This window comes from Magnolia sinica, chromosome 8 (genome assembly GCF_029962835.1).
Source record: "Magnolia sinica isolate HGM2019 chromosome 8, MsV1, whole genome shotgun sequence".
NCBI lineage: Eukaryota > Viridiplantae > Streptophyta > Magnoliopsida > Magnoliales > Magnoliaceae > Magnolia > Magnolia sinica.
In genome coordinates this window covers 31,570,933-31,715,111 of record NC_080580.1, presented here as the reverse complement: position 1 = coordinate 31,715,111, position 144,179 = coordinate 31,570,933, and the positions used below count along the sequence as shown (strand labels likewise).

The 144,179-nt window shown below is 39.2% G+C and overlaps 2 protein-coding genes and 1 pseudogene across 2 annotated transcripts; all 3 read right to left on the bottom strand.

The window, feature by feature from the left end:
- Positions 1-51,879: 51,879 nt before the first annotated feature.
- On the bottom strand, positions 51,880-54,414 carry LOC131253943 (protein ROOT HAIR DEFECTIVE 3-like). The gene is made up of 3 exons (XM_058255037.1): positions 54,178-54,414; positions 52,238-52,332; positions 51,880-52,147 (listed from the first exon to the last, which is right to left on the bottom strand). The coding sequence occupies exons 1-3, from the start codon at positions 54,319-54,321 to the stop codon at positions 52,060-52,062; spliced, it is 327 nt and encodes a 108-aa protein (XP_058111020.1). The 5' UTR covers positions 54,322-54,414; the 3' UTR covers positions 51,880-52,059.
- A 597-nt stretch (positions 54,415-55,011) lies between these two features.
- Positions 55,012-55,492, bottom strand: LOC131253942 (high mobility group B protein 1-like). Its single transcript, XM_058255035.1, has one exon. The coding sequence runs from the start codon at positions 55,453-55,455 to the stop codon at positions 55,162-55,164; it is 294 nt and encodes a 97-aa protein (XP_058111018.1). The 5' UTR covers positions 55,456-55,492; the 3' UTR covers positions 55,012-55,161.
- A 17,003-nt stretch (positions 55,493-72,495) lies between these two features.
- LOC131254208 (blue copper protein-like) lies at positions 72,496-118,300 on the bottom strand (annotated as a pseudogene).
- Between the last annotated feature and the right edge of the window lie 25,879 nt (positions 118,301-144,179).

Here is a 144,179-nt window from a genome sequence, read left to right as displayed (position 1 = left end):
TCTCCCTAGCGACGGATCGGCTGGAGGCAGCTCTAGCAGGTGTCATGAGCTTGGCACCATGGCCAAGCCCACATACATATCCAGAATGGGTGTCAAGCACCTCGTATCTAGCTTACTCCGCTGACTACCATCGGGAGTGGCTGACTGCGTATGATGTCCATCGCTGTCTGTAATGAAAATATATGAATTTTCACAACGAATGACATTATTATAAATCAATGCAATTAAATTTTACATTGTAAGGAATTTTACCCAATTCTCGCAGGCTCTAGGATGAACCCAAGATCCCATCACATGCCGACAATAATTCCCTCTGTAGAGGTCTACTGGTCTAGGCTCCTGGCCAGTGACGGAATCTCGCTTCGTAATCGAAAGGACAATAAAATTAATATAAATGCATAGAAAGAATATATCAACTTAATAATCACCAGTAATTTCTTACCATGTCGTAACGATGTTGTACAAATGACTTTAAACCAGCTACATGGTTCACTTCTAACTTTTTCCTGTACGCACAATTTATTCTGCTCCTCTTCTGAATACATTATTCATAATACGTTGTTATTAATTACAAATTTAATTGTTACCTTAAAATATCGCAAATATGTAAATATTACCTGAAAAAACTCAAATGAAAATCTTTCACAGAGTATCCGCAAGTCGTCGATAGTCACATGTGGGGATGCAGACCGTAAGGGCTCCTCGCCGGTCCTACACCGCTTGTACTGCTAGTGTAACTCTCCGCGATACTCCTTGAATCGCTCCTTAACCATGTCATCGACGACATAAGAAATGTACGGAACACTCAAATCTAAGACAAATTTATTTTGCAGTTTCATAAATAATAGATTAAAGCAATAAACTTATTAAGAAAATAATTTAACCGTAAATGAACTTTCACAAAAGAAAATTTAATTTACTAAAATTTACCATAAGGCGCTGACTGATGAGCTTTCGCATATCATCTGTCACGTCTGCCCAATGAGGGTTGGAGGAGGGGATCAGAGATCGGCATAGGACACCGACCTCCGACGTAAATAACCTGGCATTGTCCTCAATAGGTGTAAGGCAGTCCTGTAGGAACTCTACCATCACCCTACCCTCACACGTAAGTCGCTCTAAAACTAACCCACGCGTGGGTCCATGTCCTCGTCGGTAAATAGAAGTCACTAAAAGAAAATATGTTTAGACTTACATGCAGTGCTCAGTGAATGCACAATCGAGGGATCAGATGCCTGTGATGCAACATGTAACGTCGATGCTGTCTCCATCGCATCACGGGTGGAAGGGGTAGATCTAGTGCGTTAACAACGTAATCTCTCACCTGGTGCCATGACTGAATATGTGCGAACTACGAACTTATAAATTTAAACAATGTTAGTACAAGTGTATGAACATCAATATAATAAACACATTAAACTTTACAGTACAAGTGGAATATACTAAAACATTATACAAGTAGTGTTGATGGTAGAATGAATTTATGCTTATGCTTAGATTAAAATATGATTAGACCATTACACTATAATGCAAGTAGAATATAATAAAACCGTAAACATTCTAGTAAAATTTAGAAATTCCATTACACATTGTCATTCTATATTGAATACATGTATTTTATTATAATACAAAATAACTTTGGATTTATGGCCAACATGCCAGTCATAATAGGAGAAATCTGGTCTCTCGGGAATCCATTCAGATGTGCAAGTGACAAAATCGCATCTTCTATATAAAGTTTTTCGCGATTATATTCCTCCATCAGGTCCGAAATTTCTTTAAGATTGTATAATCTTTCATCTGAGTCATCGTCGATATATTCCTCCCTACACTCATCGACCAGACCGAGTATCTCTTTGGCCCTATCAGAAGAAGATAGGGCCGAAAAGTCCATCCGTAACAGTTGATGAAGTATGCTGCGTGCTTGCACTATGCTCCTGTTTGAGGAGGACATGATCAGAAAATGACTCAACTGTAAATGTGGAATATAAACAAGTCAATTAAAGGAATAAATCATGACTTGTAAAATATGTATACATGTAATAATCAAATTATTCAAAATTAAAAATGACATGTAAATCATGTGTACATTTAATATTCATCATCTGTATCACTATCACTTAGGACTATTTCTCTTCACCATCACTATCACTGATCAGTATTTCCTCTTCATTGTCTGCAACGTCGTCATCATTGAAACTGCTATCATCTCTAACAATGTTATATATTATTGAGGCATCAACCTGATCAGGTGGCACATCATCTCTGTCCAATTGCACTACATCAATATCAACATTTAGATCAATCCCTCTATCCCCAGATGACATGTCTTCTTGATATGCTTGTTCAACCCTAGACGTTTTATTTCCTCCATCCTCGTTATCTTCAACATCTAGTTTGGGAACGTCAAATACGTTCTTGGGCTTTATTTTCTGCACCACGTGCCAAGAGCCGCCTAATTTGGTGTCAGCGAGGTAAAATACTTGTTTGACTTGACCGGCGATGATAAATGGGTCGTCCTTAAACCACTTCCGAGATAAATTTACGCTCGTAAAGTAGTCGTCAGTCTGTATTCCCAACTTCTTATTTTCAATGTCCCATCAATCACATTTAAATAAGTAAACACGCTTTCTCATATAATAACTCAGCTCAATAATTCCGTTAAAACACCATAAAAGTCAATTTCTACCTCCTCATGCGTTTCCTTCACAACTACCCCACTATTTGTGTGGTCCTATATTTCTCATGCTCTTTGATGTGGAACCGAATCCCGTTTACAATACAACCTATATATCGAGATACACATCTATCAGGGCCACACGCCAGTGAGTAGAGTGCATCAGACGCATTTGCAGAGTTGCTAGCGCGCAACATCTTCATTTATTATGACATGCAAAATGTAATTGTTTAGGGATTTTATTAGGTTTAAATATTGTGTAATACAACAAAATTCTAAGTGTGGTGAGATACAAGGTAAAATCTTACACATTTTGCGAACCATTCTGCAAACAGATCCTGATGCATTCGATCATATTTTGTAGGGTATTGGGATTACATCTCCTCGATGTGTTTGCTACACATAATTGGCACATCATCAGTAAGAAACATTAAGATCATCGTATGTAGAGATATAATTATTGAGGGAATTGACTTACTCTAAGTACGATTTTATTTCTTCACAATTATGTAACACATACCACCGCACCTTTGCTTAATCCTCAAGGTCTATATCCTGAAATGTTAGGGATCCTAAATGACGGACGTTATGTGCGAATACAAATATGAGTCCTTTTTCATGCTCTTGCCCTTCGTCGACATTTCGATCTTCTTGGTTAAATCTAGTCTCTATGCCACGAAGATACATGAAGTAAAATGTCAGGCACTTATTATCAATGTACGCCTCAATGATGGATCCCTCTGGACGTGCCTTATTCCTCACAAATCGTTTTAGTGTGTGAATGTATCTGTACACAAAACCACTATGTTATATGTATGGAAACATGGATATATATAATTTATATAATGAATAAAAATTTTAATAGGTTCTACCACCTTTCAATCGAATACATTTAATGATATTGTACTAGGCCTGCAAGCTTCGCCTCGTGTGGTAAGTGAATTGCTAGGTGTACCATGACATCAAAAAACGTAGGTGAAAATATTCTTTCAAGTTTACAAAAGATTACGACAATGTCCCTCTCCAGTCATTTAATAACCTATACATTCAATGATTTCGATCACAAATTCTTAAAGAATATCCCCAACTCAATCAGTGTTGCACTAATATCCTTGCTCAGGAATCTACGAATTGGAACCAGTAGTAGACATTACAGAAGGACGTGACAATCATGACTTTTCATCCTATTACCTTACAGTCCGTAATGTTTATGCACCGAGATATATATGACACATACCCATCGAAAAACTTCACCGATCTCAACCATTCACATTAACGCTTTTTCTCTAGTTTTAACAATGTGTAGCAGGCTGCTGGCATAGTATATGAATTTTCATGTGGTTGCAAGTGCAACTCTTTCCTTAAACTCATTGCTTGTAGATCCAATCTAGCCTTAAAACTCTCTTTTATTTTATTCTCTATGCTCATCAATGTTCTTAGTACATTGTCACATATATTCTTCTCAATATGCATGACATCCAAGTTGTCACAATTTCAGATCACTCCAATAGAGCAAATAAAAAAATGCTCTTCTTCCTCCAGTTATACTCCAATACTATACGTTTTCTCTTCTTCAAGTGCGGTGCCTTACGAAATCTAACTTCTCCAATGTTACTCAGTTGTTGTATCACATCTTCTTTAGATAGCTCTTTCGGTGGTAGCCTATGATCTTGTTTGCCATCAAAGATCATCATCTTCCTACGCCAACTATGATCGCTTGGAATGAAGCGACGATGACCCATATAACATGTTTTTTTACCATACTTCAATGACAATGAACAAGTCTCAATACTTCATGTAAGACAAGCCAACTTTCCTTTCATACTCCACCTAGACAAATTTTCATACGTAGGGAAGTCATTTATTGTCCACAAGACCACTGCATGTAATTGAAATGTTTGTCCTACAAATGTGTCATACGTCTGTATACCTTCACTCCACAACATGTTTAACTCATCTACTAATGGTCGTAAATACACATCAATGTCATTCCCGGGTGACCTGGGTCCAGTAATAAGCAATAACATCATGAAAAATGACTCCTTCATACACAACTAAGGAGGTAAATTGTAAGGCATAAGTACCACTGGCCACATACTGTACGAGCTACTCATATTACCAAATGGATTAAAACCATCACTTGTAAGACCTAGTCGAACATTGCTAGAATCCTCTGCAAACCAGTCATATTGTTTATCAAAATTTTGTCAGGCTTCAGAGTCTGCAACGTGCCTTAGTTTATTATCATCATGACCGTGTTTTTCTTTATGCCACCTCATATCTTTAGCCATCTTGCGAGATGTAAACAATCTTTGCAATCTGGGTTTCAATGGGAAGTACCTTAACACTATTTGTGGGATTTTCTTAAGCTAAGCTTTGTCATACTTCCACTTAGACTCTCTACATTTTGGACACTCTTCAACATTTTCATGCTCTTTCTAATACAATACACAATCATTTATACATGCATGTATGAGGATGTAACCAAGGTCCAAGTCTTGCATCAAGGATTTTACCTCGTAATGAGACTTAGGTAATGTCTCATCATCTGGTAATGCTTCTTTCAACAAGTCAAGCAACATGTCGAACAATTTGTTACTCCAACGATTTATTGTCTTCAAATGAAGTAACCTTGTAAGAAAATTCAACTTGAAGAAGTTCTCACACCCTGGATAAAGTGGACGTTGCGCATCTTTCAACAACCTACTAAACTTTTCTGATTCGACATCACTCATATGAGGAATATCTTGGCTACTACTTGTTGCGAAAAAATCAGTATCCACAATTATTCCCTTGAACACATCCCCTATGATATCTTGCATTTTGTCAACGTCTTCATCCTCGTCATTCGGCACAATTGGGTCAGCAAGGACTTCAATGGCCTCAACTCTTTGGTGGATATCTTCACCATGATGGATCTACTAAGTATAACCCTGGTCAATCCCAACTATGAACAAATTGTCTTCTACTTTGTCTAAAGTTTTTTGAACCATGTTCTTACATTTTCGACATGAACACTTAATCTTATTGCTTGAATCTGCCCAATTTCGCACAAATTCCATGAACTCTTGAACCCCTTGTTCATACTCTGATCCAAACCTGTTCTTAGCTCACATCCAACTCTTATCCATCTCTACAATGAAAAGATTAGAGTCAGTTTACGAAAATAAGTTTAAGATTAGGTTAGGGTTATAGGTTTAGGATTAGGTCTGGGTTTAGGTTTAGGTTTAGGTTTAGGTTAAGGTTATAGGTTATAGGTTTAGGTTTAGGTTTAGGTTATGGTTTAGGTTATAGGTTTAGGTTATACGTTTAAGTTATAGGTTTATGTGTAGGTTTAGGTTATGCTTATAGGTTTAGGTTTATGTAACGCCCTGAAATTTGGGGGTCAAGCATAACTCAGCTCCCGAGTTTCAAAACATCACTTATGCAACATATGTAATGATGAATGTATGTTGTCTATATTAGTGCATAAAACATGAAGTAGATTAAGCCAAACTGCAAACATAATCCAGGGACAGGTGAAATATGTAAGCGAAAGACTGAAGAAATATATATATATAAGTCCCTGAGATATGTATGCTCTGCCAGGTTATAATTACAAGTGTTTGTTTCAAAATACAAGTATCAAAATGAAATAAACCACTGCAACAATAACCTTGAATCCCCGTAGCTCAGGATACGGCTCACATGAACCCGCCTGAGAACTGCATAAAGGAGAACGCCTCCTCGTCATCCTCATACTCCTGCTTTACCTCATGGGTCGCATCATCATTTGCATTTAAGACAGAGTTTGGTTGGTGTTTAAACACCATCCCAGAACGTGGGAGTGAGTGATCAACTCAGTGGAACTATACAGTAAAAGTTAACATGTTATCAATTCAATCGAGTAGTAATGATAAAGCAATAAAATCAAACATATCCTAATTACTCTTGTTAATGCCAGAATGTATGTAGGAATGATGCACGCCCTCGCCTGCACTCCCTTAGCATCTTCATCTTACGGTACGCATGACAACCTCCCGCAGTGAATTAAAAAGAATATGATAGCCAAAATAAATCACAATGCAAGAAAGTAAAATAACCTTAAAATTCAGATCTTGAGAGGTTGATACAAATGTTGTTCTAAGGACAACCTTATACCAAAACCGAGTTTATGGTAGGACAACCTTATTTCTAGAAAGATCTTTGTATCAAATCTCAAACCAAAGAGGAATACGGGAATAAATACAAACTGAATTGAAATAAATTGTAATCACAAATGTGTTGTTCTAGGGACAGCCATACACCATAAAAATGGCAGGGCAACCTTGCTGGAACAACTTTTAAAGGAAATTAAATAACAAGCTGATAAAGGAATAGCAAAAATAAATTCTAAACTATTACAAAATTCTCACAATGCTTGAATTAAATGATTACAACATTCACCACCATACATACATCCCACAAAAGAATAATTAAAGATCAAAAGTATAAAACATTCAACCACAACACAAGGGATTATAGTGGTTCACCCGTGTGTTCACCAACTGTTAAACAACAACACACAAAATGCTACTCCACTCCTAATTCCTCACACGGGGATATTAGCGTTCACCAACAAAATAGGTTTTCCCAGGGTTCACCCAAAACCTTTATAATTGTGTCTTTATCGTGGGCTTACACAATTAAAAACCCCACTTCGAGTTTTCCTGGCTCTCCTCGGATAACCAATACAACAAGATTTTTCTTGCAAATCTTGAAAGAAACCAAAACAGAAAGGAATTTATAATTAAATGTAAAATACCTGATTATCTCCTTCGTTGTAGCAGCCTGGTAGAACCAAATCAGAGTAGATGAATGTCCAAGTTCAATGTCCAAGACTCAATTACAATGGTTCTAATTCTAATAGATTTTAAATTAAACCAAATAGGGCTTGCCTTAATTGATTTTGATTCCAATGAAAGGGAATAACAATTCCTCTTATCAAATTAGATTGGAATAGTAGAAACAAAATCAATTAAATAAAGCTAAGGAAAGAGAATATTAAATAAGCACACTTAGCTTAGATGGAGCACGGAATTATCTCTCGAAGTTCGACGAAGATTGACTTGAATGGATTAATTAATTCGATGATTTCTTCGATATTCATGCACTATTTATAGGTGAGCAGATAGCGTCTTCGACTGGTCTAGAGCTCTTCAACTAGTTGAAGCAATAACAGATATTTGAAAGATCTGGCGGGATAAGCTCTGACCGTTCTACGATTGGTCGAAGGCTCCTTCGACTCGTCGTAGGTCACCTTCGACAGGTCGAAGGTCTCCTTCATGGTCGAAGAACCTGTAAAACATCGCTGGATTTCGAGTCGAAGATTTTTGATCGTCGTAGATGCGATCGACACTATTCCTTCGATCGGTCGAAGCAGTTCTGGACTAGTCGAAGCCTAACAGATTTCATCCGAAATTTGTAACAAACTCACGACTGATCGAGGAATTTCTTAGACTGGTTGAAGCAACTCTAGGACTAGTCGAAGAAGGCCTAGGACTAGTCGAAGTACAGACCAAACTCATGTAAAATAAACATTCGACTTATGTATCCAAAATGACCTACTTCTAAGGTCAACCTATGGTCAGTCAAACCCCAATCATGAAGTAAGGACATTGAAACATTAGGAACAAGTGACCTTGAAGTATGAGCCTTGAAAACTTGATGTAGATCAATCTTGAAATCTTGATGTAGCTCAATCTTGAAAGTGTCTTGAGTTCTTTACAAACTACCTTGTACTCTTCTTGAAGTCTTGCAGCTTGAGTCTTGTCTTGTGAGCAGTTCTTGCATTTAAGATTGATCCTTGTACTTGTGAGCTTGTACTTGTGAGCTTTGCTTGTTTATGAATGTTGATCCTTGAGAGAGCTTCACTTATGCAAGTTATATATAACAGTGATTTTGGCACCACAAATTTGACAACAGACAGGGATATAAACTATAGCACTTACAATCTCCCCCTTTGTCAAATTAGTGACAAAACACATAACCAAGATAAACATAAAGTAAAACAACTGGTTAAAGAGAACCAGGTCATATAAACTAGCTTACTTGCAAATCAATATTCAATATACAACATTCAACATTCAACCAGTTTCATTCAACTAGTTCAAACATACTTCCCCTGAGTAACATAACCAATGCTACTCCTCTCACAATCACATCGTTAAGAACAAACCATTCTTCCCCTTTTTGTCACAATATGATAAAGGAGAACTAAATAAAGGAATATATGAGAGTAAACATGAGGAGTTATGAGAGTATAGCAAAACAGAGATAGAGATACTCAGCATAGCTTCACATAAAATAAATATCCAGCATAACACATAGATAGTATTAAACTCAAAATCAGTCAACCAAGTGCTAAGTTATAAAGTTATTACAGACAAGTTATTACAGACCAGAAGTCTCATATAAACTAGTCAGAACCAGAACCAGATGACGGAGCAGGAATAGAGGGATCAAGTTGGTGCATGCCTTTGTTCAAGCACCTAAGATATTTGCGCATGTACTTGAATTGCAAATCATGAGCAACAGACATGTTTTCCATCTTTACATTTATATACTCAACTTTCTCCTCTAATGCACTTAAACGAGCATCAACATCAGATGGTTCAAAATCTGGATCATTTGTTGAGTCAAAATCCAGTTCCTCAAAAATGTCATCCATATTAATGTCATCACCAGATTCTTCATGACCACCACCACCACCTTGTTCAGGAAGTAGATCCAGCTTCATCTTATTGATATTAGTATTGTTGAAGATCGGATGATGGATAGGTGCCTCATCAACCGGCATATCGACTAACATATGTGTAGCCAATACAATCATTAAATAGGCAAAAGGAATGTCACTATGACCAGGATGGAGTTTAAATCAAGAATGAAATGACAGATTAAGGATGACAAACAAATCGAGTACCATTGGAAATAGCATGGATAACACGAACCATAAACGAAGTCAAGTCAGATTTATTACCCGAACGAGGATACATATTGGACACAAAGATTTTGCGGAGAATTCTGTACTTGGGTAACAAATACCTTGCGGGAAGCGCATTCCCTTTTGAGTCCATTGAACATCCATGTTGCACAAGTCTTTAGTGAGCATGCATTTTTCAGACATTGAGGGTTTATCAGTTAAGTTATGGATAGGAATACCCTCATCATTCACAGGAATGTCCATAAGGGCTGAAATTAAATGATGATCAATGTCAAAAGGCCCTTCTCTAGTAGATATTTTAAAAGTTAAATTATCCTGTGACAAAGCACTAATACATGTAAACATGGATTGGGCAATGGACCGGTATGCAGGCCCACCCCAATGTAATAAGTTAACCCAACCTACAGCTTCAAGCATAGGAAGGATGTCAAAATGTGCAATATGATTAACATCAACAGGATGTTCAACAATAACATTACGTAATCTAATGTCCCTAACATATGATGGATCATCATTGGGAACAAGAAGATGACACTTAGAGATAATGGACGATCTGGAGGAAGAAGAAGGACCACGGGAAGTAGTTTTTCTACCTCTAGAAGCCATTTGCAACAAGGACATCAAGGAATTAAGAAGTTGCAAAGGATTGAGAAGTGGGTTTACACAAAACAGATTTTTCAAAATCCAAACCCCAATTCTTAATGAAATCCAAAATACAAAGCTTAAAGCTTGAAAAGTAAACAATCTAGACACAAATCTGCAAGAAAAATGTGATTTGGAATACTAACCTTGAAGAACATGAAAGATGGGTTCGACAAGTCAAAGCACGGCTCCTTAGAGAAGAAAAACAAAATGAGGAAGAAAGCAAAAAATCTCCAAATTTAAGAGATTCCCGAGTTCTACGACTGGTCGTGGATATCTACGACCGGTCGAAGGTCGATTGGTTGAGTATACTCACGACAGGTCGAAGAATGACCAAAAATTCATATTTCTTGCAAATTATACAAAAATTAGAATTCAATCTAGCAAATATATACACTATAATACAAGTAGGCATAAATAATCATTTTAAAATGCACATGCCAAGATCAAATTTCATCTTTTTGAACCTGCTTTTATTGAAAGGTTTTGTGAAAATGTTAGCTCGTTGATCTTCGGTAGGAATATATTCTAGAGATATAACTTTTTCTTCTACTAATTCCCTTATATAATGAAATCTAATGTCAATGTGCTTAGTATGAGAATGCTGAATAGGATTTTTTGAAATATTTATCGCACTGGAATTATCACAATGTAATAACATAGAATCCTGTTTAATTCCATAATCACTTAGCATTCGTTGCATCCAAACAAGCTGTGTACATGCATTACCAGCTGCGATATACTCAGCTTCAGCTGTTGAAAGTGATATAGAATTTTGTTTCTTACTAAACCAAGAAACTAGACAATTTCCAATGTAAAAACAACCACCACTGGTTGATTTTCTATCATCTAGATTACCAGCCGAGTCAGCAGTACCCAGCTAATTGGACATTGGTCTCATGAGGATACTAGAGACCGAGATTTACGATACTTGCGACATATCTAATAATTCGCTTGACAAAGAATCAAGTGAGATTCTTTTGGATCGATTGATATCTTGCGCAAATACCAACACTTAGAGAAATATTAGGTCTACTAGCGATTAAATATAACAAACTACCAATCATACTCCGATAAAGTTTTGAGTCAACATTTTTACCATTAGAGTCTTTTGAGAGTTTCGGGTAGTACTCATAGGAGTATTGAAATTCTTGCCATTCTCAAATCCAAATCTCTTGATTAGATTCAAAGCATACTTAGATTGAGAAATGAATATTCCTTCGAGTTGTTGCTTTACTTGCAATCCAAGGAAATAAGTCAATTCCCCAACCATGCTCATTTCGAATTGTGATTTCATCAAATCTGCAAACTCGGTAGTCAAGTCAGTACAAGTTGATCCATAAATGATATCATCTACATAAATCTGCACCATTAAGATATGATCATTATGTTTTTTAACAAACAGAGTTTTATCAACAGTTCCCATTTGAAAATTATGACTTAAAAGAAATTTCGTTAGTTTCTCATACCATGCCCTAGGTGCTTGTTTTAATCCATAAAGTGCCTTTTTAAGCCGATATACATGATCAGTATTTTTGGAATCTTCAAAACCCTTTGGCTGTTCAACATAGACTTCTTCATGAAAATCGCCATTTAGAAAAGCACTTTTCACATCCATCTGATAGATCTTTATCTTTTTAAAACATGCAATGGATATAAATAATCTGATAGATTCGAGACGTGCTACTGGTGCAAAAGTTTCATCAAAATCAATCCCTTCAATTTGAGTATAACCTTGTACCACTAGCCTAGCCTTGTTTCTAATTACATTTCACACTCGTCAGACTTATTTTTAAAAATCTATTTTGTTCCAATGATGTGTTTATCTTTAGGTCTTGGTACGAGATACCAAACATCATTTCTTACAAATTGGTTGAGTTCTTCTTGCATCGCAACAATCCAGTTCTCATCAGCAAGAGCTTCTTTTACGTTAGATGGTTCTATTTAGGATGTAAAACATACATAATTACATATATCCTCAAGTTGTCTATGGGTGCGAACACCGGTGAGAGGGTTTCCAAGAATTTGTGTGGTTGGATGATCTTTAACAGTCCTCAACTTAGAATCAGTCTGATTCGATGAAGTATCAGGTTTATCAATGATTAGTACTTCATCATTATCTGAATTAGAAATTGGCGTGTTTAAGTGATCATCAATGACAACATTAATGGATTCTTGAATCACACCAGTCATTTCGTTCAGAACCCTATAAGCTCGACTGTTTAAGGAATATCCTAGAAAAATACCTTCATCACTCTTCGTATCGAATTTTTCCAAATTTTCACGATCACGTAAAATATAGCACTTGCTGCCAAAAACTCGAAAGTATTTAACAGTAGGCTTTTTATTGAACCACAATTTGTAATTTTTTTTATTATTATCTTTGCTAGTGTAGACTCGGTTAATAATATAGCAAGCTGTGTTGACTGCTTTAGCCTAAAGATTTTTAGAGAGCTTCATGCTATTCAACATGACATTAGCATTTCTTGAAGTACCCTATTCTTTCTTTCTACAATTCCATTTTGTTGTGGAGTTTTGGGAGCAGAGAATTCATGTAATATTCCTTGGTCGGTACAGAACTTCTCAAAATTGCTATTCTCAAATTCAGATCCATGATCACTACGAATTTTACTGATTTGAGAAGATTTTTCAGTTTGAATCCTTTTGAAAACTTTTCTTACTTCTTCAAGGGTTTCAGATTTATCCCTTAAGAAGACTACCCAAGTGAATCTGGTAAAGTCATCAACTATTACCAGGATATACTTTTTCCCACCACGACTTTCTGTTCCGGTAGGTCCTATCAGATCCATGTGGAGAAGTTCGAGTGGTCTTGATGTCGTATTTGAATTCACCTTTTCGTGTGAGTTCTTTATTTGTTTGCCTATCTGGCACTCACCACATATTTTATCTAATTTCTCAAGTTTGGGTAAACCTCTTATAAGTTCTCGTTTGCTCAATCTATATAAATTTCGATAATGTACATGTCCAAGACGTTTTTGCCATAAATCAGCCTCGTCTGTATGGACCATGTAACATGTTTGATTAGATGAGCTGGATTCACTAATAATATAGCAATTTTCAGACGTTCTACGTCCAGTTAATATTACAAAACCCTTATTGTTTAGTATCTCACAGCTTTTATTAGAAAATCGAACATTATGGTTATTATCACATATTTGAGATATACTAAGCAAGTTATGTTTTAAGCCTTCAACATATAAAACATTTTTAAACACAGGAAGATTAAAAAGTTGAACCGTACCTTGGCCTATAATCTTACAGTTGCTACCATCACCAAATGTGACTGAACCATCAGTCATATCTTTCAGATTCGTGAATAAAGCTTTGTCACTGTCATATGCCTGGAGCATCCACCGTTGTCTAGGTACCACTTTGAATGACTTGTTGCTTTGAAAGCGGTGTGAGCAACCAAGCGGGTAACTTTAGGAACCCATTTCATAAGCTGTTTTGGGTTTAGGAACATAGGTGGTGTTCTTTTGTGTATATTTGTAGGAATGACCTATAGAGTTAGATTTTAAGAGCTCCTTGAGTAAATCAACTATCTTTTTAACTAGTGGATTTCGTTTCTGATTAAAGTTGACATGGCTGCTTCTAGGTTTTTAAATTTCTAGAAAAATCTTGATAAGTACTTTTCCCTTTTGAGTTTGAGGACTCTCCTTTAACAAACATAGGAGGAGTATACTTTTGTTTAGGAGGTATATTTTTATCATAGCCCAACCCGGATAGATCGCCACATTTTCTTGATCCGGATAAAAGTTTCTCTAACTTTGGATCACCTTGGGCATATTTCCATGTGTCCTTTAGACTCAGAAGAGAAGATACTTCAGTTTTAAGTTTCTCAATTTCAGATTTTAAATCAATAATTAGGGACTTTTTGAATACCAAATCACATTTTGATTTTTCAAAACAATCTGAAATTTGTGATTTTTCTAAGACAAGTGATTCAAAATATTTTTTGAGTTTAGAAAACTTTTCTTTTTGAAGTTTAAGTTTGACAGCAATTTTACAACTTTCCTTATATAGGGCATTGTAAGCATCTTGAAGATCATCTTCATTTTCACATTCACTACTCAGATTTTCTTCACTTGTTGAGTCATTATCTGAAAATGTGAATTTGGCAAGAGTTATAAGAGCTTCAACCTCATTGCCCAACTCGGTTTCAGAATCTTCTGATAACCTTCAGAATCCGATGATTCATCCCATGTAGCCAACATACCCTTCTTCTTGGGTTTGTCCCTTTTAGGACATCTATTTGCTAAGTGCCCATATTCTTGACAGTTATAACATTGACTATCTTTCAAAGATTTTCGAAATTTGGGTCTAAACTTCTTTTTATCATTTGATTTTTAAAAATCAACCCTTTTCTTGCTTTTGAAAATCTTGTAAAATTTTTTAGCTAAAAGAGTCATATCATCTTCTGAATCAGAATTTTCTTCTGAATTACATTTAGAAGATTTTAGTGTGATAGATTTTCCTTTAGGAGCTTTAAAGTTTAACTCGTAGGTTTGTAGTGAACCAACTAGTTCTTCTACCCTCATATTATCCTTATCACGAAGTTCCTGGATCGCAGTTACTTTAGAATTGAACCGTTCAGGAAGTGAGCGTAATATTTTTGCACACACTTTACTTTCTGGGATTTTATCGCCAAGACCCCACATTGAGTTGACAATGTCATTCAATCTAGTGTAAAAGTCCATAAACATTTCATTTTCCTCCATATGAATTTCTTCAAATCTGGTTGTGAGGAGTTGGACTTTAGATTTTTTGACAATTGTAGTACCCTCGTGTGTCATTTCTAATATATCCCAAGCTTGCTTTGCAGTATCACAGGAAATGATTCTTTTGAACTCATCCGGTGATACTGTGCAAGTAATTGCATTTAGTGCTTTAGCATTTGCACTACTCTCACTTTTCTGAAGGGTGGTCCATTGGTAATATGGTGTGACTTTCATAGATTTTGAACTATCAACCCCAATAACTTCCATGATGGGAGGATTCCATTCATACCGTGGCTTGCCACACATTTTCATCCATTGATTTGAGGAAGATCCTCATTCTCGGCTTTCCAATAGGCATAGTTGGAGCCATCAAAGGGTGGAGGCCTAGTGACCGAAAGGCTATCAAAATTTGACATCTTAAATAGCTTAAATCGTTAGCTCAGGAATTAAATCCAAGAATTAAAAACGAGCCGCTTGGCGAGGTTCATGCTGAAAAGGCCTAGCTATATGTCCTAAGGGGGGGGGGGGGTTGAATAGGACAATGCCAAATAAAACTTATAATAGCGGAATTAAAAAGAATATGATAGCCAAAATAAATCACAATGCAAGAAAGTAAAATAACCTCAAAATTCAGATCTTGAGAGGTTGATACAAATGTTGTTCATTCACCAACTGTTAAACAACAGCCACACAGAATGCTACTCCACTCCTAATATCCTCACACAGGGATATTAGCGTTCACTAACAAAATAGGTTTTCCCAGGTTCACCCAAAACCTTTACAATTGTGTCTTTGTCTGTGGGCTTACACAATTAAAAAACCCCACTTCTGAGTTTTCCTGGCTCTCCTCAGATAACCAATACAATAAGATTTTTCTGGCAAATCTTGAAAGAAACCAAAACAGAAAGGAATTTACAATTAAATGTAAAATACCTGATTATCTCCTTCGTTGTAGCAGCCTGGTAGAACCAAATCAGAGTAGATGATTGAATGTCCAAGTTCAATGTCCAGTACTCAATTACAATGGTTCTAATTCTAATAGATTTTAAATTAAACCGAATAGGGCTTGCCTTAATTGATTTTGATTCCAAAGAAAGGGAATAACAATTCCTCTTATCAAATTAGATTGGAATAGCAGAAACAAAATTAATTAAATAAAGCTAAGGAAAGAGAATATTAAATAAGCACACTTAGCTTAGATGGAGCATGGAATTATCTCTCAGAAGTTCAATGAAGATTGGCTTAAATGGATTAATTAATTCGATGATTTCTTCTGAGATTCGTGCACTATTTATAGGTGAGCAGATCGCGTCTTCGACTAGTCTAGGGAGCTCTTCGACTAGTCGAAGCAATAACAGATATTTGAAAGATCCGGCGGGATAAGCTCGGACCGTTTACGACCGGTCGAAGGTCTCCTTCGATTGGTTGAAAGTCACCTTCGACTGGTCTAAGGTCTCCTTCGATCGGTCGAAGAACCTGTAAAACATCGGATTTTGAGTCGAAGATTTTCGATTGGTCGTAGATGCAGTCGACATTGTTCCTTCGATTGGTCGAACAGATTCTGGACTAGTCGAAGCAGCATTTTATCCGAATTTATAACCAACTCACGACTGATCGAGGAATTTCTTAGACTGGTCGAAGCAACTCTAGGACTAGTCGAAGAAGGCCTAGGACTCGTCGAAGAACAGACCAAACTCATGTAAAATAAACATTTGACTTATGTATCCAAAATGACCTACTTCTAAGGTCGACCTATGGTCAGTCAAACCTCAATCATGAAGTAAGGACATTGAAACATTAGGAACAAGTGACCTTAAAGTATGAGCCTTGAAGTCTTGATGTAGTTGCAATCTTGATGTAGCTCAATCTTAAAAGTGTCTTGAGTTCTTTACAAACTGCCTTGTACACTTCTTGAAGTCTTACAGCTTGAGTCTTGTCTTGTGAGCAGTTCTTGGATTCAAGATTGATCCTTGTACTTGTGAGCTTTGCTTGTTGTGAGCTTTAGCTTGTTTATGAATGTTGATCCTTGAGAGAGCTTCACTTATGCAAGTCATATATAACATGATTTTGGCACCACAAATTTGACAATAGACAGGGATATAAACTATAGCACTTACAAAATCCACCCGACAAGGAGTTATCGCATAAATAACAATCATATTCCTACGACAATTAATCATAGCAATCACAACGCCAGATTCCAAGTGTATACAAACATTTCAACAAACACATGAATCACACTACTTACAACACAGATTATCTATATACGTAAAACGAAACAGATATCGCATTTGGCATGTGAAATGGCACCCACGTCAGTAATAAATCATTAACTGACATTGAAAGCTTTAAAAACCATAACCTAGACGAATATAGTCCGCACCTTAAACTAGAAAGTGCGCAACAGATCTGATTTAGACGATAAGTCTTCGTCAACGGCAACTAGATAATCTAAGGCATGAATTAAATTAACTACATCAGCACTTAGACTATTCTAAGTTCCAAAACAGGTTAGGGTTTGATTGACTTACCCAAAAATGATATTAGAATCATCGAAATAACGATTCAGATGCGATGGATTAGGTATGCGGGGTAACTGGGAAGAATCTTAAGATGATTCACCAACTTCTCTCTCACTTTCTCTCTCTTTTCCTCTCTCTCTCTCTCTCTTAGCTAGGGTTTGAAAAATTCGTATGGAATTTGAGAGTGAGGGTTTAAGGTCTTTATATAGGCCTAAAATTGATGGAATTAGCCCCAGGGCCAAGGTATACTTAGGTTATAACCAAATCGGGTCTATTTCGATCCAATGGAGCGTTTCTGGAGGTCCTTTTTCTGAGTGCGGTCGGACTTAAGCTCACTAATATTGGATCTTAAGCAAGTTAAGTTTTCAGTCCGATCGGGTTTCCAGATCGCTCATGGCGGACCAATTTCAATTCAACAGTCACCGAAACTCGATCAGGGCCACAAGCACTTTGACATGTGTGGGCCATCTTCCTTGATCCGAGGGTGAATTTGGGTCAGAATCCAACGGTCAGAATGCTTATAATCGACGCGCAAGCGACACGATTCAGATTACTTAAATTCATATTTAATTTCTAAATAAATTCACCTTTCTCACACTCTTCACTCTGGACTCATACAAATCGTCTCAGGACATCATCTGGACTTGATTTTCGAGGTGATTGTCAAGCCCAACAAAGTGGTCATAATTGTCTAAGTTTATCGCTATCGGACTTTCGACGTGCGGTTCAGGTCTGATACAAAGTTTCTAAGTACTCCTGACAACAATTGGGTTTAGCGTTGAATCCTAGATTTCAGGGTAACGTAGCGCTAACGATTCTACAGGTTTTGGGTCTTACAGATCGTATTTAACGTGGTTGGTGCTAATTTTCACAAGTAATCGAGTTTAGCGCTAGTTAATTCACATTTAATTCCTAAAGGATTGAGTCCTAAGAGAATTCTAGTTGATGTGGTGCTCGGGTCTTTGTACGAAATTTTTCGGGATGTTACAGTTTAGGTTATGGTTATGGTTATAGGTTATAGGTTTAGGTTTAGGTTTTAGGTTTAGGTTATAGGTTTAGGTTTAGGTTATAAGTTATAGGTTATAGGTTAAGGTTAAGGTTATAGGTTTAGCTTAAAGGTTTAAGTTTAAGTTATAGGTTTTGCTTATACGTTTAGGTTTACATTATACATTTAGGTTTAGGTATAGGTTATAAGTTATAGGTATAGGTTATAGGTTATAGGTTATACGTTTAGGTTATAGGTTTAGGTTATAGGTTATAGGTTATAGGTTTAGGTTTAGGTTTAGGTTATGGTTATAGGTTATAGGTTATAGGTTTAGGTTTAAGTTATAGGTTCAGGTTTAGGTTATACGTTTAGGTTATAGGTATAGGTTATAGGTTATAGGTTTAGGTTATAGGCATAGGTTATACGTTTAGGTTATAGGTTTAGGTTTAGGTTTAGGTTATAGGTTTATGTTTAGGTTTAGGTTATGGTTATAGGTTATAGGTTATAAGTTTAGGTTTAGGTTATACGTTTAGGTTATAGGGATTTGAGAATAGGTTTAGGTTTAGGTTATAGGTTATAGGCTATGGTGTAGGTTATAGGTTATAGGTTTAGGTTTAGGTTTAGGTTATAGGTTATAGGTTAAGGTTATAGGTTATAGGTTATAGGTTATAGGTTTAGGTTTAGGTTATAGGTTTAGGTTATATGTTATAGGTTATAGGTTTATGTTTAGGTTATAGGTTTAGGTTTAAGTTATAGGTTTAGGTTATAGGTTTAGGGATTTGAGAATAGGTTTAGGTTTAGGTTTAGGAATTTGGGTTCGGGTTCAGGTTAGGGTTTAGGTGTAGGTTTAAGTTAAGTGAATTAAGTTTAGGTTTAGGTTATAGGCTTAGGTTTAGGCATAGGTTAAGGTTATAGGTTATAGGTTTAGGTTATAGGTTTAGGTTTAGGTTTAGGTTATAGGTTTAAGTTATAGGCTTAGGTTTAAATTATAGGTTTAGGTTATAGGTTTAGGGATTTGAGAATAGGTTTAGGTTTAGGTTTAGGAATTCGGATTCGGGTTCAGGTTAGGGTTATAGGTTTGGGTTTAGGTATAGGTTTAAGTTAAGTGAATTATAGGTTTAGGTTATAGGTTATAGGTTTAGGTTTAGGTGTAGGTTATAGGTTATAGGTTTAGGGATTTGAGAATATGTTTAGGTTTAGGTTTAGGAATTTGAGTTCGGGTTCAGGTTTAGGTTTAGGGATTTGAGAATAGGTTTAGGTCATATGTTATAGGTTATGGTTTAGGTATAAGTTATAGGTTTAGGTTTAATTTATAGGTTTAGGTTTATGTTTAGGTTTAGGTTATAGGTTATAGGTTTAGGTTTAGGTTTAGGTTATAGGTTATAGGTTTAGGTTTAGGTCTAAGTTATAGGTTTAGGTTAAGGTTATAGGTTTAGGTTTAGGTTTAGGTTATAGGTTTAGGCTTAGGTTATAGGTTTAGGTTATAGGTTAGAGGTTTAGGTTTAGGTTTAGGTTATAGGTTTAGGTTATAGGTTTAGGTTATGGTGTAGGTTATAGGTTATAGGTTTAGGTTTAGTTTATAGGTTTAGGTTTAGTTTTAGGTTATGGGTTATAGGTTTAGGTTTAGGTTATAGGTTTAGGTTTAGGTTTAGGTTATAGGTTATAGGTTTAGGTTTAGGTTTAGGTTTAGGTTATAGGTTTAGGTTTAGGTTATAGGTTATAGGTTATAGGTTTAGGTTAAGGTTATAGGTTATAGGTTTGGGTTTAGGTTTAGATTTAGGTTTAGGTTATAGGTTATAGGTTTAGGTTTAGATGAGCCTATCCTGGAAACGTTTGTATTAGATCAGACCTGTTGAGAGTAGGCTACACCATTTAAGGGTCCATTTAAGATTTTTATATATATACTTCATTTATTATCTCAAGACATAAAATTATCTATTAAAATGGATGAGTGGAGTGGATGAAATACATTAATCACGATAGACCATTGTTTACTTTATTATGGTGCACCTAGGATTTGGATCCCACCATGATGTATATGTTGTATCCAACCGTCCATCCATTTGGAGTGATCATTTTAGGGCATGAGCTAAAGAATGAGGTAGATCCAAAGCTCAAGTGGACCTCGAAACTAATTGGGGCCACAAAAGTTTTTGATCAAGCTGATATTTGTGTTATCCCTTCTTTTGGTCTAGGTCTATGTGAACTTACCAACAGGTTAGATCTCAAATAACCATCATGGTGGGTCCCAGGAAGGAATCAATGGTTAGGGGAATTGTCCCCACCATGATGTTTAGTTTTAGGTGTAGGTTTAGGTTTAGGGTTATACTAGGGTCAGCTCCATCAATTTCGAGCTAATACATAAACACGGGCCTATCCAAATAATCAGGCCACCCATATTGCTGTCCATAGGAAATAAACAACTTCATCATAGTCATAATAGTAGTTCCCACCTTCCAGGGACCCTTGCTCAACATCCAGATAGCTTCGATGCATATCCAGGTCTGCTTCATTAATTCTGAGTTAATACATAAACATGGGCCTGTCCAAATGGCCAGGCTACCCATATTGCTGTCTATAGGAAATGAACAGCTTCATCATGGTCATAATAGATGTTCTCACCTTCCAGGGGACCCCGCTCAATATCTAGATAGCTTCGACGCACATCTGGGTCTCCTCTATCAATTTCGAGCTAATACAATTAAATCCTAAACTAGTTACCCATCCAAGGTTGGATAGATTGTAATACTTTTATATTTCCATTTAAATATCCATGCTGAAAATTCGGCAGCATCTCCACATGCCTCTCTAGATAAGTTGATCTTACGTTACATTCTGATGTCAAATATCTATGTAAAGATATTCGGCATTGGATACGGAACAGAAGAAACATATCCAGAGAGAAATGAGGAGATGGACTGCAGATCAGGCATGAACATTTAAATAGATTATATGAAAGCATACTATCCATCTAACCTTGAACTGTCCAAAATGGGACAATTTGAACGATTTCTATGCCACCAAAAACACACCATATCTATGTATGGCCAGATAATCCTCAAATGGGTAACTAATTATCTAACTTACAAATCAAAATCACAAGTCACAACTATAAACTAACAAGTCACAATAATAATTTAAGAAAAAAAATGTAATACATATTAAGCATCACTAAGTGAAAGTATAATAGTTTCTTGAAATAATGAGAAAAGATCAAATACAACTCCCACAATCTACAAAATATAATAATTTCTTAAAAAGATCAAATTACAAGATTATGCCTCTCACAATATAGCCAATCCATTATATGTCTAGAAATATCCTTGTATTTTGACCATATAATCTAGCATTTGGGATCTAATTCTTTTGTCAGGAAAAATATTGAATTATATAAAACTAATATTTGGTGAACATCAGAATTATAATCAACTTTCTAGTTTTCGTAACTGATGTTAGTCATCCATATTAATATACAACTCAAGTGTCACATTTAAAGGGTGCATATATATGGATCGTGTGGATAAAACATATGGATTAATGTAGGGTTAACAGATGTAATGGATTTCAAAATTCACTAGAAATCTCGTTGTATTTCCAACTAAAACTAAAAGGTCAAGTACCAGGATTAATCTAATCTTTTTCATTGATTCGAAATACCAGATAGAATTTGCATCCTTCCTAATGTAATGCAATACAACCTAATCATGCATTCAAACATACTCTTAGCACCCTAGGTGTCACATATGTCAATGTGCCATTATTCATATTAACCTCCTATATGTGCTACAATTAATTACTATTGTTTTAGGTATTTGATGAACAAGGAATAGAATAGCTAGTTACCACGACTTGTAATGAACAACTCATTCTCATAGAACGTTACTTAAATAGCCCTAGGTTATTCATGGGTTTGATGTCCCATCAAAAAGAAAAAAATTCCAACACTTCAATAGGTGGCCGACAAATAAATGACTAAAAAAGAAAATACAATGCACCCATTTGAAGAAAAAGGAATTGAATATTTTATTTTTATTTTTTGGACCAAAACAATCCCGCCCTATAAGTTGAAACTACATTTTGGACCAAACAACAGAATTATCATGGGAATCCACAACTTTCAACTCCCACAGGATTTTTGATAGTTTTCCAAATCCTCTTTTCTGTTTCCACCAATCTAAACACTATTCATCAGATCAAATAAAATCCTTTTAAGCTATGTTTGGTTGCAGCAAATATCATGAAATTTCATGATATTTGGTACAACCAAAAGCACCTTCAGAGACAACTGGTGTCACTACTCATTCCTCCAGAAATTCTATTAAGAATAGAAATTCCAAAATTCACATTTTTTCCCCTTCTTGGCTCTTAAAATTGCCATTCACCTCAAGATTTTTTTATGATTAATCATATTAATTTGGTGCGAAATATAATGAAGTTTCATGATATTTAGTGCAACCAAATGCACCCTTGGAGACGAATGGTGTTACTACCCATTCATCTGGAAATTCTATGAAGAGTTAAAATTCCAAAAATCACAAAAAAAAAAATTTCATCTCCTGAAGCAGCCATTGACAAATTATCAAGATTAATCAGTCTAATTTGGGGTAAAATATCATGAAATTTCGGATATTTAGTGTAACCAAACACATGCTTATAGATGAATGATGTTAACACTTATTACCCATTCCTCGACAAATCCTACTAAGAGTAGAAATTCCTAAATTCACAATCTACTTTTACTCAGCTCTTAAAGCAGCCATTCACCAAACAAAGCATTAACTAGCAGAATTCGACAAAATGCAACAACAATAGAAATAGAACTACAGAAAATGGCAATAAAAAACGTCACTTGGCATGAAATCCTCATTATTCATGAACCTACTGATAAATTACAAGCAAAAAAAAAAAAGAGCACCCATCTAAACCCACTTCACATGACTGATCTCTTTCATTGTGATTAAATGAAACCCGATTTTTCTATTAGAAAAAAGAAAAAGATTTGTGGCCAGACTAAGAAGTATGGTCATGTTTGGACATCCACCCAAAGGCATGGATGTGGAGACAGGTAAGCACTAACCTTATAAGGCCGGATTGGGCGTGCGGCCATGTGGTCTTCTTCACTTGGTGAGAACGAGTGGGCAGGAGCAGGCAGGCAACGTGCGCCGTTGGACCGGTGGTGGTCATCCGGTGGATTTCTTGTGATCGGGCATCGGGCGGGCATGCGGTAGGTAGAGAAAGAGAAGAAAGGGAAAGGGCTAGGGTTGGGTGGGGTCGAGTGGGGTTGGGTGATATATATAGGGAAAAGGTTTTATACGGTCGAGCTCATGGGAACTTCCCATGAGGTCAAGCTGTGTGGGCCCCACTATGATGCGTGTCGACCATCAACACCATGCATTTGATGGCCCCCCTTTAAATTATGGGATATCCCAAAAATCATCTGTATACAGAACTTAGGTGGGCCATACCATCTAAAATCATGTGAAGAAATGCCTAAAACATATAAAAGCACTTGGCGGGGCCCACCTGAAATTTTAATGCATATGAAACTTGGTCTAACAACTCATCCAAGTGGAGCACACATAATGGATGGGCTGGATTTGTGAATAACATCTCAGTGGCCCCAACAAATGATTATGAATATTTTAATGGAGGGTAACCCCTTTTAACTTTTGTATGTGGTGTGGCCCAAAAAAGTCACGGATTGACTTGACTTTTAAGCCCTAGGCCCACCATGGAATGGTGCATTTGACTGATGGGGTAAACATTCGACACCCATCATGGTGGGGCCCACACAGCTCGACCTCATGAGAAGTTGCCACGAGCTCGACCGTATAGAACCTTTTCCCATATATATATATATATAATATTTAATAAATTATAAAATTAATAACGAGCTGAGTCGAGCTCGAGTCGAGTCGAGTTGAAATACCACCTAGTCGAACTCGGCTTGAACTCAACACTAGCTACAAAAAAACAGCTTAACTCGGCCTGAGTCGACCATTCAAGCCGAACCACTCCGAGTTGACTCGAGCCGAGTCGAGCGAGTTAGTTGAGCTAGCTCGACTTGTGAACAGACCTAATGGTGTGGGTTGATCCCAAATTTTTAGTAAATCCAAAACTCAAGTGGACCATGCCACACGAAACAGTGTGGAATAATGATTTCCACCGTTAATACCTTCCTTAAGCCCATAGTAATGTTTATTTTCCATCCAACCTGTTCATAATAATAAAAAAAAAGATATGAATGAAGAGAAAACACAAACATCAGCTTAATCCAAAACTTCTATGGCCTCCAAGAAAGTTTCAATGGTAGACGTTCAATCACACTATTTCCTGTGGTGTGGTCCACTTGAGCTTTGGATATGCTTCCCTTCTGTTCTTTAGACCTCAAATTATCTGTTAACATGGATGAACGGAGTGGATAAAATAAATAAATAATGGTGGACCCCACAGAATTTACTCAGTATGCTAAGGGTAATGAGTAACTCACCTAAATGTAGTGGAGATCGGTTTCCTTAAAACATTTATAATCATATATTGGGCTTGCCTAAGTGTGATTCACATATCCAACCCACTCATTATGTGTATCCCACTTGGATTAGGGGTCAGACCAAGTTTCAACCGCATCCAAAACTAGGATTTTCAGTATGATTTTTTTTTTTTTTTGCAATGGAGCATAACCAAGTCACAAAACAACATCACCACATATCCACTATATCAAAAACTTTAAGTACAATGCGGAAAGGGAGATACAAGGTGATCAAAAACTTTAAAATAATCTATTGTGCGCTCCTGCCTCAGCACTGCTGCGATCCAACGACACCTACACGCAACGGTCATGCATAAGCTTACAAAAGCTTAGAGGGTGGTGTAAGTGTGTGCGGAAGGCAAGTGCCAAGTATACAATATTTGAGTAATACAGAAATATGCGGGTAAGTTCATGAATACAATCAACCGTACCAAGGCTATGTGATGCAAGGCATGAATGCTATCGGCCATACCAAAACCATGCGATGCGAAGCCTATGTAGCCAAATGTCATATGCAAGATGCAAGGCAAGCATGCAAGTCCTCATCAAGTGCACATATCAGTACAGTTTCTCTCTGGGATATCACCGGGGTCTAGTACACTCCACACTGACTACCACCTCCCTAGCCGCATAGCCCAGTGAACGGAATAGACCTCACTATCCGCCTGACCAGTAGTCTACCAATACCTACCCGGCTCGTCGACAGCGGACTCATTTGCGAGCTGGTCAAACTCAGCCTTACTTATAGCCCCCTCACTCAGGCAGATAAGGCCACGTCCCCTTCCAACCGACCATAACACAATGGGAGACGCGGCTTACTGGTATTCGGCACTCGGGCACTCGTGTATCCACTCGGTTTAGACGTTGGAGTATCTCCTACCATTGGTACCAAAAAGGTTCTAAGACTCTCACCCAAGGACATCCTAAGTGCCCACAGTGCTAGAACCAACTATTTTCAGTATCCGATACGGCCATCCACGATGTGCCTATGGAGTTGCCACCTTGATGTCACTAGGGCGTATAATAATCATGACACACAAATGCTAGATGCATGAATCACACTGTCCAGTCATGCAACAATCTTGCGCGTACCACGCGCTCATGTGGGTAACTCCTACCAATGAGTCCCATAAATAATCTGTCAAATGGCATATGTAATGATCAGTCACTACTCATATCAAGCATACATATAATGCGTATGGGCATGAGTCATGGAGTTATGCGAAACATGTTATAAAGTAATGAACTATCCTTATAATGCAGATGGGCCTAGACGGCCTACACACAACAAGTATGGGCCTATCAATGGGCCTAAAGGAGAGTTACAATGCGGACATTTAAACAACATTGTACTTGCAATGTGGGTGTCAAACCATCATTGCTCCCCAAGGCATAGCCCACTATAAGGGTCAACACATAAACCACGGTGGAATCACATTACAATGGGCCTTATGTACATCCCATTGGGACTCGACCCATGGGCCTCCAATACATCAAATGAGCCTCATAACTTGGACCTCATATATATTAAGGTGGAGCTCAATGGATGGGCCATAACAACATCAAGATGGGCCTAATCATATGGGCCTCACATATATACCAAGGTGGGCCTCAATGGACGGCCATAAATATATCACAATGAGAATGATAATGGGAATGCCTCGTCCAAGGCACATGCAGTAGAGAACACCAACAACAAGAATCCCGAGAAGGACGATTCTGTAACGACCTTGGAATTTTTGTGCTAATCTTTTCTTAAGTAGTTGTTTTTGGGGTAATTAGCGCTTTACTCGATTGTTTGTGAAATTCGCATCAATCACTTTAAATTGTATCTACATGGCTCTAAACGTGTAGATTAGTGAGCGCTACGTTACTCTGAAATCTGGGATCCATCGCTAAATCCAGGTGTTGGGGAATTTTTGGAAGATTTGGATCGGACCTAGACTACGCGTCGAAAGTCCGATGGCGATGATCTTAGGTTGTTCACCGAGTTGGGCTTGACTATCACCTCGAAAATCAAGTCCATGTGATGTTCGGGTCGATTTTCTTGAGTTCGGAGTGAAGAGTGTGAGAACGGTTGGATATTTAATATGTTTTTATGAAATTTGAGCGTGAAGCTTGCGCGACGATTTTAAGCTATCGACCGTTGGATTCGACCCAATTTCACCCTCCGATCAGGAAAGGTGGCCCGGGCATATCCTAGTGCTTGTGGACATGATCGAGATTCCGTGATCGTTGATTTGAGTGTGGTCCGCCACGGTTGATTTGAAGAGCCGGTCGATACGAAACTCAGGCTGACCTAGATCCATGGTCGGTGAGCTTAAGTCCGACCTTTCGTGGTTATAGGCCCACTAGAAGTGCTTCGTTGGATCGAGAAAGGCATGCTTTGGTTATAACCTAAGTATACCTTGTCCCTAGAGTTATTTTTATCAAGAATAGGCATATTTATAATCCTTAAACCCTAGCCCCGAAATTCGGGGTCGAGCATAACTACGCTCATCAAGATTATTCCAAGGTCGGGGTTATGAACTAATCTATGCTTTGATACCAACTTGTAACGCCATGAAATTCGAGGGTCGAGCATAACTTAGCTCCCAGTTCCAAAACATCACTTATGCAACATATTTATTGAAGGATGTATGTTGACTATATTAGTGCATAAAACATGGAATAGATTAAGCCAAAACATAGATATGATTCAGGGATAAGTGAATAAAGCAAGCGGAAGACTTATAGTAAAATATGTGCAAGTGTAAATCCTGAATTACATATACAAGCCGAGATCCTATGAAAGTGTTATTTAACAAAATTAGAAGTATCAAATTACATCATTTGAGTTCCCAAAAATAATCTCAAAATCCCGCACATCAAGGCCGAGGCTCGCTAGAACCCGTCTCAAAACATATAGGAGAAGGCGGCCTCGTCATCATCCGGCTCCCGCTCCCTCAGAAGTCGCATCCACATCCGCAACATCAGAGCTAAGATAGAGTCCGGTGGGTGTTTAACACCGCCCCAGAAACGTGGGAGTGAGTGATCAACTTAGTGGAACAATAAGGCACTGGTTAACATGTTATCAGTTCAATCAAACAGTAATGATAAAGCAGGACAATTAAATAAATCCTAAGTACTCTTGTTAATGCAAGGATGTATGCAATATGATGCGTGCCCTCACGCGTACACCCTCAGCGTCTTCTTCTTACGTTACGCATGACATCGCCTCAAAGTGCGCCACATCTACAAAGCACATGCAAATGCGGTGCATGGATATGATTACCAAGTTATTATTAGTCCATTTCACACAGCAGGATTGAGAAGCTAAGATACCTTCCTCATATCACCATCCAAACAGTAATCCATACCAGGGTCGTCAATCCTAGACATCTCATACGATCATATGTTTGAGGTCGTAGCAAAGGGCACATCACCAATCAATGCAAGCCTTTCATGCCCTTACTACCACAGTTCGGCTCGTCACCTCCTTGCGGTATCCAGGTATGCTCGAGGTCACTACAAAGGGCTCGTCACCAATCAATGTAGGCCGACAGCACGAATATAGTGTCCCATACCACCATAATCGGCTCACGAGTTTAGTTGCTCACTGGTCACTACGGGGAGGCTCGTCACCCCAGCGTAGGCCGACAGCTCGACCACGGTGTCCCATACCACCATGTCCGGCTCATGAGTCTTAGCGGATCAAGTACCATAGTTAATAGGATTTCACTGGTAAGTTCGGTACCCTAGATTCAAGCAATAGCGTCCATACATGGTGAACATACATCGGACAATCGGGTTACTTGACGAACTCGACTAGCACGAGCGCACGTTGAATTAAACGACATAGAGTGCGCAAACACTCCGCGTGGCCAAACCACTGCCGCCAACTCTAATACGGCTCGGGTTCGTCTAATACGTCCTACGTGGCGAAAGCAATCTCAACCACGAATATAGGGTCAATTACTGATTTCCTGGACTAAGGCATAGTCCCAAACACCTTACACTACAATAGATATTCATATGGAATGTAGAACAGTAATGGAACAACAACTCAATTCATGGTACATACGCATCTGAAGAATATCAACTTAACATAAATGTAAGCATAGGTAATGCTTGAATCTGAATAACATGGGATGTAACTTGCATAAAGGAAATCATGCGCATCATCAGGAGTATTGAGAATCACTTCTCAACGCCCACAATAAGTGTAATAAGTTACACTTTAGATCATTCATGCAGTTCTACAAACACTTAGCATACATGGAACAACATACATGATGTATGTTGAAATACATGCACTTTGACAATTCCTTTTACCAAGGAGTTGTCATACATGCATCTTGCATACATACATGACAAATAATCATGGCAAACATAAGTGCATATTTTATACGTATACGGTACTTTATAAATACACATAGAATATACAAATCTTAATATAGCACATGCATATCAGGAAAGCAACGTAAACATAACATTTGGCATGTGAAATCTCATCCATAACAAGAATAAATCATTAACTGGCGTTGAAAGCCTTGAAAACCATAACCTATACACTTAAAGTCCGCACCTTAAGCGAAGAAAGAACCACCGAACTGATTTAGACGAGTTGTCTTCGTCAACGGTGATAGAATACCATAAAATAAGGATAGAAATGAGATACAACAACACCAAAACTAATCGAAGCTCTAACACAGGATAGGGTTAGGTTAACTTACCCCAAAAGAACTCAGAACCGTCAGAAGAACGATTCAAAGTGAAGGTTCAACGATGAAACAGAACAAGGAAGAAACCAAGATGATTCACCAGCTTATCTCTCTCACTTCCTCTCTCTTTTCCACTCTCTCTCCAAGCTAGGGTTAGAGAAAAATTCGTATGGAAAAGAGGGCTAGGGTTTAAGGACTATAAATAGGCCTTTACTTGATGAAAATAACCCTAGGGACAAGGTATACTTAGGTTATAACCAAAGCACGCCTTTCTCGATCCAACGAAGCACTTCTGGTGGGCCTATCACCACGAAAGGTCGGACTTAAGCTCACTGACCATGGATCTAGGTCAGGTAAGTTTTCGTACCGACCGGCTCTTCAGATCAGCCGTGGCGGACCACACTCAATTCAACGGTCACGGAATCTCGATCAGGTCCACAAGCACTAGGATATGCCTGGGCCAACTATCCTGATCAGAGGGTGAAATTGGGTCAGAATGCAACGGTCAGATAGCTTAAAATCGTCGCGCAAGCGACACGACTCAGATTTCATAAAAACATATTAAATATCCAACCGTTCTCACACTCTTCACTCCGAACTCAAGCAAATCGACCCAGAACATCACATGACTTGATTTTTGAGGAGATAGTCAAGCCCAACTCGGTGACCGCAATAGCCTAAGGTCATCGCTATCGGACTTTCGACACGCGGTCCAGGTCCGATCCAGATCTTCCAAAAATTCCCCAGAACAACTGGATTTAGCGATGGATCCCAGATTTCAGGTAACGTAGCGCTCACTAATCTACACGTTTAGAGCCATGCAGATACAATTTAAAGTGATTGATGCGAATTTCACAAGCAATCGAGTAAAGCGCTAATTACCCCAAAAACAACTACTTAAGGAAAGATTAACACGAAATTCCCAAAGTCGAGGGTCGAGCATAACTCGGCTCCCAAATACACTAAAGTGACGACAACGTGCGGTGTGTGACCATAACCCAGTCCGGTTTAATCCAGATCATGCTCGGATCCATCTTTGAACCTTCACTTTGAATCATTCTTCTATTCCGAGTTCTTTTGGGGTAAGTTAACCTAACCCTAATCTGTGTTAGAGCTTAGATTAGTTTTGGTGTTGTTGTATCTCATTTCTATCCTTATTTTAGGGTATTCTATCGCCGTTGACGAAGACAACTCGTCTAAATCAGTTCGGTGGTTCTTTCTTCGCTTAAGGTGTGGACTTTAAGTGTATAGGTTATGGTTTTCAAGGCTTTCAATGCCAGTTAGTGATTTATTCTTGTTATGGATGAGATTTCACATGCCAAATGTTGTGTTTACATTGCTTTCCTGATATGCATGTGCTATATTGAGATTTGTGTATTCTATGTGTATTTATAAAGTACCGTATACGTATAAAATATGCACTTGTGTTTGCCATGATTATTTGTCATGTATGTATGCTAGATGCATGCATGATAACTCCTTGGTAAAAGGAATTGTCTAAATGCATGTATTTCAACATACGTCATGTATGTTGTTCCATGTATGCTAAGTGTTTGTAGAAATGCATGAATGATCTAAGTGTAACTTATTACACTAATTGTGGGCGTTGAGAAGTGATTCTCAACACTCCTATTGATGCGCATGATTTCCTTTATGCAAGTTACATTCCATGTTATTTAAATTCAAGCATTACCTATGCTTACATTTATGTTAAGTTGATATCCTTCAGATGCGTATGTACCATGATTTAAGTTGTTGTTCCATTACTGTTTTACATTCAACATGAATATCTGTTGTAGTGTAAGGTGTTTGGGACTATGCCTTAGTCTAGGAAATCGGTAATTGACCCTATGTTCGTGGTTGAGATTGCTTTCGCCACGTAGGACGTATTAGACGAACCCGAGCTGTATTAGAGTTGGCGGCAGTGGTTTGGCCACGCGGAGTGTTTGCGCACTCTATGTCATTCAATTCAAAGTGCGCTCGTGCTAATCGAGTTCGTCAAGTAACTCGATTGTCCAATGTGTGTTTACCATGTATGGACGCTATTGCTTGAATCTAGGGTACCGAACTTACCAATGAAATCCTATTAACCATGGTACCTTGATCTGCTAAGACTCATGAGCCGGACATGGTGGTATGGGACACTGTGGTCGAGCTGTCGACCTACGCTGGGGTGACGAGCCTCCCCGTATTGACCAGTGAGCAACTAAACTCGTGAGCCGATTATGGTGGTATGGGACACTATATTCGTCCTGTACCGCATTGATTGGTGACAAGCCCTTTGTAGTGACCTCGAGCATACCGGATACCGCAATGAGATGACGAGCCGAACCGTGGTAGTAAAGGCATGAAAGGCGTGCATTGATTGGTGACAAGCCTTTGCTACGACCTCAAACGTATGATCGTATGATATGTCTAGGATTGACGACCCTAGTATGGATCACTGTTTGGATAGTAATATGAGGAAGGTATCTTAGCTTCCCAATCTCGTATGAAACGGACTAATAACAACTCGGTAATCATATCCATGCACCGCATTTGCATGTGCTTTGTAGATGTGGCGCACTTTGAGGCGATGTCATGCGTTATATAAGATGAAGACGTTGAGGGTGTACGCGTGAGGGCACTCATCATATTGCATTCATCCTCGCATTAACAAGAGTACTTAGGATTTATTTAATTGCCTGCTTTATCATTCTTGATTGAACTGATAACATGTTAACCAATAGTGCCTTATTGTTCCACCGAGTTGATCACTCACTCCCACGTTTCGGGGTGTTAAACACCCACCGGACTCTGTCTTAGCTCTGATGCTGCAGATGTGGATGCGACTTCTAAGGCAGAGCGAGAGATAGATCTAACCCTAACCTGTGTTAGAGCCTAGATTAGTTTTGGTGTTGTTGTATCTCATGTCTATCTTTGTTTTAGGGTATTCTAGCGCCGTTGACGAAGACAACTCATCTAAATAAGTTTGGTGGTTCTTTCTTCGCTCAAGGTGCGGACTTTAAGTGTATAGGTTATGGTTTTCAAGGCTTCCAACGCCAGTTAGTGATTTATTCTTGTTATGGATGAGATTTCGCATGCCAAATGTTGTGTTTACATTGTTTTCCTGATATGCAGGTGTTATATTGAGATTTGTGTATTCTATGTGTATTTATAAAGTACCGTATACGTATAAAATATGCACTTATGTTTGCCATGATTATTTGTCATGTATGTATGCTAGATGCATGTATGACAACTCCTTGGTAAAAGGAATTGTCTAAGTGCATGTATTTCAACATACGTCATGTATGTTGTTCCATGTATGCTAAGTGTTTGTAGAAATGCATGAATGATCAAAGTGTAACTTATTACACTAATTGTGGGCGTTGAGAAGTGATTCTCAATAATCCTATTGATGCGCATGATTTCCTTTATGTAGTTACATTCCAAGTTATTTAAATTCAAGCATCTCCTATGCTTACATTTATGTTAAGTTGATATTCCTTAAGTGCTTATGTACCATCATTTGAGTTGCTGTTCCATTACTGTTTTACATTCCATACGAATATCTGTAGTAGTGTAAGATGTTTGGGACTATGCCTTCCAAGAAATCGGTAATTGACCCTATATTCGTGGTTGAGATTGCTTTCGCCACGCAGGACATATTAGACGAACCCGAGTCGTATTAGAGTTGTCGGTAGTGGTTTGGCCACGCGGAGTATTTGCACACTCTATGTCGCTCAATTCAACGTGCGCTCGTGCTAGTCGAGTTCGTCAAGTAACCCGATTGTCCGATGTATATTTACCATGTATGGACGCTATTGCTTGAATCTAGGGTACCGAACTTACTAGTGAAATCCTATTAACTATGGTACTTGATCCGCTAAGACTCATGAGCCGGACATGGTGGTATGGGACACCGTGGTCGAGCTGTCGGCCCATGCTGGGGTGACGAGCCTCCCCGTAGTGACCAGTGAGCAACTAATCTCGTGAGCCGATTATGGTGGCATGGGACACTATATTCATCCTGGCGCGCATTGATTAGTGACGAGCCCTTTGTAGTGACCTCGAGCATACCGGATACCACAAGGAGGTGACGAGCCGAACTGTGGTAGTAAGGGCATGAAAGGCGTGCATTGATTGGTGACGAGCCATTTGCTACGACCTCAAACATATGATCGTATGAGATGTCTAGGATTGACGACCCTAGTATGGATCACTGTTTGGATGGTGATATGAGGAAGGTATCTTAGCTTCCTAATCCTGCTGTGTGAAATGGACTAATAACAACTTGGTAATCATATCCATGCACCGCATTTGCATGTGCTTTGTAGATGTGGCGCACTTTGAGGCGATGTCATGCGTAACGTAAGATGAAGACGCTGAGGGTGTACGCGTGAGGGCACGCATCATATTGCATTCATCCTTGCATTAACAAGAGTACTTAGGATTTATTTAATTGCCCTGCTTTATCATTATTGTTTAATTGAACTGATAACATGTTAACCAATAGTGCCTTATTGTTCCACCGAGTTGATCACTCACTCCCACGTTTCGGCGGTGTTGAACACCCACCGACTGCCTTAGGCTCGACGTTGCGATGTGGATGCGACTTCGAGGCGGAGCGGAGCTGGATGATGACGAGGCTGCCTTCTCCTATATGCAGTTTTCAGACGGATTCTAGCGAGCCTCGGTCTGATGTGCGGGATTATGGGATTATTTTTGGGAACTTAAATGATGTAATTTGATACTTACAATTTTGTTAAATAACACTTTCTTACGATCTGGCTTGTATATGTAATTCAGGGATTTACACTTGTACACATTTTACTATAAGTCTTCCGCTTGCTTTATTCACTTATCCCTGAATCATATATGTGTTTTGGCTTAATCTATTCCATGTTTTATGCACTAATACAGTCAACATACATCCATCATTAAATATGTTGCATAAGTGATGTTTTGGAACTCGGGAGCTGAGTTATGCTCGACCCCCGAATTTCAGGGCGTTACAAGTTGGTATCAAAGCATGATCTGGATTAAACCAGACCTGGGTTATGGTCACAGCCACACGTTGTCACCACTTTAGTGTATTTGGGTGCGGGTCTATCATCGCTTTGGTGTTTGTGCTCCGTAGTTTCTATCGGTGAAAGTTTCCTGAAAACCTTCACCGAGATCGAGTCTGTACTCTTACCTGATCACACACAGCGACCCGAAACCTTTCCTAGACCCTCTATTAATGAGTTTAGATGGTGTATCTTTCCTTTTTCACCTTTATACCTTCAAGAAATCGTTATTTGAATCAGATTTCTGCAAGAATGACCCGATAGGCGTCAAATTATGCAAGGGGCCAATCAGGGCATTTTCTATGGGACCCAGGGGGGACCGCATGTTTTGGACCATGGGGGACCAGGAGGGCCTCGCCAAAATGGCGAGGCATCGCCGGGATGTCCAGAGACCGGCGATGCCATCGCCGGTTCGGCGAGGGATCGCCGGTCAGCGGGCCGGGCCGACGCGGGCCGATCACTCCTAGGCCTAACGTGGCCCACCCCTCCACGGTTTCACCTTTAAACCCTTTTCTTTTACCTATTTCCTTCACAAAGCCCTCTCCCAAGCTCTCCTTTTCTTCAAAACCCTCTCCAAATCCTCTCAAATCTCTCCCTAATCTTCTTCTTCCTCCATTTTTCGTGCAAACCCATCACCCCATCTTCAAATCCTCCCTCCCATTGCTAATTTCTCTTTCTTTCCTTCTCATGTGGGCTCTTGCATTCCCATTTTGGCTACTAGTTGTGTGGAAGCTTCACCATCTTCCTATTTCTCTCTTTCTCTCATTTCTCATGTCCCTCTGTGAGATTGTGACAACCATCTTTTCCATTTCTTCCATTCTTTCCTTGATGGGGAAGAAGAGAGCGCCCGTGGATGAAGCTGGGCCGAGCCGCCCAACCCGTGCATGGAGGCCGAGAGGTGCCGCCACTAGCACGTCCGCCGCACATGAATTCCAGATGAAGCGAGACCTCGATCCTCGAGCTCCCATTAGTAGGACCTTGTTGGCGGAGTTGTTGCATGGAGTCTATGAAGGCCGTAGAGTCCTTTTTGAGGCTCATGTCGATCCGCGGCTCTTTGGTGAGTTTTTCTTGTTGGAGCGCCTAGAAGGGGCTGGTTGGGGTCCCTTGTTTGAAGGCGAGTATCGTGCGAATGCTAGCACTATTCGGGCCTTTTATGCGTCAAGTAACCCGATTGTCTAATGTATGTTTACCATGTATGGACGCTATTGCTTGAATCTAGGGTACCGAACTTACCAGAGTGAAATCCTATTAACTATGGTACTTGATCCGTTAAGACTCATGAGCCGGACATGGTGGTATGGGACACCGTGGTCGAGCTGTCGGCCTACGCCGGGATGACGAGCCTCCCCATAGTGACCAAGTGAGCAACTAAACTCGTGAGCCGATTATGGTGGTATGAGACACTATATTCGTCGGTCGGCCTGCATTGATTAGTGACGAGCCCTTTGTAGTGACCTCGAGCATACCGGATACCGCAATGAGGTGACGAGCCGAACCGTGGTAGTAAAGGCATGAAAGGTGTGCATTGATTGGTGACGAGCCCTTTGCTACGACCTCAAACGTATGATCGTATGAGATGTCTAGGATTGACGACCCTAGTATGGATCACTGTTTGGATGGTAATATGAGGAAGGTATCTTAGCTTCCCAATCCTGCTGTGTGAAATGGACTAATAACAACTCGGTAATCATATCCATACACCGCATTTGCATGTGCTTTGTAGATGTGGCGCACTTTGAGGCGATGTCATGCATAATGTAAGATGAAGACGCTGAGGGTGTACGCGTGAGGGCACGCATCATATTGCATTCATCCTCGCATTAACAAGAGTACTTAGGATTTATTTAATTGCCCCTGCTTTATCATTCTTGTTTGATTGAGCGATAACATGTTAACCGATTGCCTTATTGTTCCACCGAGTTGATCACTCACTCCCACGTTTAGGCGGTGTTAAACACCCACTAGACTCTGTCTTAGGCTCTGTGTTGCGGATGTGGATGCGACTTCTGAGGCAGAGCGGGAGCCGGATGATGACGAGGCCGCCTTCTCCTATATGCGGTTTTCGAGACGGGTTCTAGCGAGCCTCGGGCTGATGTGCGGGATTTTGGGATTATTTTTGGGAACTTAAATGATGTAATTTGATACTTACAATTTTGTTAAATAACACTTTCATACGATCCGGCTTATATATGTAATTCAGGGGTTTACACTTGTACACATAGTTTACTATAAGTCTTCCGCTTGCTTTATTCACTTATCCCTGAATCATATCTGTGTTTTGGCTTAATCTATTCCATGTTTTATGCACTAATACATCAACATACATCCATCATTAAATATGTTGCATAAGTGATGTTTTGGAACTCTGGGCCACACTAATGGGCCCAATGTATATCAAATGGGCCACACTAATGGGCCCCATGTATATCAAATGGGCCACACCCAAATATAAGTGGTGATAATGATTTCCACCATTAAAATTCCCAAGGCTCACCATAATATATATTTCCCATCCAATCTAATCATCAGGTCACACAGACCTGAATTAAGAGGAAGACAAATTTCCTACTGGCCCAAAACTTTTGCACTCCCAAGGGATTTTAATGGTAGACGTTCAATCCTCACTATGCAGTGTGGTCCACTTGATAAATAGCTCTGTCTTTTTTTTTTTTTATTTAGTCTCAAGCCTTCTTATGAGCTTGCCAAAAGGTTGGATGGTTTGGATGCAACACATGCATCATGGTGGGTCCCATAAGGATGGACAGTGTGGAGAGAATACATACATCCTTGGGGGGTCCCACCATCCAGTACTGGGGACGGTGTGGACAAAACACATACCCCATGGTGGGTTCCACCATCCAGTGGACGGTGTGAATAAAACACATACATCATTATGGGTCCCACATGGGGCCCACCATAATGTTTGTATGTCATCCAATCTGTTGATAAAGTCACACAGACGGGGATGAATACTAAAAATAAATTTCGTAATGGATCCAAAACTTCTGTGACCCAAAAAGGGTTTTAATGGCAGCCGTTCAATCACACTATTTCCTGCCGTGTGGGCCACTTGACTTTTGCATACAGCTGATTTTTGGGGGGCCCACTGTACCAAAGGGGACCCAACACATGCACGGTGTTGATGATCAACACACACCATGGTGAGGCCCACGGCTGGGACGGTGGGTCCCTGCCTGTCCGTCCATCACTAGCGTAGTAGGCGCTGCATGCGCGCCCTCTGCCAGCAGCAGCGTCCTGCTACATATATTATTATATATATTTTTTTGAAAACCATTTTCTCGCAGTTTTTCACAGGTGGGTCCCGCACCAAAAGAATCCATCCCACCCATTGAATTCTACAGTTCATAATAGACCCATCAAGCTCAATATTGAGCATGTTTCGGCATGTAGAAAAATCAAAGTGGATTTTAACGGTGAAAACCACTATTTTCTATCTTATTGCCTGATTGAGAGTCGGATTAACCTCATTTTTCGGCTCAACGCCTAAAATGAAATGGGGAATGGAATGGATGGTGTGGATCAGATTCATATGTCAAGGTGGGGCCTACATGAGTGGCCCTTCCCAAAAGCTTTGAACCAAAGCTAATATTTGTGTTTTCATTTCACATCTAGCGTCCTGGACGCTGGACGGTTTGGGCATGACACATGTACAGGGTGGGCCTTGCTCAGGTGGGCCACCAAATGCATGGATGGTGTGGATACAACTCATATATAAAGTGGGCCCCACCTACAGATGGCTTGGATAAAATACATGCTTCATGGTATGGTCCATCTGGGTGGGCCACACGCCCACATCATCACATACAATAGGAGAAAAATGAAAGGGAGAGAGAGAGACACACAAGTGTGATGGAGGGACCCCGACACTATGGGTCCTCCTTTTCAAGCATTCAATCATACATCAAGTGGGTCCCAATACATGTGGGCCCACCAAATCAACAATCAACGGTGGAGATTACTTCTCCACCAAAATGGAAGGTCTAGATGACCCTATCCATGCATGAAAAATAAACATTATGATGGGGTCCATGGAGAATGGCCCCATCATGGAATGATCATGAGAATCAAGATGGGCCATCGGCCACATCTAGGGTCTAAAGTGAGATCCATACCATCAATCGGTAGGCCTCACTTGGCCCATCATCAAAACATGAAAATCTAGCCTATAAAGCACCCACCGTTCGATCTTCTTGGTCCGATGGAACGCTGATCTCCTTGTGTCTTACTTTGATGGAAGGTGATGAGAGATGAATGGCTAGGATGAAGGATCTTGGGGTGGAAAGTGGGCCACACAAGACTCACTTTTCTCTCTAAGAAAGGCTTGGACATCCACCTCTTGCTTGGAATTTTTGTGAAGAGAAAGAGAGAGAGAGAGAGAGAGGGTTGTAAGGAGTGAGAGTGATGGGTGATGGATGTGAGGTGAGTGATGGATGTGAGGTGATGGTGTACTTAACTTGAGAGTTGACTTGGTGGTTGCTTGACTTGTGGAGAAAGAAAGCATAGGTGTGTGTACTTGACATGAGGTGATTGATTGATGGGACATGTTGTAGAGATTCTCTTGGGAATGCAAACGCGTGGTGTTTTTTTCGAAATAAACGCAGGCCCACATCTCCCTTCTAGGGTATCAGATTGGTATGCAAGACGCGACGTTGCAACCGCGACGATGGTGCAGTTGCAATGGTACAAGTCTCAGATTAAGCCAATTCAAATCTACAGGATACAACTTAGGGTTGCGCGCAAACGTCGATTATCGGTCGCAGGTTGCCGGAATTCATCGGGAAGGATCGCAGGAGTCGACGGAACAATACGTTCTAAGATACGGGTCTTACAGCTCTCCCCACCTAATAAAAATTTCATCCTCAAAATTTATACTACTATCGCAGCTCATCATAACTCATAAGGGAATAGGAAACATAACATCATATATAATTAAAACACAATACACATACAATCAAACATCAAAAAGATGGGGATAACACTCTCGAATCTCCACCTCATGCTCCCAAGACGCCTCATCCACACTATGATGGCCCCATTGCACCTTCACTAAGGGAATAACCTTGGTCTACAGGACCTGCTCCTTTCGATCAAGGATACGAACTGACTGCTCAATGTAAGAAGCGTCCTCATGAACCTCCAACGGCTGCCAATCAATAATTGGAACGATGTCTGACCCACACTTCCTCAACATAGAGACATGGAAAACATTGTGAACTCCAGACAATTGAGATGACAAGGCATGCCGATAGGCCACGACACCAATGCACCTAGTGATCTCGAAAGGTCGTATGAATCTTGGGGCAAGCTTGCCCTTTGCTCCAAAATGAACCACAACCTTCATGGTGAGACCTTGAGATACACATGGTCCCCAACGACAAACTCTAAGGGATGATGCCGAAGATTAGAAAAACTCTTTTGTTGGCTCTGAGCTGTGCGCATCCTCTACCTGATGATGTCGATGACCTCTGATATCTGCTGCACAAGCCCGGGATCTAGGAGACGCCGCTCTCCAACCTCAGTCCAACAACTCAGAGATCTGCACGGTCTGCTATATAATGCCTCAAAAGGAGTCATGCCAATGGTCACCTGATGGTTATTGTTGTACGTGAACTAAGCCAATCGCAAGTGCTCATCCCAGCTACCCGCGAAGTCAATCGCGTAGGCTCGAAGCATATCCTCAAGGATCTGGTTGACCCTCTCGGTCTGGCAATCGTTCTATAGATGGTACGCAGTGCTAAACTATAAATCAGTGCCCATCACTCTCTAAAAGCTCCCTCAAAACTGAGACGTGAACTTCGGGTCTCGGTCTGAAACGATCGAGACATGAATACTATGCAGTCTCACAATCTCATCAACGAACATCTTGGCGAGCTGGTCAGCATGCCAGGTCTCACGAATGGCAAGAAAATGTGCCGACTTCGTCAAATGGTCCACGACAACCCAGATGGTGTCATGACCGCGCTGTGTCCTCGGCAAACTCATGAAAAAATCGGTAGATATGTGCTCCCACTTCCACATCGGGATGCTCAACGGCTGTAATAGACTAGAGGGTCTTTGATGATCGGCCTTGACACGCTGGCACGTGTCACACTCGGCCACAAAACTGACCCTCTAGCACTTCATCCCTGCCCAAAAATACTGACACTTCATATCGCGATACATCTTCGTCGAGCCATGGTGGATAGAGAACCGCGATCGATGTGCCTCGGTCATAAGATCTCTACGTAACTCAGGTATATCCGGAACACATAATCGGCCTCTGAAGCGAAGTCCACCATCAGAACCAATCTGCTAATCTATCTGACTCTCAGATGCTGCCTCTGCTCAAAAATCCTATAACGACTCGTCTGTCTGTTGAGCCTCGATCACCTTTGCGACAAGAGAGGGTTGAATCGACAGGCTTGATAACTGAATGATAGAAAACTGTAGACCAAACTCAAAGTCGTACTCTGTTATATCCTCGAGCATCCCCCACTCCTGAATCATCATATATGCCACCAGGCCCCGTGACTGACGGCTGAGGGCATCCACCACCACGTTCACCTTGCCCATGTGGTACTGAAGATTAAAATCATAGTCCTTCTGGAGTTCCATCCAACACCTCTGTCTCAGGTTCAGCTCGGACTGAGAGAACAAATACTTCAAGCTCTTGTGGTCAGAGAAGAGCTCGAACCTCACCCTATAGAGATAGTGCCTCCACACCTTCAATGCAAAGACAACTGCTGCCAGCTCCAAATCATACGTGGGGTACTTCAGCTCATGGACCTTAAGCTGGCAAGACGCATAAGCCACCAGCTTCCCATGCTGCATCAGGATAGTACCCAAGCCAACACACGAGGCATCGGTAAATACAACAAATCCATCACTCCCAGAGGGAAGAGTGAGGAAAGGAGAGGACGTGAGGCTGTCCTTCAACTCCATAAATGCCTACTCACAAGTGTCGCTCCAAACGAACTTGGCACCCTTCCGGGTCAACCGGATCAACGGGGCTGCAATACAAGAGAATCTCTCAATGAAACGTCGGTAGTAGCCCGCCAAACCAAGAAAACTGAGGATCTCGGATGCATTCATGGGCTGGCCCCACTGACGTACGACATCAATCTTTGAGGGGTCCACTGTGACACCCTGCCTCGTCACCACATGACAAAGGAACTTCACCTCCTCTTACCAGAACTCACACTTCTCCAGCTTCATGTAAAGCTGGTGTGCACAGAGGGGTCTGCAAGGCAATCTCCAAATGTCGCTCATGCTCCTCACTGGTGCTTGAATATATCAGAATGTCATCGATGAAGACCACAACAAACTAGTCAAGATACAGACGAAAGACCTCATTCATCAACTGCATGAATACCGTGGGCGCATTGGTCAGTCCGAAGGACATGACCTGGAACTCAAAATGACCGTAACGCGTCCTGAAAGCCGTCTTCGGGATATCCTCATCTCGGACCCAAACCTGATGATAACATGACTGCAAGTCTATCTTTGAAAAGAACTGTGCCTCCTGCAGCTGATCAAACAAATCATCAATCCTCGAAAGCGGGTACTTGTTCTTGATCGTGACCTTATTGAGCTCGCAATAATCTACGTAAAGCCTCAACGAGCCATTCTTCTTCTTCACGAAGAGTACTGGCGCTCCCCACGGTGAACTGCTCGGACGGATAAAGCCTACCTCACGCAACTCGTCCAACTGCTTCTGCAGTTCCCGTAAATCCAACGGTGCCATACAATACGGGGCCTTCGAAATAGGCATGGTACCGGGCACTAGATCAGTCTGAAACTCAGTGTACCGATGAGGTGGTAACCCTGAAATCTCCTGGAACACGTCAGAAAAACCACAAACAACTGGCAACTGGTCGATACTCAAAGCAGCTAACTCCTCAACGGCACATGATAACAGGCAAGAAAGCTGCTCTCCTCTGGGCTCGGCAACAAAATGGAACTCTGGCATGCTGGGTATACAGAACGTGACTGTCCTCGTGGAGCAGTCCAATATGACGTGGTACTCGCCGAGCCAATCCATGCCTAAGATGATATCAAACTCGGACATCGGCAATACGAATAGGTCGACATGTAAAAAGATATCCCCAATCAGAACGGGGCAAGACAAGCAAAATCGGTCTAACACTGCAGTCTTCCCCAAGGGCGTCGACACTGACAAACCCTCACGGGCAGACTGCATCAGCAAACTGGTCGATCTGTAGAAATCAGCAGCCACAAAGGAATGCGATGCACCAGAATCAAACAATACATGTGCAATGCATGCAGAAACAGGGAGAGTATCCTCGACGACTCCTCCTGATTGAGGGTCCTGTTGGGCAGCATAAAATCTGCCCTGGGCCTGCTGGGGAGGTGCAAGTCCCCTCTGAGGTCTCTAATGCTGCTACTGTCATTGTGGTGGCTTGATATGCTGCGTCTGCTGCTACAAGGGAGGTCCTGGAGGTTGGTACTGTGGTTGTTGCTACTGTAGGGGCTGTCGCGGAGGCTGATACGGTGCCATTTGCTACTTTGCAGTGGATGGGGACACTCATGCCTACGATGTCCTGTCCTATCGCATCCAAAGCAAGTACCTGAAAATGGTCCTGGAGGTGGTGTTGAGGGTACTTCTGGTGCTCGGAATGCTGGGCGGGTCGTGCATCGCTGTTGTGGACGATGTTGCTACTGCTGTGAGCTACGAGAGGGCGCCTTCCTCTTCTGATCTCCCCTCTGGTCATGGGCCCTCTGTAAATTGGCCCAATCTGACTCATATATCTGGGCCCTCTCCATAATCTGCTCAAATGTCAGAAGCATATGTCCGATCACATGGCTCCTGAGGGCAGGACGCAAACCGTTCTCAAAACGGCGGACCTTCTGCCCCTTATCATCAACAAGATACGTCACGAATCTCGATAGTGCGACAAAACGTGCCTCATACTCGAACACGGTCATGTCCCCCTAGACCAGAGTCTCAAACTCTAATGCGCACTGCTGGCGCACATGCTCGAGAAAGAACTTCCAATCGAATTGGTCTACAAAGTCCTCCCAAGCTCACACGAAATTAGCCGCTACGGATCGGGTGACAGATGCCCACCAATGATGAACCTCACCTTAGAGAAGGAATACATCTAATGGGATTCACTGCTGGGTCATACATCTCATGGTGTCGAATATCTTCTCCACCTCGGAGCACCATATCTCTACTGCAGTAGGGTTTGGCTCGCCCTGGAAACGTGAGGGATCGTGCTGTCGGAAGTCTTTGAGAAGGGCACTCGTACGCTCCTGCTCAGCCTCGGCGGCGTAATAGTGGGATGCCTGCTTTGCCCCTGAAGAATAGTGGTCATCGCCTGTAGCATTTGCTACAGTTGGGCGGCACTCATAGGTATGGTCAGATCCGCACCGGTCTCAGGTAGAGGAGTGGCATCCTTAGGATGGAAAGTAGGAATATCCGGTGGTGGAGTGGGAGTCACAGGTGGTAAAGCGGGAGTTGCAGATGGTGGAGTGAGATTCGTTCGGGTCGCTCTTTTAGGCATAATGTCCTACAAGAAGGAACAAGGGCCTATCAGCCTTGAGATTTCTCGAAGGCATAAACGTTAAGGGTCTATGTCAGAAAATCGCTAAATTATTCGGACTCAGAACCTATTCATTCTAAGTTCATAGTAGATATGCGATATGATCCTTAGGTATTCCCAAGTTATGCTCTAATACCAACTTTGTCACGCCCCAAACTCAGAAACCGGGCTCACAAAATTTTTAATCGCTGAATCCGGCGCTGACAGCCTCCGTAGTGCCCCATTCTCGGATCCCAGCACTCGTATGCCAGATTCTGATCCTAGGATCCTACAAGGAGGATTTTCAGTATGAAATTTTTTTTATTTACAATAGAGCATAACCACAAGCAAAACCAAGTCATAAAACAATATCACCACACATCATTTATATCAAAAACTTTAAGTACAATGCGGAAAAGAAAATACAATGTGATTGAAAACTCCAAAATAATCTGCTGTGCGCTCCTGCCTCAGCGCTGTGCAATCCAACGACACCTACACGTAACGGTTGTGCATAAGCACTTATAAAAGCTTAGAGGGTGGTGTAAGTGTGTGCGCAAGGCAAGTGCCAAGTATATAATATCAGAGTAATGTGGAAATATGCAGGTAAGTCCCTAAATACAATCAGCCGTACCAAGGCTATGTGATGTAAGGCATGAATGCTATCGGTCATACCAAGACTATGCGATGCGAAGCCTATGTAGCCCAATGTCATATACAAGATACAAAGCAAGCATGTCAGTCCTCATCAAGTACACATATCAGTACATTTCTCTCTGGGATATCACCGGGGTCTAGTATACTCCACACTGACTGTCGCCTCCCTAGCCGCACAGCCCAGCGAGCAGAATAGACCTCACTATCTGCCTGACCAGTAGTCTGCCAATACCTACCCAGCTCATCGATAGCGAACTCATTTACGAGCTGGTTAAACTCAGCCTAGCTTATAACCTGTCAACCAGGCGGATAAGGCCACACCCCCTTCCAACCGACCACTACACAGTGGGAGACGCGGCCTACTGGTATTCGGCAATCGGGTGCTTGTGTATCCACTCAGTTTAGACGTTAGATCATCTCCTGGTACCAAAAAGGTTCTAGGACTCTCACCCAAGGACATCCTAAGTGCCCACAGTGTTAGAACCAAGTATTTTTGGTATCCGATACGGCCATCCACGATGTGCCTGTGGAGCCACGACCCTGATGTCACTAGGGCGTACAATGATCAGGACACACAAATGTGAGATACAAGAATCACACTGTCTAGTCATGAAGCAATCTAGCGCGTACCACGCGCTCATGTGGGTAACTCCTACCAATGAGTCCCATAAATAATCTGCCAAATGGCATATGCAATGATCAGTCACTACTCATATCAAGGATACATATGATGCATATGGGCATGAGTAATGGAATTATACTAAGCATGTTATAAAGTAATGAACTATCCTTATAACGCAGATGGGCCTAGACGACCTACACACAACAAGTATGGGCCTATCAATGGGCCTTAAGGAGAGTTACAATGCAGACATTTAACCAACATTATATTTGCAATGTGGGCGTCAAACCATCATTGCTCCCAAGGCATAGCCCGTTATAAGGGTCAACACATAAACCCGGTGGAATCACATTACAATGGGCCTTATGTACATCCCATTGGGCCTTGACCCATGGGCCTCCAATACATCAAACGAGCCTCATAACTTGGGCCTCATATATAACAAGGTGGACCTCAACGGATGGGCCATAAACTACATCAAGATGGGACTAATCATTTGGGCCTCACATATATACCAAGGTGGGCCTCAATGGATGGCCATAAATACATCACAATGGGCTCTCATATAGCAAGTGGACCACACCACCTGGGCCATATGTGCATTAAATGGGCCACACTAATGGGCCCCATATGTACATCAAATGGGCCACACTAATGGGCCCCATGTATATCAAATGGGCCACACCCAAATATGTGGTGATAATGATTTCCACCATTAAAATTCCCAAGGCTCACCATAATATATATTTCCCATCCAATCTGATCATAAGGTCACACAGACCTAAATTAAGAGGAAGACAAATTTCCTACTGACCCAAAACTTCTGCACTCCCAAGGGATTTTAATGGTAGACGTTCAATCCTCACTATGCAGTGTGGTCCACTTGATAAATAGCTGTCTTATTTTTTATTTTTTTTTAGTCTCAAGCCTTAATATGAGCTTGCCAAAAGGTTGGATGGTTTGGATGCAACACATGCATCATGGTGGGTCCCATAAGGATGGACGGTGTGGAGAGAATACATACATCCTTGGGGGGTCCCACCGTCCAGTACTGGGGACGGTGTGGACAAAACACATACACCATGGTGGGTTCCACCATCCAATGCCATGGATAGTGTGAATAAAACACATACATCATTGTGGGTCCCATGTGGGGCCCACCATAACGTTTGTATGCCATCCAATCTGATGATAAAGTCACACGGACGGGGATGAATAGTAAAAACAAATTTTATAATGGATCCAAAACTTCTGTGACCCAGAAAGGGTTTCAATGGCAGCCGTTCAATCACATTGTTTCCTGCCGTGTGGGCCACCTGACTTCTGCATACGACTGATTTTTAGGGGGCCCACTGTACCAAAGGGGACCCAACATATGCACGGTGTTGATGATCAATACACACCATGGTGGGGCCCATGGTTGGGATGGTGGGTCCCTACCTGTCTGTCCGTCACTACCGCAGTAGGCACTGCCTGCGCGCCCTCTGCCAGCAGCAACGTCCTGCTGCATATATTATTATATATATATATATATTTTAAAAACCATTTTCTCACGATTTTTCACAGGTCGGTCCCGCACCAAAAGAATTCATCCCACCCATTGAATTCTATAGTTCATAATAGACCCATCAAACTCAATATTGAGTATGTTTCAACGTGTAGAAAAATCAGAGTGGATTTTAACGGTGAAAACCACTATTTTCTATGCTATGGCCCGCCTGAGAGTCGGATTAACCTCATTTTTCCGCTCAACGCCTAAAATGAACTGGGAATGGAATGGACAGCGTGGATCAGATTCATACGTCATGGTGGGGCCTACATGAGTGGCCCTTCCCAAAAGCTTTGAACCAAAGCTAATATTTGTGTTTTCATTTCACGTCCAATGTCTTGGACGCTGGACGGTTTGGGCATGACACATGTATAAGGTTGGCCTTGCTCAGGTGGGCCACCAAATGCATGGATGGCGTGCATACAATACATATATAAAGTGGGCCCCACTTACAAATGGCTTGGATAAAATACATGCTTCATGGTGGGGTCCATTCGGGTGGGCCACACGGCCACATCATCACATACAATAGGAAAAAAATGAAAGAGAGAGAGAGAGAGATAGACACATGTGATGGAGGGACCCCGACACTATGGGCCCTCCTTTTCAAGTATTCAATCATACATCAAGTGGGTCCTAAGACTTGTGGGCCCACCAAATCAAAAATCAACGGTGGAGATTACTTCTCCACCAAAATGGAAGGTCTAGATGACCCTATCCATATATGAAAAATAAACATCATGATAGGGTCCATGAAGAATGGCCCCATCATGGAATGATCATGAGAATCAAGATGGGCCATCTGCCACATCTAGGGTCCAAAGTGAGATCCATACCATCAATCGGTACGCCTCACTTGGCCCATCATCAAAACATGAAAATCTAACCTATAAAGCACCCACTGTTAGATCTTCTTGGTCTGATGGAACGTCAATCTCCTTATGTCTCACTTTGATGGAAGGTGATGAGAGATGAATGGCAGGATGAAGGATCTTAGGGTGGAAAGTGGGCCACACAACACTCACTTTTCTCTCTTAGAAAGGCTTGGACGTCTACCACTTGCTCGAAATTTTTGTGAAGAGAGAGAGAGAGAGGGTTGTAAGGAGAGAGAGTGATGGGTAATGGATGTGAGGTGAGTGATGGATGTGAGGTGATGGTGTACTTGACTTGAGAGTTGACTTGGTGGTTGCTTGACTTGTGGAGAAAGAAAGCATGGGTGTTTGTACTTGACATCAAGTGATTGATTGATTGATTGATGGAAACTGTTGTAGAGATTCTTTTAGGATTATAAATGCGCGGTGTTTTCCTTGAAATAAATGTGGGCCCACATTTCTCTGCCAGGGTATTGGATTGGTATGCAAGACACGACGTTGGAACCGCGGCGATGGTGCGGTCGCAATGGTACAAGTCTCGGATTAAGTCGACTCAAATATACGGGAGAACTTAGGGTCGCGTGCAAACGTCAATTATTGGTCACAGGTTGCCGGAATTCATTGGGAAGGATTGCGGGAGTCGACGGAATAGTACAGTCTAGGATACGGGTCTTACAGGTTTCCTTATATAAAGCATTCATAATCATATATTATGCCTGCCTAGATGTGATTCACATATCCAACCCACTCATTATGTGTGTCCCACTTGGATGAGGGGTCAGACCAAGTTTCAGTTGCATTTAAAACTCATGTGGGCCCCACCAAGTGCTTTTATGTTTTTTTGGATGTCTTCATATAGTTTTAGATGGTATGGCCCACCTGAGTTTCATATACGGATGATTTTTGAGATATCTCATAACTTAAAGGGGACACATCCAAAAAAAAAAAACAAAGAAAGAAAAACTCTTATAAACAAGTCTCTCAATACTAACTTGGCATATTTAGAGATAGTGTGCCAGCCTGGCATGTGTATGTAGAATCCAAGCCATTGGACCCTCCATAGATGTTCTCTGGCCAAAAAATCGAGTCGGTTGGATCATTAGATGAGCCACACTTGTACATTCTAAATTGTCTGTCAATTTTTTATGTCTGTTTCTTATGCATGTGTTATACTCCTGATGAGTGGACCACTCTTATTTTTGGATAGAATACATGATTTATGAAGGCCCACTTTTGAATGGCCCGGATCTTGTGCACACGTGCCATGCCAACATGTGTTTGTGCTCGTAGTTTTCGCATCTCATGTTCTTACATTCCTTCTATACCCCTACCAAATCCTCTTCTAATCATAACTCTAATGGGTTTTAAGGATTGATGGTGTTTGATGAATCCTTGAGCTTATCCGATAGTTTGTAACTGTCGAACTGGCACGGATCTGCATCAATCAGCAGCTGGACGACTTCTTTCATGGTGGGGCGAAGAGTTGGGGCCAAACAAGTGCAACGGATGGCAATTCTCAGTGCTTGGATCATCTCGTCCCTGAATGAGCCCGATAATCGCTTGTCCAAGACATTGAACACCCCTTCTTTGGTTGGGATCTTTTGGGAGACCCAAAAGACGATGTTCATGTTGTCGCTAGATACTGCTTCAATGGGTTTTTTCCTAGTAATCAGCTCCATCAGTACTACTACAAAGCTGTATACGTCGCATTTGATTGTCGCTTTAGATGAACACGCAGATTCTGTTATCAGGAATAGGATGACATCGGTCGTTATTTAACTAGTGAAGGAAGATCATTTATGTTTTGAATCAATTTAGATAAATGAAATGGCAATAGAATTCTAATATAGCTGGGGAGAATGAATGAACTTCTCCGATTAAGGTTTTGTTTGGATGTCCCTAGATGCATTTCCACTCAAATCAGGATTTCCAATGTTTAAGGTCCAATCTGCAATGCCAGCAATCACGATTTCATGCCAAGAAACAATAGCCTGCCTTACAATTACCGTTCTGTTGAATCAACATGTGTTCTATTTTGCCCAAATATCTGGTCTACTTGTGATTTGGGTACATCCAAACACATCCTCTTGTAAAACTACACATGCTTTTCATATGCATTAAGTTCAAATATAATCCAATCAAATCAAGATTCAATTCAAAGGGATTAATAAAAAAAAATTCAGAAGCAAAGACAGAATTATGCAAACTGTGAAATGACAATGCAAACAAACATTCTATCAAAGATTACTGAAAAATATTTAAGATTTTTGAGTAAAAAACAATTTCAAATCAGACCCAAAAATTGAAATTGAAATAGAATTACGTAGAAATTCCATTACCAGGTGTCAAGTATCCATAGGTTCCAGCGATGACAGTAGTTGTGGATTCGTATCCACCTCTTCCTTGTAAGAACTTTGCAAGTCCAAAATCTACAACCTTTACCGACAAAATTATTTTCGTCAGTAAGAAAATTATCATATTTTTACCAACGGTTTATGTTCGTCGGTAAAAACACCTTTACTGAAATATTTTCGTCAATAATAAAATTTTATCAAAATTTATTTTTTTCATTAAAAAATTCAATATGGTGATTTCTACCGACGGTTTATGTCTATCGGTAAAAACACCTTTACCGATGAACATAATTTTGTCGGTAATAACATTTTTTGCCGACAGTTTATGTTCGTCAGTAAAAACACCTTTATGGTAATTAAATTTTATCATATTTGTGCCGACGGTTTATGTCTGTTAGTAAAAACACCTTTACCAATGAAATTAATTTCGTCGGCAATAAAATTTTATCAAATTTTATCTTTTATCAAAAAATTCAATATGGCAATTTTTACCAACGATTTATGTCCGTCGGTAAAAACACCTTTACCAACGAAATTAATTTTGTCGGTAATAAAATTTTATCATATTTTTGCTGACAGTTTACGTCCATCAGTAAAAACGCCTTTACTGGCGAAAATAATTTCGTCGATAATAACATTTTATTAGATTTTTGTCGACGGCTTATGTCCATTGGTAAAAACACCTTTACCGACAACGAATTTCATCGGCAATAAAATTTTATCAAATTTTCGCCGACGGTTTCCATCCGTCAGTAAAAACACCTTTAACGATGAAAACAATTTCATCGGTAATAACATTTTATCAAAATTTATTTTTTATCAAAAAATACAAAACACCCTTTACCGATGGCAATTTGCGTTGGTAAAAACACCTTTACTGATGAAAACAATTTCGTCGGTAATAACATTTTATCAAATTTTATTTTTTGTTTCAAAAAATTCAAAACACCCTTTACCGATGGAAATTTTCGTTGATAAAAACTCCTTTACTGACGAACTATTTGTTCGTCGAGAAAAATTACATTAACCGACGAAAAAATTGTCGGGAAAATAGTTTTCACCTATGAAAAATATTTTCGTCGCTAAAAGTTTCTAGGTCGTCATTGTAAATGGTGGCAAGAGCATATTCGGTCTTGGTTGGATTATTTTGCTGACGAAATCTTAGTTCGTCGGGAAAAGTCCTTTTTACCGATGAAATAAATTTCATCGGTAAAAAGTTCGTCGATAAAAGGCCAATTTCTTGAAGTGTATTGATTCCCATTCTTTTAAAATATACACCTGAAAAGGTGAGCAACATGGATGAAGTTTCTAGCCACTAAGCATGAAGCACACCTAAAACAAGAATAAATGAAGTACAGCATGGTCTCCCATGCCTCAAACATTCCAAAATCAAAATTTTCATGATGGTCATTATCAGAAAGGAAAAGTAAATAACCTTAGAATACCATAACAAAATAACAGTCAACTACAATGAATTCCGCTAAGAAAGCTAATATCATAATTAAGCCTGAATTCCTATTTAATCACAAGATTAGAAGTTCCAATCCTCCAAGCTATTTGAAAACCCAACAATATCAACATGTGGACTTCACAACAGGATGGGCACATGAAACAAGCTTGTGTTCATAGATTTACTACTCATAGTGCCATTTCAAAATTCGCCTGAGATGTCTAGCTGGGTCCAGAGTGCTTTGGCCAATAGATAAACAACGAATATAATGAAGAGATACAAAGGATTCCTATAAAGAAAGGTGGATTGGTGTTGGAGGGATGAGAAATAAAACGATTCAGCATCCATTGTCATCACATGACTAATGCATCGCCATTACCTTAAAAGAGTCATAAATTCATTGAATCCCAACACAACAATGGCAAACATTGCCCACAGAGGTGGTAACCCATTGTTATTACGTTTATGGGCTTCCTGAAAATAACAAACTGGACATAATTAACAATGAACCTAATAAAATCTTCTTTAGACATGTATGATGCTGCTCCCTCTGTATGCCACTGCTAAAATTTGACTAGATGGCGCACATGTTGAACGATGAGCCCTCCATCAGGTGGGCCGCAATATCAGATGACCTGGCCCAAAAATAGGGGTCTGCTCATCAGGCGGTCCAAGGTGTTCCAAACAAATAGATGGCTACAATATTTGCCAATATTTTTCTAGCGTCCATTTATTCGAAAAAAGCACACCTAATTACAAGAATGACCTGATTTTTTTCAGTGAATCTACATCAGTGAATCTACATAGTCGAATCCACCAGACAGATGGCTCTCCTGTTTGACGGTGGGTGAAATGTGGATTAAAGCAAACTTCTTACATGTGCATCTATGCAATTTGCAATATAGGGTGGCCAAAAAAAAAAAAAGAAAAGAAAAGAAAAAGAAAAAGAGAATGGATACCAACAGGCTTGTGTTCTTGGTGACATCTACAACACAAAAGGTCCTGGTCATAATGGGCAACCACAAGGCTATAGAATAAATGTGATTATCTACTTGTTAACTATTTCATGTCATTTTCACACTTTCACCATAATGGAATTCTTTCTCGTACTGGTGCGGTGGTGTAGGATGCATGTAGAACTTGTTCCCCATTCAGATGCCAAGAGAGCATCTCATTGTATCATGTCTGAAGCCATACTAGAGGGACATTGTTGAAGTTATTATCTAAGTTTAGAGGAATTCCACATTGATAAGACAGAAATCGCATACCACTTGTTAAGCAAGACTTGGTGACCTTAAGAAGGCCAAAAAAGGGGAAACCGAGGCAATAAATTATCCCCGGTAATGGCTGTGAAATGCTTCTTGTTTATCCAAAACAGTTCCTCATGTCAAGTCAATTGAAATTTTCCATCAAGAAAGTGAAAAGCATGTATGCCAATCACTTTCCCTTAGACATCATTTGCACAATCTGCACTGAAAATGTATTCACACCACAATATATAGAAGAATGGGAATTTTCATCAGTTTTTTTTTTTTTTTAAACTAGTCTTTCAATTTTAATAGCTTCAAGCTTCAAAGTGGATGTATTTTGGTTTCGCAAATCTTCTGAGACTCTGCAATCTTAATTTCAATAAATTATAATGCCCAAAACTTCTAGTCATTTGCATACGCAATCAAACTTCACAAACAGGAAGGCAAGACCAAGTCATAGAAAAAAGAAAAACCAAAAACAGTTATATTCCTCCAAAAAGAACTGACCTTCAAATTTCAATAGGGTAATTCTACGAGGCATTTCATATCAACACTTAAAAGGAAAGCATTAGCACTAAAGCAAGCATTTTCTATAATTTTGACATCATCATCACATCATGCTCACCACCACAACCATGATTAAAGCCCTGTCCTAGCTATTTGGTATTGGATTCTCATGACTGCTAGGCAGAAGTTCAACAAAATGCTGCCTCCCTTACATCAACCCTCCTTACCAGGGTTTGGAACCACTGACACATTGCTACTGGGCAGAGTTTTAAATTTTAATATTATGTACTTGTGTGTTACATAACCAATATAAGCCAGTTCCCCACCCACCAATACAAGGCGGTTCTCCGCCCACCGAAAAAAAAAAAGATGGAAGACAACTTTTCTGAAGGAACCAAGAAGTCTCCGACAAGAACAACAACGGTGGCACGTGAATGTGCTATGATAATCCACGTCATCATGCACAATTAGGAGGTTTAAAAGAAAAAGAAGAACTAAACTTGACATTCAAAATCACAATAATGAATTATTTTTTAGAGAAAGATCTATGAAGTATTTATACCTGAGCAGAAATGGCCTGGGTTACAGTGTATTCTGTCTTTGCCTTGAATTGTCTCCACAGAGATTTACATTGGACGGGAGAAATCAAAGTTTTTTGTCGGTGAAACCTGATAACAAAATTTAAACCGTAAAAATGAGTGATCATACCTCAACACACATCACATGCACTTCACAGAAAACCTTTGGAGGCAAATGACGCAGGCTTAGGTTCTAAAATGTAACATACAAAGGAAATGATGTGCATTATAAACAAGCAATAAGTCAAATGCTAGAATGACAACAATGCTCCTACCTCTACTCATCTAAACAACATGAACTTGCTAGAGAGCCAGGTATATGGGTGAAAGTGGGCTGGGCTGACCAGGCTCAACTATTGTCCAGCCTGCTTTAGCTGGATTTGGGTGGAGTCTAATGGCCACATGTTGGGTTTGAGCATGAGCTTTGAGGACTCATGATGAGTCGCACTGGTTCTAAGCTTTGAGGACTCATGATGAGTTGCACTGGTGCCAAGTTTTTAATCTCTCGGCTAGAATGGTATCAACTATCTCATCCATACCAAGTTTTTAACTGCGGGGTCACCAAACTATCAGATTGCATCGATATCTCACCAATACAATGCAATATTTCGTGATATCGGTTATCAGGCCCACACGATTCCAATACTCTCAGCCAATATCAGCCGAAAGGATTGGCACTGCAAACACTAAATCCGACCTCATCTAAAGCCAGCATGATTTTATTTTATTTTATTTTTTGAGAATGCTTAAACTCTCATGTTAAAAGCCTAAGGCGTGTTGTAAGAGCACATGATATTATTATACCAACATGATAAGGGAAGCAGAAAACATGAATAAATATACAGGTAATTCTAATAGGGAGATATAGCAACACTCTGGGAGGTACATTCTTTCCCATTTTGAAAGGCAACCACTTGTATCCTAAGGTAAGATCATACACATTTCAGAATCAACGGTCTGCGTTGATTTTACTCCCCCAAGCCACATAGGCCATCATCTTCATCATCATCATCTTCCTCCTCCTCACTTTCCTCATCATCATCATGAACTTCGGATTTCGACCTATCGGACTCCTCATCACCATCATCAGCCATACTTTCCTGTTTCTTGTTGTAGGCTGAAATAAGCTTTTCATACTCGCCCTTCTTCTTTGCAGCTTTGGCTTCAAAAGGAGCTTTCTCAACATTAGACATTGACTTCCACTTCTCTCCCCTAGCGTTCCCAACAACTGAGATAGCCTTCACATTAGGATGCTCTTGCATCACTACTAAAACAGGGCCGTATCGTCCCTAAAACCAGCATGATTTGCAAATCGATTTTTGCATCACTACTAAAACAAGGTTGTATCGTCCCTAGATTGGATGGGGCTCAGCTTCAAGACAATACAAGTGAAGATGGGCGCATCCTTTACAAACGATAACGGTGCATATCCCTTCACAAATGTGAACTGCCAGACCACCAGTAATCGAAACTCCACATTTCGGCTTCTCCCATAAATCTCAACACATATAAGCATTCTAAGTTTGCAGGGGAAGTAAAAGGATGCATTCTATATACAGAAATATATTATCCGGTAATTAAAAAGATCCACATACGCAAATCTGAAAGGAAAAAAAGCTCATATTCGAAGCTTACTAAGTTCTGAAATCACTGCTAAGATGTCTTCTGGATCGAGAGAGAAAAGGGGCGTGGGAGATCGAGAGAGAGAGAGAGAGAGAGAGAGAGAGAGAGAGAGAGAGAGAGAGAGAGAGAGAGAGAGGAGGAGGGAGAGAGGGGAGGGATGGAAGTGAGAGGGAATGGCATTTTTTCCCAAGGAGTGGAGGGAAATGAAAGGTTTGGTGAGAGGGGGAAAAAGAAAAAGGCAGCTCGGTTTCCACATTTTTACCTGCTACGGCTCTGCTATGGTTTTCGACCGTAGCTAAAAGTCCTCTGGACCGTAGCCATTGCACCGTCCTTCATAGCCCCTCTGCACTCGCACATCTAACGGGTTCTGGACGGACGGTCTTGTCAAGAGCTTTGTGGGGTCCATCGTAATGCATTTGATATATCCACTCCGTCCATTAATTTTGTAATTTTTTTATAAGGAATAACCCCAACATATAGGCAAATCGAAGGCCCAATTGAACCATCAATCAATGGTAGGTATTAATCTCCACTGTTTCTTACCGTGTGGTCCACTTAAGCGTTCGATCTACTTCCATTTTTGGGCTCTTTCCCTAACATTCTCTTTCAAAATGGATAGACGTCTTAGATAGAGCACACACATTTTAATGGGCCTCGTAGAGTCTCTTATGAGGCTATCTCAGGTTGTATGAATGTGTGGAGGTGTTAGATTTTAGTTATGGTTTAGGCACTTTTTATCTACGATTTTAAGCCATAGCAAGCTAGCTACGGTCTAAGTCTGTAACAAAAAACTAGCAAAGTCCGTAGCCTTTTGATCATTTTTTTGGTAGTGCTAGCTAATCTCAGAAAAAAGCAACCGTCAATCCCCAACAACAGTGCCAAAAACTTGTTCACAACCCCAAGTGTAGGGTTGCAATGTAGTAATAATCTCGGTAAGACTGAGGTCGAATCCACAGGGACTAAACCTTGTATGTATTCTGAAAGAAACCAGAACTAGAACTAGAAGAAGATGCAATCTAAATCAAAAGAATATAGGAGAATAATGGTGAAATATTAAACTAAAGCTGGTAAAATTCAAAGGTGGTAACTAGGGTGCTAAGGATCCACTTGTAGCAATTGGGGAGATCTATGCTTGATTCAATAACACAACTGGAATCAGAGTCCCATATTCATCCAATTGGAAAGAAGAGATTTGTCAGATTTATGAACTTCTCATGAATCTAATTATTAATAGATGAGAGTGGAGAAGTTTTGGAATTGATTCTGTCACCAAACCATGCCCAGAAGCCAATGGCAAACAATATCAATTTACCAATCTCACAGCCAATCATAAGAGAATTGTGAAAGTTAGGAAGGATTCCATCACCCTACCATGCCCAAGGGACGATGGTGAACAACAAGTTTGCCTAATTTCACAATCTCAAAATATGAAAAGAAGATATTCAAAGCAATCGCAGATCCATTGTAATTTGAGTCACAACAAACCATTAAAAACTAAAAATATTCCTTCATAATCAAACTAGAATCTAAGAGAGTTCAATAAACATGAATCAAAGTAAAGCAATCATCCTAATCATGCTACAAGTTTCACCTATTAGCCCTAGCTAAGAGATTTAGTCGATCATAGGCATGATCAAACTAAAAACTCTTTAAAAAAAACAATAAATGAAGAAAAACTAAAAGAGAAGAAGAAGAAACTCTTGGCCGTGTCCACTCTCTCTCTCTCTCTCTCTCTCTCTCTCTCTCTCTCTCTCGCGCGCGCGCGCCTTTACTCCTCGCCTCCACGGCTACCCTGGATGATGCCTCTTCAGCTCTCTTTCTCTCTCTCTTATATAGAAGTTAGGAGGTCGGTGGCTAGGTTGGTGGAGAAGGTGTTATGCAGCTACGTGCATAACAGCAGCGGAAAACGCAGAGACAACTACGTTTGGATCAAATTTCAGGACGGTGGACGTCCAAGGAACACTTTGCCACCATGGCTATGGTAAAGACCCCCCTCTGAAGGTTCTGGACGGTTTGAATCAACCATCCGACCACAAACGATGGCCCACAACACCCCGCAACGTCCGAAAAAACTGGATGTGTGTACGATGTGAAAGTTTATGCGCTGTGATGCTCAGTCGGCCCCACAATGATGTTTTCAGGAAAGTCCACCTCGCTCATTAAATTCCTAACGAAAAACTAGTTGGAAATGAGTGGTTTTGGTTGAGTTTTGGTGTGATCCACTGTATCAAATCAACTCGTCGTTCATCCTGCATTTTTCGTCGATCCACATGTGCATGTGTGCATGGGGCTAAAAGGACGTCTTAGGTAGGGTCGTCCCTACCCCATGGAGCAGATGGACGGTCGAGATCTTTGATCCAGATGATGGGTGGGGCCCACTGACCAAACCCAGCCAGATAGTGTCCGGTCGCTGGACGCACGCGCGAGAGAGAAATGGGTCAGTTCATCTTTGACCGGGCTGACCGTCCGGTGCACAACCAGCACGTGTACCCTATGTACACGCAATGTACATGTGGGGTCCACTGTCATGTATATGTAAAATCTGCTCCGTCCATTCGTTTTGTCACCCCTTTTAAGAGGTTGAGACCAAAATTGAAGCATATCCAGACATCATTTGGGCCCCATATCAGTGAATTGTGGACTGATCTGTCCGTTGGGCCACTTTCACAAAGATCCAATGGCTGAAATTTGATGTGTACGGTTAATTTAGGGTTCTCAGGCCAAATATAAAGTTTCGAGCCGAACGGATAGCGGGAACACTGTGATCTTACGTTCAGGACAATTTTTAAGCCTCTTCATCATTAATCACTTGTTTTTCTCGAATCTTTGGCATGTAAATTATTTGATCTCGGTCCTTTAAGGTTTGTCCCTTGCCTTGGTGACTCTTAAGCATTAAATTCATGCTTTTAGTACCCTTTTTCAGTCCAGGCTCCTAAATTCACTTTGCAATAAAAACATTATTAAAATAAGACGTCAAACAGTATCATGTACGTAAAATCAGGCAATAACTGGGGTCCAATATGCAATATTTGACCCTCAAAAGTATGCATGCATGCACACACACATATATGGGAAATGGTACTAAAAGGTCCACCTCATGGGAACTTCCCATGAGGTCGAGCTGCGTGGGCCCCACCGTGATGTCTGTCGGAACATCAACACCGTGCATTTGATGGGTACCCTTTAGGTCATGGGATATCCCAAAAATCACCCGTATATGGAACTCAGGTAGGCCATACCATCTAAAATCATATGAAGACTTGCCTAAAACATATAAAAGCACTTTGTGGGGCCCACCTAAGTTTTGGATGTGGCAAAAACTTGGTTTAACCCCTCATCCAAGTGGGACACATAATGGATGGGTGGATTTGTGAACCACATCTTGGTGGGCCCAATAAATTATTATGAATGTTTTAATGGGAGGGTAACCCCTCACAATTATTGTATGTGTTGTGGCCCACCGAATTCATGGATTCACTTAATTTTTAAGCCTGTAGCTTACCATGGAATGGTGCAGTGACGGATGGGGTAGATGTTCCACACAGGTCACGGTGGGGTCTAATAAGAAGAATAGGATAAGATCTCATCCAGAACTGCAAGACTCCATATCCAATCACTTCATGTAAGCCTATATCTAATGTTAGTATATTAGGGAACCCCCGTAGATATGGAATTAATAAAGTAGAGTGTCACCTATATTGCTCACTTATATTTACTTTATGAGAGCATTGCAATAGAAATTGATCATTGAATGATTCGATGGGTTCCCCATGATAATGTCACACACACAACTATACCTCATGGGAAGTTCCCATGAGGTCCGCATAGAACCAATTTCATATATATATATATATATATATATATATATATATATATATATATATATATATATATAATATGGAAACATCCCATGAGGTCGAGCTGTGTGGGCCCACCATGATGCGTGTCAAACATCTACCCCATCAGTCAAGCGCACCATTCCATGGTGGCCCTCGAGCTTAGGGGTGTACATCGAGTTGAACTAAGTCAAACTAGCCTCAGCTCGACTCGGCTCGACCACTAGCTAACCTCAGTTTGAACTCGGCTCGGCTCGGTCCTCAAGCCTGACTGGCCAGCTCGGCTCGGTCCTCATGCCTGACTAGCCAGCTCGGCTCGGTTTGGTCAGCAGCTCAGGCTAGCTCGCACCGAGTTCGAGCCGAGTTTTCCATTGAAGCATTTTCACAAACACTTGGATTGCACCTTTAAAATCTAACTGTATTTGAGATAGCAGTCATGGTTTTACAGGTGTTTTATCAAACACCTTCTGGGCAACATACAAATCATGCAAAAAAGAGTGTTGGTTTCATATACATACCTTCCTTGCCACCAGCCACACTTCTATGAGTTATTTCATCAAACACTTGGTGAGCAACATCAATATCAAAGTAACCGAGTCACCGAACTGGTTTGATCCAAGTTCGATTTGAGCTGAGTTCGATCCGAGTCAAGTTGAGCTGGGGCCTGCTCGAACTCATTTTTGAGCTAAAAAAATTAGCTCGACTCAGCTTGAACTCAGCTTCGAACAGAGTCGAATCAAGCTTTTTCGAGTCAAGTCGAGTAAGCTAACCGAGCTAGCTCGGTTCGTGTACACCCCTACTCGGGCTTAAAAATCAAATCAATCCATGACTTGTGTGGGCTACACCACATACAAAAGTTAAGAGGGGTTACTCTCCCATTAAAACATTCATAATCATTTTTTGGGGCCACTGAGATGTGGTTCACAAATCCAGCCCATCCATTATGTGTGTCCCACTTGAATGAGGTGTCAGACCAAGTTTCAGATGCATCCAAGTTTCAAGTGGGCTCCATCAAGTGCTTTTATATGTTTTAAGCATGTCTTCACATGATTTTAGATGATATGACCCACTTGAGTTCCGTCTACAGCTAATTTTTGGATATCTTATAATTTAAATGGGACCTATCAAATGCATAGTATTGATGTTCAACACACATGATGGTGGGGCCCATACAGCTAGACCTCATGGGAAGTTGTAACGTCCCGAATTTTTGCCAACTTGGAGTTAGACGTCCTTGGGCAATGGGTTTACCATAACACCTTATTGACTTAGAAGGGAGCGATTGAACTTAACGACATTAAAGGAACCTAGGACCAAGCCATCCGGCTAATCCAAACACTGAAGTCTTAGCCTAGGGTTCATTTATAGAAGCGGCCCCTCTTTGCTCTTATGAATCACATAGAAGTCTCAGGGGCTTCACCTAGGGCCATTTCTACTTCACTTATACCTCATTTCTAGTCTGTTATACCCTTTTCACTCTCAAGTCATCACTCCATTCTCTTTCCAAGCTCTCAAAACTCAATCCCAAAGTCTAAAATCCCCCTTTCAATCCATCTCCTTCAAAAATCTCACCTTTCACCACCTTATTCTTCAACTTTTTCTAAGTACTATTATATTAGACACAAATCCTAAAGTTTAAATGATGAAGAATAATTATTAAACTAAAATTTATAATAATTAGTAAATATTTAAATAAAATGGGTTTTTGACCATTAACCTTTTGTAATCTCATAAAATAACCAGGTTATTTGGATAGCTTAGCTTTTCTTACCCCAAAATCATATATTGCATATCGATTAACTCATTCTGCTTTGCAAGATACACTCATTTCAAAAATTAAGTGGCATAACCACCACCAGGACCACCAGAGGGCGCGCCGACTCTGCCCCGCCAGCGGCGCACCGTTGGTGCACCGAATTTCGATGGACCCTCACTGAATTTTTTTTATATTTTCAAGACGACTACAAAAAGTCATATCTCCCTTAATATAAATCCGATTTAGGTGATTTAAAATCCAGATTGAAGCTTGATAAGTCTAGTTTCATATAAAAATAAATAAAAAATAAAATAAAAATTTTAGTATAGTTAAATCTGCAATGACGTGACAACCATCCAAAAATTATTAGTTTGGACAGCTGCTACTTCTAGGATTTTTAAAATTTTTCTAGAATAGGAAATTTAATGAAATTTGGTAGAGATAAAGTAGACTTGATGATGAACTATTAAAAGAATAATTAAAATAATATACTAACTGAAAGTGCCCAAAAAAATATAGAACTACCCAAGGACCTCATCTTATAGTATAATTTAGGTGAAATTTAGTTAAGTACTAAACTAAATAATCGGTGGATTTAGCTTGGACCACCATCTTTACAAATGAGAAGACCTAAAACCATGAGTATCACTGACTCAATATCATCTTAAGACCTACGAGAAATTTCAAGAGCCTGTCGCTCTAAGGAGAACATTGAAACCCCGTATCGAACCTAGACCGCACATCGAGAGTCCAATGACCGCGAAACTATAGGTTATGTCTGCCCTGCTAGGCTTAATGACCATCAAGGGAATCGAGCCTAGATAGTATCCAGAAATATACAACATGAGCCCTGAGTGAAGTGTGTGAGAAACAGGAATATCTTTAGAAAATGTATTGAAACTTAAGTGAATTGGGCCATTCGCTCACGCACAAAATTGGAGATTTTGGACCGTCAATTTTTTTACCTAACTTCACCTATAGGAAAAGGAAATTTTCCTGCACATATCCGTATACTTGTGGCCCCAATCGAGCAAGTTCAACAGTTGTCAGACACGGGTCCTCCACGGTCGATCGACTTGTCCGATCGTAAAAAATCACATCTTGGCATAGAGCCATTATCAGGGAACTTACCCTATGACGTGAGTAGTGGGCCTTCCTATGAGCCCTGTTTGTCAAACATAATCGCCCTTTGGATATGAATTAAGTATATCATGGCCCTAGGGTCATTTGCATCAGTTCTGGGCCAATATAAAGCCCTTAAACCACCCCATCTCTCCCTCATACGAATTTGCTCCTAACCCTAGGAGAGAGAAGAGAGAAAAAGAAGAGAAAAGAGGAAGGAGAGGAGAGAGATTTTGGGAGATCGTTGGGATTCTCTCCCACTACTCCACGCACTGAATCACCTTTCCACTTCACTACATAATCATTTTCGGCTTTTATTTGGGTAAGAAAACCTAACCCTAATCTTGATTTAGAGATCCAAATAGAATAATCGATAAAATAGCTAACCTATTTCATTGCTTAGGTGCCCAATGTTCCATTTCGGGAACGTAGGATTCGAACCGTGTCCGAATCGAGTATTCTGACGAAAGGTGCAGACTATAAATGTTTAAGTTATGGTTTTCAATGTCAGCTAGTAATTTTTGTCTGACCTGATTGCTGCCATATTGTTTTAGATACAACGTATCCGATATATTATGCGTGTGTGAACTATGTTAAATACAAGATGCATCCCATGTGTTTGTTGAAATGTTTGAATGAACATGAAATTGTGATTTGTGCTTGCCATGACTGTTAATCTAAGATACATGTTTGTCATATGCATAATGATCTCTTGGTGTAAGGAATTGTCATAATATATGTCATAACTAATCTAGTCTATGTATTTGGTGAAGTGTAACTTAAGTGTTTGATAAAATATCTGAATGAGAAAATGTTGATGATTTGTATTTATTGAGTGTATTAAGATAGGATTCTCAATTACCTTAATCATATGTATAGTCTCTTTCATGTAATCATATTTGCCGCTACGCAATTTATGGATAAAATGCAAGTGCTTGGTGACGTGTTCAATGTATTTGATGAAATGTTCAAATGAGGGATTTATTTAGATTGTTTGTTAAATACTGATATGATTATCACGTGTTTACCTACTGCATCTGAGTAAGATTGGGGCTACAACGTGGCCCAGGCAATCGATAATCATCCTTGTACAGGTGGCTGAGTTAGTCTTGCCACATTGGGTAACTCGACGAATCCGTGTCGCACGATGATTGTCGATAGTGGTTAGGCCACAATGGGTGCTTATGTGCTCCATGTCAATTAAGTCAACGTGTGCTCGTACCAATCGAACTTACCTAACAAACCGGTTGGCCTATTATATGTTCACCATGTATGGACACCACTATTTAAATCTAAGGTACCTCTTACTTATATAAAGGCCCACTTTAACCATGGTATCACGATCCGCTAAGACTCATGAGCCGGGCATGGTGGTATGGGATACCGTGTTTGAGCTGTCGGCCTACGCTGAGGTGATTAGCCACCCCGTAGTCACCAGTGAGCAACTCAGACTCGTGAGCCAGGCATGGTGGTATGGGACACCGTGTTCGAGCTACCGGCTTACGCCGAGGTGATCAGTCACCCCGTAGTGACCGCGAGTATAAAATTTTGAATTTGCCTATCGACTGCTTTCCACTGGGAGTGATGACTCTACAACTTGCCTATCGTATGTGCTTGATTAGGAGTAACGAACCTAAATGGATCCTTCGGTTCAGGTCAATGATATAAAGGGTGGTACTCTAGCTTCCCAAGTCTGCTGTATGAATAAGCTTAATTAACTTCTGGGCTAACATGACCATACATTGCATTGCATTAGTTAAGACGTACTTTAAAGGTGTGGAAGTCGCACAGGAGGTAGTGTTGTCATATGCGATATGGTGTCGGCATCACTTGTTGAGGGAACTTTACTTGCACTCCATTCCTGCATTAACAAAAGCAATTAGGAAGTATTGTTATGTTGCTTTATCATTACTGCTTGATTGACTTGATAACATGTTAACCTTTGCCTTATAGTACCACTGAGTTGGCCACTCATTCCCATCCTGGGATGGTGTTTTAAAACACCAACCAGACTCTGGTTTAGATGCAGATGATAACGAAGTCTATGTGATGGAGCAGGACTTCATGGATGAGGAGGAAGAGCTCTCCTACGTTTAGCTCTCGGGCGGGTCTATATAGACCTCGTGCCAATGTGCAAGGACTAGGGGGATATTTGGCTTAGTTGGACACATCTACTTTTTCATATTTTGTTATTTTGAAACAATACATGTATATATTAAACCCGGTTGCGTAATCATACTCTGGAGGTTTGTAAAACTCCCACATGCTTAAATATATATGGTTCAGACTTCCGCTTGCTTAATTTAATTATATCTGGAGTATAATATATTGTTTTGGCATAATCCCACTCATGCTTAACTCATTAATATGGATGAAATCTGAACATCATCATCCATACTGCATAAGTGATGTTCTAAACCTCGGGAGTAGAGCTTCGCTCGACCCTCGAAATTCAGGGCGTTACAAGATGGTATCAGAGCATGATTTGGAAATACTGGACCTGGGTTATTGGTAACACGACACACTCTGACGCACTCTAACTTAAAAAGGGAGCGATGGAATCTAAAAACCACATTAGGATCCTAAGTTTCATCGACAGGCGAAACCAAACGCTGTAGGTTAGTTCCAAATGTATACCTAAGGGTGGGGGATTCTAACACCCTAGTGCAGCCTGGCTGTGGTCCGAGCATGGGTTGTTATCCTGGTCACATTGGAATTGGTCGGGCTTTGAAAATAATGCTCCTGTTGGTAGGGCGTTGGGTAAGGTTAGTCCCACATCGGATGGATAGGCGCCCTGACCTTGGGCTATATGTGGAGCAATCACCTTCCCTGTATCAGGCCTTTTGGGGGAAAACCTCGAGAACAAAACCGTGGGGGCGCACGTGCATGCCCAAAGCGGACAATATCATACATTGTCAATGGGGCTATTACAAATCATGTGCATTGACCCAAATCACCTCTAGGTCGTCAGTCGACGAGTTTAAATAGTTAGACGACGAAGTCCAAACCTAGAACAGATCCAAAAGGCGCGAATATGTGCGCGATGAATTACGAAAACATACCGTGCAGGCCTAAAACCCCAAAGCACAAAATTTGGTGGGGCCTAAGGGGTCCCACGCATCTATACAGCGCTCCATGAGGGGATGGCCACCGCCCTAGGGTGGAGCCACCGCTGGACACCCCAAGGGGGCGCGGCGGTACCACCCGCCTCCACAGCGGGGAGCGGTGACGGTGGCGCACCGCAGACCGACCGCCTATATGGGGTCACTCCCACGTGTGGGACCTCCCACTTAACCCCTTTTTGCCATTTTCACCCCATTTCATCCCTTCCTACCCCCACCAACACCTTTAAACCCTCCAAAACTCTCTTTCCCTCTCAAATTTCCTTCTCCACACATTCAAATCTCTCATTTCCTCCCCATCCTACACCCCTCCACCACTATTCTTCTAAAACAACCCATTTCATCCTTTCATTTATCTTATTCTCACCTATTTGGGCACAAAGACCCTCTTTTTGTGTCTCATAACTTCCATATCTTCAAACTCACTCCATTCCCAAAGCCTTTCCACCTCCATGGCTCTCTTTAAGCTTGTCACCACTATTTTCTCCATCTTAACACTCCTTTCCCTTATGGGGAAGAAGAGAGTGGCCCCGGATGAGGCCGGGCCTAGCCGTCCAAGCCGTTCTAGGAAGAACGTGAGTGTCGAGACTAATGCAAGTGTCGAGCGAAGGTCGAAACAGGATCTCGACCCTCGAGTCCCAATAGAAAGGTCTCTACCGGCGGGTGCCGAACTTGGTAAGTTCCGTGACCACAAAGTTGTGTTTGAATCTCATGTTGACGAGAAGTTATATGCATTGTATCCAGTAATCGACCTTCTCCTGGGGAATGGGTGGGGTCCCATATTTGAAGGGAAAACTCATGCAAGTGAAGGCACCGTATGAGCCTTCTATGCTCACATATGGGACCCAACTCTTGTGCCCCTCCAGTTCATCATACCGTTGGGAAGAACTCATGCCAAAGTTGATGTAGATGTCATGGCCCGCATCATGGGAATAAAGCGTGGTGTTGTACATGCTAGGGAAGTTAACCTCGCTAGTGAGCGTGAGTGAAATCACCGCACACGTTTCCTTTGCGGCCAACTTGAGGAGTGGAGGCGAGGGGATAGCCTCGCATCGACCAGTATGACAGAGGATTTCCACCTGCTCCACCATATATGCACGTATACATGTATCCTAAATCGAGCAACTGCATAGAATGTACTAGGTTCATGGTGGACTTCCTGTACAGGGTTGCATAGGGAGAAAAAGTGTGTCTGCATATTCTTGCCTTAACTCAGATAATCAATACTGCACGATTTACTTAGGGAGAGGCCTCACTCCCTGTCGGTTGACTCATTTGCAAGATCACTTGAAATTTCGGCTTCAAACTCCATATGGATAATCTCACCCCAATCCATTTCATTAATGAAACTACACTAAACAATATGGGAATAGGTCTCAGGCAACACCAGGCCTGAATCGATGAGTACGAGGATGAGATAGAAGAAGAAACTGAAGAAGAAGAAGAAGACAATGAAGAAGAGGGAGGTAGTGATGAAGAGGTGGACAAAAGAGAAGTGGAGCAGGAAGAAGAAGAGGAGGCTCAAGACTCAAATAGGGGACCTCCTACTGCACATGAGGACCACCATGACCAGGCCACCTTAGAAGCCCGCATGGCCAAGATTGAAGAGAACCAGGCTTACCTGAAGCAGAAGCTCGAGGAGAACCAAGACCTTGGGAATGATGATTATATAAACGACAATGACCATCAAATGTTGGGACATTTAGAGTTTTGGGACCTAAAATAGGTACTCTTAGATTTCAAAAAATCTGACAGTATAGGAAATCCAATAAATTAATAACATGAACCCGAGGACCTCCTTAGCTACTATGGTCATGTGTGAAGTGCTTGAGCACAGTTAAATTCAAGTTCGGGCAACTCAATTCTAATCAGACAACTTTTGATCCTAAGCGATAAAACAATTTCTTATATTAAAAATGGTATGAAATCATCTAGCGTATGAGCGTATACTTTGGATTACAACTATTGGATTACCGCTACTCCTAAATTGACACTAGGCTATTGGTTATACTAAGGAATGTAAAAAACTGATTATGCTAAGATAATTGAAGGATAAACTTAGTTAGTTAGCTTAAATAGGTTGGAGTGAGACCTCATTCCTTCGTTGCATCCCCTCGATACTTATAGGCTTCTTTAATAACTCTTAGGAAGGTTTTTTTTTACTTAGAAACTAGTCACGCTTAGAGAAAACTTATATATCCCTCGAATTGAACGTTAGGTCAAATCAACACACCCCTTAAAATTGTCTTCTTAAGGACTTATTACAATCGGGAACATGGAGTAGAGAAACTATATATAAGCGAAGTATTCACGGTTTCAATCAAATTCTCAATCTTGGTAGTTACCAATGAACTCAATGCTTTGATCAAGAAGAAGATCAAGATCAACTAGGATTAAGAACTAATAGGACAAATTTTCTGTCATAGCTAGGCAGAAAGTCTATGTATCCAGCTCAGACCCACTACACAACCTTCCATGTTGGCCCGATCACTTACAACCAAAAGTTTATTACTTCGCCTTTGAGAAGTGTTAAGAACATATATCCAATAGGAATATTTTTTTTTAGGCCCAAAAATTTCTCAAATGGGCAACAGACAGTTAGGAATTAGGTCCCAAATGACAGACTATTTTGGCATACATATTGTGCATATGAACTTAGAAAGATAGTCTACCCATTAACCTATTTTGTCTAAATTCCTTATGTACTAATAATATATAGATTACCTTACAGTATTAAACTAGACATGATTAAAGAAGGTAAGTCGGGACCGCGGCAAAAGTCCTTCGGTAGAATTAGGCATCTTGTCACAAACTCACACCCATCCATGAAATCAACCACAACACCCATCATTTTTAGCTCCTTTCTATAACCATAGGTACCAATGCCATAATACACATCATCGATGAAAAGAAGACCAATGTATTGAGAGATCGCTTCCCATTTCATATCAAAGATAGGTCTCAAATTTCAACTCGTTCTGACATACAGATCGATACACAAATCCTTGAACCCTTAGAGTAGAAACAATTTTAAGGGGGGTAGAAAAGTTATGAATTCAGTCAAGTTAAGTAGGTATACACATCTACCCACTCATAGGCACAACGGAAGCTTGGTGGGCTAATAACCCACTGGCCCAGGATCGAAGGAAATTGATCCAGGTTATACGTAAGGTTAGGTCACTAAATAGGATCTAAATCTTTCTTAAAATGTCAATAATGAAGTCATTAAAGGAAAACAATTAGGGTTCAAGTATTAAACAAATTCATATATATATATATATATATACACATATATCGTATCACTAAAGAATAGGCCTAGCAATGGGTACGAGCTGAATTACAATAACTGAGGTCAATTTATCCACAAATATGCTCATTGAATATGAAGTCAATAGAAGCGTTAGCCAATTTCAGTGAAAAATTTATTTTTAAGGGAGGTAGATTGTAACGTCCTAGATTTTTGTCAACTTGGAGATAGACGTCCTTGGGCAATGGGTCTATCATAACACCTTATCGACTTAGGAGGGAGCGATCGAACTTAACGATGTTAAAAGACCCTAGGACTAAGTCATCCGGGTAATCTAAATACTGAAGTCTTATACTAGGGTTCAGCTATAGAAGCAACCCCTCTTTGTTCTCATGAATCACATAGAAGCCCCAGGGGCTTCACCTAGGGCCATTTCTACTTCACTTATACCCCATTTTTAGTCCGTTATACCCTTTTCACTCTCAAGTTATCACCTCATTCTCTTCCCAATCTCTCAAAACTCAATCCCAAAGTCTCAAATCCCCCTTTCAACCCATCTCTTTAAAAAATCTCACATTTCACCACCTTATTCTTCAAATTTTTCTAAGTACTTTCATATTAGACACAAATCCTGAAGTTTAAATGATGAAGAATAATAATTAAACTAAAATTTACTATAAATAGTAAATATATAAATAAAATAGATTTTTTACCATTAGCCTTTTGGAATATCACCAAATAACTAAGTTATTTGGATAGCTTAGCTTCTCCTACCACAAAATCATATATTGCACGTTGAATACTTCTTTCCGGTTTGCAAGATACACTCATTTCAAAAATTAAGTGGCAGAACCACCATCAGGACCACCAGACGGCCGCGGCAGCACCGCCCGATTGGCGGCGCACCACCGGTGCACCGAATTTTCGTGGACCCTCACTAAAATTTTCTGCATTTTCAGGCCGACTTCAAAAAGTCATATCTCCTTCAATATAACTCTGATTTAGGTGATTCAAAAGTCAGATTGAAGCTTGATAAGTCTAGTTTCATATAAAAATAAAATAAAAATTTTAATATAGTTAAATCTAAGATGATGTGAGAACTATCCAAAAATTATTAGTTCGGATAGCTACTACTTCCAAAATTTTTAGAATTTTTCTAGAAACAAAATTTAATGAAATTTGATGAAAATAAAGTAGACTTGATGATGAAATACTAAAAAAATAATTAAAATAATATACTAACTAAAAGTGCCAAAAAAAATATAGAACTACACGAGGACCGCATCCTGTAGTATAATTTAGGCGAAATTTAGTTAAGTACTAAACTAAATAATCGGTGGATTTAGATGGGAACACCATCTTCACAAATGAGAAAACTTAAAACTATGAGTATCACTGACTCAATGTCATCTTAAGACCTAGGAGAAATCCCAAGAGCCTGTCGCTCTCGGGAGTACATTGAAACCCCGTATCGGACCTAGATCGCACGTTGAGAGTCCGATGACCACGAAACTATAGGATTATATCCATCCTACTTGGCTTGATGACCTTTATGGGAATCGAGCCCAGATAATATCCAGAAATGCACAACTTAAGCTCTGAGTGAAGTGTATTAGAAACGCAAATATCTTTAGAAAATATATTGAAAGATAAGTGAATTGGGCCTTTCACTCACGCAAGAAATTGGGGATTCTAGACCATCAGTTTCTGACCTAACTTCACCCATGGGAAAAAGAAATTTTTTTACACATATCCATATACTTGTCGCCCCGATCGAGCAAGTTCGACCATTGATCTAACATAGGTCCTCCACGATCGATCGGCTTATCCGATCACACCAAAATCACATCCTGGCATAGATCCATTATCAAGGAACTTACCCTATGATGTATGCGAGTAGTGGGCCTTCCTATGAGCCCTGTTTGTCAAAAACAGTCGCCCTTTGGATATGAATTAAGTATACCATGGCCCTAGGGCCATTTGCATCAGTTCTGGGCCTATATACAGCCCTTAAACCACCCCATCTCTCTCTTATACGAATTTGCTCTTAACCCTAAGAGAGAAGAAACAAAAAAGAAGAGAAAAGAGGAAGGATAGGAGAGAGACTTTGCGAGATCGTTGCTGGGATTCTCTCCCACTACTCCACACACTGAATCACCTTTTCACTTCGTTACACAATCATTTTCGGCTTTGATTTGGGTAAGAAAACCTAACCATAATCTTGATTTAGAGATCCAAATAGAGTAATCGACGAAATAACTAACCTATTTCATTGTTTAGGTGCCCGACGTTCCATTTTCGAGAACGTAGGATTCGAACTGCATCTGAATCGAGTATTCTGATGAAAGGTGCAGACTATAAACGTTTAAGTTATAGCTTTCAATGTCAGCTAATGATTTATGTCTGACTTGATTGCTACCATATTGTTTTAGATACGACGTATCCAATATATTATGCGTGTGTGAACTATGTTGAATACAAGATGCATCCCATGTGTTTATTGAAATGTTTGAATGAATATGAAATTGTGATTTGTGCTTGCCATGACTGTTGATATAGGATACATGTTTGTCGTATGCATAATGATTTCTTGGTGTAAGGAATTGTCATAATATATGTCATAACTAATCTAGTCTATGTATTTGGTGAAGTGTAACTTAAGTGTTTGATAAAATGTCTGAATAAGAAAATGTTGACGATTTGTATTTATTAAGTGTATTAAGATAGAATTCTCAATTACCTTAATCATGTGTATAGTCTCTTTCATGTAATCATATTTGCCGCTACACAATTTACGGATAAAATGCAAGTGCTTGGTGACATGTTCAATGTGTTTGATGAAATGTTCAAATGAGGGATTTATTTGGATTGTTTGTTAAATGCTAATATAATTATCACATGTGTTTACCTACTGCATCTGAGTAAGATTGGGGCTACATATGGCCCAGGCAATCAGTAATAATTCTTGTACTGGTGGCTGAGTTAGTCTTACCACATTGGGTAACTCAACGAATCCGTGTCGCACGACGATTGTCGACAGTGGTTAGGCCACAAGGGGTGCTTATGTGCTCCATGTCGATTATGTCAACGTGTGCTCGTACCAATCAAACTTATCTAACAAACTGATTGGCCTATTGTATATTCATCAAGTATGGTATTAACTATCTCATCCATACCAAGTTTTTTAACTGCAAGGTCACCAAACTATCAGATTGCATCGATATCTCACCAATACAATGCAATATTTCATGATATCGATTATCAGGCCCACACGATTCCAATACTCTTAGCCAATATCAACTAAAAGGATCGGCACTGCAAACACTAAATCCAACCTCATCTAAAACCAGCATGATTTATGTTTTTTTTAAAAATGCTTAAACTCTCATGTTAAAAGCCTTAGGCGTGTTGTGAGAGCTCATGATATTATACCAACTTAATAAGGGAAGCAGAAAATGGGTATAAATATACAGGTAATTCTAATAGGGAGATATAGCAACACTCTGGGAGCTACATTCTCTCCCATTTTGAAAGGCAACCACTTTTATCCTAAGGTAAGATCATACACATTTCAGAATCAATGGTCTGCATTGATTTTACTCCCCCAAGCCACATAGGCCATTATCTTCCTCCTCCTCACTTTCCTCATCATCATTATGAACTTTGAATTTCGACCTATCGGACTCCTCATCACCATCATCAGCCATACGTTCTTGTTTCTTGTTGTAGGCTGAAATAAGCTTTTCATACTCGCCCTTCTTCTTTGCAGCTTTGGCTTCAAAAGGAGCTTTCTCAGCATCAGACATTAACTTCCACTTCTCTCCCCCAGCCTTCCCAACAGTTAAGACAACCTTCACATTAGGATGCTCTTGTGTCACTACTAAAACAGGGTTGTATCGTCCCTAAAACCCGCATGATTTACAAATCGATTTTTGCATCACTACTAAAAAAGGTTGTATCATCCCAAAATTGGACGGGCTCAGCTTTAGGCCAATACGAGTGAATATGGGCGCATCCTTCACAAATGATAACGGCGCATATCCCTTCACAAATGTGAACTACCAAACCAGCGGCAATCAGAACTCCACATTTCGGCTTCTCCCATAAATCTCAACACATATAAGCATTTTAAGTTTGTAGGGGAAGTAAAAGGATGCATTATATATATATATATATATATATATATATATATATAATTTGGTAATTAGAAAGATCCACATACACAAATATGAAAGGAAAAAAGCTCATATTCGAAGCTTACTAAGTTTTGAAATCGCTGTCGAGATGTCTTCTGGATCGTGAGAGAAAAGGGGAGTGGGAGATCGAGAGAGAGAGAGAGAGAAGGAGAGAGGGAGATCGAGAGAGAGAGAGAGAGAGAGAGAGAGAGAGAGAGATGGACGTGAGAGGGAATGGGGTTTTTTTCCAAGGAGTGGAGGGAAATGAAACGTTTGGGGAGAGGGGGAAAAGAAAAAGGCAGCTTGGTTTTCGCATTTTTACCTGCTATGGCTTTGCTACAGTTTTCAACCGTAGCTAAAAGCCCTGTGGACTGTATCTATTGCATCGTCCTTCGTAGCCCCGCCGCACTCGCATGTCTAAAGGGTTCTGGACGGACGGTCTTGTCAAGAGCTTTGTGGGGTCCATTGTGATGCATTGATATATCCACTCCGTCCTTTAATTTTGTAATTTTTTTATAGGGAATAACCCCAACATATAGGTAAATCGAAGGCCCAATTGAACTACACCATCAATCAATGGTAGGTATTAATCTCCACTATTTCCTACCATGTGGACCACTTGAGCGTTCGATCTACTTCCGTTTTTGTGCTCTTTCCTTAACATTCTCTTTCAAAACGGATAGATGTATTAGATAGAGCACACACATTTTAATGGGCCTCGTAGAGTCCCTTATGGGGCTCTCTCAGGTTGTATAAACTTGTGGAGGTGTTAGATTTTAGCTATAGTTTAGGCACTTTTTAGCCACGGTTTTAAGTCGTAGCAAGCTAGCTACAGTCTAAGTCCATAACAAAAAGCTAGCATAGTCCGTAGCCTTTGATCGTTTTTTTGATAGTGCTAACTAATCTTAGAAAAACACAATCGTCAATCCCCGACAACAGGGCCAAAAACTTGTTCACAACCCCAAGTGTAGGGTTGCGATATAGTAATAATCTCAGTAAGACCGAGGTCGAATCCACAGGGACTAAACCTTGTACATATTCTGAAAGTAACCAGAACTAGAACTAGAAGAAGATGCAATTTAAATCAGAAGAATATAGGAGAATAATGGTAAAATATTAAACTAAAGCTAGTAAAATTCAAAGGCGGTAACTAGGGAGTTAAGGATCCACTTGTAGCAACTGGGGAGATCTATGCTTGATTCAATAACACAACTGGAATCAGAGTCCCATCTTCATCTAATTAGAAAGAAGAGATTTGTCAGATCTCTGAACTTCTCATGAATCTAATCATCAATAGATGAGAGTGGTGAAGATTTGTTATTGATTCTGTCACCAAACCATGCCTAAGAGACAATGGCAAACAATAATAATTTACCAATCTTACAACCAATCATAAGAGAATTGTGAAAGTTAGGAAGGATTCTGTCACCCTACCATGCCCAAGGGACGATGGTGAACAACAAGTCTGCCTAATTTTACAATCTCAAAACATGAAAAGAAGATATTCAAAGCAATCGCGGATCCATTGTAATTTGAGTCACAACAAACCATTAAAAACTAAAAATATTCCTTCATAATCAAACTAGAATCTAAGAGAGTTCAATAAACCTGAATCAAAGCAAAGCAATCATCCTAATCATGTTATAAGTTTCACCTCTTAGCCTTAGCTAAGAGGTTTAGCCGATCATAGGCATGATCAAACTAAAAACTCTTTTAAAAAAATAATAAATGAAGAAAAACTAAAAGATAAAAAGAAGAAACTCTTGGTCGTCTCCACGCTCTCTCTCTCTCTCTCTCTCTCTCTCTCTCGCCTTTGCTTCTCGCCTTCACGGCTGCCCTAGATGATGCCTCTTCAGCTCTCTCTCTCCCTTATATAAAAGCCAGGAAGTCAGTGGCTAGGTCAGTGGAGAAGGTGTTATGCAGCTGTGTGCGTAAAAGCAGCGAAAAACGCGGAGACAACTACATTTGGATCGAATTTTGGGATGGTGGACGTCCAAGAAACACTTTTTGTCTCCATGGTTGTGGTAAAGACCCCCCCTCTGAAGGTTCTGGACGGTTTGAATCAACCATTCAACCACGAACAGTGGCCCACAACACCCCGCAATGTCTGGAAAAACTAGATGTGCATAAGATGCGAAAATTTATGTGCTATGATGCTCGGTGGGCCCCACAATGATGTTTTCGAGAAAATCCACCTCGCTTATTAGATTCCTGGCGAAAAACCAGTTGGAAAGGAGTGGTTTTGGTCGAGTTTTGGTGCGATCAGCTGTATTAAATCAACTCGTCATTCATCCTACGTTTTTCATCGATCCACATGTGCACGTGTGCATGGGGCCAAAAGGATGTCTTTGGTAGGGTCGTCCTTACCCCCCGGAGCAAATGAACGGTCCAGATCTTTGATCCGAATGATGGGTGGGGCCCTTGACCAAACCCGACCGGACAGCGTCCGGCCGCTAGACGCACGCGCGAGAGAGAAATGGGTCAGTTCATCTTTGATCGTGCTGACCGTACAGTGCACAGCCGACGCGTGTACCCTATGTACACGCAATGTACATGTGGGGTCCACTGTGATGTATATGCAAAATCCACTCCGTCCATTCATTTTGCTATCCTTTTTAAGGGGTTGAGACCAAAATTGAAGCATATCCAGACATCAGGTGGGCCCCAGATCAATGAATTGTGGGCTGATCTGTCCGTTGGGTCACTTTCACAAAGATCCAATGGTTGAAATTTGATGTGTACGATTAATTTAGGGTTCTCACACCAGATATAAAGTTTCGAGCTGAACGGATGGCGGGACCTGTGATCTTACGTTCAAGATGATTTTTAAGCCTTTTTATCGTTGATCACTTGATTTTCTCAGATCTTGGGCGTGTAAATTATTCGATCTCAGTCCTCTAAGGTCCGTCCCTTGCCTTGGTGACTCTTGAGCATTAAATCCATGCTTTTAGTACCATTTTTCAGTCCAGTCTCCTAAATTCACCTTGCAATAAAAAATTTATTAAAATAAGACGTTAAACAGTATCATGTACGTAAAATCAGGCAATAACTGGGATCTAATATGCAATATTTGACCCTCAACAGTATGCACGCGCGCGCACACACATATATGGGAAATGGTACTATAAGGTCCACCTCATGGGAACTTCTCGTGAGGTCAAGCTACATGGGCCCCACCGTGATGTCTGTCGGAACATCAACACCGTGCATTTGATGGGTACCCTTTAGGTCATGGGATATCCCAAAAATCACCCGTATACGGAACTCAAGTAGGCCATACCATCTAAAATCATATGAAGACATGCCTAAAACATATAAAAGCACTTTGTGGGGCCCACCTAAGTTTTGGATGCGGTTGAAACTTGGTTTAACCCCTCATCCAAGTGGGACACATAATGGATGGGATGGATTTGTGAACCACATCTCTGTGGGCCCAATAAATTATTATAAATGTTTTAATGGGAGGGTAAGCCCTCACAATTGTTGTATGTGGTGTGGCCCACCGAAGTCATGGATTCACTTAATTTTTAAGCCTGTAGCCTACCATGGAATGGTGCATTGACTAATGGGGTAGATGTTCCACACAGGTCACGGTGGGGTCTAATAAGAAGAATAGGATGAGATCTCATCCAAAACTGCAAGACTCCATATCCAATCACTTCATGTAAGCCTATATCTAATGTTAGAATATTAGGGAACCCCCGTGGATATGGAATTAATAAAGTGGAGTGTCACCTATATTGCTCACTTATATTTACTTTATGAGAGCATTGCAATAGAAATTGATCATTGAATGATTGGATGGGTTCCCCATGATAATGTCACAATCAATGAATGGCTGATCATTTAAGATGAGCTAATGCATGTAGTGTGACTAATTATTACAAATGATGAGTAAAAAGAAACTTGACAATGAGACTCCTCACATGTGAATTATAGTGCTTAACTTGTTAAAAAAAATTAATGTTGACCCTTAACTGTGTTTCCTTCCTGCCATCCATTTGAAGGCACATGTTTAAACGGTCAGGATCATCCAATCTAAGTGAATCTCGAATAAATTTTCATCCATATTGGTCCTACTAGATCGACAATCCCAAAAAAAAGATAAAGTAGGAAAATGGCTTTACCATAATTTTGTTCTCCAAGCGCTACGGTATCGCTTCATTAGCATAACTCCCATTGGGTACAGGGGCGTGCTTATTGCTGGTTGAGTGTCATGTGAGGCAACGTCAATGAGATATGTGCAGTAGATCAGACGTGTTGCGCGGACTCAAACTCAGGACACTGAATGGACACTAACACTGCCAACGCTACCAGTAGCTACCTCGCTACTGGACAGGGCTCTATAGACCCATATATATATATATATATGGGAAATGGTTCTATGCGGTCAAGCTCCATGGAACTTCATATGCACCATTCCATGGTGGGCCTCGGGCTTAAAAATCAAGTCAATCGAATGATTTTTGTGGGTCACACCACATACAAAAGTTGAGACGGGTTACCCTCCCATTAAGACATTCATAGTCATTTGTTGGGCTCACTAAAGAGTGGTTCACAAATTCAGCCCATCCATTATATGTGTCCCACTTGGATGAGGGGTTAGACCAAGTTTCAGATGCATCTAAATTTTAGGTGGGCCCTACCAAGTGCTTTATATGTTTTAGGCACATCTTCACATGATTTTAGATGGTATGGCCGACCTGAGTTGGTATGGCCCACCTGAATTCCGTATACGACTGATTTTTGGGATATCCCATGATTTAAAGGGGACCCATCAAATGTATGGTGTTGATGTTCGACACGCATCACGGTAGGGCCCACACAACTCGACCTCATGGGAAGTTCCCATGAGGTCCGCATAGAACGATTTATATATATATTTCCCATGAGGTAGAGTTGTGTAGGCCCACCGTGATGCGTGTCAAACATCTACCCCATCAGTCAAGCCCACCATTCCATGGTGGCCCTCGGGCTTAGGGGTGTACATCGAGTCGAACCGAGTCGAACTGGCCTCAGCTCAACCACTAGCTGACCTCATTTCGAACTCGGCTCGGCTCGGTCCTCGAGCCTGACTGGCCAACTCGGCTCGGTTTGGTTAGTAGCTCAGGCCAGCTCGCGTCGAGCTCGCCCTTGAAGCATTTTCACAAACATCTGGACTGCACCTTTAAAATCTAACTATATTTGAGATAGCAGTCATGGTTTTACGGGTATTTTATCAAACACCTTCTAAGCAATGTACAAATCAAGAAAAAAAAGAGTGTTGTTTTCATATACATACCTTCCTTGCCACCAACCACACTTCTATGAGTCATTTCATCAAACACTTGGTATGCAACATCAATATCAAAGTAACCGAGTCATCGAACTGGTTTGATCCGAGTTCAATTTGAGCTGGGTTCGATCCGAGTCAAGTCAAGCTGGGCCAGCTTGAACTCATTTTCGAGCTCAAAAAATCAACTCGACTCAACTTGAACTGAGCTTCGAACCGAGTCGAATCAAGCTTTTTCGAGTCGAGTTGAGTAAGCTAACCGAGCTAGCTCGGTTCGTGTAGACCCCTACTCGGGCTTAAAGATCAAGTCAATCCATGACTTGTGTGGGCCACACCACATACAAAAGTTGAGAGGGGTTACTCTCCCATTAAAACATTCATAATCATTTGTTGGGGCCACTGAGATGTGGTTCACAAATCCAGCCCATATGTGTTGGATGAGGGGTCAGACTAAGTTTTAGATACATCCAAGTTTCAAGTGGGCTCCATTAAGTGCTTTTATATGTTTTAAGCATGTCTTCACATGATTTTACATGATAAGACCCACTTGAGTTCCATCTATAGCTGATTTTTTGGATATCCTATAATTTAAATGGGACCCATCAAATGCACAATGTTGATGTTCGACACACATGATGGTGGGGCCCATATAGCTCGACCTCACGGGAAGTTCCCTCCTGAGAAAATCACCACTATAGACAAAACCTTTTATCCAGCGGTTTTTATGAAAGAATACAAACTTAAGTTACCAACTTAGACTAGCACATGCGGACAGTGAATTTGAGGACGAAATTACCCCTCCTTTCACAGAAACGGATTAGGTACTCCCCTGCCACCAGCCAATGGTGGATGGTCGGTGGTCTGTGGGCCCCACCATGATGTATGCTTTTCATCCATGCCGTCCATATATTTTTCCACATCATTTTATGATATGAGACGAAAAATGAGGTATATCCAAATCTCAAGTGTACCACATTACAGGAAACAATGTCAAATGAGCGTCAACCATTAGAAACCTTTAGGGGGCCCATTGTGATGTATGTGAGAAATCCTCCCCATCTAAGTTCATTCATAGGGTCACAAAGACCTGGATGAAGAGGAAAAACAAATTTCATAATGATCCAAAACTTCTATAACCCCTAAAAGGGTTTCAATGGTAAACGTTCAATTCCTCACTGCCTTTTACAGTGTGGTCCACTTGATAGTTAGATCTATCTTATTTTTCGTCTCAAGCCTTAATACGAGCTCGCCAAATAGATGGACGGTTTGGATATAACACAGACCTCATGATGAGACCCACAAAAGCAACACAGTAGAAAAAAAAAACAGACTGTCGCGGCACTGCCGCCTGCGCAATCTAGCTACGGTTATAATCCATAGCCATAGGTAACCGCAAATTCGGTGATCAATCGCGGCTCCCGCGATTCCATCACAAGTCGCTGTCCCAATCGGCGATCAATCGCGAATTCCGCGATTCCACCCCCGATCTATGGCTACAGATTATAACCGTAGAAATAACCATATCCCTATGCACTTTTTTTTTTTACATGGAGAAATTTTATTCTACCTACATTTTTCTCTAACACATATTTATATAAATATGTATATATAAGCTTATAAAGAATTTTATTCTACCTACATTTTTTTCTAACACATTTATATGAAATGCATGCAAATGATCGTGAAATGAAATGAAATCGCCGGAAATGACCGTGAAATGCATGGTAATGACCGTGAAGTAAAGAGAATTGACCGTGAAGTGAAGGGAATTGACAGTGAAATACATGGAAATGACCGTGAAGTGAAAGGGAATCGTCGTAATTGGCCGTGAAATGCATGGAATTGACCGTAAAGTGAAGGGAATTGACCATGAAGTGAAGGGGAATCGCCGGAATTGACCATGAAATGCATGAAATTGACTGTGAAGTGAAGGGAATTGATCGTGAAATGCATGAAATTGACCGTGAAGTGAAGGGAATTGATCATGAAATGCATGGAATTCATCGTGAAGTGAAGGGAATTGACTGTGAAATGAATTGAGTTGACCACGAACTGATTGAAATTGACCGTGAAGTGAATGAAATGGATTTTCGACCATTGACTTGATGGAAAACAGTGGAAAATAACCAAGTTGGTTGGCTAAAGTAGCTTCTCCTACCCCAAAATCATATGTGGTGAATCAACATGGAATCACCAGGAATGACCGTGAAATGCATGGAAATGACCATGAAGTGAAGGGAATTGACCGTGAAATGCGTGGAAATGACTGTGAATCAACACGGAATCGCCGGGAATGACCGTGAAATGCATGGAAATGACCATGAAGTGAAGCGAATTTGAGCGGAGCAAACTAGAAATTGAGCGGGACAAGTATGATATTCACCAAAGCAAGCTGAATCTATGAGGGAGGGAAAATTTTGAGGCTTTTCAAGGATTGCAGATGCAAACCCATATGTGACATTTCACGTCACCCTACTGAAGATAGAAAAATAGCAAATGTACAATGTATATTCAACAATGTATATAACACAATGTATACAACAGGAAATGGTACATGAGTGGGACAACAATGTACAATGTATATTCAACAATGTATATAGTACAACATTTCAACAAAATTACTCCCATGCCCTTGACAAATATCAGATTTTAACATGTTGAAGCAATATGGAAAAACTACATTAGATTTCTACTGAAGTTCTAAAATTTTAAGAAATCTACAATGATAGAAATTTATGGCAGTTGCATGTGCATTTAAACTCACTTTCAACAACACATCTAATAAGTCTTAAGTAGAAAACATACCTCTTAGTGCAATGTGCTTGTTGGAACATTTTAAGGAAGACAAGTAATTTGGAGACTGAATCGATCACATACAATATACTAAACAAAAGATGCAATCGTCGATATTATCGACCTATCATAGATAATATCCTGGGACCTGTTACTGGAGTAAAAGAACACAACATTGTAGCTTTGGATAATATTAAGTGTCATAGCTATCCAATGTTTAATGTCAAATAAGGGACCGTCCAATGGGTGTCCCATGGTCAGATAAGGGACTGTCCAATGTTTAATGTCAAACAGATGTGGGGATTTATCGCAAGAGTCCGATTTGCGATTAATGGTCACCGTTCATAGGTTCTGTCGCACAACAACTTAACCCATTCGATTAGTTTGCAGTAGCCTTTAAAAATTACTGAAATAATTATATTCCAAGCATGCTATAAATTGGATTATGCCATGTGGCTTATTGACTTTTATCTTAAAGCTTAGAACAGTCCAAAAGTGTCATACCCCAACTAAAGGTGCATCTAAAATCTTATCCAAAATCGGGACCACACACTCCTAGGAAATGAGCGAGGCAACTTAGGAATTGAGTGAGGCAACCTATGAATTGAGCAAGAGAAGCTAGAAATTGAGCAAGGGAACCTAGGGATTGAGCAAGGCAACCTAGGAATTGAGCGAGGGAAGCTAGGAATTGAGCGAGAGAACCTACAAATGAAGCGAGGCAATCTACGAATTAAGCGAGGGAACTTACGGATTGAGCGAGGCAACCTAGGAATTGAGCGAGGGAAGCTAGTAATTAAGAGAGGGAACCTACAAATTAAGAGACGTAACCTACGAATTGAGCGAGGGAAGCTAGAAATTGAGCGAGAGAACCTACGGATTGAGCGAGGAAACCTAAGAATTGAGCGAGGGAACCTATAAATTAAGCGAGGCAACCTACGAAATGAGTGAGGGAAGCTAAAATTTGAGCGAAGGAACTTACGGATTGAGCGAGGCAACCTACGAATTGAGCGAGGGAAGCTAGGAATTGAACAAGGGAACCTACAAATTAAGCGAGGCAACCTACGAATCGAGCGAGGGAACCTAGAAAATGACCGAGGGAACATAAGATTTGATCGAGGGAAGCTAGAAATTGAAAAGGCCTAGCTATATGTCCTAAAGGGGGGGTGAATAGGACAATGCCAAATAAAACTTATAACAGCGGAATTAAAAAGAATATGATAGCCAAAATAAATCACAATGCAAGAAAGTAAAATAACCTCAAAATTCAGATCTTGAGAGGTTGATACAAATGTTGTTCTAAGGACAACCTTACACCAAAAACCAGAGTTTATGGTAGGACAACCTTATTTCTAGAAAGATCTTTGTATCAAATATCAAACCAAAGAGGAATACAAAAATAAATACAAACTGAATTGAAATAAATTGTAATCACAAATGTATTGTTCTAGGGACAGCCATACACCATAAAAATGGCAGGGCAACCTTGCTGGAATAACTTATAAAGGAAATTGAATATCAAGCTGATAAAGGAATAGCAGAAAATAAATTCTAAACTATTACAAAATTCTCACAATGCTTGAATTAAATGATTACAACATTCACCACCATACATACATCCCACAAAAGAATAATTAAAGATCAAAAGTATAAATCATTCAACCACAACACAATGGATTATAGTGGTTCGCCTGTGTGTTCACCAACTGTTAAACAACAGCAACACAGAATGCTACTCCACTCCTAAAATCCTCACACAGGGGTTATTAGCGTTCACTAACAAAATAGGTTTTCCTAGGTTCACCCAAAACCTTTACAATTGTGTCTTTGTCTATGGGCTTACACAATTAAAAAACTCCAATTCTGAGTTTTCCTGGCTCTCCTCAGATAACCAATACAACAAGATTTTTCTGGCAAATCTTGAAAGAAACCAAAACAAAAAGGAATTTACAATTAAATGTAAAATACCTGATTATCTCCTTCGTTGTAGCAGCCCGGTAGAACCAAATCAGAGTAGATGATTGAATGTCCAAGTTCAATGTCCAGTACTCAATTACAATGGTTCTAATTCTAATAGATTTTAAATTAAACCAAATAGGGCTTGCCTTAATTGATTTTGATTCCAAAGAAAGGGAATAACAATTCCTCTTATCAAATTAGATTGGAATAGTAGAAACAAAATCAATTAAATAAAGCTAAGGAAAGAGAATATTAAATAAGCACACTTAGCTTAGATGGAGCACAGAATTATCTCTCAGAAGTTCGACGAAGATTGGCTTGAATGGATTAATTAATTCGATTATTTCTTCTGAGATTCGTGCACTATTTATAGGTGAGCAGATCGCGTCTTCGACTGGTCTAGGGAGCTCTTCGACTAGTCGAAGCAATAACAGATATTTGAAAAATCAGGCGCGATAAGCTTTGACCGTTCTACGACTGGTCGAAGGTCTCCTTCAACTGGTCGTAGGTCACCTTCGACTGGTCGAAGGTCTCCTTCGTCTGGTCGAAGAACCTGAAAAACATTGCTGGATTTTGAGTCGAAGATTTTCGACTGATCGAAGATGCGGTCGACACTGTTCCTTCGACTGGTCGAACAGATTCCTGGACTAGTCGAAGCCTAACAGAAATTATCCGATTTTTGTAACAAACTCACGACTGATCGAGGAATTTCTTAGATTGGTCGAAGCAACTCTAGGACTAGTCGAAGAATAGACCAAACTTATGTAAAATAAACATTCGATTTATGTATCCAAAATGACCTACTTATAAGGTCAACCTAAGGTCAGTCAAACCTCAACCATGAAGTAAGGACATTGAAACATTAGGAACTAGTGACCTTGAAGTATGAGCCTTGAAGTCTTGATGTAGTTCAATCTTGAAATCTTGATGTAGCTCAATCTTGAAATCTTGATGTAGCTCAATCTTGAAAGTGTCTTGAGTTCTTTACAAACTGCCTTGTACTCTTCTTGAAGTCTTGCAGCTTGAGTCTTGTCTTGTGAGCAGTTCTTGCATTCAAGATTGATCCTTGAACTTGTGAGCTTTGCTTGTTGTGAGCTTAGCTTGTTCATAAATGTTGATCCTTGAGAGAGCTTCACTTATGCAAGTTATATATAACAGTGATTTTGGCACCACAAATTTGACAACAGACAGGGATATAAGCTATAGCACTTACAATCTCCTCCTTTGTCAAATTAGTGACAAAACACATAACCAAGATAAACATAAAGTAAAACAACTGGTTAAAGAGTTATGAACCAAGTCATATAAACTGGCTTACTTGCAAATCAATATTCAATATTCAACATTCAACATTCAACCAGTTTCATTCAACTAGTTCAAACATACTCCCCCTGAGTAACATAACCAATGCTACTCCTCTCATAATCACATCGTTAAGAATAAACCATTCTCCCCCTTTTTGTCACAATATGACAAAGGAAACAACAATAAAGGAGAACTAAATAAAGGGATATATGAGAGTAAACATGAGGAGTTATGAGAGTATAGCAAAACAGTGATAGAGATACTCAGCATAGCTTCACATAGAATAAATATCCAGCATAAAACATAGATAGTATCCAACTCAAAATCAGTCAACCAAGTGCTAAGTTATAAAGCTATTACAGACCAGAAGTCTCATATAAACTAGTCAGAATCAGAAACAGATGACGGAGCAGGAATAGAGGGATCAAGTTGGTGCATGCCTTTGCTCAATTGCCTAAGATATTTGCGCAAGCACTTGAATTGTAAATCATGAGCAACAGACATGTTTTCCATCTTTACATTTATATTCTCAACTTTATCCTCTAATGCACTCAGACGAGCATCAACATCAGATGGTTCAAAATCTGGATCATTTGTTGAGTCAGAATCCAGTTCTTCAAAAATGTCATCCATATTAATGTCATCACCAGCTTCTTCATGACCACCACCACCACCACCACCTTGTTCAGGAAGTAGATCCAGCTTCATCTTATTGATATTAGTATTGTTGAAGATCAGATGATGGATTGGTGCCTCATCAACTGGCATATCGACTAACATATGTGTAGCCAATACCGTCATTAAATAGGCAAAAGGAATGTCACTATGACCAGGATGGAGTCTAAACTGAAGAATGAAATGACAGATTGAGGACGGTAAACAAATCTGAGTACCATTGGAAATAGCATGGATAACATGAACCATAAACGAAGTCAAGTCAGTTTTATTACCCGAACGAGGATACAGATTAGATACAACGATTTTGTGGAGAATTCTGTATTTGGGTAACAAATACCTTACGAGAAGAGCATTCCCTTTTTGTGTCCATTGAACAACCATGTTGCACAAATCTCTAGTGAGCATGCGTTTTTCAGACATTGAGGGTTTATCAGTTAAGTTATGGATAGGAATACCCTCATCATTCACAGGAATGTCCATAAGGGCTGAAATTAAATGACGATCAATGTCAAAAGGCCCTTCTCTAGTAGATATTTTAAAAGTTAAATTATCCTGTGAGAAAGCACTAATACATGTAAACATGAATTGGGCAATGGACCGGTATACAGGCCCACCCCAATGTAATAAGTTAACCCAACCTACAGCTTCAAGCATAGGAAGGATGTCAAAAGGTGCAATATGATTAACATCAACAGGATGTTCAACAATAACATTACGTAATCTAATGTCCCTAACATATGATGGATCATCAATGGGAACAAGAAGATGACGCTTAGAGATAATGGACGATCTGGAGGAAGAAGAAGGACCGCGAGAAGTAGTTTTTCTACCTCTAGAAGCCATTTGCAACAAGGATATCAAGGAATTAAGAAGTTGCAAAGGATTGAGAAGTGGGTTTACTCAAAATAGATTTTTCAAAATCCAAACCCCAAATCTCAATGAAATCCAAAATAGAAAGCTTCAAGCTAGAAAAGTAAACAATCTAGACACAAATCTGCAAGAAAAACGTAATTGGAACACTAACCTTGAAGAACATGAACAGTGGGTTCGACAAGTCGAAGCTCAGCTCCTTAGAAAAAAAAACGAATGAGGAAGAAAGCAAAAATCTCCAAATTTTAAGTGATTCCGGAGTTCTACGACTGGTCGTGGATATCTACGACCGGTCGAAGGTCGACTGGTCGAGTATACTCACGACTGGTCGAAGAATGTCCAAAAATTCATATTTCTTGCAAATTATACAAAAATTAGAATTCAATCTAGCAAATATATACACTATAATACAAGTAGGCATAAATAATCATTTTAAAATGCACATGCCAAGATCAAATTTCATCTTTTTGAACCTGCTTTTATCGAGAGGTTTTGTGAAAATGTCAGCTCGTTGATCTTCGGTAGGAATATATTTCTTCTACTAATTCCCTTATATAATGAAATTTAATGTCAATGTGCTTAGTACGAGAATGTTAATAGGATTTTTGAAATATTTATCGCCGGAATTATCACAATGTAATAATATAGAATCTGTTTAATTCCATAATCACTTAGCATTCGTTACATCCAAACAAGTCGTGTACACGCATTACCAGCTGCGATATTCAGCTTCAACTATTGAAAGTGATATAGAATTTTGTTTCTTACTAAACCAGAAACTAGACAATTTCCAATGTAAAAACAACCACCACCGGTTGATTTTCTATCATCTAGATTAGCAGCCCAGTCAGCCCAGCTAATTGGATACTGGTCTCATCAGGATACCAGAGATCGAGATTTACAGTACTTGCGACATATCTAATAATTCGCTTGACAGCAATCAAGTGAGATTCTTTTGGATCAGATTGATATCTTGCGCAAATACCAACACTTAGAGAAATATCAGGTCTACTAGCAGTTAAATATAACAAACTACCAATCATACTCCGATAAAGTTTTGAGTCAACATTTTTACCATTAGAGTCTTTTGAGAGTTTCAGGGTAGTACTCATAAGAGTATCGAAATTCTTGCCATTCTCAAATCCAAATCTCTTGATTAGATTCAAAGCATACTTAGATTGAGAAATGAATATTCCTTCAGGTTATTACTTTACTTGCAATCCAAGGAAATAAGTCAATTCCCCAACCATGCTCATTTCGAACTATGATTTCATCAAATCTGCAAACACAGTAGTCAAGTCAGTACAAGTTGATCCATAAATGATATCATCAACATAAATCTGCACCATTAAGATATGATCATTATGTTTTTTAACAAACAAAGTTTTATCAACAGATCCCATTTGAAAATTATGACTTAAAAGAAATTTCGTTAGTTTCTCATACCATGCCCTAGGTGCTTGTTTTAATCCATAAAGTGCATTTTTAAGCCGATATACATAATCAGTATTTTTGGAATCTTCAAAACCCATTGGCTGTTCAACATAGACTTCTTCATGTAAATCGCCATTTAGAAAGCACTTTTCACATCCATCTGATAAATCTTTATCTTTCTAAAACATGCAATGGATATAAATAGTCTGATAGATTCAAGATGTGCTACTGGTGCAAAAGTTTCATCGAAATCAATCCCTTCAATTTGAGTATAACCTTGTACCACTAGTCTAGCCTTGTTTCTAATTATATTTCCACACTCGTCGGACTTATTTTTGAAAATCCATTTTGTTCCAATGATGTGTTTATCTTTAGGTCTTGGTACGAGATACCAAACATCATTTCTTATGAATTGGTTGAGTTCTTCTTGCATCGCAACAATTCAGTTCTCATCAGCAAGAGCTTCTTTTACGTTAGATGGTTCTATTTGGGATGTAAAACATACATAATTACATATATCCTCAAGTTGTCTACGGGTGCAAACACCGGTGAGAGGGTTTCCAAGAATTTGTGTGGTTGGATGATCTTTAACAGTCCTCAACTCAGAATCAGTCTTATTCGATGAAGTATCGGGTTTATCAATGATTAGTACTTCATCATTATCTGAATTAGAAATTGGCGTGTTTAAGTGATCATCATGACAACATTAATGGATTCTTGAATCACACCAGTCCTTTTGTTCAGAACCCTATAAGCTCGACTGTTTAAGGAATATCCTTAAAAAATACCTTCATCACTCTTCGTATCGAATTTTCCCAAATTTTCACGATCACGTAAAATATAGCACTTGCTACCAAAAACTCGAAAGTATTTAACAGTAGGCTTTTTATTGAACCACAATTCGTAAGCCGTTTTATTATTATCTTTGCTAGTGTAGACTCGGTTAATAATATAGCAAGCTGTGTTGACTACTTCAGCCCAAAGATTTTTAAAGAGCTTCATGCTATTCAACATGACATTAGCCATTTCTTGAAGCACCCTATTCTTTCTTTCTACAATTCCATTTTGTTGTGGAGTTTTGGGAGTAGAGAATTCATGTAATATTCCTTGGTCGGTACAGAACTTCTCAAAATTGCTATTCTCAAATTCAGATCCATGATCACTACGAATTTTACTGATTTGATAAGATTTTTCAATTTGAATCCTTTTGAAAACTTTTCTTACTTCTTCGAGGGTTCCAGATTTATCCCTTAAGAAGACTACCGAAGTGAATCTAGTAAAGCCATCAACTATTACCAGGATATACTTTTTTCCACCACGACTTTCTGTTCTGGTAGGTCCTATCAGATCCATGTGGAGAAGTTCGAGTGGTCTTGATGTTGTATTTGAATTCACCTTTTTGTGTGAGTTCTTTATGTGTTTGCCTATCTGACACTCACCACATATTTTATCTAATTTCTGAAGTTTGGGTAAACCTCTTATAAGTTCTCGTTTGCTCAATCTATATAAATTTCGATAATGTACATGTCCAAGACGTTTGTGCCATAAATCAGTCTCGTCTATATGGACCATGTAACATGTTTGATTAGATGAGCTGGATTCGCTAATAATATAGCAATTTTCAGACGTTCTACATCCAGTTAATATTACAGAACCCTTACTGTTTAGTATCTCACAGCGTTGATTAGAAAACCGAACACTATGGTTATTATCACATATTTGAGATATACTAAGCAAGTTATGTTTTAAGCCTTCAACATATAAAACATTTTTTGTCACGCCCCGAACTCGGAAACCGGGCTCACAAAATTCCCGACCGCCTAATCCGGCGCCGACAGCCTCCGTAGAACCCCATTCTCGGCTCCCAGCGCCCATTCGCCAGATTCCGATCCTGGGATGGTACAAGGAGGATTTCCAACATTAGTTTTGAAAAGGCCAAGCTATATGTCCTAGAGGGGGGGTGAATAGGACAATGCCAAATAAAAACTTATAACAGCGGAATTAAAAAGAAAATGATAGCCAAAGTAAATCACAATGCAGTAAATTAAAATAACCTCAAAATTCAGATCTTGAGAGGTTGATACAAACGTTGTTCTAAGGACAACCTTACACCAAAAACAGAGTTTATGGTAGGACAACCTTATTTCTAGAAATATCTTTGTATCAAGTCTCAAACCGAAGAGGAATACAATAATAAATATAAACTGAATTGAAATAACTTGTAATCAAAGATGTATTGTTCTAGGGACAGCCATACACCATAAAAATGGCAGGGCAACCTTGCTGGAACAACTTTCAAATGAAATTGAAAATCAAGCTTATAAAGGAATAGCAGAAAGTAAATTCTAAGCTATTACAACATTCTCACAAAGCTTAAAATAATTACAACATTCACCACCATACATACATCCCACAAAAGAATAATTAAAGAATAAAAGAATAAATCAATCAACCACAACTCAAGGGATTATAGTGGTTCGCCTGTGTGTTCACCAACTGTTAAATAACAGCCACACAAAAAGCTACTCCACTCCTAATATCCTCACACAGGGGATATTAGCGTTCACTAAAAATAGGTTTTCCCAGGTTCACCCAAAACCCTTACAATTGTGTCTTTGTATGTGGGCTTACACAATTAAAAAAACCCCACTTCTGAGTTTTCCTGGCTTTCCTCAGATAACCAAAATAACAAGATTTTTCTAGCAAATCTTGAAAGAAACCAAAATAATAGAAAGGAATTTACAATATATAAAATACCTGAATATCTCCTTCGTTGTAGCAGCCCGGTAGAACCAAGTCGAGTAGATGATTGAATGTCCAAGTTCAATGTCCAAGTTGCTCGATTACAATGGTTCTAATTCTAATAGATTTTAAATTAAACCAAATAGGGCTTGCCTTAATTGATTTTGATTCCAAAGAAAGGGAATAATAATTCCTCTTATCAAATCAGATTGGAATATAAGAAACAAAATCAATTAAAATAAAGCTAAGGAAAGAGAATATTAAATAAGCACACTTAGCTTAGATGGAGCACAGAATTATCTCTCAGAAGCTCGACGAAGATTGGCGTGAATGAATTAATTAAATCGATGATTTCTTCTGAGATTCGTGCTCTATTTATAAGTGAGAAGATCGGGTCTTCGACTGGTCTAGAGTGCTCTACGACTAGTCGAAGCTCTAACAGATATTTGAAAAATCCGGCGGGATTTGCTTTGACCGTTCTACGACTGGTCGTAGCTCTCCTACGACTGGTCGTAGGTTTCCTTCGACTGGTCGTAGGTTCTGAAAATCTTCGCTGGACTTCGAGTCGTAGATTGTACGACTGGTCGAAGATCAGTCGACACTGTTCCTACGACTGGTCGAACAGATTCCTGGACTAGACGAAGGCTAACAGATTTTATCCGGAATTTATAACAAACTCACGACTGGTCGAGGAATTTCTTAGACTGGTCGAAGCAAGTCTAGGACTAGTCGAAGAAGGCCTAGGACTAGTCAAAGAACAGACCAATCACATGTAAAATAACATTCGGTTTATGTATCCGAAATGACCTACTTCTAAGATCAATCAAACCTCAATCATGAAGTATGGACATTGAAACATTAGGAACAAGAGACCTTGAAGTATGAGCCTTGAAGTCTTGATGTAGATTAAACCTTGATGTAGCTCAATCTTGAAAGTGTACAAACTGCCTTGAACTCTTCTTGAAGTCTTGCAGCTTGAGTCTTGCGTTCAGCTTGAGTCTTGTCTTGTGAGCAGTTCTTGCATTCAAGATTGATCTTTCTACTTGAGAGCTTTGCTTGTTGTGAGCTTAGCTTGTTCATGAATGTTGATCCTTGAGAGAGCTTCACTTAAGCAAGTTATATATAATAGTGATTTTGTCACCACAAATTTGACAACAAACAGGGATAGAAACTATAGCACTTACAATCTCCCCCTTTGTCAAATTAGTGACAAAACACATAACCAAGATAAACAAAAGTAAAACAACTGGTTAATACCTGCAAATCAATATTCAATATGCAACATTCAACCAGTTCCATTCATCAAGCTCAAACATATACTCAAGATCAATCACATTAAGAACAAACCACTCCCCCTGAGTAGCATAACCAATGCTACTCCTCTCATAATCACATTAAGAACAAACCATTCTCCCCCTTTTTGTCACAATATGACAAAGGAGAACTAAATAAAGGAATTCATGAGAGTAAACATGAGGAGGTAAGAGAGTATAGCAAAAGAGTCATAGCATCACATATAATAAATATCCAGCAGAAAACATAAATAGAATCCAAATCAAAATCAGCCAAGTGTTAAGACATAAAGTTATTACATACCAAAAGTCTCATAAAAACTAGTCAGAACTAGAACTTGAAGATAGAGCAGGAATAGAAGGATCAAGTTGGTGCATGCCTTTGTCCAAGCGCCTAAGATATTTGCGCATGTACTTGAATTGCAAATCATGAGCAACAGACATGTTTTCCAACTTAACATTTATATCCTCAACTTTACCCTCTAATGCACTCAGACGTGCATCAACATCAGATGGTACAAAATCTGGATCATTTGCTGAGTCAGAATCCAGTTCCTCAAAAATGTCATCCATATTAATTACAAATTATACAAAAATAAGAATTCAATCTAGCAAATATATACACTATAATACAAGTAGGCATAAATAATCAATTTAAAATGCACATGCCAAGATCAAATTTCATCTTTTTGAACCTGCTTTTATCGAGAGGTTTTGTGAAAATGTCAGCACGTTGATCTTCAGTGGGAATATATTCTAGAGATATAACTTTTTCTTCTACTAATTCCCTTATATAATGAAATCTAATGTCAATGTGCTTAGTACAAGAATGCTGAATAGGATTTTTTGAAATATTTATCACACTGGAATTATCACAATGTAATAACATAGAATCCTGTTTAATTCCATAATCACTTAGCATTCGTTGCATCCAAACAAGCTGTGTACATGCATTACCAGCTGCGATATACTCAGCTTCAGCTGTTGAAAGTGATATAGAATTTTGTTTCTTACTAAACCAGGAAACTAGACAATTTCCAATGTAAAAACAACCACCACTGGTTGATTTTCTATCATCTAGATTACCAGCCCAGTCAGCATCCGAGTACCCAGCTAATTGAACATTGGTTTCATGAGGATACTAGAGACCAAGATTTACAGTACTTGCGACATATCTAATAATTCGCTTGACAGCAATCAAGTGTTTTAGATCAGATTGATATCTTGCGCAAATACCAACACTTAGAGAAATATCAGGTCTACTAGCAGTTAAATATAACAAACTACCAATCATACTCCGATAAAGTTTTGAGTCAACATTTTTACCATTAGAGTCTTTTGATAGTTTCAGGGTAGTACTCATAGGAGTATCGAAATTCTTGCCATTCTCAAATCCAAATCTCTTGATTAGATTCAAGGCATACTTAGATTGAGAAATGAATATTCCTTCAGGTTGTTGCTTTACTTGCAATCCAAGGAAATAAGTCAATTCCCCAACCATGCTCATTTCGAACAGTGATTTCATCAAATCTGCAAACTCAGTAGTCAAGTCAGTACAAGTTGATCCATAAATGATATCATCAACATAAATCTGTACCATTAAGATATGATCATTATGTTTCTTAACAAACAGAGTTTTATCGACAGATCCCATTTGAAAATTATGACTTAAAAGAAATTTTGTTAGTTTCTCATACCATGCCCTAGGTGCTTGTTTTAATCCATAAAGTGACTTTTTAAGCCGATATACATGATCAGTATTTTTGGAATCTTCAAATCCCATTGGTTGTTCAACATAGACTTCTTCATGTAAATCGCCATTTAGAAAAGCACTTTTTACATCCATCTGATAGATCTTTATCTTTCTAAAACATGCAATGGATATAAATAGTCTGATAGATTCAAGACGTGCTACTGGTGCAAAGGTTTCATCGAAATCAATCCCTTTAATTTGAGTATAACCTTGTACCACCAGTCTAGCCTTGTTTCTAATTATATTTCCACATTCATCAGACTTATTTTTAAAAATCCATTTTGTTCCAATGATGTATTTATCTTTAGGTCTTGGTACGAGATACCAAACATCATTTCTTACGAATTGGTTGAGTTCATCTTGCATCGCAACAATCCAGTTCTCATCAGCAAGTGCTTCTTTTACGTCAGATGGTTCAATTTGGGATGTAAAACATACATAATTACATATATCCTCAAGTTGTCTACGGGTGCGAACACCGGTGAGAGGGTTTCCAAGAATTTGTGTGGTTGGATGATCTTTAACAGTCCTCAACTCAGAATCAATCTGATTCGATGAAGTATCGGGTTTATCAATGATTAGTACTTCATCATTATCTGAATTAGAAATTGGTGTGTTTAAGTGATCATCAATGACAACATTAATGGATTCTTGAATCACACCAGTTCTTTTGTTCAGAACTTTATAAGCTCGACTGTTTAAAGAATATCCTAGAAAAATACCTTCATCACTCTTCGTATCGAATTTTTCTAAATTTTCACGATCACGTAAAATATAGCACTTGCTGTCAAAAACTCGAAAGTATTTAACAGTAGGCTTTTTATTGAACCACAATTCGTAAGCTGTTTTATTATTATCTTTGCTAGTGTATACTCGGTTAATAATATACCAAGCTGTGTTGACTGCTTCAGCCCAAAGATTTTTAGAGAGCTTCATGCTATTCAACATGATGTTAGCCATTTCTTGAAGCACCCTATTTTTTCTTTCTACAATTCCATTTTGTTGTGGAGTTTTGGGAGCAGAGAATTCATGTAATATTCCTTGGTCGGTACAAAACTTCTCAAAATTGCTATTCTCAAATTCAGATCCATGATCACTACGAATTTTACTGATTTGAGAAGATTTTTCAGTTTGAATCCTTTTGAGAACTTTTCTTACTTCTTCAAGGGTTTCAGATTTATCCCTTAAGAAGACTACCCAAGTAAATCTGGTAAAGTCATCAACTATTACCAAGATATACTTTTTACCACCACGGCTTTCCGTTCTGGTAGGTCCTATCAGATCCATGTGGAGAAGTTCGAGTGGTCTTGATGTGGTATTTGAATTCACCTTTTTGTGTGAATTCCTTGTTTGTTTGCCTATCTGGCACTCACCACATATTTTATCTAATTTTTGAAGTTTGGGTAAACCTCTCACAAGTTCTCGTTTGCTCAATCTATATAAATTTCGATAATGTACATGTCCAAGACATTTGTGCCATAAATCAGTCTCGTCTGTATGGACTATGTAACATGTTTGATTAGATGAGTTAGATTCACTAATAATATAGCAATTTTCAGACGTTCTACGTCCAGTTAATATTACAGAACCCTTATTGTTTAGTATTTCACAGCTTTGATTAGAAAACTGAACATTATGGTTATTATCACATATTTGTGATATACTAAGCAAGTTGTGCTTTAGGCCTTCAACGTATAAAACATTTTTAAACATAGGAAGATTAAAAAGTTGAACCGTACCTTGGCCTATAATCTTGCAATTGCTACCATCGCCAAATGTGACTGAACCATTAGTCATATCTTTCAGATCCGTGAATAAAGCTTTGTCACCTGTCATATGCCTGGAGCATCCACTGTCTAGGTACCACTTTGAATGACTTGTTGCTTTGAAAGCAGTGTGAGCAACCAAGCAGGTAACTTTAGGAACCCATTTCATAACTGTTTTGGGTTTAGGAACATAGTTGGTCTTCTTTTGTGTATATTTGTAGGAATGACCTATAGAGTTAGATTTTAATAGCTCCTTGAGTAAATCAACTATCTTTTCAGCTAGTGGATTTCGTTTTTGATTAAAGTTGACATGGCTGCTTCTAGGTTTTTGAAAAGTTTTTGAATTTTTAGAAAAATCTTGATAAGTACTTTTCCCTTTTGAGTTTGAGGACTCTCCTTTAACAAACATAGGAGGAGTATACTTTTGTTTAGGAGGTAAATTTTTATCATAGCCCAACCCGGATCGATCGCCACATTTTCTTGATCCGGATAAAAGTTTCTCTAACTTTGGATCACCTTGGGCATATTTCCATGTGTCCTTTAAACTCAGAAGAGAAGATACTTCAGTTTTAAGTTTCTCAATTTCAGATTTTAAATCAACAATTAGGAAGTTTTTGAATTCCAAATCGCATTTTGATTTTTCAAAACAATCTAAAATTTGTGATTTTTCTAAGACAAGTGAATCAAAACATTTTTTGAGTTTAGAAAACTTTTCTTTTTGAAGTTTAAGTTTGACAGCAATTTTACAACTTTCCTTATATAGGGCATTATAAGCGTCTTGAAGATCATCTTCATTTTCACATTCACTATTCAGATTTTCTTCACTTGTAGAGTCATTATCTGAAAATGTGAATTTGGCTAGAGTCATAAGAGCTTTAATCTCATTGCCCGACTCATTTTCAGAATCTTCTGATTCAGAAGAACCTTCAGAATCAGATGATTCATCCCATGTAGCCAACATACCCTTCTTCTTGGGTTTGTCCCTTTTAGGACATTTATTTGTTAAGTGCCCATAATCTTGACAGTTGTAACATTGACTATCTTTCAAAGATTTTCGAAAATTGGGTCTAAACTTCTTTTTATCATTTGATTTTTAAAAATCAACCCTTTTCTTGCTTTTGAAAATCTTGTAAAATTTTTTAGCTAAAAGAGCCATATCATCTTCTGAATCAGAATTTTCTTCTGAATTACATATAGAAGATTTTAGTGCGATAGATTTTCCTTTAAGAGCTTTAAAGTTTAACTCGTAGGTTTGAAGAGAACCAACTAGTTCTTCTACCCTCATGTTATCCGTATCACGAAGTTCCTGGATCGCGGTTACTTTAGAATTGAACCGTTCAGGAAGTGAGCGTAGTATTTTTGCACACACTTTACTTTCTGGGATTTTATCACCAAGACCCCACATTGAGTTTACAATGTCATTCAATCTAGTGTAAAAGTCCATAAACAATTCATTTTCCTCCATATGAATTTCTTCAAATCTGGTTGTGAGGAGTTGGACTTTAGATTTTTTGACAATTGTAGTACCCTCGTGTGTCATTTCTAATATATCCCAAGCTTGCTTTGCAGTATCACAGGAAATGATTCTTTTGAACTCATCCGGTGATAGTGCGCAAGTAATTGCATTTACTGCTTTAGCATTTGCACTCACTTTTCTGAAGAGTGGTCCATTGGTAATATGGTGTGACTTTCATTGATTTTGAACCATCAACCCCAGTAACTTCCATGATAGGAGGATTCCATTTAGTCACTGTGGCTTGCCACACATTTTCATCTATTGATTTAAGGAAGATCCTCATTCTGGCTTTCCAATAAGCATAGTTGGAGCTATCAAAGGGTGGAGGCCTAGTGACTGAAAGGCTATCAAAATTTGACATCTTAAATAGCTTAAATCGTTAGCTCAGGAATTAAATCCAAAAAACGAGCTATTAGGCTTTGATACCACTTGAAAAGGCCAAGCTATATGTCCTAGAGGGGGGGTGAATAGGACAATGCCAAATAAAAACTTATAACAGCGGAATTAAAAAGAAAATGATAGCCAAAGTAAATCACAATGCAGTAAATTAAAATAACCTCAAAATTCAGATCTTGAGAGGTTGATACAAACGTTGTTCTAAGGACAACCTTACACCAAAAACAGAGTTTATGGTAGGACAACCTTATTTCTAGAAATATCTTTGTATCAAGTCTCAAACCGAAGAGGAATACAATAATAAATATAAACTGAATTGAAATAACTTGTAATCAAAGATGTATTGTTCTAGGGACAGCCATACACCATAAAAATGGCAGGGCAACCTTGCTGGAACAACTTTCAAATGAAATTGAAAATCAAGCTTATAAAGGAATAGCAGAAAGTAAATTCTAAGCTATTACAACATTCTCACAAAGCTTAAAATAATTACAACATTCACCACCATACATACATCCCATAAAAGAATAATTAAAGAATAAAAGAATAAATCAATCAACCACAACTCAAGGGATTATAGTGGTTCGCCTGTGTGTTCACCAACTGTTAAACAACAGCCACACAAAAAGCTACTCCACTCCTAATATCCTCACACAGGGGATATTAGCGTTCACTAAAAATAGGTTTTCCCAGGTTCACCCAAAACCCTTACAATTGTGTCTTTGTATGTGGGCTTACACAATTAAAAAAACCCCACTTCTGAGTTTTCCTGGCTCTCCTCAGAAAACCAATACAACAAGATTTTTCTGGCAAATCTTAAAAGAAACCAAAATAGAAAAGGATTTACAATTAAATGTAAAATACCTGATTATCTCCTTCGTTGTAGCAGCCCGGTAGAACTAAGTCAGAGTAGATGATTGAATGTCCAAGTTCAATGTCCAGTACTCGATTACAATGGTTCTAATTCTAATAGATTTTAAATTAAACCAAATAGGGCTTGCCTTAATTGATTTTGATTCCAAAGAAAGGGAATAATAATTCCTCTTATCAAATCAGATTGGAATATAAGAAACAAAATCAATTAAAATAAAGCTAAGGAAAGAGAATATTAAATAAGCACACTTAGCTTAGATGGAGCACAGAATTATCTCTCAGAAGCTCGACGAAGATTGGCGTGAATGAATTAATTAAATCGATGATTTCTTCTGAGATTCGTGCTCTATTTATAAGTGAGAAGATCGGGTCTTCGACTGGTCTAGAGTGCTCTACGACTAGTCGAAGCTCTAACAGATATTTGAAAAATCCGGCGGGATTTGCTTTGACCGTTCTACGACTGGTCGTAGGTTTCCTTCGACTGGTCGTAGGTTCTGAAAATCTTCGCTGGACTTCGAGTCGTAGATTGTACGACTGGTCGAAGATCAGTCGACACTGTTCCTACGACTGGTCGAACAGATTCCTGGACTAGTCGAAGGCTAACAGATTTTATCCGGAATATTAACAAACTCACGACTGGTCGAAGAATTTCTTAGACTGGTCGAAGCAAGTCTAGGACTAGTCGAAGAAGGCCTAGGACTACTCGAAGAACAGACCAATCACATGTAAAATAACATTCGGTTTATGTATCCGAAATGACCTACTTCTAAGGTCAATCAAACCTCAATCATGAAGTATGGACATTGAAACATTATGAACAAGAGACCTTGAAGTATGAGCCTTGAAGTCTTGATGTAGATTAAACCTTGATGTAGCTCAATCTTGAAAGTGTACAAACTGCCTTGAACTCTTCTTGAAGTCTTGCAGCTTGAGTCTTGCGTTCAGCTTGAGTCTTGTCTTGTGAGCAGTTCTTGCATTCAAGATTGATCTTTCTACTTGAGAGCTTTGCTTGTTGTGAGCTTAGCTTGTTCATGAATGTTGATCCTTGAGAGAGCTTCACTTAAGCAAGTTATATATAACAGAGTATAATAGTGATTTTGGCACCACAAATTTGACAACAAACAGGGATAGAAACTATAGCACTTACAAGTTTAATTCGTAATAAGCATAACCAAAGGCATAACCCACAAACAACAACCCAAAAACTCAATCACATTTCCACTATGATCAAAAACTTTACAAGTACAATGAGCATAAAGGGAAATACAATGATGATGAACAAAAACTCTAAAATGATTTGCCACGCATCCAAGCCTCAACGCTGCTGCGATCCAACGTCACCTGCACGCAACGGTCGTGCATAAGCTTATAGAAAGCTTAGAGGGTGGTGAAAGTGTATGCTCAAGGTGATAATGCAGTTATGCAGTATCAGAGTAATGCGGAACATGCTGATGAATGCCAAGAATCCCATTAGCCGTACCAAGGCCATGCGGTGCAAAGAATGATGTCGGCCATACCAAGGCCATGCAATGCGAAATGCAACTCAAGCATGCAAATCCTCATCTAAGTCCACATATCAATACAGCTCAAAATCTGGAATATCACCGGGGTCTAGTATACTCCAAGCCAGATTGCCGCCCCATCGCGCTCAATAAGGTGAGTGGAAAAGACCTCACTATCTGCCTACCAATATCGGGCTCGGCTCGTCAACAGCGGACCCATTCATCGTTCTGGTCAGACTCAGCCTAGCATTGCCCCTACTCTTGGGCGGGTAAGGCCGCACCCCCTTCCAACCGACCACGACATAGTGGAAAGCGCAACCATCTGGTAATCGGCACTCAGCGCTCATGCACCCACTCAGTCTAGACGTTGGAGCAACCTCCTGGTACTATAAGGGTTTAGGGACTTTCACCCAGGGATATCTATCGCACCCCATGTAGAACAGTATTTCTGGTATCCAATCCTGCTAACCACGATACGTCTGTGGAGGCTATGGCCCTGATGTCGTTAGGGCGTACAGTAACCATATCACACAATGCGAATGCATGAATCACACTATCCAGTCATACAGCAATCCTGCGCGTATCGCGCGCTCATGTAGGGCAACACCCCTGTACGGGGGCCCCTAGACAATCTGCCCGAAGGCATATGCTATGATCGGTCATTTCTCATATCAAGCATACGTATGATGCATATGATAATGAATCATGGAACTAAACATGTTATATAGGATAGATGATAATCATAACAAAGATGGGCCTAGACGGCCTACACATCAGACGTACGAGCCTAATAATGGGCCCTAGGGAAAGTCATAATGCGAACATTTAACCACACTATACTTGCAATGTGGACGTCAAACCACCATTGCTCCCAAGGCATAACCCTGACGTAAACATCATTACATAAATCATGTTGGGACTGCACATTGCAATGAACCTTAGGTATATCTCATTGGGCCTTCAATACATCAAATGGGCCGTATCATATGGGCCTCATGTTCATCAAGTGAGCCACATCAATGGGCCACACCAATGGGCCTTATGTGCATTGCAATGGGCCATAACCCGTGGGCCTTAGAATGCATTAAATGGGCCTAATCTCATGGGCCTTATGAGTATCAAATGGGCCACACCAATTGGGCCCCATATGTACATCAAATGGGCCTCGACCCATGGTCCTAATACATCTTAATGGGCCTTAACCCATGGGCCCCTAACACATCAAATGGGCCTCGACCATGGGCCTTACATATAAATCAAAGTGGGCCTCAATCATGGGCCATAAGTACTGAGATGGGCCTCCCATCACCATCAAAAAATATATATAATAATATAATATATATATATAGTACATAAAATATTATATATAATATAATATTAGATATATCCATATATATATATATATATATATACACACACACACACACACACATACACACCCACACACGCACGCATAAGGGCACCCAAACATCATAGTGGGCTCCACACAATCATCACAGTGGGCTCCACCGTCCAGGTGGAAATATTATATACATTTTTTTGTGGGCTCCATGTGGGGCCCACCATAATGTTTATATTCCATCCAAACCCTTGATAAGGTCGCATGGACCTAGGTGAAGGGTAAAAACAAATTTCATGTTGATCCTAAACTTCTGTGGGCCCCAAAAGGGTTTCAAAGGTAGAGGTTCAATCCCACTGTTTCCTACGGTGTGGGCCGCCTGAGTCTTGGATCAGGCTGATTTTTGGGGTGGGCCCACGTCAGGGGGTGGCCCACACTATGAACGGGTTAGATGACATATAAACATCAAGGTGGGGCCCACGGCTACAGCCGTGGTGGCTGTACGTCCGTCGGTCTGACCGCCCGCTGGCGCTGGTGCGCAGGCAGCGCTGCTGCCCTCTCTGACACAGCAGCCGACGCTGCTGTGTTGATAATTTATTTTTATTTTTTTTGAATTTCTATTTTTCCATGGTTTTCGTAGGTGGGGTCCACATCTAAACAATCTACTCCGTCCAACGGCCTTCCATAGCTCCTGACAAGCAAAACAAGCCCAATATTGGGCCTGTTTCGGCGTATAGAAACAATAGGGAATAATTCAATGGTAAACCCGTTGTTTGCCGTGCCATGGCCCGCCTGAAAGTCTGATTGGTCCCATCTTTCGGCTTAACGCCTAAAACAAGCTTGGGAAAGGAATGGACGGCATGGATTTAATACATACATCAAGGTGGGGTCTACATGAGTGGGCCATCCTGATTGACTTGGAACCAAGCAAATTTGGTTTCTTTCCAGCAAACGTCCAGGGAACACTGGACTTAACACATTCGTTGGAGGTGGGCCCTGCTCAGGTGGGCCACCACATGCTTGAGTGGTGTGGGTACCATACATAAAAGGTGGGCTCCACTTGAACATGGTTTGGATAAAATACCTACCTCATGGTGGGGTCCATTCAAGTGGGCCACATAACCTCATTATCATCACAAAAATAAAATAAAATAAAATAAAAGAGAGAGGGATAGAGAGTGAGACCCGCGTGATGGAGGGACCCCGGCACTATGGGCCCTCCCTTGCACTAAATCATACATCAAGTGGGTCCCATTACATGTGGGTCCATGAAATCGAAATCCAACAGTGGAGATCCCTTCTCCACTAAAATAGACGGTCTAGATGACCCTAAGCATGCAAAGAAATAAACATCATGATGGGGTCCATGGAGAATGGCCCCATCATGGAATGATCATGATGATCCAAGTGGGCCATCGGCCACATCTTAGGGTCCAAAGTGAGATCCAAACCATTGATCGGTTGGCCTCACTTGGCCCATCTTAAAAACATGAAAATCTACCCTATCGAAACACCCACCGCTTGATCTTCTTGCTCCCTTGGCTTCCTTAGCTCCTTGTGCTTCTCTTTGATGGAGGAAGATGAGAAATGGATGGTTGAGATGAGAGATGAAGGGGTAGGAAAGGTGGGCCTCACAAATGCATTTTCTCACCATGGGAGGGCTTGGAGAGGTTCATACGTATGGTGCTTTCTTGCTTGGATTGGATTTGAAAAAAAATGAATGAGAGAGAGAGTTGTAAAGGGAGAGAGAGAGAGAGAGTGATGGGCGATGGAGTGATGGATGGGAGAGAGGGATGGGAGTGTAAGAGGCTTTTTGACTTTTTTGGCAAAAGTTGTAAGAAAGGGTATGGGTGGTGTAAGAACTTTTTAACTTTGGGGGTTTGCTTGGGAAAGGGTGAAAGGTGATGTGTACTTGATATGATGGGATTGATTGATGTGACAACTTGTAGAGATTCCCTCGAAATTCGCACGCGCGGTGTTTTCTTCGCACCGAACGCTGGCCTACATCTCCCAACCATGGTATCGCCTCGGCGCACAAGTCGCGGCATCGGAACCGCGGCGACGACGCGGTCGCTAAGGTATAAGTCCTGGGTTGAGTCGACTCGGGTTGACGGCATGAGAAACCAGGTCGTGCGCAAATACCGGTTAAGGGTCGAAGGTTGCCGGAATTCGACCGGAAAGACCGCGGAAGCCTATGGAACGGTACGGTTTAGGATACGGGGCTTACATTTTTAAACACAGGAAGATTAAAAAGTTGAACCGTACCTTGGCCTATAATCTTGCAGTTACTACCATCACCAAATGTGATTGAACCATTAGTCATATCTTTTAGATCCGTGAATAAAGCTTTGTCACCTATCATATGCCTGGAGCATCCACTGTCTAGGTACCACTTTGAATGACTTGTTGCTTTGAAAGCAGTGTGAGCAACCAAGCAGGTAACTTTAGGAACCCATTTCATAACTGTTTTGGGTTTAGGAATATAGTTGGTCTTCTTTTGTGTATATTTGTAGAAATGACCTATAGAGTTAGATTTTAAGAGCTCCTTGAGTAAATCAACTATCTTTTCAGCTAGTGGATTTTGTTTTTGATTAAAGTTGACATGGCTGCTTCTAGGTTTTTGAAAAGTTTTTGAATTTCTAGAAAAATCTTGATAAGTACTTTTCCCTTTTGAGTTTGAGGACTCTCCTTTAACAAACATAGGGGTATACTTTTGTTTAGGAGGTAGATTTTTATCATAGCCCAACCCGGATCGATCGCCACATTTTCTTGATCCGGATAACAGTTTTTCTAACTTTGGATCACCTTGGGCATATTTTCATGTGTCCTTTAGACTCAGAAGAGAAGATACTTCAGTTTTAAGTTTCTCAATTTCATATTTTAAATCAATAATTAGGGAGTTTTTGAATTCCAAATCGCATTTTGATTTTTTAAAACAATCTGAAATTTTTGATTTTTCTAAGACAAGTCATTCAAAACATTTTTTGATTTTAGAAAACTTTTCTTTTTGAAGTTTAAGTTTGACAGCAATTTTACAACTTTCCTTATATAGGGCATTGTAAGCGTCTTGAAGATCATCTTCATTTTCACATTCACTATGCGTTTGTCCCTTTTAGGACATCTATTTGCTAACATACCCTTCTTCTTGGGTTTGTCCCTTTTAGGACATCTATTTGCTAAGTGCCCATATTCTTGACAGTTGTAACATTGACTATCTTTCAAAGATTTTCGAGATTTGGGTCTAAACTTCTTTTTATCATTTGATTTTTGAAAATAAACCCTTTTCTTGCTTTTGAAAATCTTGTAAAATTTCTTAGCTAAAAGAGCCATATCATCTTCTGAATCATCTTTTGAATTACATTTAGAAGATTTTAGTGCGATAGATTTACCTTTAGGAGCTTTAAAGTTTAACTCGTAGGTTTGTAGAGAACCAACTAGTTCTTCTACCCTCATATTATCCGTATCACGAAGTTCCTGGATCGCGGTTACTTTAGAATTGAACCGTTCAGGAAGTGAGCGTAATATTTTTACACACACTTTACTTTCTGGGATTTTATCGCTAAGACCCCACATTGAGTTTACAATGTCATTCAATCTAGTGTAAAAGTCCATAAATATTTCATTTTCCTCCATATGAATTTCTTCAAATCTGGTTGTGAGGAGTTGGACTTTAGATTTTTTGACAATTGTAGTACCCTCGTGTGTCATTTCTAATATATCCCAAGCTTGCTTTGCAGTATCACAGGAAATGATTCTTTTGAACTCATCCGGTGATAGTGCGCAAGTAATTGCATTTAGTGCTTTAACATTTGCACTACTCTCACTTTTCTGAAGAGTTGTCTATTGGTAATATGGTGTGACTTTCATAGATTTTGAACCATCAACCCCAGTAACTTCCATGATAGGAGGTTTCCATTCAGTCACTGTGGCTTGCCACACATTTTCATCCATTGATTTGAGGAAGATCCTCATTCTGGCTTTCCAATAGGCATAGTTGGAGCCATCAAAGGGTGGAGGCCTTGTGACTGAAAGGCTATCAAAATTTGACATCTTAAATAGCTTAAATCGTTAGCTCAGGAATTAAATCCAAGAATTAAAAAAGAGCTATTAGTCTCTAATACCACTTGAAAAGGCCTAGCTATATGTCCTAGAGGGGGGGTGAATAGGACAATGCCAAATAAAACTTATAACAGCGGAATTAAAAAGAATATGATAGCCAAAATAAATCACAATGCAAGAAAGTAAAATAACCTCAAAATTCAGATCTTGAGAGGTTGATACAAATGTTGTTCTACGGACAACCTTACACCAAAAACCAGAGTTTATGGTAGGACAACCTTATTTCTATAAAGATCTTTGTATCAAATCTCAAACCAAAGAGGAATACAGAAATAAATACAAACTGAATTGAAATAAATTATAATCACAAATGTATTGTTCTAGGGACAGCCATACACCATAAAAATGGCAGGGCAACCTTGCTGGAACAACTTTTAAAGGAAATTGAATATCAAGCTGATAAAGGAATAGCAGAAAATAAATTTAAACTATTACAAAATTCTCACAATGCTTGAATTAAATGATTATAACATTCAACACCATACATACATCCCACAAAAGAATAATTAAAGATCAGAAGTATAAATCATTCAACCACAACACAAGGGATTATAGTGGTTTGCCTGTGTGTTCACCAACTGTTAAACAACAGCCACACAAAATGCTACTCCACTCCTAATATCCTCACATAGGGGATATTAGCGTTCACTAACAAAATAGGTTTTCCCAGGTTCACCCAAAACCTTTACAATTGTGTCTTTGTCTGTGGGTTTACACAATTAAAAAAACCCCACTTCTGAGTTTTCCTGGCTCTCCTCAAATAACCAATACAACAAGATTTTTCTTGCAAATCTTGAAAGAAACCAAAACAGAAAGGAATTTACAATTAAATGTAAAATAACTGATTATCTCCTTCGTTGTAGCAGCCCGGTAGAACCAAGTCAGAGTAGATGATCGAATGTCCAAGTTCAATGTCCAGTACTCAATTACAATGGTTCTAATTCTAATAGATTTTAAATTAAACCAAATTGGGCTTGCCTTAATTGATTTTGATTCCAAAGAAAGGAAATAACAATTCTTCTTATCAAATTAGATTGGAATAGCAGAGACAAAATCAATTAAATAAAGCTAAGGAAAGAGAATATTAAATAAGCACACTTAGCTTAGATGGAGCACAGAATTATCTCTTAGAAGTTCGACGAAGATTGACTTGAATGGATTAATTAATTCGATGATTTCTTCTGAGATTTGTGCACTATTTATAGGTGAGCAGATCGCGTCTTCGACTGGTCTAGGGAGCTCTTCGACTAGTCGAAGCAATAACAGATATTTGAAAAATCAGGCGCGATAAGCTTTGACCGTTCTACGACTGGTCGAAGGTCTCCTTCGACTGGTCGTAGGTCACCTTTGACTGGTCGAAGGTCTCCTTCGACTGGTCGAAGAACCTGAAAAATACCGCTGGATTTTGAGTCGAAGATTTTCGACTAGTTGAAGATGCAGTCGACACTGTTCCTTCGACTGGTCGAATAGATTCCTGGACTAGTCGAAGCCTAAAAGAAATTATTCGATTTTTGTAACAAACTCACGACTGATCGAGAAATTTCTTAGACTGGTCGAAGCAACTCTAGGACTAGTCGAAGAAGGCCTAGGACTAGTCGAAGAATAGACCAAACTTATGTAAAATAAACATTCGATTTATGTATCCAAAATGACCTACTTCTAAGGTCAACGTAAGGTCAGTCAAACCTAAACCATGAAGTAAGGACATTGAAACATTAGGAACTAGTGACCTTGAAGTATGAGCCTTGAAGTCTTGATGTAGTTCAATCTTGAAATCTTGATGTAGCATAATCTTGAAATCTTGATGTAGCTCAATCTTGAAAGTATCTTAAGTTCTTTACAAACTGCCTTGTACTCTTCTTGAAGTCTTGCAGCTCGAGTCTTGTCTTGTGAGCAGTTCTTGCATTTAAGATTGATCCTTGTACTTGTGAGCTTTGCTTGTTGTGAGCTTAGCTTGTTCATGAATGTTGATCCTTGAGAGAGCTTCACTTATGCAAGTTATATATAACAGTGATTTTGGCACCACAAATTTGACAACAGACAGAGATATAAACTATAGCACTTACAAAAATTCAGCGAGGTAACCTAAAAATTGAGCGAGAGAACCTACGAATTGAATGAGGGAACCTAAGAATTAAGCGAGGGAAGCTAGAAATTAAGCGAGGCAACCTAGGAATTGAGCGAGCGAAGCTAGAAATTCAGCGATATAATATATAAATTGTGCGAAGGAACCTAGGAATTGGGCGAGGCAATCTAGCAATTGAGAGAGGCAAAGTAGAAATTCAGTGAGGCAACCAACGAATTGAGCGAGGCAACATAGAAATTCAGCGAGGGAACCTATGAATTGAGCGAGACAGCCTACGAATTGAGTAAGGGAAGCTAGAAATTTAGCAAGGCAACCTAAAAAATGAGCGAGAGAACCTAGGAATTGAGCGAGGGAAGCTAGGAATTGAGCAAGGGAACATAGAAATTGAGCGAGGGAACCTAGAAATTCAGCGAGGGAACTTAGGAATTGAGCGAGGGAAGCTAGAAATTGAGCAAGGGAAGCTAGGATTTGAGCGAGGAAAGCTAGAAATTGAGCGAGGGAACCTAGACATTGAGCGAGACAACGTAGGAATTGAGCGAGGCAACGTAGGAATTCAGTGAGGTAACCTAAGAATTGAGCGAAGGAAGGTAGAAATTGAGCGACAAAAGCTAGATATTGAGCGAGGCAACCTAGGATTTGAGTGAGAAAAGCTAGAAATTGAGCAAAGGAAACTAGAAATTGAGCAAGGTAACCTAGGAATTGAGCGAGGCAACTTAGGAATTCAGCGAGGTAACCTAGGAATTGAGCGATGGAACCTAGAAATTTGCAAGGAAAGTTAGAAACGTAGGAATTCAGTGAGGTAACCTAGGAATTGAGTGAGGGAAGGTAGAAATTGAGTGAAGGAAGCTAGAAATTGAGCGAGGCAACCGATGATTTGTGCGAGGAAAGCTAGAAATTGAGCAAAGGAAACTAGAAATTGAGCGATGCAACCTAGGATTTGAGCGAGGAAAGCTAGAAATTGAGTGAGGGAACCTAGAAATTAAGCGAAGCAACCTAGGAATTGAGCGAGGCAACATAGGAATTCAGCGAGGTAACCTAGGAATTGAGCGAGGGAAGGTAGAAATTGAGCAAGGGAAGCTAGAAATTGAGCGAGGCAACGTAGGAATTAAGCGAGGTAACCTGAGAATTGATGGAACCTAGAAATTCAGCGAGGGAACCTAGAAATTCAGCGAGGCAACTTACGATTTGAGCGAGGGAAGCTACAAATTGAGCGAGGGAACCTAGAAATTGAGCGAGGCAATGTAGGATTTGAACGGGGCAACCTAGGAATCGAGCGAGGGAACCTAGGAATTAAGCAAGGCAACCTATCAATTGAGCGAGGCAACCTAGGAATTGAGCGAGGGAAGCTAGAAATTGAGCGGGGCAACATAAAAATTCAACGAGGCAAATGAGAAATTGAGCAAGGGAAACATGAATTTGAGCGAGGCAAGCTTGAAATTGGGTGAGGCTAACATGAATTGGAATGAACTTTAAATGTAATTGACCTAGCCTAACAATTTGCTCTTTGGTGAATTTGACCGAGTAGTGAATGAAATTGATCGAGATTTACATGAAATTCTCTTCAGTGAATTTGACCGAGCAATTAATGAAATTGAACGAGCCGGTTGATAAAATTTTCCGTTACATTACATGAATCCGTGGAAGGTCCCCATCATATTTTTATGATATCTCCATCAAATTTATGCATTGCTTGGGAAATTTCACCAATCATGAAACGAGAAGTAGGTCAAATGGACCAACACCTCTCGCAATTTGGATTTATAGTTTGCTCAGTACACACTTTTAGTGTTGAGTTAACTCAGTTGGGCACACCCAGATCCATAGCTCAATTGGCAGACTGAGTGGAGATACCTCGTGTCAACACTTGAGGTCTTGGTATCGATCCCTAGCGGGGGTGGCTAACATGGAGTGTGTGCACTGACATGGGTGTGTACTAATAAGCTAACCCAAAAAAAAAAAAAATTTAATAGTAAAAAATAATAATAATAATAAATAAATAAAATTGAGTTGGGCCTGCCTTGAATGTACGTGGACTATCCACGACGTTCATCTATTTTTCCATCTAAAGTAAGGGTTTCAGCCCAAAATGGTGGCATATCGAAATATCAAGTGAATCACACCACAGGAAACAGTGGTTCCACCGTAGAAACCTTATTATGCCCCCACAATGATGTTTTACTTGTAATCCATCATGTTCATAGGATGATTTTCGCATGGATGAACCGAAAACCAAGATGCGAGCTTCATCCAGCAGTTCAATGGCCCACAAAAAATTTACACCGTTTAGGTAAATGTACTAGATTATACCTGTAATGCGTACTTTCTTCCGTGGAGGGACCATTTTCAGAAAAAACGCCCTAATGCTGATGCATAGTGAGGGTGGGATCCAGCTAGAGCGTGGTGAGATCCAAGCAACAGATGTAGTGGAGTTTTCGTCTTTTTTTTTCTTTTTTTTTTTTTTTTTTGCTAAAATGGAGCGAGGGAAGAGAGGGAGAGGAAACGACGCAGCAATGAAAAGTGAAAAGGAGGGGTAGTTTCGTCCTCAAATTTGCTGTCCGCACGTACTAGTCTAAGTTGGTAACATAAGTTTGTATTCCTTCATAAAAACCGCTGGATAAAAGGCTTTGTCTACGGTGGTCATTTTCCCTATAAAATCAGAGGAATGATTTGGTGTCAGCACTTATACCAACCTCTCGCTGTCGATAATTCATAACCGTCGATCATTTATGTGAGAGCTAAGATATATTATGGGTGTCACAACTGTTGGGTGGCCCACAATCAATTTTGGGTGACCTTTCCCACATGATAGTCACTCACAAGTCACACGAGAAATTAAGTGTAAGTGACGCTTAGTCATCATAACAGGTTGGGTGCAATGTGCAGAACTTATAGCCGTTGAACATGGCCCATGTGCCGTGTTTTAAAGAATCCAGACCATTGATCTAACAAGATGTTCAACTAATGGTAGCTGCTTGAAAAAAAATAAAATCATCAAGATTGGAAGATCCTAAACTTTTGATTAATGGCCCAGAAAACAACAGTTGAGCAACGGTCCATATTTAAATGATCAATCAATTAAAATATTCCAATACAAGAGTTTTTTTATACTTTCATGTCCCAGCCACCACAATTAGGCCTATCATATATATAAACCGTCTGGATCACTGAAACATGACTCAAAACCAACGGCTATTGATGCATTGCAAGAAAGCTCCACACAAAATGCTCCAAATAAACAAGCCCAAACATATATAAGTGAGAGCCATGCCTTATGAGATGGTCCCAAGTCCAACTGTTATGGTCCAACCAAGGAATAACGTCCAACCCTTCCAGTAAGCTTCCCCACCATAAGCATGGCATTGCAAAATCAGCCTTACAGACTCATCAGGTGGTCCACACCATAGAAAGATTGGAGGTTATTTAGTGGATGGTAATTAATGGTCCAACCGGTTGGAGTCGAGGCTTTCTCTATTTTATCTCATACGTACACATCAGAATGACAAAAGAAACAGACCTAAAACATTCGTTCAACATAAAAAAACTCACAAACTAGAGAAAGATAGAAAGAGAATGCATGCACTGCCACTGCCCTGGCTAGCTTAGAAGAGGTCCAGCTGGACTAATCCCACTCCAATGAGTAACATAACTAAAGAAGGGAAACATGTGCTGCTAGCTGAATGTGTGGAAGTAGTGTTGTAAAAATATTGATTTTAATAAAAATATTTTAATAATAAAATATAATATAATATAAAAAAGTTGTTTTGAAAAACACTTTTCTACAGGTTTTTTGGAATAGTCCCACATGGAAAAGAGAAGAGAAAAACCTATGGTTTATATGAAGGAAGTGGAGTATTATAATATTTACCTACCTAGTCCGTGGACTATAGACCTTGGGTGTTCCAGTGCGTACGCGCGCGCGCTCGCACTCGGGCTCGGGCTCGGTGCGAGAGCGTGGGCATGTGAGGTAGTGTGGCTGTAGTGGCGCACTTCGCACATCCGCATCGTGTCGCAGAGAGTCGCTCCTTCGCGACCTTGAGCGAACCGGAGCGAGACGTGTGCGAGTCGCGGTGCGACTAAGTGGCTATGGCGGGTGGCTGGTTAGTAGAGAGACTAAAGGACTGAGAGAAAAATCTCTCAGTATAAATAGAGGGACTGAAAAGAGCTGTTGCAGCAGAAACTGTAACAATTGAGCCATTAGTGTAGGGTCCAGCTGTAACTGCTGCATGGCTAGCCCAACAGCTAGAAAACGCTAGCTGTTGTCTCACAACAGTCAGCATACAGCAACTTGATGGTCCATGCACAATAGTCAGAAAACGGCTAGTTTTCCAACAGCCAGAAATGGCTTAATGGAATTTAAGTCTCTGGACCATAACCCCCTAGCCACAATAGCCTATAAAAGGAGGACCTGGATGGGTTTCCAAACCATCTCAACTCACTCCAGTAAACCCATACGAACTGAGACAGTCAGCCCCTCTCCACTCATATATTCTAGTGTTTCCAGCAACATAGCAAGGCTTAAACCTTAGCTTGAAGAACAGACCAGCGGTGTGGTCTAGAACGGTTCAACTGAACCAGTAGCTGAAGATTTGAACTGGCCTGTGCAGAATTTTTCTCTTCTTTTCTTCTTCTTTTGGGATTTTTTCTTTTATATTGTAATACTGCCAGAAAGCGTTTAATTGAGTTCCATTTGGTGGGCCTTCGTGTTTGCTGAATGCAGACCCACACCAGGCTCGTTGTATCCTAGAAGTTATTTGCCTATAACCTATCAGCATACTCAATTCACTTGAGTAGGGGCAAATAACGCTTTAAGGACAGCGTTTCAGACATGCTTCAGCCTGTCCTGATTTCTGATTATTTTACACTTTTCGGTTTCCACATTATACAGAAATACATTAATCTGTATAAAATTCAAACAATCTTAAAGCGTTATTCTTCTGATGGAAGCCGACAGTGTTTCATCCATCAAGTTGATGAATCAGGACTTGTACGTCTTGATCGGTTCGATGGAACCAATTTTACAAGATGGCAAGACAAGCTGAAATTTCTCCTGACGGCGCTGAAGATCTATTACATATTAGATCCAAATTTGCAAGCACTACCTGAAGCATCTGAAAACGACACACCTGAACAAGTAGCTGCCCGCATCAAAAGAGCCGAAGACGAACTCTTGTGTCGAGGACACATTCTAAACGCTCTCTCCGACCGCTTGTACGATCTGTACAAACAGATGTTATCAGCAAAGGAGATCTGGGCCACTTTGGAATTCAAATACAAGGCTGAAGAAGAAGGTACCAACAAGTTTCTCATCGCCAGGTATTTTGACTTCAGCATGGTAGATAATAAACCGCTGCTGCCCCAAATCCAAGAATTGCAGCTAATAGTAAACAAAATCAAAGTGATAAAAATCGATCTTCCTGAATCATTCCAAGTCGGGGATATAATCGCCAAATTGCCACCGATGTGGAAAGACTATAAAAAGAAGTTGCTGCATAAAACCGAGGACTACACACTAGAACAAATCCAAAAACACCTCAGGATTGAGGAAGAATCCCATAACCGCGATAGAAAAAATGATAATGGGAATACCTCGTCCAAGGTACATGCTGTAGAAAACACTAATAACAAACATCCCGAGAAGGACGATTCCCTGAAACCTAATAAAGAGAAATTCAAGAAGAACACCCAAAAGAAGAACGGAAAGTTCAAGGGCCCATGTCATGTCTGTGGAAAAACCGGGCACTATGCTCGAGTATGCCGCTTTCGCAAATCCAAAAAAGAGGCAAGTGCAGTAGAAGAAGGCGATATTGTGGCTATGATCACTGAGGTGAATACCATCCAAGGCAAAGTTCCAGGTTGATGGTATGATACTGCCGCTACTGTACATGTGTGCTACGACAAATCAGCCTTCAAAACCTATGAGGAATTGACCGATGGTCAAGAAGTCCAAATGGGTAATGAAGTCCGATTGAAGGTCATCGGCAAAGGAACTGTCGAACTGATATTCACCTCTGGAAAGAAAGTGATTCTAACTAATGTACTGCACGTCCCAGACATGAGGAGAAACTTAGTTTCTGAGGATCTTCTGGGAAAACCAAGCATACGAGTGGTGTATGAGTCAGGTAAACTGATTCTATCCAAAAATGAGAATCTTATCAGAAAGGGATATGCATGTAACGGAATGGTTAAGTTTTCTCTGAATGAAAGTAGCACTTCTGTGTATATGGTTGAATCCGCTGAACTGTGGCATGATAGACTAGCCCATATAGGGTATAGTACGTTGAAGTTCATGGCTAAGAATGGTTTAATCTCATACACAGATAATGAAACCGAAAAATGTGAAGTGTGCATAAGATCCAAATGACAAAGAAATCTTTTCCAAGTGTTGAAAGATCGTCTCAAATATTGGATCTTGTGCACAGTGGCATCTGTGTGTTAAACAGCATTCTTACTCGTGGAGGTAAATGGTACTTCATAACCTTTATAGATGATTACTCTAGGTATGTGTATGTGTATGTGTACCTATTAAAAAGTAAAGATGAAGCATTAAGGATGTTTAAAATATATAAAGCAGAAGTGGAGAATCAACTGAATAAGAAAATAAAAATTCTCCGTAGCGATAGAGGAGGAGAATACTTCTCCAATGAATTTGATAACTTCTGTGAAGAACATGGACAATACATCAATGTACAGCGCCATATATACCTCAACAAAACGGAATAGCTGAAAGAAAGAATAGAACATTAGTAGAAATGGTCAACTCAATGCTGATAAGAGCAAAGTTGCCACTAAGTCTATGGGGAGAGGCACTGCTTGCAGCATGCCATATAATAAACAGAATTCCATCTAAAAAATATAAAATATCTCCATATGAAACATGGAGAGGTAGAAAACCTAACCTAGGATATCTAAAAGTGTGGGGGTGTCTTGCATATTGCAGAACCCCTGATCCAAAAAGAACTAAGTTAGGACCAAGAGCTATTAAGTTCGCCTTCGTAGGGTATGCACAAAATAGTAAAGCTTATACACTTCTAGACATAGAGTCTAATACAATAATAGAATCAAGAGATGTTGAGTTCTTTGAGAACTCACTATCCTTGGAGTCAAAGGAGAATGAAATCCAAACTCCTAATAGAGAACCAGATAGCACAGCTCCACAGATGGTGGAAGCTCCTATTGAGCCTCGTAGAAGTCAAAGGACAAGAATAGAGAAGAGTCTAGGAGATAACTATATAGACTCACAACGTGTCATTTTTCATCTTGTAGAAGAAGATAGAGAAAATGTTATAAGAAAAATACATATAGTAATGACTATAAAAGATGATCCTAAAACATATAAAGAGGTCATATCCTCTAGAGACTCAACTTTCTGGAAAGAAGCTATAAACGAGAAATGGAATCTATACTATCAAATCAAACATGGGAGCTAGTTAACTTACCTCCAGGTTCTAGACCCATAGGTTGTAAATGGGTATTCAGGAAGAAATATCACACTGATGGGACTATCCAAACCTTAAAGCTTGACTAGTAGCTAAGGGTTTTAGACAAAAAGAAGGGATAGATTACTTTGACACATACTCTCCTGTAGCTAGAATAACATCCATTAGGATATTATTTGCGCTAGCTTCAATACATCATCTTCACATCCACCAAATGGATGTAAAGACTGCATTCCTGAATGGTGACCTCAGCAAGGAGGTATACATGGAACAATCTGAAGGATTCATTCTACCAGGAAATGAAAACAAAGTATGTAGATTAGTCAAATCATTGTATAGATTAAAACAAGCAGCAAAACAGTGGCATGAGAAGTTTGATTCCAAAATACTTTCTCATGGTTTCATGCATAATGTAGCTGACAAATGCATATATTCTAAAGTAGATGGTAATTACATCATTATTATTTGTTTGTATGTTGATGACATGTTAATAATAAGTAATAAAATGGAAGGTGTAACTGAAACAAAAAGATTTCTATCTTCCGTATTTAAAATGAAGGATCTTGGACAAGTTGATACCATTCTTGGTATCAAAGTTAAAAAATATTGTGGGGGTTATGCTTTGTGTCAATCTCATTATATTGAGAAGATACTAAACAAGTTTAAGTATCTAAATATAAAAGAAGCAAAAATCTCATTTGATCCAAGTATCAAGCTAAAAGAAAATACTTGAAGAATCATTGCACAATTAGAATATGCGAGTGCTATAGGGAGTCTTATGTATGCTATGCAATACACTAGACCTGATATCGCATATGCTGTGAGTAAACTTAGTAAGTTTACTAGTAACCCCAGTACTGAACATTGGAATGCAATAAGTAGAGTCCTTGGTTACTTAAAAGCAACCAAAGACTTAGGACTATTCTATTTAGAGTTTCCTGCCGTATTGGAAGGATATACCGATGCGAGCTGGATATCGAGTGCAGGGGACAACAAGTCTACTAAAGGGTGGGTTTTCACCCTAGGAGGTGCAGCTATATCTTGGGGATCCAAGAAACAGACTTGCATAACGCATTTGACTATGGAGTCTGAATTTATAGCCCTGACTGCAACAGGCAAAGAGGCTGAGTGGCTAAGGGATCTTCTATTAGAAATTCTTTTCTATGTAAAGCCTATATCGGCTGTGTCACTACATTATGATAGTGAAGCCACATTAGCTAGAGCCTATATCGTGACTTATAATGGTAAGTCTAGACATATTAGTCTTCGACATGATTATGTTAGACAATTGATTCGAGATGGAATCATTGCTATTTCTTATGTGAAATCAAGCAATAACCTAGCAGATCCTTTCACTAAACCTCTACCGAGAGAGGTAGTAAAGGCTACAACTAGAGGGATGGGGTTGAAACTCTTCAACCAAAGTTCCACCAAGGATGGTAACCCAACCTAAAGTCAGAAAATCTCTAATTTTGGGTTTAATGGGTAAGAACAAGTCACTGATATATGAAAAGTTTTTCAGCACTAAAATTATAAAACCTCATCCATAATAGATAAGTGCTGAGCGTTACGATAGAGGGTTGAGTCTTAGAACTCTTAATGAAATCCAGTATATAAGGACAAGTATCTTATAGTAACGGAGATACTGGAAAGATTTCACCTATATGAACGTAAAGATGGTGCCGTCTCTCATGAGAGTTAGGAGTTTTTCTCTCGGGATCGTTCATGAATTAGGATAAGCACATGACCATTAATTGTGCTGAGCAAGATTGTGGGAACTCTAACAAACACATAGCGAATATGTGTGAGGTATTTACAATTCTGTTATCTAGGAATAACTGGTTCAAAGCTGCGGCTACCAGTCATTTCGACAGAGTTTTGAAACACTTACACTAAGGAAATATTAAAATCGAAAGATATATTTCTTTATACATATAAGCAAATTATTCTGGCAATATTGTTTAACCGAGAAAATATTTTATAAAAATCAAGTGGGGGATTGTTGCAAAAATATTAATTTTAATAAAAATATTTTAATAATAAAATATAATATAATATAAAAAGTTGTTTTGAAAAACACTTTTCTACGTGTTTTTTGGAATAGTCCCACATGAAAAAGAGAAGAGAAAAACCTGTGGTTTATATGAAGGAAGTGGAGTATTATAATATTTACCTACCTAGTCCGTGGACTATGGACCTTGCGTGTTCTAGTGCGTAGCACTGGAACACCCGTGCGCGGGCTCGGGCTCCGGCTCGGGCACGGGCTCGGTGCGAGGGCGTGGGCATGTGAGGAGTGTGGCTGTAAAGGTGCTAGTGACGCACTTTGCACTTCGCACATCCGCATCATGTCGCAAAGAGTCGCTCCTTCGCGACCTTGAGTGAACCGGAGCGAGACATGTGGGAGTCGCGGTGCGACTAAGTGGCTATGGCGGGTGGCTGGTTAGCAGAGAGACTAAAGGACTGAGAGAGAAATCTCTCAGTATAAATAGAGGGACTGAAAAGAGTTGTTGCAGCAGAAACTGTAACAGCTGAGCCATTAGTGCAGGGTCCAGCTGTAACTGCTGCATGGCTAGCCCAACAGCTAGAAAACGGCTAGCTGTTGTCTCACAACAGTCAGCATGCAGCAGCTTGATGGTCCATGCACAACAGTCAGAAAACGGCTAGTTTTCCAACAGCCAGAAATGGCTTAATGGAATTTAAGTCTCTGGACCATAACCCCCTAGCCACCATAGCCTATAAAAGGAGGACCTGGATGGGTTTCCAAACCATCTCAACTCACTCCAGCAAACCCATACGAACTGAGACAGCCAGCCCCTCTCCACTCATATATTCTAGTGTTTCCAGCAACATAGCAAGGCTTAAACCTTAGCTTGAAGAACAGACCAGCGGTGTGGTCTAGAACGGTTCAACTGAACCAGTAGCTGAAGATTTGAACTGGCCTGTGCAGAATTTTTCTCTTCTTTTCTTCTTCTTTTGGGATTTTTTCTTTTATATTGTAATACTGCCAGAAAGCGTTTAATTGAGTTCCATTTGGTGGGCCTTCGTGTTTGCTGAATGCAGACCCACACCAGGCTCGTCGTATCCTAGAAGCTATTTGCCTGTAACCTATCAACATACTCAATTCACTTGAGTAGGGGCAAATAACGCTTTAAGGACAGAGTTTCAGACGTGCTTCAGCCTGTCCTGATTTCTGATTATTTTACACTTTTTGGTTTCCACATTATACAAAAATACATTAATCTGTATAAAATTCCAACAAGTAGTGCCAGTAGGTGTCGTAGTAGTCGCCGGAGTAGTTGTGCCAGGTGAGGTAGTGGGAGTAGTAGGCCCTGTGGGTGTGTCAGATGACCCAGTTGCCGCACCAACCATGACCGAGAGCTTCATCCCTTAGCTGCAGTGACCAGGCACTCCACAAATGAAGTAACGCGTCCCAGTCTTTTTGAGTGCAATCGTGGTTGTTCCGCTACTATCTGTAGTAATCGAATTGCCTGTCGTGTAACTCTTGTAGTCACTCGCGCTCACCTCGTCCACCGTATGTAACCCTCCTCCATAGTTAAACACTAGCATGGCTAAAGGTCACAATTTCAAAAGCTTGGAGGTGATTAATTAAATTGATTGTATAGAGTAAAGCATTAGTCCTCTTACAATGTGTTACCATAGGATAAAAATAATAAGAAGGCATTAATCCCTAATTATTGCTTCTTTTATTTTTCAACTCTAGGATACATTTCTACAGATATGCATGTGTGTTCATGTGCACATATATAGGTACATGCATTGGTGTATATTTAAAATTCAAAAGAACAAAACAAACCATTGCTTGATTTTTTCATGTTCTTCTCTTCTTTTGTGTGTGTGTGTGTTTGTGTTTTTCATGATAACACTTTTATAATAAGATTAGTAATGTTACAACCACGTGATTAGAAAAACATACCAAGGCGGTCACTGGTGGAGAAGGTTTTGCCACTTGTCCAGGTACTATAATCGACGCCGATCGCCCATCCAGTTGCATCACCAACGATGTAAACCGTAGCTAAGGTGGACACAACAAAAACTAAGATGGCACCCATGGCTGGGGCAATGGAACTTGCCATTGTAGAGAGAGAGAGACAAAGCCATCCTATTAAATGGTTTCTCCATTCTTGTCCCTGTCTTTGATCGATACAACCCCGAACATGGTGAGGCGACCTGAGGAAGCCGTAACTTTCCTACATCTCCGATACCATTTCATCTACAGATGGATCCATTCAGGATGCTATTAACGGATGAACTCTAAGAGCTAGAAAAGTACTATGAAGCAAATAAGGAGACAGGAGAGGCTTCATGGTTCAAGTCTATATGGGTAGATGATGCGTGGGTTAATAGCGTGGTAAGCATTCGTACGAGAGTGTCTATATACATTGACTTTTATACGGTTATATCTTTTAATCGATTATTGTTGAATCATATTATCTTGTAAAGTAGGCTATCGACAAATATGTTGACTTCCTAGAGGAAAGACAGTCTGATTGTGCAATTGCATATCCCCATGATTGCAAGTTCTGTCCCACCTATTTTATGGTAAATATTTACTTCAGAGTATTGCTAACCTGTTTTTCCAATTAATTCGTGTTTTTCCTACTTGTATTGTTCTTTGATTATGTTTGTTATAGCCATGCCTTCAAACTAGTATGCCGACTTTAAGGGCGTATCGGGACTCGAAGTCTGCTTTGGAACGTGCAACTTTGGTAGGCATGATGAACAATGTCATCGCAATTGCCAAGCAACTGGGTAAATCACATGCCAAGGAGATTTGGTATAGTGAACGGGTAATGCATTCGCACATAACATCAAAATAGGTCATAATGTGTTCTTTGATCATATTTTTTAACTGATAGCCTACTTCTTAAACATGAACAGGTTTATGTACCCGTCAACCATGATAACTGTCAGTGGAATGTTGTATTATATATAGTGTTGTATATACCCCGCACAATTTGTACTTCAGGAAAATTTAAAATGAATTAAATTTCATAACGTGTAAATGTTTCCATCACTCAACTTTCATGCTTGCTTTGTTCAACTTTTAGTTTGCCCCGCCTAATTCAAGTTTCCCTACACACCTCATACTAACCCTTGCTCAATTCCTATGTTGTCTTGCTCAATTTCTACGTTGCCTTACTCAATTTGTAGGTTGCCTCGCTCAATTGCTAGGTTCCCTCACTCAATTTAATATTGCCTTGCTGAATTTCTAGCTTATGTCGCTCAATTCCCATGTTGCCTCGCTCAATTCCTAGCTTCCCTTGCTCAATTCCTAGCTTCCCTCACTCAATTCTTAGGTTCTCTCACTCAATTTTTAGGTTGCCTCGCTGAATTTCTAGCTTCCCTCGCTCAATTCGTAGGCTGTCTCGCTCAATTCATAGGTTCCCTCGTTGAATTTCTAGCTTCCCTCGCTCAATTCATAGGCCGTTTCACTCAATTCATAAGTTCCCTCGCTGAATTTCTAGCTTCCCTCACTCACTTCGTTGGTTGCTGCACTGAATTTCTACGTTGCCTAGCTCAATTGCTAGGTTACCTCGACTAATTCCTAGGTTCCTTCGCTCAATTTATATATTGCCTCACTGAATTTCTAGCTTCCCTCGCTCATTTCCTATGTTGCCTCGCTCAATTCCTAGCTTCCCTCGCTCAATTTCTAGGTTCCCTCACTGAATTCTACGTTGCCTCGCTCATTTCTTAGGTTCCCTCGCTCAATTTTTAGCTTCCCTCGCTCAATTCCTAGGTTGCCTCGCTCAATTTCTAGCTACCCTCGCTCAATTTCTAGCTTCCCTTGCTCAAATCCTTGGTTGCCTCACTGAATTTCTAGGATCCCTCGTTTAATTTCTAGCTTCCCTCGCTCAATTACTAGGATTCTTCGTTGAATTTCTACGTTGCCTCGCTCAATTCCTAGGTTCCCTCACTCAATTCCTACATTGCCTCGCTCAAATCCTAGGTTGCCTCACTCAATTTCTAGGTTCCCTTGCATAATTTGTAGCTTCCCTCGCTCAAATCCTAGGTTGCCTCGCTCAATTTCTAGGTTCCCTCGCTCAATTCCTAGGATTCCCTCGCTGAATTTTTAGGTTCCCTCACTCAATTCCTCGGTTCTCTCACTCAATTTCTAGCTTCCCTCGCTCAAATTCATGACGAAGGCGCTCCCATTGCTCTTCCATGCCACTAGAGATGTCACTGCGCTTAAAGGGAAGACTTGGACCGCCAAAGAAGAGAAATCTTTGCCGAAGTAATGCAATGGTTTTGACCGTGAAATGCGTGGAAATGACCGTGAAGTGAAGGGAATTGACCGTGAAATGCTTGGAAATGACCGTGAATCAACACGAAATGGCCAAGAATGACCGTGAAATGCATGGAAATGACCGTGAAGTGAAGTGAATTGACCGTGAAGTGAATGGAAATGACCATGAAGTGATGGGAATTAACCGTGAAATGCTTGAAAGTGACCGTGAATCAACACGGAATCGCTGGGAATGACCGTGAAATGCATGGAAATGACAATGAAATGAAGTGAATTGACCGTAAAATGAGTGAAAATGACCGTGACGTGAAGGGAATTGACCGTGAGATGCTTGGAAATGACCGTGAATCAACACAGAATGGCAGGGAATGACCGTGAAATGCATGAAAATGACCATGAAGTGAAGCGAATTGACCGTGAAATGCGTGGAAATGACCGTGAAGTGAAGGGAGTTGACCGTGAAATGCTTGGAAATGACCGTGAATCAACACGGAATGGCCGGGAATGATCGTGAAATGCAAGGGTGAGTCACAGGTTGGTTAGGTTGAACCCACCTAACTTTCAGCCCTAAAATCATATATGGTACGTCAAGTAACAAATTTTGGTTTAGAAGATATTCTTGTTATATGAATAAAGAATGAAAGGAAAAAAGGAGAGATAAAAAATTTTATACGCCTATATATACATATTTATATAAATATGTATTAAAGAAAAATGTAGGTAGAATAAAATTATCAATGAAAAAAAAAGGACAAAAAAAGGATAAAAAAAAAGAAGAAAAAGAAGTGCACAGGATACGGCTATCGCTACGGTTATAATCCGTAGCCATAAATAATCGTGGCCTTTTGTTTGAATCGGCGATGAATCGCGGATTCCGCAATCCATCCCTAAATCCTACATCGAGTTGCGGTGGAATCACAGAATCCGCAATTCATCGCCGATTCAAACAATAGGCCACGGTCATCTATGGCTACGGATTATAACCGTAGCTATAGCCGTATCCTATGCACTTCTACTTTTTTTTGGTCCTTTTTTTTCTTTTTACATGGAGAATTTTATTCTACCTACATTTTTATCTAACATATATTTATATAAATATGTATATATAAGCATATAAAAATTTGGTGCTCCTTTTTTTCATTTCTTTCTTTACTCATATAACACGAACTCGATTAATATATAAGTTCCTTATAAATTAATTATAATTGAGTGCAGATCATTGGTGTTGAAGGCAAAGGAAATTCCAAATGCCAAATGCTTTTATTAGTCCACATCATTTTCGATGACTCATCTCACATGTAAACTCCTGCATGTCAACATCACATCAGGGGACAATATATAAACATGATAGTAGTCATGAGAACTCATTTGTCTAGGGAATGTGTGGTTAAGTAAGATTGGAATAAAATTTAGCACCTTATGATTACAAGATAAATGCATATGGATTAAAGCGCAATTTCTTATTGAATGTGACACAATTGATCTTCACTCACTCCAAGTCAGCAGTCAGCAATGTTACATGATAAGCATTTGAAAACAGTCACTCCAATAGAACCGTAAGGCATCACAGCAAAGGAATCATTAGGCCACTATATCCCTGGAATTGAAACCCATTGTAAGAATCGAATAAAAAACATTGTCTTGATAGTAAAGGAACCTGGCTTTGGGGAGACCAAATTGTTAATTTAAAGGATTACATACAGCTAAGTAGCTAACATAGGTTAGCCATGTAAGGGAAAATTCACCTATTTGGTGTCATTGAAGCTGGAGGATAAAAACAGGAAATGTAAATTTTTCAAACTCAGCCCTCCTGCAAGTATTAACTGCCCACCAGTAATACATCTTCAACAACTTGTCTTTACAAGTGTCCACCAAGTTTCTATAGATATGGTACGCACAGTACCCATGGATTGCATGTGGGAAGACTTGGGGAACCTCTTTCATTAAACCTTTATGTCAGTCAGAAATAATCACAAGACCCTCCAGAGACCCTAACGCATCATTAAGGTAGGTAAGGAACCAATTCCAACTCATGCTGTTCTCCGATTCCCCGATGCTAAACACAACTGGAAATATATGATTGTCCTCATCTAAGGCCATGGCGATGAATAGAACACCCTTGTATTTGCCCTTTAAGTTTGTCCCGTCAACGACCAAAACCCTTCACATAGAATTCTGAAAACTTCGAACGCATTGTCCGAGCACTATAGAACACCTTTTGAACCTTAAAGTTTCTTTGTTAACAAGCACGACAGTCACCGTCCCCAGGTTGACCATCCTCAACTCATGCAAATACAAGGGGAGTTGATTGTAAGAGTCTTCGTAAGACCCCATCACCTGATTAATTGCAAGCTTCTTAGCTTTCCATACCTTCCTATAACTGATAAGAATATTATATTTCTCTTGCATAGCAAAGATAATATCACGTGGCCTCAAACCTAGTCGTTGCTCAATGTGGTTAACAACCAGATCACATGCTAACTTACTGCTTGCTTGCCGCACGTGTGTTCTGACGTATAACTCCGTATCTTGAATATCCTGGTATCATTCACCTGAGTTGCGTGAACCCTCCATTTGCATTTATCATCAAAGCGCACCACGCTAAATCTGCAAGAATTTAAGTATAATACCTTATACTGGAATTTATTGTGAATTACAAATTACCTCATGACATACTGGCACCGACTCTTGCCCTTAAACGTTTGTCCAACGGCTATATCGATCAGTTCACCCAACGAATCTGTATATTCCAGTAGTGCTGCATTAGTGAATGAAGCATTATCAAATGGCATGAGAACTTGATGAGTGATGAAGTCTGATGTTTCAGCAAGGTCTGGAAGCGGAATGTCGCTCACACGTATAGCTTGGGTGGTGGATGATAATGGCAAATCTGTTGTTGTTGCTAAAGGAGGTGCCATGTATACATAAATGAGGTTAAGGTCACGTGCCCAGCTGAATTCTTACCTTGCCTCACTCAATTTCTAGCTTTCCTCGCTCAAATCCTAGGTTATCTCGCTGAATTTCTAGGTTCCCTCGCTTAATTTCTAGCTTCCCTCGCTCAATTCCTAGGATTCCTCGCTGAATTTCTAGGTTGCCTCGCTCATTTCCTAAGTTCCCTCGATCAATTCCTACGTTGCCTCACTCAAATCCTAGATTGCCTCGCTCAATTTTTAGGTTCCCTTACATAATTTGTAGCTTCCCTTGCTCAAATCCCAGGTTGCCTCGCTGAATTTCTAGGTTCCCTCGCTCAAATTCTAACTTCCCTTGCTCAATTTCTAACTTCCCTCACTCAATTCCTAGGTTACCTCACTCAAATCCTAGGTTTCCTCGCTGAATTTCTACCTTGCCTCGCTCAATTTCTAGGTTCCCTCGCTCAATTTCTAGCTTCCCTCGCTCAATTCTTAGGATTCCTCGCTGAATTTTTACGTTGCCTCGCTCATTTCTTAGGTTCCCTCGCTCAATTCCTATGTTGCCTCGCTCAAATCCTAGGTTGCCTCCCTCAATTTCTAGGTTCCCTCGCACAAATTGTAGCTTCCCTCGCTCAAGTCCTAGGTTGTCTCACTGAATTTTTAGGTTCCCTCGCTCAAATTCTAGCTTCTCTCGCTCAATTTCTAACTTCCCTCGCTCAATTCCTAGGTTGCCTAGCTCAAATCGTATGTTCCCTCTCTCAATTTCTACGTTCCCTCGCTCAATTTCTAGATTCCCTTGCTGAACTCCTACCTTGCCTCGTTCAATTTCTAGGTTCCCTCACTCAATTCCTACCTTGCCCCGCTCAAATTTCAATTTGCCCACTCAATTTCATGTTTACCCCGCTCAATTTCTAATTTGACCGCGAAGTGATTGAAATTGACCGCGAAGTGAATGAAATGTATTTTCGACCATCGACCTGATGGAATCTTGGAAAATAACTAAGTTGGTTGACTAAAGTAGCTTTTCCTACCCGAAAATCATATGTGGTAGGTCAAGTAACTAATTTTAGTTTACAAGATATTCTTATTAAATGAATAAAGAAAGAAATGAAAAAAAAAAACAAAGAGAAAAAATATTATATATATATATATATTAGAGAAAAATGTAGGTATAATAAAGTTCTCCATGTAAAAAAGAAAAATAAAAAGAGAAGTAAGTGCATAGCATTACAGTTCTGCTACGGTTATAATCCGTAGCCATAGGCCCAGTTCTGACCTGGTCTCCTCGGTCGACCCCAACACGCTGGTTACTTTTTTTTTCCCCTGATGTAATCCCACTAATTTTTATGGGTCCCATTATGAGGTATGTGTTATATCCAAACTGTCCATCTATTTGGAGAACTCGCATTAAGGCTTGAGATGAAAAATAAGACAGATCTAGCTATCAAGTGGACCACACTGTAAAAGGCAATGGGGAATTGAACGTCTACCATTGAAACCCTTTTAGGGGTTACAGAAGTTTTGGATCATTATGAAATTTGTTTTTCCTCTTCCTCCAGGCATTTGTGACCTTATGAATAGATTGGATGGAAAACAAATGTTATGGTGGGCCCTACAAAATTTTTAGCGGTGAAAATCAATTTCCCCGCTACCCTTTGTGGTGTGGTCCAGTTGATCTTTGGATATGATTATTTTTGGATAATGCACCAAAATGATCTCGAAATATGGATGAACGTTGTGGATATAATAAATACATAGCTATGGGGCCATGTAACTTTGATCTCTTCTAAGCCGTTCGTACAACTCTCAGTTGAAGGAGCGTCAACGCTCCTCTTCGCAGTGAAAAGGAGGGGTAGTTTTGTCCTCAAAGTCGCTGTCCGCACATGCTAGTCTAAGTTGGTAACTTAAGTTTGTATTCCTTCATAAAAACCGCTAGATAAAAGGTTTTGTCTACAGTGGTCATTTTCTCTTCCCTCCCACGAGGTCGGAGAAAATGACCACTGTATACAAAACCTTTAATCCAACGGTTTTTATGAAGGAATACAAACTTAAGTTACCAACTTAGACTAGCACGTGCGAACAACGACTTTGAGGACGAAACTACCCCTCCTTTTCACTGCGAAGACGAGCGTTGACACTCCTCCAACTGAGAGTTGTACAAACGGCTTAAAAGAGATCAAAGTTACATGGCCCCACAGTTATGTATTTATTATATCCACAACGTTCATCCATATTTCGAGATCATTTCGGAGCATTATCCAAAAAAATAATCATATCCAAAGATCAACTGGACCACACCACAAAGAGCAGCGGGGAAATTGATTTTCGTTGTTAAAAATTTTGTAGGGCCCACTATAACATTTATTTTCCATCCAATCTATTCATAAGGTCACAAAGGCCTGGATGAAGAGGAAAAACAAATTTCATAATGATCCAAAACTTCTGTAACGCCTAAAAGGGTTTCAATGGTAGATGTTCAATCCCCCACTGTCTTTTACAGTGTGGTCCACTTAATAGCTAGATCTGTCTTATTTTTCATCTCAGGCCTTAATACGAGTTCTCCAAATAGATGGACGGTTTTGATATAACACATACCTCATAGTGGGACCCACAAAAATTGGTGGGGATTACATCAGGGAAAAAAAAAAGAAACCAGTGTGTTGGGGTTGACCGGGTCAGAGCTGGGCCAATGGCTACGAATTATAACCGTAGCATAACTGTAATGCTATGCACCTTTTTCTCTTTTTATTTTTATTTTTTACAAGGAGAACTTTATTCTACCTACATTTTTCTTTAATTCATATTTATATAAATATGTATGTGTGTGTGTGTGCATATAAAAAAATAAAAATAAAAAAAAAATCTCTCTTTTTTTTTCATTTCTTTCTTTATTCATTTAACAAGAATATCTTCTAAACTAAAATTAGTTACTTGACATACCACATATGATTTTGGGGTAGGAGAAGCTACTTTAGCCAACCAACCTAGTTATTTTCCAAGATTCCATCAGGTCGATGGTCGAAAATACATTTCATTCACTTCGCGGTCAATTTCAATCACTTCGCGATCAAACTAGAAATTGAGTGGGGCAAACATGAAATTGAGTGGGCAAATTGAAAATTAAGTGGGGCAAGGTAGGAATTGAGCGAGGGAACCTAAAAATTGAGCGAGGCAAGTCGGAGTTCAGCGAGAAATTCTAGAAATTGAGCGAGGGAAGCTAGAAATTGGACGAGGTAACCTAGAAATTGAGCAAGGCAACCTAGAAAATGAGCGATGGAACCTAGAAATTGAGCGAGGGAACCTACAATTTGAGCTAGGCAACCTAGGAATTGAGTGAGGGAAGTTAGATATTAAGCGAGGGAAGCTCGAATTTGAGCGAGGGAACCTAGAAATTCAGCGAGGCAACCTAGGATTTGAGCGAGGGAAGCTACAAATTGTGTGAGGGAACCTAGAAATTGAGCGAGACAACTTAGAATTTGAGCGAGGCAACATAGGAATTGAGCGAGGGAACCTAAGCAATGAGCGAGGCAACGTAGAAATTTAGCGAGGAATCCTCTTTTGGATATGATAAAAACTTGAAATCCGAATTCTATGAGTTTTTCATTATTTATAACACAAGCTACACTACGCCAAAATTGGGAAAAAAGGACTGTTGAAAACCGTCTCAAAAGACAATAAAGGATGGTTTTGGACCGTCGCAAGGGCCGTCCTATTTTGGGGCGTCGTAGTACTTGAAGGACGGTCATGAACCGTCATTTCTATGGACATTTAAAGGACAGTTATGGACAGTCTATAAAGAAGGACAGTCATGGACCATCAATAAATATAGATGTCATAAGGTCTCCGATGAACCTTAAAAGGACGGTCATGGACCATCCTTAAAAAGGACTATTATGAGCAGTCTCTGATGAACCTTAAAAGGATGGTCATGAACCATCCTTAAAAAAGACTGTTATGAGTAGTCTCTAATGAACCTTAAAATGACGGTTATGGACTATCTTAGATTTGAATATTTAGAAAAATATGGACGGCCTAAAGCCGTCAAAAAATTTCTTGGATTAAATTTTAAAAAAAAAAAAAAGAAAAAAATCAGCAACAATTTTCTTTTTATGTCTTTCATTTAATAAAAAAATATTCTACCAACAAAATATTATAATTCAAAATCATGAAGAATTGCAGAAACTTCATTCGTTTTTTTTTTCCAAAAAAGTGAGCACACTTTTTTAAAATAAAAAAGATCACTAAAATAAAACTAATGCAAGCAAATAATGCAAAAAAGTGTTTCAATTCAAGTTAATAGAAGCAACAATAAAAATTAAAGCTTTGTAAAAAGGGGCATGTGTTAAAGGGATACATCCTTGATTCCCATGTGTGAGAGTCCAATGATGATGAGAACAAGAATCGCAGCACAAGGGCCCATAAATACGGCAATGTTATCCTGTAAAGGAATAGGATAGTATTAGATGTTAATGCACTTGATCAGATTGCACATAAAGTTCCGATTAGAGTTACAGTTTAGTAAAGGTTTGCAGTGCTATGCATGGATAATAAGGAAGCTTAAAAGAACTCAAAAACTAAGCCCTTTTCTTTTTCGTTGCAACAGATTATGTACAATCTTATTGAAACTAAGCAATGAATTAAAAGAGAGTTTAAAAAAATATAGAAACAACAATCGGTTAAGGTTAGGTTTAGGTTTAGGTTTTAGGTTTATGTTATAGGTTATAAGTTTAGGTTGTAGGTTCTAGGTTAAAGGTTTAGGTTATAGGTTTTGGTTTAGGTTTAGGTTATAGGTTTAGGTTTAGGTTAAGGATTAGGTTTAGGTTAAGGTTTAGGTTTAAGTTATAGGTTATAGCTTTCAGGAATTGAGAATAGATTAAGGTTTAAGTTTAGGAAATCGGGTTCGGGTTCGGGATCGGGTTTAGGTTTGGGTTTCCGAGTTTAGGTTTAAGTTTAGGTTAAGGAGTTGAGATTAGGATTAGGTGTAGGTTTAGGTTTGGAGATTTGAGAATACATTTAGGTTTTAGGTTTAGGTTTAGATTATAGGTTTAGGTTTAGGTTATAAGTGTAGGTTATAGGTTTAGGTTTAGGTTAGGTTATAGGTTAAGGTTTAGGAAATTGAGTTTAGCTTATAGGTTATAGGTTTAGTTTATAGCTTATATGTTATAGGTTATGGTTTAGGTTATAGGTTAAGGTTTAGGTTTAGGTTATAGGTTTAGGTTTAGGTTAAGGATTAGGTTATAGGTAATGGGATTTGAGGATAGGTTTAGGTTAATGTTGTAGGTTATAGGTTTAGGTTATAAGTTTATGTTAATGTTGCAGGTTATAGGTTTAGGTTTAGGTTTAGGTTAAGGGGTTTGAGAATACATTTACGTTTTAGGTTTAGGTTTAGGTTTTCCGTTTAGGTTATAGGTTTAGGTTTAGGTTATAAGTGTAGGTTATAGGTTTAGGTTTAGGTTAGGTTATAGGTTAAGGTTTAGGGAATTGAGAATAGGTTAGGGTTTAAGTTTAGGAAATCAGGTTTGGGTTTTGAAGTTTAGATTTAGGTTAAGGAGTTGTGATTAGGATTAGGTGTAGGTTTTAGTTTAGGGATTTGAAAATACATTTAGGTTTTAGGTTTAAGTTTTAGGTTTAGCTTAAGGTTATAAGTTTAGGTTATAGGTTTAGGTTCAGGTTTAGGTTTAAGTTATAGGTTATAGCTTTAGGGAATTAAGAATAGTTTAAGGTTTAGGTTTAGGAAATCGGGTTTAGGTTCGGGATCGGGTTTAGGTTTGGGTTTAGGTTTTAGGTTCTAGGTTTTAGGTTAAGGTTAAGGTTAAGGTTTAGGTTTAGGTTAAGGTTATAGGTTTAGGTTTGGGTTTAGGTTATAGGTTATAGGTTAAAGGTTTAGGTTTAGGTTATAGGTTTAGGGATTTGAGAATAGGTTTAGGTTATAGGTTTAGGTTTAGGTTTACGTTATAGGTTTAGGGATTTGAGAATAAGTTTAGGTTATAAGTTTAGGTTTAGGTTAGGTTATAGGTTATAGGTTTAGTTTAAGGTTATAGGTTAAGGTTATAGGTTTAGGTTTAGGAATTCAGGTTCAGGTTCGGGTTCGGGTTATACGTTTGGCTTAAGGTGTAGGTTTAAGTTAAGTGAATTAAGTTTAGGTTATAGGTTTAGGTTTAGGTTTAGGTTTAGGCTAAGGGTTTAGGGATTCAGATTCAGGTTTGGGATCGGGTTTAGGTTTAGGTTAGGGAGTTGAGATTAGGATTAGGTGTAAGTTTAGGCTTAGGGATTTGAGATTAGGATTAGGTGTAGGTTTAGGTTTAGGGATTTGAGAATATGTTTAGGTTTTATGTTTAGGTTTAGGTTTTAGGTTATAGGTTATAGGTTTAGGTTATAGGTTTAGGTTAAGGTTTAGGTTTAGGTTTAGGTTTGGGTTTAGGTTATAGGTTACACTACGTGAAAAATGGAAAAAAAGAATGAACAGATTTCGAGACAGTTCTAGACCGTCTCTAAAATTGCTTAGTTTAAAGATGCTTTAGAGACGGCCATAAACCATCTCTAAAATTTTAGACGGCCCCTGACCGTCCTTAATATTGTCTTAAAAATTTGAACGTCCACAAATCGTTTAGGACAGTCTTTGACCGTCTTATATGCAGTCATTTGAGATGGTCATTAGTCATCTAAATTAGAGACGGTTATTGGCCATCTTTTACTTGTAATCTGAGACTGTCAAAGACCATCTCTATTAAAGACGGTCCTTAGCCGTCTTATAGGCCTGCCAAAGACCGTCTCTATTAGAGACGGTCCTAGACCGTCTTTATTAGAGACGGTTTAAGACCGTCTCTATTAGAGATGGTCCTAAACCGTCTCTATTGGAGACTGTCAAAGACCGTCTCTATTAGAGACGATCATAAACCGTCTTATAGCCCTGTCGAAGACCGTCTCTATTAGAGTGTCAAAGACCATCTATAATGCTAGTTGAGAAGCTTAGAAAAATAATTAACAATGTTTAAGAAAAATTATTTTTTTGAAAAAAAAAACTGTAATCTTATAAAAACCTAAATTTTGAAAAAAAAAATTAAGAACTTTGAACAATGTTGATAATTTTGGAAAAAAAAAATTCGATAAAAAATGATATTTTGAAAAAGAAAATTTAAAAAATTAAACAAAATTGTGAAAAAATTGACAAATTGTAAAAAATATATATTTTTTAAAAAAGAAAACTAAATTTTGTAAAAAAATGTTAAATTTATTTATAATAAAAATGATATTTAGTTAAAAGAGTAAAAAAAAAATACGTTTTGAAAAAAAAAATGTTAAATTTATTTGTGAAAAATAAAATTACTAAATTATTAGGCACATCCACTAATTGAACCTTTAATCATTTTTAGACAATCTAATCAGTTCAAATTGAAAAGTAAATAACTTCAAATGTTTATATCAAATTTCACTGAAATTGTTGATCAATCTTGTATGCCCAATATCTTTCTTATATGTAGCCTGATTAAGGCGAGTAACTAGTCAAATTGAGAGTATTGATAGTAAAATAGAGTGAATGGACTAGACATGTAAAATGGGCCAAATATTTTGGTTAAAATTGTGACCCAACTTACTGACCTCGTGAGAACCTAAGAATTGATGTTAGTAAGTTTTGTGGGCCCCATCATGATGTGTGTCGAACATCAACATCGTGGATTTGATGTGTCCCCTTTAGGTTATGAGATATCTAAAAATCATCGGTAAACGAAACTCAAGTGGGCCATACCATTTAAAACTATGTGAAGACATCCTAAAAAATATAAAAGCACTTGGTGGGGCCCACATGAGTTTTGGATGCGGTTGAAACTTGGTCTAACCCCTCATCCAAGTGGGACACACATAATGAGTGGGTTAGATATGTAAAGCACATTTAGGCAGGCCCAATATATGATTATGAATGTTTTAAGGAAACCTTTCTCCACTATATTTAAGTGAGTTACTCGTTACCTTTACCAAAGTAAACTCTGTGGGGTTCACCGTTATTTATTTATTTTATCCACTCCATTCATCCATGTTAACAGATAATTTGAGGTCTAAAGAACAAGAAGGAAGCATATCCAAAGCTCAAGTGGACCACACTACAGGAAATAGTATGATTAAACCTCTACCATTTAAAATTTCTTGGAGGCCATAGAAGTTTTGGATCAAGCTGATGTTTGTGTTTTCTATTCATTTATATATTTTTGATATTATGAACAACCTTTAATTGTTTTTGGACAATCTGATCAGTCCGGACATGAAGAGTAAATAACTTCAGATGTTTAAATCAAAATTCACTTAAATTGTTGATCAATCTTGTTTGCCCAATATCTTTCTCATATGTAGTATGATCGAGGCGAGTAAGTAGTCAAATTGAGGGTAATGATCAGTAAAATAGAGTGAATGGACGGTGTCGATATACATAAAATATATCAAGGTGGGCCCTACACGGTTAGAGTAACACCTATGAAGGAGTTACCTAAAATAGTGAAATGGTACTATAAGGTCACCTCATGGGAACTTCCCATGAGCTTAATCTGTGTGTGCCCCACCATGATGTGTGTAGAACATTAACACTATGCATTTGATGTGTCCCCTTTAAGTCCAAAAATCAGTCATATACGAAACTCAGGTGGGCCATAGCATCTAAAACTATGTGAAGACATCGCTAAAACATATAAAAGCATTTGGTGGGGCCCACATGAGTTTTGGATGTGTTTGAAACTTGGTCTGACTCCTCATCCAAGTGGGACACACATAATGAATGGGTTGGATCTATGAACCACATCTAGGTGGGCCCAATAAATGATTATGAATGTTTTAATGGGAGGGTAACCCTCTCAACTATAGTATGTGGTGTGGCCTACCCAAGTCATGGATTGACTTTATTTTTAAGCTCGTGGCCCACCATGGAATGGTGCATCTGATTGACGGGATAGATCCAAAGTTCAAGTGGACCCACCATAGAAATGAGTGGGATAGTGACACCCACTATTGAAACCTTCTTAGGGCCCACCGCGATGTTTATTTGAGATCCAATTTGTTTATAAGTTAATACAGACATGGATGCAGTTGAAACTTGGTCTGATATCCCTCATCCAAGTGGGACACACATAATGAGTGGGTTGGATACGTGAATCACATTCAGGCAGGCCCAATATATGATTATGAATGTTTTAAGGAAACCCTTCTCTACTACATTTAGGTGAGTTACTCGTTACTTTTACCAGAGTAAACTCTGTGGGGTCCACTGTTATTTATTTATTTTATCCACTCCATTCATCCATGTTAACAGATAATTTGAGGTCTAAAGAACAAAAAGGAAGCATATCCAAAGCTCAAGTGGACCACACCACAGGAAATAGTGTGATTAAACCTCTACCATTTAAAATTTCTTGGAGGCCATAGAAGTTTTGGATCAAGCTGATGTTTGTGTTTTCTATTCATTCATATATTTTTGATATTATGAACAACCTTTAACTGTTTTTAGACAATCTGATCAGTCAGAATGAAAAGTAAATAACTTCAGATGTTTAAATCAAAATTCACTCAAATTGTTGATCAATCTTGTTTGCCCAATATATCTCTCATATGTAGCATGATCAGGGCGAGTAACTAGTCAATTTTAGGGCGTGATCTCAAAAATAGAGTGAATGGACCAGTCATTTAAAATGGGTCAAAATTGTGACCCAACTTATTGAACATCTACCATTGAAAATTTTTTGGAGGCCAAAGAAGTTTTGGATCAAGCTGATGTTTGTGCTTTCTCTTCATCCATGTCCTTGTGATCATATTAACAGGTTGGATGACAAATAAAAATTACTTTAGACCCTAGGAAGGTTTCAACAGTGGAAATCACTATTCCACACTGTTTCCTATGTAATGGTCCAGTTGAGCTTTGGATCTACTTCAATTTTGGGATCAACCCGTAAAATTAACATTAAAAAGGAAATATTTTATATATAATTAAAAGGTAATATTTAAATGATTTAAAATATTTAAATTTTATATATATATATATATATATATATATAATTAAAAGGTAATATTTAAATGATTTAAAATATTATATGAAAAAGAATATTGAAAAGTTTAGAAATTTTAACTATGTTTGAGAAAAAATTTGAGAACAAAATGATGCTTTTGAAGAAAAAAATTGAAATTTTGAAATTTTTGAGAAAAAATTAAAATATGAGAATTTTTTTGAGATTTTAAAAATAAAAATTCAAAATTTGTATTTTAATTTTTTTGTGAAATATTTTATAATAAAAATGATATTTTGTTAAAAGAGTAAAAAATATACATTTTGAAAAAAAATGTTATTTTTAAATGGAAATTGAAATTTATCTATTAAAAATAAAATTACTAAATTATTAGGGACATCCACTAATTGAACCTTTAATCAACTCTTTTTGGACAATTTAATCAGTTCAGATTGAAGAGTAAATAACTTCAGATGTTTAAATCAAATTCACCAATTTCTACCAAATTGGATCACCTGCCCTCAAATTTTGAAATCAAAGGTTCAAATCCCCACCAAGTGCTTTTATATTTTTTAGAATGTCTTCACATAGTTTTAGATGGTATGGCCCATATGAGTTTCGTATACGGATGATGGGGTCCACTCGATCTTTGAATCTGCCTCATACTTTGGCTCAATCACAAGAAGTTTTTAATGTTGGATATTCAATCACTATTGTTCTCATGTGGCGTGGACCACCTGAGATTTATGTCCCTCTAATTTTTGAGATGCTCCAAGCACTAGTGTTTTCTCATCATGTGGTCCACCCAAGATTTATTTCAAGCTCGTTTTTTGGGATCAATGACAAAATGATGTATAAAAATGGATGAACGGTGTGGATGTATTAAATCGTTCATGATGGGGCCCATAGAGCCATACAAGGTCCAAAGCTGAATTTAACGTTTTTGTTTCTGGTTTTCACTGTGAGTTTTGTATTTAATGTAAAATAGTGGTGACTTGTTTATAATAATATTGGCTAAGATATAGAGTTATCCAGACCATCTAAATAATCAGTCTAGTTGTAAATGGTAAAAATTTATACATTTTTATTATATAATATAATCTTAACCATCTAGAAATCAGTCCCATGCATGTATGACCGTTAATAGATTTTGTGATATTATTTAGTGGAAAACTCACACCATACGGATTTGAAAATGTTATCTTATTTGAAAGAGGATTCCCAAATCCATCGGGCGCCTCTTTTCCCTCTTTTCCTCTTTTCCCTACTTCATCTTCCATCGACAAATCCTCCATCGAGCGTCATTCAAACGACCCCTTAGATTTCCTCTCTCTCTCTCTCTCTCTCTCTCTCTCTCTCTCTCTCTCTCTCTGGCATCATTGGGGCAATCATCCTTGGCTGCCCTCAGTCCTTCCAATCCTTCCACCAATCAGAGCAACGTGAAGGAGGGCAGGGCCAGCGCCAAAGATAGAGATCAGCATCAGAAGATCCAGCACTTACGACAGGGCGACGTCATCGTTGTCCTTGCTGGTGTGGCCTACTGGACCTACAACGATGGTCTTTGATTAACTAAAATCAGATGAAGCCATTTTTAGGCATCTCCCAAATGGACCCTTACTCCTAAATGTAGAGTAATCTCCTTCTCAGGTCTTTTTGGGATTTTTTCTTCTTGGTGCTCTCCATCAAAGGTACTTTTTTTAAAAAAAAATTAATTATGAAAAATAATAATAATTTCAGATTCATGTAAAAATCCATTTTGATCTATTTCTATTTTTGTCATCTTCTTGATTTTTTTAGATGTTCGAATCTCTGTTTTAGGGTTTGGTTTTTGATATTCTGAGAGTTGTTTTCCTTTCTTGTATGCATAAAGAGAAACAAGATTGGCTTCTCACGTGCCAACGTGATGCGCGTGTGGAATCCTAGTTGTCCATCTAGTTGGCCCCAGCATGTATGCTCCGTAGCCAGAAAGTTGGGATTGTTCGTTCATCATGTGGGCCTGTGAAGAGAATTGACTAATGGTTTGCATTTGATGCATGCCTGTGGTCTCAGATGATGAATGGATGGGCCTAATCTTCGAGCTCTAGCACACGAATGGTCGGGCGCACCTGATGAATGGTCTGGCTTTACTCTTCCTACACAAAGAAGTGGTATTTACTCTAATTATCTTTATTAATCTTTCCATTTTTCCTGTTATTCATTAAATTCTTTTTATTTTTTAATTTTCTGATGATGATTTAGAACTACTGTTTGAACATTGATGATTTGTAACTACTATCTGAACTTCCATCTCCGTTTAGAGCGAAGTTGTGTTAATTTTGTTATTTTTAATGGAAATGGGTAATGCAAGCCACCAAGGTTAGATGTATGCAGGTATATGTATGTGGGTATTTGCCTCTTATCTTGCTAATAGTTGTATTCTCATCCTCAATCATCCATCTGCTGGCCACCAGTTGAAGGCTCAGGTTATCCTTATGTGGAGGATTTTTGATTCATGGGCCACCATCCATATAGTGCTGTCGTTTGTATCATTGAACCAAGGGCCCAACTCAACAACCCAAAAAACTAAGAAAATTGTATTTCTCTTGGGATAAGGTGTGACTTGACCAAACTTGCCATGTGTCAGATTAGTTTTATGTTTGCATTGTGCTGCTCATTTATGTTGAGGTCCAGTTTAGTACACGTGTGCAAGATCTTGACCATTTGTGGGGAGATCCCCTCTGATCATGTGTCATGGCCTGAAAATCAAGATGGTCCAATCTTTAGGTGAGCTGAAAAGGTGTGATTAATGCTCTTTTGACAATTATCAATTAGTCTTGGTACTGCCTTTGATTGATGAAATGTTCAAGTATGGCTAGAGAAGTTCAATTGAGAGCAATCTCCCATAAGGATTGCAAACACAAATCTGGTCATTAAACCTAGACATCCACATAAGTGCCAACATGGAATGCATGTGTGATCCAGACCATTCATCAAGATCTAAAATTTCATCCGGTAGGCCCAATTGTCAATCTGTCCAGCCTAAGAATCAGGCCAGTTATCTCATATGTGAGCCACTGCATGCAAAACAAATGGGCAGTTGAAAAAGAATGGCTAATAGTCTAACATTCGATGTGAATGTTTGGCCCTCCTGATGAGTCTACCACCCCGATTCATACTGAGTTTTAGATCAGTCACAAATAGCCAAATCCTAGTTGAAATTGTCATCCGTTTCTAGTTATTTCCATTAGCCAATTCCTTCATCTACATGTTGGTTTTTACAAAAATAACATAATACATTTTGGGTTGTATTTAGATGAGCAACTAAATTGAATTGAAAATATTCAATTTAAAAAAGATGAAACAACCAAATCCTGGTTACATTTCCTAGCATTCACTAGTGAGTAACTCACCCTCAAATTTCAACTCCAGTTATTTAGGTCCATCTTCAAAGTATAGCGATTGCACTTAGGAGCCAAAGTCCCAAACCCATACCAGCCATACTATAATTACAAATTGGTAATTTTCACTTTCCCAGAATAACTATTGCAATTCAGATCATCCATTCATACATGCATGGTTGAATAATTTTCTGCATGGTCTATCCTTTGGATGCTCAAATTGCAACTCTCTATCTTTAATTCTTGCAATCCATTTCAAATGGAACATCCATTCATACATGCACTTCAGCAATTTGTCTAATAAAAAATGATGGCCAAGAGACGTGTTCTTTTCAAATTGGAATTCCAATGCATGTGACGTGAAGCTAGCTCAGAAAATTGATTACAATTTGGTCATTTCTCTAGTTTCCGTCTAAGTTGCTGAGTTGTACATCCAAACACACCCTAGGTTTCTTTTGTTCATGCTCATGTTATGTATGATCATCTTTGTGTATTGGGAGTTCCATTCCACTTTACTGATTTTTGGTTTTTGATTGTTTATGTTATAATATATTTCTTTCTATTTAATAGCAATTTCAGTATAACCCATTTCTTCCTTGATTGCTACGTACACATTTGGGACTGATGTGGTTTCCGTTGTTGCAGGTTGGTGTAGGTGTCACTTCGGGGGGAGTTAACAAGATAAGTTTATATTTTTCTTTTTGGTAGCATTTGAGTGTCTAATTACCTACTTGCCTTCTTTTCTTTTCTTTTTTCTTTCTTTCTTTTAATTGTAATTCTCTTTGACCGTTTTAGATCAATAAGGGACGTCCTCATATTCAAGGAACGGTTTCAACATGACAATGAGGGTAAACTTAACTCTAAATATCACCTTTATAATAAGAATTTGTGCTCTTTATTTTCTGCTTTTGAACCATAATTTATATATATATATATATAATTAAAACCTTTTATCTCGGAATATGATCTATGAAGTAGCATATGAACGCAATCCCCATCAAAATCTGCACCTAGGGGAGCGCAAATAAGAGGATTGATCTTAACAGTATGGTCATCATGCACATAGACAGAAAATGCTTGCAATGAATGTTTATAAGTACTAGGTAGCGTATTAATGAAAATAATGTCTCCGTCCATAATACGCCTATTTATGATTTAACCAACTTTCAAATATGTATGTCCTTTTAAACCTTCCCTAATTGCATAAGTGGCTGAACCACCTCTATATGTTACACATAATTTGTCATCCACTAGTTTATGTAAATGATTCATGTTGTATGCGGTGACCTTCTCTTCAAATGCGATCTTTTGAGCAATTTCTAATGGTAAACCGATTTCATGAATCCCTTTATATGCATCCCCAATAATCACACTACGAGAAGAGAACCCAGATCCCTTCCTGATAAACAGTGTCCGCATCTTTTCAAGCCATGCCTTTATAGAAGAATCAACCTTTTTAACAGCCTCATACTTCCTAGTAATGTCATGGGGTGCCTTGTAGGATGATAAATGAAAATAAGATCAGGAAATACCAAAAAATAAGAAGAAGAAGAAGAACTACAAGTGACAAAAAAGAAGCCATTCGGCACCATCCATGTGCATATACTAAGTTGCTTGTATATATAATTTCAATATGTAGTATCACCTTCTTGGTTAGGGTTTGGGCTGAAAGTACGACTGTTGGAGCTGATGCTTTTCGAGTCTGAACTCATTCTTTTGAAAAATAGAAAAATATGAATATTAGTAAATATGAATTTTCTTATTAAGAAGAAAATGGAAGATGGATTGAAAAAATATAAAAGAGCTTTTTTTCATCTTCTTCTTCTTTTTTGCTTCAAGAGAGAGAGACGGAGAGGTAAGAGTGGGGAAATCGAGGGAGATAGTGGGGGAATGAAGTGGCCACGTGAGATTTGAAAATAGTGAGTGTAGTTTGGTTTGAAAATGATGTTTCGCATGTGTGGCATGCATTTCTTTTAAGATAGTAATTTGATTTTACTGAAGACAATTGAATTACATAGGCAAGCGTTTAATGCAGGGAACTTCTCTGGAAATGTTATTCTGATAACTAACCTGATGAGAGTAATTTGTGGTTTAGTTCCTGGACCAATCTCTCTATCATATTCAAAGAAATTCACATTTTTCTTCGTGTTTCTTACATGGTTCTCTGTCCCATTTTTGTTTGACTTGAAAGTAAAGGTGATGCATCTTCTTATTTATTCAATTATAGAATGCAGGATGTTGTCATTAAGGTTCTTACAGATCAGGACTTTCATAAGGAACAACCGAAGGACTTTCTAAGGGAGGTATGCATTTGAAATATTGCTAATAATGTTATTCGAAACTGTACCCATTTAAGTATCCAGATGTGTGTCGCAGCTATCCGGATGAGCGGGGGTCCCTGGAAGGTGGGAACGGCTGTTATGACCATGATGAAGCTGTCTATTTCCTACGGACAGTATTAGAGGGGCTTGGCCATTTGGACAGGCCGTGTTTATGTATTTGCATGAAATTAATAGAGTAGACCCGGATGTGCGTCGGAGCTATCCGGATGTTGAGCGGAGGTCCCTGGAAGGTGGGAACCGCTGTTATGACCATGAAGAAGCTGTCTATTTCTTATGGACAGCATTGGAAGGGCCTGGCCAATTGGAGCAGGCCGTGTTTATATCTGTATTCACAGGGACCACACCCTTAACCTATAACCTAAACCTATTCTCAAATCTCAAAACCTATAACTACAACTTAAACCTTAACCTAAACCTATAACCTATAACCTAAACTCAATTCCCTAAACTTTAACCTACAACCTAACCTAAACCTATACTTATAACCTAAACCTATTCTTGAAACCCAAAACCTATAACCTAAACCTTAACCTAAACCAATAACCTATAACCTGAACCTATAACCTAAACTCAATTCCCTAAACCTTAACCTATAACCTAACCTAAACCTATACTTATAACCTAAACCTATTCTCAAATCCCAAAACCTATAACTATAACCTAAACCTTAACCAAAAGCCTATAACCTAACCTAAACCTAAACCTATAACCTTAACCTAAACCTAAACCTATAACCTTAACCTTAACCTATAACCTTAACCTAAACCTATAACCTAAACCTAAACCTAAACCTAAACGTATAACCTAAACCTATTCTCAAATCCCTAAACCTATAACCTAAACCTAAACCTAAACCTTAACATATAACCTAAACCTTAACCTATAACCTATAACCTAAACTCAATTCCCTAAACCTTGACCTATAACCTAACCTAAACCTATAACCTTAACCTAAACATAAAACCTAAACCTAAACCTATTCTTATAACCTAAACCTATTCTCAAATCCCAAAACCTATAACATAAACCTTAACCTTAACCTAAACCTAAACCTATAACCTAAACATATAACCTAAACCTAAAACCTAAACCTAAACCTACACTTATAACCTATAACCTAAACCTAAAACCTAAACCTAAACCTACACTTATAACCTATAACCTAAACCTAAACCTAAAACTCAAATGTAAACCCGATCTCGAACCCGAACCCAATTTCCTAAACCTAAACCTTAACGTATTCTCAAATCCCTAAACCTAAACTTACACCTAATCCTAATCTCAACTCCCTAACCTAAACCTAAACCTAAACTTGAAAACCCAAACCTAAACCCGATCCCGAACCCGAACCCAATTTCATAAACCTAAACCTTAACCTATTCTCAATTCCCTAAACCTATAGCTTATAAACCTAAACCTTAACCTAAACCTAAACCTAAACCTAAACCCATAACCTTAACTTAAACCAAAACCTATGACCTAAAACCTTAACCTATAACCTATAACCTAAACTTATAATCTATAACCTAACCTTAACCTAAACCTAAAACCTAAACCTTAACCTATAACCTAAAACCTAAACCTAAACCTAAAATCTAAATGTATTCTCAAATCCATAAGCCTAAACCTACACCTAATCCTAATATCAACTCCCTAACCTAAACCTAAACCTAAACTTGAAAACCCAAACCTAAACCCGATCCTGAACCCGAACCCGATTTCCTAAACCTAAACCTTAACCTATTCTCAACTCCCTAAACCTATAGCTTATAACCTAAACCTAAACCTTAACCTAAACCTAAACCTATAACCTTAACCTAAACCAAAACCTATGGCCTAAAACCTTAACCTATAACCTAAACTTATAACCTATAACCTAACCTTAACCTAAACTTAAAACCTAAATTAACCTTAACCTAAAACCTAACCTAAACCTAAACCTAAAACCTAAATGTATTCTCAAATCCCTAAACCTAAACCTACACCTAATCCTAATCTCAACTCTCTAACCTAAACCTAAACCTAAACCTAAACTTGAAAACCTAAACCTAAACCCAATCCCGAACCCAAACCCGATTTCCTAAACCTAAACCTTAACCTATTCTTAATTCCCTAAACCTATAGCTTATAACCTAAACTTAAACCTTAACCTAAACCTAAACCTAAACCTTAACCTAAACCTAAACCTATAACCTTAACCTAAACCAAAACCTATGACCTAAAACCTTAACCTATAACCTATAACCTAACCTTAACCTAAACCTAAAACCTAAACCTTAACCTATAACCTATAACCTAAACCTAAACCTAAAACCTAAATGTATTCTCAAATCCCTAAACCTAAAACTACACCTAATCCTAATCTCAACTCCCTAACCTAAACCTAAACCCGATCCCGAACCCGAACCCGATTGCTGTAATAATGTAGCCCAATCACATGGCAACAAACAAGAATGTATCCCTTTTAACACATGCCCCTTTTTACAAAGCTTTAATTTTTGTTGTTGTTTCTATTAACTTGAATTGAAACACTTTTTTACATTAGTTGCTTGCATTAGTTTTATTTTAATGATCAGTTTTATTTTTAAAAAGTGTGCCCACTTTTTGGAAGAAAGAAAAAAAAAGCGAATGAAGTTTCTGCAATTCTTCATAATTCTGAATTATAATGTTTTGTTGGTTAAATATTTTTTTATTAGATGAAAGACACAAAAAGAAAATTGTTGCTGATTTCCTTTTTTTTTATGATGTTAAACTTATATGTATTTATGCGTGGATGAATGTCATGTGGATAAGATTGTTTGTGTTTGGATGGATGTAGTTTATGTTTGGATGGATGTAGTTTATGTTTGGATGGATTTACGTAGTTTGGGTTTAGACGGATGTGAATGTGAATATGATGAAATATATTATATAACAGGTGTATATCAGGAAGAATACGATGTTGTAACAGGTGTATATCAGGAAGAATACGATATTGTAACAGGTGTATATTGTTTTTGTTTGGATGGATGTAGTTTATGTTTGGATGAATGTAGTTTATGTTTGGATGGATTTACGTAGTTTGGGTTTAGATGGATGTGAATGTGAATATGATAAAATATATTATATAACAGGTGTATATTAGGAAGAATACGATGTTGTAACAGGTGTATATAATATGTGTATATCAGGAAGAATACGATATTGTAATAGGTGTATATTCAAATATGAGACGGTCGAATACCGTCCTTTTCAGGGTCATAATAGACGGTTCATAGCAATCCTTTTTAAGGATGGTCCATGATCGTCCTTTTAAACCATGGTCCATGACCGTCGTTACAGTTTTTTACTAACGGTCATGGACCGTCCTTTTTACGGACGGTCCACGACCGTCCTTTTTAAGCTTCTATAGACCTCTAATGTCTACCTTTATAGACGGTCCATGACCGTCCTTCTTTAGAGATGGTTTATGGCCATCCTTTAAGTAATACGACGCCCCAAAATATGACAGTCCTTGCGACGGTCCAAGACCGTCCTTTATGGTCTTTTAAGACGGTTTTCGACCATCCTTTTTTTGTTGTTTTAGCATAGTGTTAAATAGGTTTAGGTTATAGGTTAAAGGTTTAGGTTTAGGTTATAAGTTTAGGGATTTGAGAATAGGTTTGGGTTATAGGTTTAGGTTATAGGTTATAAGTTACAAGTTTAGGTTTAGGTTTAGGTTTAGGTTATAGGTTTAAGGATTTGAGAATAGGTTTAGGTTATAGGTTTAGGTTTATATTAGGTTATAGGTTATAGGTTTAGGTTTAGGTTAAAGTTATAGGTTTAGGTTTAGGTTAGGTTATAGGTTTTTGGTTAAGGTTTAGGTTATAGTTATAGGTTTTGGGATTTGAGAATAGGTTTAGGTTAGGTTATAGGTTAAGGTTTAGGGAATTGAGTTTAGGTTATAGGTTCAGGTTATAGGTTTAGGTTATAGGTTTTGGGATTTGAGAATAGGTTTAAGTTATAAGTATAGGTTTAGGTTAGGTTGTAGGTTAAAGTTTAGGGAATTGAGTTTAGGCAATAGGTTATAGGTTTAGGTTAAGGTTTAGGTTGTAGTTATAGGTTTTGGGATTTGAGAATAGGTTTATGTTATAGGTTAAGGGTGTGGTCCCTACAAATACAGATATAAACATGGTCTGCTTCAATTGGCCAAGCCACTCCAATGCTATCCATAGAAAATGGACAGCTTCGTCATAGTCGTAACAGCGGTTCCCACCTCCAGGGACCCCCGCTCAACATCCGGATAGCTCCGACACACATCCGGGTCTGCTCCATCAATTTCGAGCAAATAAAGATATAAACACGGCCTGTCCAAATGGCCAAGCCACTCCAGTGCACTCCATAGGAAATGGACAGCTTCATCATGGCCATAACAACGGTTCCCACATTCCCAGGACCCCCGCTCAACATCCGGATAGCTCCGACGCACATCCGGGTCTGCTCCATCAATGTTTAATACATAAACACGGGCCTGTCCAAATGGACAGGCCACCCATATTGTTATCCATAGGAAATGGACAGCTTCGTCACGGTCATAACAACGCTTCCCACCTTCCAGAGACCACCACTCAATTAAATCATAAATTACCTACCCATCCAAGGTTGGATAGATTGTAATACTTAATACCGGCCTTCCACACTTAGTTCAAAAAAGGAAGAAAAAAGAAAAAGAAAAAGAAAGAAATTGCATGTAAAATTAATTCAAGAAGGGCCAAAGTAACTTGCCCCCAAACATTGAGAGTGTGTTGGTGTGGTAGATCTTGTAATTTATTTGTAAGGGTTTTGGGGGTTTTCATCCCAAAACCCTTATGGGCAAATCTGGTTGCATGCAGGAGTGAATCTATATTATCTGTTTGAAGCAGCAAAATCTGGTTGCATGCACGAGTGAATCTATATTATCTGACAAAAAATTGAAATAAGTACTACCACACTATATTATTTGACAGAAAATTGAAACATAAAAGTCATATACAAGCTTCTCAACTTGGTGCAAGTCAACTCACCTTTGTTTAATGCCAATAAAGATGCATCTAACAAGGCCAAATATGCATGTTCAAATTTTCACCACAGATAGGATCGAATC

Bases quoted from the DNA above. Each gene is read 5' to 3' on its own strand.
- LOC131253943 (XM_058255037.1), bottom strand. From the start codon at position 54,321: ATGATCACTCATTTTTACGGTTTAAATTTTGTTATCAGGTTTCACCGA. The intron at 52,333-54,177 runs GTATAAATACTT...TGTTATTTTCAG, and splicing joins CCCAGGCCATTTCTGCTCAG to GAAGCCCATAAACGTAATAA. The intron at 52,148-52,237 runs GTAATGGCGATG...CTTTCTTTATAG, and splicing joins GAATTTATGACTCTTTTAAG to GAATCCTTTGTATCTCTTCA.
- LOC131253942 (XM_058255035.1), bottom strand. From the start codon at position 55,455: ATGCAAGAGCATCCTAATGTGAAGGCTATCTCAGTTGTTGGGAACGCT.